This window comes from Athene noctua, chromosome 21 (assembly GCF_965140245.1).
Source record: "Athene noctua chromosome 21, bAthNoc1.hap1.1, whole genome shotgun sequence".
Lineage (NCBI taxonomy): Eukaryota > Metazoa > Chordata > Aves > Strigiformes > Strigidae > Athene > Athene noctua.
Genome location: NC_134057.1, coordinates 207,242 through 349,783, shown reverse-complemented (window position 1 = coordinate 349,783; position 142,542 = coordinate 207,242). Strand labels below are relative to the sequence as shown.

The 142,542-nt window shown below is 51.8% G+C and overlaps 3 long non-coding RNA genes and 2 pseudogenes across 3 annotated transcripts; 2 read left to right on the top strand and 3 right to left on the bottom strand.

Moving 5' to 3' along the window:
* Positions 1–29,342: 29,342 nt before the first annotated feature.
* On the bottom strand, positions 29,343–91,596 carry LOC141968913 (transmembrane protein 209-like; annotated as a pseudogene).
* A 7,070-nt stretch (positions 91,597–98,666) lies between these two features.
* On the top strand, positions 98,667–101,248 carry LOC141969045 (uncharacterized). The gene is made up of 5 exons (XR_012634981.1): positions 98,667–98,917; positions 99,165–99,344; positions 100,269–100,403; positions 100,739–100,882; positions 101,162–101,248. It is a non-coding gene; the product is annotated as an uncharacterized LOC141969045 (long non-coding RNA).
* A 5,423-nt stretch (positions 101,249–106,671) lies between these two features.
* Positions 106,672–108,874, bottom strand: LOC141968904 (uncharacterized). The gene is made up of 4 exons (XR_012634957.1): positions 108,728–108,874; positions 108,207–108,304; positions 107,989–108,039; positions 106,672–106,912 (listed from the first exon to the last, which is right to left on the bottom strand). It is a non-coding gene; the product is annotated as an uncharacterized LOC141968904 (long non-coding RNA).
* A 2,723-nt stretch (positions 108,875–111,597) lies between these two features.
* LOC141969063 (uncharacterized) lies at positions 111,598–113,255 on the bottom strand. Its single transcript, XR_012634983.1, has 3 exons — positions 113,080–113,255; positions 112,022–112,156; positions 111,598–111,685 (listed from the first exon to the last, which is right to left on the bottom strand). It is a non-coding gene; the product is annotated as an uncharacterized LOC141969063 (long non-coding RNA).
* A 7,498-nt stretch (positions 113,256–120,753) lies between these two features.
* LOC141968912 (transmembrane protein 209-like) lies at positions 120,754–125,321 on the top strand (annotated as a pseudogene).
* Positions 125,322–142,542: the final 17,221 nt, after the last annotated feature.

Sequence of the window (142,542 nt, the reverse complement as noted above, 5' to 3'; positions counted from 1 at the left end):
TTAATCATCCTTTGTTAAAACTGTCTCTATAGGATTAGCTTGACTAGGTTTTAAACCAGCCTTGGGCTGCGACTATACAAGAAGCAGGTTAAGAACACTTCTCAGGCCTGTTGAGCAGCACCCTGGTTGCCTCGGTAATATTACAAGATAGTTCAGTCCTGAACACTTTTCACTAGGCCTTAAAATCTATTTCAGATATACCAGAGGTTACATTTAAAATTCTTCTACAGGTGTGAGGCCAGAGGGCAAGTAGAGGGCAAACTGTGGAGTGTCAAAAGGGGTGGGAGACAGAAAAGGGATGGATGGGTGAAAAAGGGTTGGAAGTTCAAAGAGCACATAAAGGCCAGAATAAAGGGAAGCTGGAAGGGAAATAGAGGCCAGAAAAAATCAGACACCGAAAAGGTGTGGAAGGCCGGATTGCAAGTGTAGGCCAGAAAAAACTGGAGGCCGGAGGGCAAATGTAGGTTAGAAAAAAGTAGATGCCAAAAAGGGGTGTGAGGTCTGAGGGGCATTAGAGTTTGAAAAGGGCTGGGAAGCCAAAAAGGGGTGGGAGGATGTGGGGGAAGTAGAGATGGAGAAATCACTGGAAAAGGAATGAGAAGTCCTGCGGGGACAGGGTGGAAGTAAAACAGGGTCAGGGAGCAAGACAGAGAGAGATAATGATGAGTGGGGAGCAGAAAGACAGAGAGAGAGAAATCAAATGTGGGGGAAAAGGAAGGTGGGAGAGAAAGAGATGGTAAACAAGGAAGAGGGACTGAGGGGATGAGAGAGGGAGAAAGGGAGAGGGATCAGGCCAGAGAGGGAGAAAGAAAAGACTGTGATGGGCTGGAGGGTGAAGGGAAAAAGGGCGTGAAGCAGGACAGGTTGTCTAATCCTAATAATGGCACAGGGAGCTGGGCACGGGGTTATACCGGGAAACAACGGGACAGGGAGTGGTATGGAGCTCCAGAGGCAAAATGTCTGGGAGAGGCTGGAGGTCAGAGAGAAGAAGAGAAAAGGGACAGGGAGTGAGGCAGTGATGGAGAAAGAAATGGTAGTACCCAAGAGATGAGGAGAGGGACAGAACCGAGGCAGAGAGGGGGAGAAAGAACACCAAGGCAGCGGTGGGGAGAAGGCCAGAGGGATCAGGGAAGAGAGGAGGCAGCACAGAGGGATCTAGAAGAGAGGTGAGGGACAGGGAGCCAGAGAGCAGGAGACGACTGCGGAAGGGACAGGGACACAGAGCAGGATGCTGGCCTGGAACCAACAAGAGCAACAGAGAGAAGGACAGAGAGGTGGAGCATGAGAAAAGACAGGAACAGAGATCAAGGCAGAGAGATGAAGCAATCAATAGTCGAGACAGGGAGCAGCACAAAGGGTCTGAGAGAGGACGAGGTGAACAGCGGGGAGGATGGGGACAGGGAGATACAGGGGGCTGGGAGGGTGGCAGTGAGCGAGATTATGGGATAGATGGAGGAAGAGAAGGAGGCAGAGAGATAGGAAGGCAGGGACACGGAGCGGCACAGACAGGCACGGGGAGGAAAAGAACGCACAGGAACAGGCCAGAGGAGCTGTGGGGGAAAAGAGACTGATGCTGATCAGGATAAAGAACTGGAAAAGGAGAAAAAAAAAGAGCATTAGGCTGCAGGAGAGAGAGAGAGGATGAAAATAAAGGAAGGAGAGGGAGCAGGACTAAGGCGTATAGAGCAAAAGAAAGAGGGAGAGCTAGAAGACAGAGAAAGAGGGAGAGGGAGCAAGAGAGAAGAAGAGAGAGGAGAGCAGAGGTAAAGGGAAGCAAAGAAAATCACAGCAGCGTTGGGTAGAGGGGGACAGGGGAGGGCCCAAAAAGCACAGGAAGTGTGAGACATCAGCCTGTCAGCCCTGCACAGCCCCTGAGCAGCAGCGGGGCTTTGAGAAACAGGCCTTGGGGGAGAGATCAGAAACTGCCGAGTTGTGCCGAGGTGTCAGGGAAAAACAAGGGACAGCTGCCACCCCGAGCTGTGGGACAGTGCTGAACTGTGAGGAGTTCCCGCCGCGGGAACAGCGCCTGGGCGAGCAGGGGATCGGTCTGCACAGCGTGTGAGAGTGCTCTGTGCTGGTAGGAGGAAAGGTTGAGAGCTGCCTAATTGCTGATTCGCTAATTATGAAGTAAGAGCTTGAACGAGCGCATAAGTAGGTACTACTAGAAAAATAAACGGCTTTGCTGGATAGAACTCACCTGGATTGTGCAGGTCCGATGCCCTCCCGCAACAACTGGTGGCCCCGCTGTTGCAGGACGGAGCACAGGAGACACCGCGGGAGGATCCCCGATGGGAGGCGCTGTCTGCAGCGGGGTGTGACAGGGATGGAAAACAGTCAGTCGACGGAAAATCACCCGGGAGAGGTGAGCAATGGACACAGCGTGGGGCAGAACATGTCCACAGAGGAGAGGGCCACGGTCAGACTCCTGCTGCACATGCTCTCTAAGAGAGGGATAACTTACACCGAAACCTCTGTACAGAGGTTACTTGAATGGTGCAGAACCCACGGCATCCTGCCGATGCCCCCACAGCCTCTGAGCCAGCAAAATGGGCTGAAATGGGTGGATGGCTGTGGGACGCTATTGGCAAGGGGGGTCACCGTGCCAGTGAGCTGGCGACCACTGGGAAGTTGGTTTCGGACACTCCTAAAGCACGGAGTTGGCAGCAGCAGCCCCAGGCCTCCCCAAGCCCCCCCTGCCATGGAGGGACTGCCTGCTGCCATCAGGCACCGTGCGATCCTCTGTCCCACCCCCCCCGAACACCAAAAGCGGCAGATTTTACAGAAGGTGCTGACCCTGTGACGCGGAGTCCCTTGTCCCTTCTAAAAGGACCAACTTTAAACCTTTCTGATGGTCAGAACACTAAAGGCCTTGGTTTAAAAAACAAAGAGGGGGGAATTTTCTGGACACACCCCATAATCAACAGGCGATGGCTTTATATACTCTCAGTGGTGTTTTGCTGTTTGTAGTTTTTGCCACTTCACGGTGTGTCAGTACCAAGTGCGGGGCCCCCCTGTGTGGCTGTTGCGCGGGTGTGAGGCGCAGCCCAGCCGCAGCCGCGCAGTGCGGAGTTCTCTGACCCGCCGGGGACGCGCCCGGGGAGGAACGAAGCGCGGGGCAGACTCTGCACGGGGGCAGTGCAGGGCGAGGGAACATCCCGTAGTGCAGAGCCTAGTGCCCGCCCGCCGGGGCCCTGGTGCTGCTGTTTGCTGGGGCTCAGGGTTTTAAGTGTCACAGGTGAAACATCTCCTGTAGCGGGAGGCAGCAATTCTGTGTTCATTGCTGTCTTGAATTTTGGTGCGTGCTCTGCGGGGAGAGGGCACCTCTGTACCCTCTGCCTGAGGGGGATATTGTCAGCTTATCGGGCAGCGTGTTAAGGTAAAGTAGACAAGATGGGAAGCAGCCAGAGTGGGAGAATAGTCAAAAAGAGTCCCCTGGGCTGTGTTTTAAAACGCTGGAAGAAGATAGGGGGACCTCCAGGCACAAGTGTGAAAAAAAAGACACTAATAAAATATTGCAATCAGTGGTGGTTTATAATAACGCAGTTGATATCAATCAGGCGTGGACCTGGCAGCCTCCGAGTCAGTAACATTATTAGATACCATGGTATCCGTGATACCAACAGGAGTATACGGACCATTGGGAAAAAAAAAATAAAATGCATTATTACTGGGAAGATCATCTACAGCCTTACAGGGGTTGTTCATTTTACCAGGGGTCATAGATGCCGATTATGAAGGGGAAATCAGAATTATGGCCTGGACCCCTGTGTCCCTGTGTTCAGTAACAAGAGGGTCAGAAATTGCTCAGCTTGTTTCTTTTACTGCTGCTCCCCCTAACAGTATGCCGAGAAGCCAGAGTGACTCAGGATCTGGATCAGCAGGTACTCCTCAAATATTTTGGGCTCAGACGGTGACACAGGTCGACCTCTGGTAAAATGTGCCCTCAGCAAAGCAGAAGAATCTGTTAGGCTGACAGGCATTTTAGATACGGGCACGGATGGAATATCTGCGAGCAGACTGGCTGCTAGCTCGGGTAACTCAAGCGCTTCTCGGGGTTGGTGTCATGTTGCAGCGTTTCAAAGCAAAGATCTCATTCATGTAAGGGGCCCAGAAAACTGGGTAGCAAATATTCATCCATTTATATTGGAAACCCCTATTGCATTATGGGGTCAGGACTGTACGGCTCAATGGGGAACTCAGATCAAATTTGTCTTAATCACCACTGCAGCATGACCCACCCTGAAACCAACCTGGGAAACAGAATCGCTGTGTGGGTGGGTCAGTGGCCCTTGCCAAGGGAAAAGCTGCGCCACCTCAAGGATTTAATTCAGGAACAATTAAGTGCAGGACACATTGTACCTACCACCAGTCCTTGGAACTCCCCGGTGTTTGTTATTTTAAAGAAAAGTGGTAAATGGTGACTTTTACATGATCTCCGACACCTTAATGATGCCATGGAGGATATGGGTGTGTTACAGCCAGGAATGCCCTCCCCAACAATGATTCCCCGAAACTGGCATCTTGTAATCACTGACCTAAAGGACTGATTTTTTTACCATTCCCTTGCATCTGGATGATGCACATAAATTTGCCTTTTCTGTTCCCAGTGTTAATGTCAGTGAACCTGCAAGATGGTACCACTGGGTTGTTTTACCATAAGGCATAAAAACCAGCCCCACGATGTGTCAGGGGTTTGTTGCAAAGGCTTTGAGCCCTGTTAGAATGCAGGTCCCCCAGGCTGTTATACATCATTCTGTGGATGACATCCTTATAGCACAGAAACACGGGAGATCATGGAAAAGGCTCTTGCTTTAACCAAAGACTCACTGTCTCAAATGGGGTTGCAAGTAGCGCCTGAAAAGGTACAGAGATCATCACCAGGCTGTACCTGGGCTGGAGAATTTGTGAACAGACTGTTGTCCTGCAACAGGTAAAACTTAAAACAGATGTTAAGACTTTAAATGATTTACAGAAACTGTTGGGAGCCATAAATTGGATACGGCCGTTGTTGGGCCTAACTAATGATAATCTGCATAGCTTGTTTGATATTTTGCGAGGAGATCCCTCACTGACATCACCCAGAGTACTCACAGAGAAAGTGAAACGAGATCTCCACCGTGCGGCTAACGCCATCTCAGACAGACAAGCATGGCCACGTGTGCCCGGCCCTCCGCATCAACTGGTGTTACTGAACCCTCCAGGGCAGCCCTGTGCTCTGCTCTTTCAGTGGGATGACCCTCTTGTCATTATCGAATGGATTTTTTTTTTTCTCTCACACTAACTGCACAAGACAGTCATTATTCATCCAGAAATGTTTGCCAAAGTGATCATGGAAGGTCGGCAGCACCTACTATTACTTGCTGGTCAGGAACCTGTGTGTATCCTTGTTCCGGTTACTATGCACATGTTACAGTGGCTCATAGAAATGTCTTCAAGCAAGCACAGCTTTCACATGCATTTTTTCCACCAAAACACCAGGGCAATACAAAACCAGTTTTCTTTATCAAGGCATCAGGCTAAAGACATCATTGCCCCTTGCCCTGAGAGCCAGCAGGACTCCCTCTCTTCCACAGCCAGTGGTGCCAGCCCTCGGGGACTCGCCTCCTCGGAATTATGCCCACCTGATGTCACTCACCTCGCTACATTTGGAACGTTGAAATATGTACCTGTGTCTGTCGATGCCTGTTCTGGAGCAGTGTTTGCATCCTGCCATGCAGTGGGGGTCAAGCCTCTGCCCGGCATTCCCCACTCACCACCGGCCGGACAGGCCACTGTGGAGCGTACGCCTGGCACCTAAAGCGTCTGTTACAGCAGCAAAACGGGGAGATGGAGGGTGTCCGTCTGCACCTCACGAGAGGCTAAATAAGGCATTGTATGTCATGAACCTTTTAAACATTTCCCCTGTCTCACAGGTGCCACCAATATTGCATCACTTCTCACCACAGATACCAGATCAACAAGAAGTCCAGGACAAGGCTCAAGTGTTAACAAAAAACCTGGAAAGGGGTAACTGGGAAGGACCATTTCCTTTAATAACCGGGGGAAGAGGTGATGCTGGTGTCTCCACAGGTCTCGGTCCCCGGTGGTTACCGGCAGGGTGTGTGCAACCAACCTGAGGGTGAGAGGCAGCCAGCACTCAGGATCCAGCTGTGGGTGCTGTGGGTGCCCCTGTGCCGACAGTCTGGGGTCTCTTTGACTGATCATTTAAGCAGAATGTACGGGTAATGCTTGCTGCTGCAACGGGACAAAACACACTATCTCTGTCCTTATTCACACTACGGTTACCAACTCTTTTAAGAGAAGATGCTAACAGTAATTGCAGCTCCTTAATGAAATACATAGGCTTACTAGTCACTTGTGAAAGGTGTAGTTTAGATGAAATGTAGTTATTAATAAGGATAAAATGCTATAAAAATGTGTGTGTTCCACTTTCTTTGTTTAGCAGTATTAAGAATTAAGAGCTCAAGTGTTTAACCTTACGAGAAACTCCCTTGGTTTTCCCCCTGGAGTGCTGGCCAGGCTCAGGGTGGAACCCAACAGGAGGATGAAATCAGATGTTTCCACTCAAAGTGCCAGTTATTTTGGCCTGTTGATTTAAAGGCTGGACCTGCTTGCAGCGATGTTGGATGCCTCACCTACGGATGGACGCATCGCATAGCGTTTCCAACTTACAAGGAAAGGTACTCTAAATCCTTACTGCACCCAGGGTTCCCCAGCAACTGCGGATCTGACTGTTAGTACCCCATTCAGAGTGTGCTATTCAATATCTTCCTTATTCGGTAATACTTAGTCAAAGACTGTCCTACTCTATTCAACTAGTAACTGTAGCTGCTGTATTGTTTTTAGCCTTTTGTAGGATTGTTTTAGGTATACTGTGCTTTTTGAAGTTTGTCTAAACCTTAATTGATAAAGCTCTGAAAAAAGTCTTGCAGGTGCAGCTGTAAAACAAAGAAGGAGGAGATGTGGGAGACATCGGCCTGTCAGCCCTGCACAGCCCCTGAGCAGCAGCGGGGCTTTGATGAGAAACAGGCCTTGGGGGAGAGATCAGAAACTGCCGAGTTGTGCCGAGGTGTCAGGGAAAAACAAGGGACAGCTGCCACCCCGAGCTGTGGGACAGTGCTGAACTGTGAGGAGTTCCCGTCGCGGGAACAGCGCCTGGGCGAGCAGGGGATCGGTCTGCACAGCGTGTGAGAGTGCTCTGTGCTGGTAGGAGGAAAGGTTGAGAGCTGCCTAATTGCTGATTCGCTAATTATGAAGTAAGAGCTTGAACGAGCGCATAAGTACGTACTGCTAGAAAAATAAACGGCTTTGCTGGATAGAACTCGCCTGGATTGTGCCGGTCCGATGCCCTCCCGCAGCGAGGAGGGCCGACGGGGCCCCAGGACTCCCCGCAGCCGTTCACTCTCAGCAGCTGCCGGGGACATTTGCCACTTCAGACCCTTCTTTCTCCTTCTCCTCCCTTCCTCTTCTGGGCGCAAACAGCCCCGCCCTGCCCAAGGGGCCCGGTCCCCTCCCGGTGTCCCCGGCCAACTCCGCGCCACGGCTCCGTATCATGCCCGGGGGCGGCGGTTCCCTCCCGGGGGTGGCGCGGGGGCTGGTGCGCATGCGCGGGGCCGGGCTGCAGCGCCCTCCTCGGCCGCCAGGGGACGCCATCGCCCATCTCGCCCCTCCCGAGCACTTCCCCGGAGCCGAAACGACGTCCCGGGCCGCCCCCCCCGGCGGCGGCTCCCCGGGGACAGCGGCGGGCAGCGGCACGGACAGGGAAGGGTCGGGAAGCGGCTTTAGCCAGCGGGGCGGCGGGAGCAGTGCGGCCCAGCAGAGCCCGGGCCTGCGGCTGAGCTGCGCCGGAGCGATGCAGCGCTGGTGACCCGCGGGCTCGGCTGGGTTGTTTGTACCTTCCCTCACCTCTGCGCTACCAGGGCTCTGCTCCTGCATCCACACGAGGCTTCCTGGGCAGGGCCCAGATTCCCGAAGTCATCCGGTTTAGAAAAGCACTTGAAGCTCCTCCAGTGCCACCAGGAACCTCCCCCTGACCCTTCCCAACTCCCCCAGATCCCTCAGCGCTGGCTCAGCCCAACTCTTCAACCCCCCCAGGGATGGGGACTCCCCCCTGCCCTGGGCAGCCCATTCCAACGCCCAACAGCCCCTTCTGCACAGAAATCCTTCCTCAGAGCCAGCCTGACCCTGCCCTGGGCAGCTTGAGGCCATTCCCTCGGGGCCTGGCACTGGGGCCTTGGCTCCAGAGACTCATCCCCCCTCTCTGCATCCTCCTGGCAGGGAGTTGCAGAGGGCCAGGAGGTCTCCCCTCAGCCTCCTCTTCTCCAGACTGAACCCCCCCAGTTCCCCCAGCCGCTCCCCAGCAGACCTGTGCTCCAGACCCTGCCCCAGCTCCGTTGCCCTTCTCTGGCCACGCTCGAGTCATTCAATGGCCTTTTTGGGGTGAGAGGCCCAAAACTGAACCCAGGAATCGAGGGGCGGCCTCACCAGTGCCGAGCCCAGGGCTCAGATCCCTTCCCTGTCCCTGCTGGCCACGCCAGTGCTGACAAAACCCAGGATGGCATTGACCTTCTTGGCCACCTGGGCACACTGCTGGCTCATTATCAACCCCCCCCCAGGCCCCTCTCTCACTGGCAGCAGGAGGAGGAGGAGGAGAAAGTATCACGTGGGGCGACGACAGCAATGCCAGCCGCACTGCGTGTAAGGAGAGGTGTCGGAGGAGGGAGACGCGGACACCAATTGGTCATCAGCAAGTCTCGTTTATTGTCAGCTATCATCGTGGTTAAATACAGTGGTTAATAAGCTCATCCATATTACAAAATTATAGCTCATCATTGGTCAGTTAGCTATTTAGTCTTATCGGTGGTTGCTATGCACTTCTTCATTCCTGTGGTTAAACATCAGCTTCGGTTCCTTATCTACATCCTGCTCTGCACATTCTTGCAAGGCTTCTTTGTTCTCAGGGGTGCCCTGTCCCTGAGGTTATCTCTTCTAATCTTATCAATTTAGTTCGGCTATGGCCCTTCTTCTCTAGCCAGTCTTGCACAAAACTCTCTACATTTCCCCCGTTTTTATTTTGCATAAGCCAGGCTTGGTTTGCAACCTTCATAAATAACCCTTTTATACAAGAAAAGGCACAGCTAAAAATTAACAGTCCTATTACAACCATTATCACAAGTAACAACAAACTCTGGATTATCCCTTTTAACCACCCTTCTATGCCAAGCCAACTTGTTAGTCCTTCTAAACCAAAAACCCCTATGTCCTTTTTAATTTTTTGAGAGTGTTCCATTAGTTGTTTGATCTCTCTGTGTATGGAGCGAGAGTTATCCTCTAAATCCATACAACACATTCCTTCAAAATCTTCACACCCATGGCCATGAGCTAAGGTAAATCCTCCTACTCCCGTGACTGTATCCGATGTATCTCTGGCAGGCCAATCTTTGGGCCATCTTTCTGGAGAAATAATGCTGGTGTCTGCTCCCGTATCTAGCAGGCCCCAAAGTTTAATGGTATGTCCGGCATAAGTTATCTTTATCTTCTTTTTGGGTCTGCTATGTAAGTCCATTGTAAGCATTGCTAAGCCAGAGGATCCAAAGCCTCGGTCACCGCGAGGGGTCTGTTCTAGCGGTTGCATTCCTCGGCTAATTTGTGGGAGCGGTATAAATTGCGCAATACGCTGCCCTGCTTCAATTGTTAAGGGTGGAAAAGGAGTATAGGCCATAATTTGTAGTTCTCCTTTATAATCTGCATCAATCACGCCAGGTAACACAAACAGTCCCAAAATAGAAACTGAAGATCGTCCTAATAACAGTCCTCCATAGGCTTGTTCTTTAATTTTTATAGGGCCATATATTCCAGTAGGAATTTTCGTAGGTCGTGTTGTCATCAAAGTAACTTTTACTGCTGCTGCCAAGTCGAGTCCCAAGCTCCCTGTTGTGGCGGGTTGAAGGCAGGAGGTGGCGCTGATGTCACGGCAGCGACTTGTGTCTGGGCGCGGCTGCCGTTCGCGCTCCGCTGGGGGTTTCCCGACGGCGGCCGCCGTCGGCAGGCGTTGGAGTTATGGCTGTCACTGCGACACGTTTGGCACCATACCCCCGTGGCTCGACAATTTCTTCTTACGTGGCCTCCTCCACCGCATCGATAGCAGCGGACAGAGGGTGGTCGGCGATCACTGGACGTCGCTGGAGCCACAGTGGAAGCACGGAGAGGAGCAAGAGCTGCAAGCACCTGATTCTGTGATACCTCCGCTTGCTTTTGTAAGCCGATCCCTATTTCTTTACCTAGGTCCTTAAGAGCATTAACTAAAAGGACATGTGACCCAGTTGGCTGTAATGCCATCCTTTCTAATGCTTCCTCTATGGTCCAATTAGCACCCAGTGTTGCTAATATCTTTTTAGTGGTTTCATTGCTATTTTGCAAAGCACACTGTTTAAGGAGTGCCCCACGCATATAATCCGGCACTCCTGCTTTCTCTATTGCTGCAGCAGCTTTATCTATAAAGTCCCCAAATGGTTCCTCTCGTCCCTGCTTAATCCCCATATACATAGGTATGCCTGAGCTATCCTTTACTTGATCTATTGCTTCCCTCACCAATCGCATAGCCTCCCGTACTTTATCCGGACCTATCATAACCTGAGCCTCTGTTCTACGATAATTACCTACTCCCATTAATTCTTCTAATGTAACCCCATGTAAAGGGTCTCCTGGCCCCCTCTGAGCGGCTAAGGACTCATTTACACGTCCATGCCAGTGTGCATTAAATAGTAACTGCTGATGCTGTGTGAGTATCAGCTTTACAATACTTCGCAAATCATTTGGAAGCAACAGTTGTGTATCAAACAAATAATCCAACATCTGCTTAACGGGCTCACTCTTAAATCCAAATTGACTCACTGTCTGCCGTAATTGTGCTAACAGTTTCCAATCTAGTGGCGCATACGTTCCTAATTGCACCGGCTGTCCTTGTTGATCCACCCCCTGAGTGTACATCACGGGAAATGCCCAATCTTTCGCTGCCTCTACCTCCGCCTCCTCTCCATTTTCTAGCCCATGCTTTGCCAGGGCACTCCACGCTTCTCTCCTTTGCTTTACCATCTCCTCCCACAGGTCGCTAAGCGCCCCAGGGACAGGTTCTGGCTCTGATGGAGTCGCGGGAGCCTTTCTCTCCGAGATATTTCCGTCGGCATTAGCGGGCTTTGTTAAGGTAGATCTTTTCGAGATCTCCTCAAGAGTAAGTGCGGAGGGCGGCAAGCTACTCATGTCTGGGCGGCTCTCAGACCCCCCAGGGAGAGGTATCACTACTTGCGAAATGCCAGGTGCTCGAGGCTCGTCATCCGACCCATACTGCGCATTTTTCTTATATGCCTCAACCGCTTCCTTAGCTGCTCTTTTTTCTGATTCCTGTTTCAACAACGTATTATGCACTACTCTCCATACCTTTCCTAACTTTTTCGCTGCTTTATCATCCTCCAAAACTGCTTCCCATAATATATCTCCTAATTTGCGCCATTCTGTAAGTTCATGCACTGTATGTGGGTTCAAAAAACAGCTTTTCGCATATCCCCAAGCTAATAACCCTGGAAGCTCCTTTTTTAAATCTATTTCCTTCACCCCCCTCTTTTCTAAGTGGGATATAAATAAATCATATGCTGCTTGCCTGTCCATTATGTCGTCAGCGCTGTTGCAACTCTCCGGCTCCGGCAGCACGTATGGCCCAGGACTACCTTTGTAGCTCCTGAGGGTGCCTTCCCTCCGTCGTTTGACACCGACCCGGTTGCATCGGGCCCCAACCCTACTTCACCGACCGTGGTGCGTGCATCCCTGTTTTCTTTCGCAGCGACAGGATCACGTCGGGGTCACCATTTGTCGGAGGAGGGAGACGCGGACACCAATTGGTCATCAGCAAGTCTCGTTTATTGTCAGCTATCATCGTGGTTAAATACAGTGGTTAATAAGCTCATCCATATTACAAAATTATAGCTCATCATTGGTCAGTTAGCTATTTAGTCTTATCGGTGGTTGCTATGCACTTCTTCATTCCTGTGGTTAAACATCAGCTTCGGTTCCTTATCTACATCCTGCTCTGCACATTCTTGCAAGGCTTCTTTGTTCTCAGGGGTGCCCTGTCCCTGAGGTTATCTCTTCTAATCTTATCAATTTAGTTCGGCTATGGCCCTTCTTCTCTAGCCAGTCTTGCACAAAACTCTCTACAGAGAGGCTGAGACTTCTGGTGCGGTTTTCATCGTTTTATTTTCCTTCTTTCACGAGGAGGCTACTAACAAGCGCCTCCAAGTCCCCTTGGGGCTGGCGTGCAGCCCAGCTGCTGGCCCGGCCCTGGTTTCGCCGGCTTCTGGCCACCCTAGTGTTGCCGGCGGCGTGGCCGCTTGTGGGCGGAAGAGTCCTGGGAGCAGCCGGCCTTCCTCTTGCCGCGGCGCCGGGGCCCCCCGGGTGAGCAGTCCCTGCCCTGGCCAGCACTGGAGGGACCTGCCACCGCCTGCCCCAGCTCCTCACGGGGCTGCTCCTGCGCTCTGGGTCGGGGGCAGGAGTGTCCCCCGGGGCGGCGGCGGGTCCAGGGGTGGCCGCGGGGCTGTGCTCCTGCTCCTCGGCAGCCTGGGAGTCCCGGGGCTCCAGCTGCTGCATGAAGCGCTCCCTGCACCTCTCCGCGACCATGTCGACCAGCCGGTGCACAAACTCCACTGCCCGGTGCTGCAGGAAGGGCTGCAGATCCTGCACCAAGGCCTCCCTGTCTGGCTCGTCGAGGCACCGATGGGCGATGATGGTGGCCTATAACACATCTATCACCCAGCACCACTCGCTGACCAAGTCCAGGAGACACTGCCGCAGCATCTCCCTGCACTGCTGGAGAACTCCCACCCAGACAGGGGGCCGAAAGCCACGCACGGGCACTGGGTCTGCAGCCCGCTGGTTGTACTGGTGGCGGGCAACTGATGGACGGGAGGAGCGCCGCCGGAAAATCTCCTCTTCAAAATCTTCCTCTGCCTGCACAGAGTAGATGACGGACTGGACAGTCCGCCTGCAAAGGGGGCACGACGCTTTCCTCTTGACCCACCGCACAATGCAGCCCAGGCAGAACTGGTGGAGACAGGGGAACGCATAAGCGGGGCCATCTTGGGTCTCGCCGCAGATGGGGCAGCTCCACTCGCTGTCTTCAGCCATGTGGGCTCGTTGTGGCAGGCTGGGGAGAGCTGAGGACGAGGAGCTGCTCCCCATCGCTGGCGTCACCCGCTGCACAATGGAGAAAGGCCCCGGTCACTCCCTGTCCCGGCGAGGGGAGGAAGAAATGCCCAGGCCCCTGGCGAAGGACACCCTCCGGCTCCCCGAGCCCCTTCACCCACCCCGGGGGGACGCTCCCCCGCACAGCTCACCTCTGCTGCCGCGAGCGCTCCCAACGGTGCCCGCCTGCCTGACCCAGGCAGGGCCGGGGAAACACAGGGGATGGCTCCGGGACGGGCACCGAGAGCTGCCGACGGCAGCCCCCAAAGCACCCCCCAGCACCCGGAGCAGCCTCGCTCGACCCTCCACACCTCGCAGACACGCTCGGCAGGAGTCCAGGCACGAGCCACACTGGGCCGGGCTCTGTCGGTGCCCGAATACAAGCAGGGAGGGACGTGAGGTCACAGACCCTCGCTCGCTGATGTCACAGACCACCGCTCTGTGACGCGGCAGTGGGCCGCCTGTCTCCATGGCGCTTGCCCGTGTCGGGGCGTGGCTGGCCCTGGCACTCGTACAGATGGAAAATGCAATCGTTCCCCTATTCCTTGGACTTAGAAACGAGCCACTCTTCTATGGCTTGTACCTGTTGCACTGCCAGCACAAGAGGTCTAGAGAAGACCGAGCTGAAGCACGGCAGATGAGAAGAAGCCGTCAGCAATCCACGTTAGGAAGCTCAAAAGCAGAGGCACAGTTTGCACAGAAAATGCCCCGGTTATGGCCGAAACACAGTTCTCACTTCCAGAGAACCGTGGAGAGTTGCTCATTACAGGGAACTGAGGCCCAGAAAGGGTTTCTCTGCATCCCCTTCCCTAGCCATCACATACAGCTTAAGTTAACTTGAAATGGCAGTACAATGGAAAATGCTGTTTGCCTGGAATTCCTCCATTTGATAAGCTGAGAGACACGTTGGAGGGAACACTTGGGATGGCCATGGCCGGAATAGTAAAATCTCCTGGAAAACCTGTGAGAAAAACATCGACTCTGATGAGTCGGGCCTTCAGGGGAAGCTGTGATGGACAATGTGGAATCCAACAGGAGAAAGAATCCAGAAATTTCCCACTCAGCACAGAGGTGCCAGCTGTTCTGGCCTGTCGATCTCTGGTATATAAGGCCGGGCCCGTTTGCGGCGACTTCGGCAGCCTCACCTCCGGGTGGAGGCACCGCGTAGGATTTCCCCCTTGCCGGGACAGGCTCCGCAAACCCTCGCTGTGACCGGGGCTGCCCAGCCTCTGCGGATCTGGGTGATGATGATATATGCAAGTGGTGATGTATTTTTCTTAATCTCCATTCTCTCTCTCGTGTAGGAATGATTTAATGCGTTACCCTGTTTTTTGCCGTTTGCTGCTTTAAGTGCACTGTTCTGCTTTTTCTGTATTCTGCATGTTTTCTGTATTACACTGTTATCACTAGTAAAATACACCTGCTCTTTTCACTCTGGTGTCTGAGTTTAATTGGTATCCTTAATCAGCGGAACAGGTCTGACTTGGCTTCCAGCTTCTTGCTCTGTGCAAATGTTGCTCACTCATCCACATCTTACAGCAGCAATATTTCAGTAAAAATGTAATTGCACCTTTACAGACTTGGGTTTATTCCATCAGACTTTCCCCCGGCTCTGCTGCTGCCTGATGCAGCCTTTCAGGCAATCTGGACTTTTAATCCCCTACCCAAACCCCACCAGAGATACCAAGAACCACTTTCAATATTACACAAGATACCAGACACGCTCAGAGTCAGTTAAACTTGGAGCTTTAGGCAGGCCCTAACTTGGCAAAGAAACCAAAGACAACATTCTTGGACACAACTATTCACAAAGGTGAAAGAATTGCTGAAACAGCCCCCTCCCACAGGTCCTCTCTTCACCTGACTAACGTTAATTTAGAGCCTTGCTTTTAGGAAGCTGTGCTTAAACCTAGCAGGTTAATAGGCACCTATTAGCCCTCCAATAGGTCTGACAGGTTAAAAACTGACAGCAACACCACAGCTGACATACACCACTGCCCAGACTCACCTCTCCGACAGCGACTGCGGCTCCAGCAGCGTTCAGTGAAAACGCCATTTATCACAGTAGTGGACGGTTGCTCCTTCCCAGAATCTAAAGTCCTCGACCCGTCGACCGTGGACAAGTCACATCATTCACTGTTCTTCTCAGCGCGCACAGCGCCTCGAGTAACGTCCATCGGGTTACAGAGGCCCATCTCCTGCAGCTGAACCATCTCAAAAATGACCAGCGTGGGCTTAAAAACCTGGTGAGTTCCTCGAACCACAGTGAGGTTGGGGAAAGCCCCTTTAAACTCTCCAGGCCATACACGTGAAAAAGAAGCAAGCACTCTGTGATCACAGTCAGTTTAGGGAAGCTGAGCGCACGGAAATCTTCAGGCTTGGTTTTAAACATCAGCAACATTTGCCAGTGGCCCCCAGTCACAGAGCAGTTCTCAAGCATGTTCAGCCGGGTCACACTGTTGCCAACGTCCATGCTTCTGCAGACTGGAAGGCAAAGAACAGTGTTACCTTTTATTTAATAAAATTTATTTATTTAAAAAAATAAATTTATTTATTTAAAAAAATAAATTTATTTAATAAAAGGTAACTGGTTTAGTTTTCTAAATACACAGTTTTGCCCAACCCCACCATAATATTAATGCCAGTGGATTAGAGGAAGTCATGTAGACTGGTTGCAGGGAGGGGAAAACAGGGCTGGGAAATGGCAGTGCTGCGGCAGAGAGCAGGGAAACCTCGACATACGCACGTGCAGGAGTACAGCCCACACTCTTGCCCAGACTTTGGTGACACGAGTAAATTACTACACTAGTAATTTTTGCCCTAAACTCTCTTTTCAGATTAGGTGTTTGGGCTTTTTTTTTTATTTATTATTTCCTCAACGTTGCAAATCTCCCTGCCTTGACTATCTGGACAGTTTATTTAGTAGAACCAGCACCCCAAAGACCTGGAAAAGTGAACAATTACATGAAGCATAAGTTAGAAGCCAAACAGAGTAATAGGAACCCAGGCACCAGCAAAAGGAAAAGACGGAAAGCAGAAAGTTTCTTTCAACGCTAAGCACAGGTCAGAAATCAAGAAGGCAATTCAGGGCGCCGTGCCTGTACAGCACAACAGAAGCCCCGGTGATAACCCTTTTCAAACCAAACTGCATCGAAATACACAGCTGGACCTTGATGTTCAAGGGAGAAGCCTGTGCAAAGGCAAACCTGCTTGGCAATACAACGCTGCAAAACAACCGCTCCCTTGTCCTGTTCAGGGGGATGCTTTTTTCATTATTATTTTTTTAAGACTGCATCCACTTTAGGGATTCTCGCTTTTGCCTACAGCTCAGACAGCCCACCCCTGCCCCTCTCCCCCCTAAGAATTCAAAGCACACGTTCTTTGCTCTTTCTGTCACTGTGTGTAAAGCTCACCGACGATAAAACCACCATGCCACAGCTTCAAGAAATCACCCAGCAATAATCAGGCCTTACAAAATTGATGCAGAGACAGGTATTTCACAGTTACAATTGTCTGACTCATGGTCTTACACAGACCACTGCTGTGCGGCTAACAAATAAATACTAGGCAAACAACTTAAGGATTATTCAAAAATTTGCTCCACTGCAATAAAACAAACAAATCTGGCAACACTAATACAGGATTTGAAGCAATGTTATTGCCCAGTGGGATTTTTTGGCGCTGTATCCAAATTGTTTCATAAATTGCTTTCTGGAAGAAAAAGCTAACGCACACAGTGCCTCAAAGATCAACTTTTTGAAAGTGGGAGAGGAAATCCCATGACCAACTACCAGCAACCTCTTTGCCCCATGAAAAACTGCAGCCAAACTGCAAGTAAGCAGAAAGCTGTCTGGCTGCACATCCCAACTGTGGGCTAAACGAACTGGGAGAGCAACAGATTCAGTTTAAGTACACAAAATACTTAATTTTAAATAATTAAGAGAGGTGTTTCCAAGGAAGCAAGTGTGTGACAGGGCAGGCCAGTGGTTTCTTCATGAAAGGAGAAACAACAGAAGGGCAAATAAAACTCAAACAATGAAATTCAACGTACAAGACACCAGTGCAGCTAAAGCTACCTGATAAATGCAAAATCCAGCAGCTTGCTTCTAATTCACTGCTTGTACACAGGCCAAACACGGCAAGCTAAGGTGGCACCCACGGCCCACGGCCATATCACAGGATAACGGACTACCTCGAGGAACCTGAATGTGCACAGCTCACCTGCAGGAAAGGTCAAAACATACAGCTCAACTCTACAGACTAAGAATTACTTGCGAGAGTAAAAGCTCTAGGCTTTTACTGTGGCTTAAGGCCACAAAATGCACCTCTACACCAAGCATAATTACTTGAGTCTCTCATCATTTGGACTAGAATTAGGTGAGTCACTAGAACTGGCCACAACCTGCCCCCCAGACAACCCCTTAATCCACAGAGCTGCCCCTGCTCCAAGTGCAGCTAAAAAGGGGCAAGTGAAGCTTGGGAGTAAACAGCAAAGCATCCTCACGTGGTAAGCAATCCTATCAGTCTACCAGAGCTGGAAGCACACATCCACAATCCATCAGCTCTTTGCATTTTAGAAATATTCCAGTATTTTTCACCAGCTCTCACACAGAATGCATTATTTGTCATTAGTGCTGCCAGCACAGACCAAACAGGAGGATCTACACATCCTGGCAAAGCAGGATGTGACCCGGGTTATTCATACTCTGCTGCTTTCAAAGCGGAGCAACAGCAACGTAAGAAACTGGCCCCTTGTCTGCTGGGCTTAAGGGGCTCCAGTACTGGGGGCTCCTGCACTGGGGGCTCCTGCACAAGGCCTCTCCACGGAAGGCAGTGGCAGATGCCAACCTTAGCCTGGAAGAGAAACTGAGGAGAAACTGAAAGCAAATTAGGGTTGTTTTGTTTTGTTGTTTTTTGTTTTTGTTTTTTTTTTTTCCCTGAAATACACAACTGCATAAAAGGCTCATCTACATATACAAATATTAGAAGGATTTCTACCGATTTTTCCACAGGTAGAGAAAAGTACACTTAAGATTTATTTTTCATTTTCTACTTCCGTTTAGTTTTTAAGTGATGAATACCACCACGGTACCTGAGCTCCTTTTTTTAACCACCTCAACGATCAAGGAGAAGAGTAAGGAGTGAAGAGTATCTGAAAGAAAATACGCTTTTTTTGTTGGAGGGTTTTCAGGCTTTCGAGCGCTGAACAGCAGTTGGTATCTTCTGGTCATGGCAGAAGCTGCTTAAGTCGCCCCACAAATTTACTGTTACTAAGACAACACGAAGCAGTTTCAAGCACAGCAATAAGCGGTTTTCCACAACTTCTCTTGACAGTATTTCTTCTGCAGGGGCAGGGGACTTAATCAACAATTCCCGACGAAGGCTACACAGGTTTGATCCCAGAAGCAGGGGAGCAAAGCGGAGCAGTCAGTTATAATCCAGACAACTGGGTCTCACAAAAGCTCAGAAATCAGCTCTCAGGAAAAGCAAAACCTCAACCTGACTCTCCAGTAGAAGGCCCAAAGCTATTGTGAGGCAAACTACTGGCAAAATCTCTACTCAACATAAATTCCCAAACTCCGGCAGAAACAGGCTCCATGTGCAGCAGCACAGCATTACGCTGCCAGAGAGGAGACACGCCTCCATCCCTAGTTACCAAGCGATTCCAAGGGACTCAAAAAACCCCCAGACATCGTTACAGACATGCTTCATCAGATCCCCAAGGAAAAAAGTTGCAAGGCTTGCTTTGTAAAAAACAAACAAACAAACAAGTCCCCGACTCACCGGCCCCGCGGCTCCGGCCGCCCCGGGCCGCCAGCGACACGGACACGGACACGGGCGGCGAGAGACCTGAGACCAGACCCAGAGGTAAGTCAGTGGGAGGTCCAGAGCAATGCCCTGACTCCAGACTGGGCGGCAGGGGCTTCGAGGGAACCTCCCCGTCCCCCTGCAGCCTCTGTGCCTCAGCCACGCGGAGGCTTTACCTGTCGCCTCTGCTTTTTGGCAGTGCTCTCAAGGCCCAGACCAGAACACCATGCCAGGGCTATGAAGTTTTTGAACCAGACTCAGGTACTGAGCATTCCTGCTGGGGTCCCTAAGGGGCAGACGCGTCCCCAGTCCTGGGAGCGGCTGCGGGCGGTGCCCGTGCTGGGGAAAAGGCCGAAGGGGAGAGCAAGGCTCGAGTGTCCTTGAGAAGGCCTGACTCCGTCCCCTCGGGGGTGGGAGCTGGCCCGGGGGCAGGGAGAGTTGCGGGGCGGGGGGCTCTCGAAGCAGCGACTGCCCAGGCAGCTGCGCTCCCCGCCCTGCTCTCCCCCTGGCCGCCGGAGTGTTGTTTGGAGGGACAACCTGTCCCGAAGGGCGGGAGGGTGCTGCGAGCTTACTGGTGCTGCGCCAAACAGACTAAGGGCCCCAACTGCTCCACAGGTGCGGTCACCGAGAGTGCACCAAGCGTTTCCCCTGTCCAGAGCAGCGGCTTTGTATGCCCCCAGGACGTGCGGAAGCACTGCATGATTGGCACAGTGTCCCTGGGGATTTCTGTGCCACTTGCGCTGCTGCTGTGCTCTATCGGGGTGAAGTGCTGGTGCAGGAGGGAAGGGAGAGTTGATGATTCCCCCCAAACACTGCTCCCTGATGGGTGCTCGGGGGCCATGCTGGGGAGGAGAGTCCCGTGTGCCACCTGCAGCCGAGAGCCTCAGCAGCCTCCTCTCTCCACAGTCGCCCCTCGGCAGCCTCCGGACAGCGGCTGGACAGCAGCAGCCGCCCCTCGCACCCGCAGAACCAGAGCAGCTACCCTGGCAACCCCGAGAGCCGGGCCCAACGCCAGCATCGGCTGCAGAAACCCGGACGCCTACAGCGGCCCCCCCTCCACGGTCCCCAGCGCCCTCGCGCCTGCCTCCCCCACGGTTCTCAGCGCCCTCGCGCCACCTCAGACCGGCCTCACCCACCGTGACAGAGGATGACCCCCACAGCATCCCAGTGCCCCCGCTACCAGAACAGGGCACACCCCCTGCAGCTTTCTTTTTATGGAAAAAAACAAAATGTGTTGCATATTCTCATAATCAGAATGAGCTGCTTCATAAAAATATGTTAACAGCTCGGACTGTGCAGTTACTTCTTCGGACTGCAATGCCATCTAAGGGATTGCTGTAAGCAGTTATAAAACAGGCTACAGCTTCCCTTGAAAGAGTGCAGGCGCTGTAAACGCAGTGCGATGGCACACTACAGCCTGCAGACATAACTCTGGAGGCAACCACAGCAAGATGAAAGCCTTAGTCATGAGGCCTAACCCAACACCCGTGTCGGTCTCACACCCGGCGGGGGCACTCCCCTATCTAACCGTTAAAGTGCTCTGTAATGGCACTGTGCTTGAAACAACATTCGACAAGTTCTGGAGTGAATACGTTTCTAAAAATCACCGCTTGTAAACAACAAGATTATTAATCTGCAGTGTAAGTTTTTGTCACCCGTGGCACAGGCGGTTTTCATGCCCGTGCTGCACCCACCCAGGCTGTTCGCCAGCAGCAGGGATCCCCCGGTAAATGCAGGAGGCCTAGGCCAGGACCGCGGCCAAGAGAATTACACATTTCCCCGACTCAAAGAGGGACCAAAACCACGTTTGGTTACCCAGAAAATAGATCCCCACAAAGAAACGAAGCCGCTTTGGTGAGAGCGTGAAGGGAAAGAGCCTCTGAAGCGCGAGGGCCCGCCCTGGCCAGGAGCGGCCCGGCTGCGCCCTGGGCCCTGCTCCGGGGCCTCCCCTCAGGCTTAGGCCGGCGGCGGGTCCCGCCCAGCACCGCGGTGTAGCCAAGGGGCCCCTGGGACCCTCTGCCCCGCTTCAGGGGCGGCACGGTGGCCTTTTATGGCTCAACCATTACACCCTGCTGGCCTGCGGGATCTGCCCGCTGCGGGGCAGATTTCATTCTTTGGCTGGGCTTTTTACAGTTTGTGAACATACGCAGAACCGACTGAACGCTCCCATTTAAGGTTCTTTTCATCACGGATTTCACTCCCGTTTGCTGCACTCAAGTTAACTTCCCTTGCATTAGCTGCACTGAAACGGGAGCAGATACGGCGCTAAATATTATTTAAACCGCACGGGTTGCGTCAGCAGCTGGGGAGCTGCGCTAGCTCAGGCTGTGAGCAACGTCCCCAGAGAGAGGAGCCAGCTCAAGTTCCAAAACACAAATAACTCTCTGCATGTGCAGACCGGCCCCAGAGGTGTAACTAGAGGTGAACCTGCAACGAAACCAGCAAACCAAAGCAGCAAAAGTCACCTACTGCCTGGTCTGACACGGGAGACTTTGATGCAGTCCTATAGCAAGTTTTAAAGACAAACCCAAATGCTCTCCTAACAAAAGGAACACAAACCAATTTACACTTATCCTCACTTACATAAGGAGGCCTTCCCGCTGTATAAAAGCAATCAAGCTCTATAGATTTCCATACGCAGACAATTATTAGCTATACCTTCTTGACATCCCCTTTTTCCAATTGTCTGTGTGTTCTGAGCTGCCCCTGTTTTGACCAGAAGCTTTAAGGCTACAAATCTCAGGCATCTGTCAGTCAAAATATGTTTCCCATCTGGCTGTCTTTCAGTCAAACTCAGGCCTCAAAAGGCATTTGCACTAAAACGATTCTCAAAACAACAGAAAAGCTGTTCAGCATACAAGGAAATCATTCACTGCAATTATCAAAGCAGAAATGAATAAAGCTATCACATGCTTGTAAGGGAAATGGTGCTTGCTGGCAGCATTCAGCAGGGAAAACGCATAGATACTTTCTGACTAAAGCACACAAATGCTTCCTAGGAAGTGAAAAATGTGCCACTTTACCTTCGAGAGACAGACCCCACCACTGGTGTTTACGGGGGTTCATACACCTGGACTGCAACATTCATTCGCCTTTAGACAACTCTACTAGTTTTACTCCTTTTTTAAGTTCCTTCAAGTTCTTTGCATCTCCAGTGTTAATAGAACAATAACAGATTTTCCAGAGAAAGGGGGTATTTGGATAGCTTGTATTTAAGGGGAGCAGAAACCAGTGTGAATATTCATCACGGAGGGGGCTGCTGAAAGCCAGTGAGACGTGTGGCAGATAAAAGTTTTATACCACACACACGGGTACGCCGGTATTGACACTGCACAGGAACTGACCCAGGAACACTTCCAGACTACCCTGTATCCTCATGGCTGTAACACCCCTTATCGAGGCTGAATTCACTCTTAGACACCTCGGTGATTCACAGCGACTTAACAGAGCCAGCTCCAAAACTTAACCCAGCAAACCGCCTCTTTCCAGTCTGCAGGTATGTGATGCACAAGGTACCAGAAAAAAAAGCAGCTCCTGGAGGAGATGCATTATCTGATTCATGAGGGATGACTTCCCAAGCTCCCAACATGAAACCCTTTAATTCAGCCAGTGTGCTGGCGTGGAAGGCCACACATTTATACGGCACCTCTCACCTTTCACATTCCTGCTTTGCAGAGGCCCTTGGTCTGGACAAACAACATTTTCATGAGCAGACAGAATGAACAAGAATTTGCACATGTGAAACAAACAGCACTGAAATGAAGAGGCTCACAATGATTATTTGTGCTACCTCTTCCTCCATAAACCAAGAATTTCTAGAAAATGAGGCTACCTAGCCTTTCTTTTGCAAATCCAAGAAAACTCTTGATTGCTAGTTCAGACAGCTCACCATTTCATAAATTACTGTTAGCGTTTGAACAGTTGTTAGCAACCATCATTATTTTCATTCTGCAGTGTTCTCAATTTTCAGTTTACACTAACATGTGAGATTACAACCTTAATGTATGTTTGCTACACTCAACATTATTCCATGAGCTGTAGCATCAGAGTGACTGCTACACTGCTTGCTGCCTGTAAGAGAACAGCTGTCTAGAAATACTCTATACAAACAGATTAATTCACTAAATACCCAGCCAGGTGGCCTGATGTATCAGTACAGCAGGAGACTCATCTTACAGCTGTTCCATTCTGACCATTATTTAAGGTATCACAGAACTCAAATTCCATGAGTGGCATAACATGCACAAACAGATACAGGAAAAGCTGATCTAGATAAACCAGCCTGCTTCTGTGACGAAGTCACAAAGATCCTTTGCATACGGAGTGGAGCAGTGAGACTTACACTGGCTGTCATGTAAGATTTAGCAGAAGCTTTCCCCTGGTGTAGCACTTCAGGACATGTGCTGTAACTTCATTAATGTTCAGGTCCTGTTCGTGTGGCCGTGCAGGGATCCTCAAGACCTACATCCAGCATGCTGTAATAGCTACTGACACACAGCTTCTGGGAGAAAGCAAGAATTCTGGAGAGTTTATAACAGCATTAAATCAAGCTTCGCTTTCCATCCTTGTCTTATGCCTAGCAAATTGCACATTCAGAAAAATGTCATCTTTCTTTAGCCAGCTTCTTCCACAGCCTATCTTTCTTGGAACTAGATTTTCTAGTCAACCAGCATAGAAACACGCTTCAAATTGTTATTAACTGAATGAAACTAGACTACAGAACATTTAGGAACTGTCTGGATTTTTATGACACTTTAGGGAAAATTGTCCCTAGCAGCAGACACAGCTGATGGAGCATCAGGAGTTATACAGGGTTGTATTCAGAGTCACAGACAGAGGACTTTGCAGTTTTCAAATTAATTTCTCAGCATATAGTCTTGTATCTAATCACAACAACAGTGGGAAACCTTGATGGACCACAGGACCTCTACAGCTCTATCATTCCTGTTTCGCTTCAATATCCGACTCCCTGGAGGATAAATGAATGCAGGCTAGAGAAAACTCAAAAGACTGCTCTTGCCTTTTAATCTAGACACAGCACATTGTACTTATTTTTCTGTCACAACAGAGTTTTTACTGCTTTGTTTGTAAAAACTGTGCTTAATTCAGGAATGGGTAACACATGCATCTCTTGACAGATCAGTGGAAGAGCTAACACTCCAGGTGTTTCCAGCTTGCTAATAGCATTAAAAACATAACTCTTAACTGGGAACTCTTAAAGCTTTCTAACACTACCAGCAGTAAATAGAAGAAATCACATGGAACGTTGGCCTGAGAGATACACTGGTCTATTGATCTTTTTCTATTATTTATTTGAGTTACAGTGAAAAGATACTTTGCTGTCTTACTACTTGATGTGTTTAAAAGACAGTAAACATAAAAGGAGAAACAGAAGGCAATCACCTGGGAAGCAAATCCTGTGTCATTTTTCCCTCCAGTGATCAAAATACAGCTGTGTTTTACTACAGCATCCATTTTAAAACTGCATCTTTGTGTCACCATGCTTACACCTAGGAACAGTAACAGAAAGACAGAAGAGCAGCATCATTTACAGAGCTGAGGATACTGCAGTCTAGAAAGAATGAAAGCCCAAGTTTGGCTCTTCTCCTCAAAAAACCAAAAGGCCAAGACTTCTTTGCTTTTATACAGTCTCATTTCTAACATCTAAAATAATTCTTTGATTTTCAATACGTATTGGTTGCCAGTTTTGTTCGTTAGTATGATATCAAGCTCTAGTCCAGCTTCATGATCTCATCATAGGATATTTCTTTGAGCTAATTTGTGTTTGTAGAATTTTGTTCTCTGATCCTAACATGGTATCAGTAGCTTTAAGTGTATTGTTTAATCACATGCGTAAGTGAAAATCCTTAAATAAACTCATAGTTCCTGTGATACATTTAGCACTGATCATAGAAAGTTGCCCAAAAGTTTTGGGGTTTATTTTTTTGTGTTGGTTTCTTATTGTTGTTGTTGGGTTTTGTTTGGATTGGGGGGGGGTGGGGGTGGGTGTTTGTTTTTTAATTAACAAAAGGCAACTTTAAGAAACAGTGGCCAAGATCAAGCAAATTAACCTCAGAATTCATTTCAGAGACAGCAATAACATGCTGAAATAATTAATCCAAAAACTGAAATAGTTACCATGAAGCTGAAATACTTAATCCAGAAAAGGTTATTTCATCAATATATCTGTTTGCAACTTCCAGTAGCGTAAGCCCTTCTCACAGCATTTTAGGAAATTCTATCAAAGTCAATTAGGAGCTATGGCTGGCAATAAGCAGTGCATTGTGCCATCTCACAGGGCTGCCTGAGAACTGACACAAGGTGTCCCGGAGATCAGAACTGGGTGCCTGGTGCTCAGAGGAGTTACCAACCAGCCCCTCTCAGGGGCTGCAGCTGGAGCTGCCTCTGGCAGCCGGGCACGTCACAACGCTCTTTAGCACACCCAAGCCACAGCCTGGGCTCAGGATCTCTGCGAGACAGAAGCTGAGCTGTGGCTATTGTTTCTGATGCCGTTTTTAAAACTCTTCTTACAGAATCTGTATGAATCAACACTTTTTTTTCTTTTTTAAGTGCACCCGAATCTCACAATGTTAAATAGCTACACTTTAACTGTTACGAAAGAAGAAAATAAATAAGAATTAGTATCTTTAGAACCACTTACCTGCTTCAGAACTTCACCCTCTTGCTTACGACCACGAGCAACAAGCAGGGCTGCATCTTCCCTCACCTCCTCTGCTAAGCCAGAGCAGGGCTATCGCCACACTGAGAACGGCTACAGCAGCTGCACCACGCCACTGGCAGCTACTCCTTCCCCTCTGCTTTCCATTAATCCACACTTCTGTGATTATCACAGGATGGGGTCTTGGCAAAGACTAACTCAACTAATTTACAATAATATGCCAAGAAAATCAGTATCTTGAGCTTAAGAACCATCAGAAACGTTAGTTTTGGTGGTCCATGCTAGTGGAGGTCCCACAAAACACCCCCATCTACTTTGGGTGTTTGTCAGCTTGCTTTGACTTTTAAAGGAATCCAAATCTGATTCTGTTTCCATTCTTGAACAAGCTCTTATGAATTGCTCAGGCTGAAATCAAACCTCTCTTTCTGATCGGGGACCCTATTGAGCTGCTTGTCATAAAACACAAACAATTGTCAACAGAAGTGGCTGTGTACACCTGCCACTTACCCAGATCCTCGGGTGCACGTGCAGAGCCTGTCTTGACACATCCACTTCTGAAAACCTCATAAGCCAAACTCTAATGCAGCCACAGACCAAAACGAGTAAGCCCAAATTCCACTAAACCCTTACGCTGAGAATTTTTAAGGAGCTGAAGGCCTCTATAAAGTAAAAATCAGTCAGCAGGAAGCTGTGCTACAGCTGGAAAACAGTGTCCACACAGAAAAACTGCTGGTCACCACCACAAAAAAGCAGAATGCTCCTGCTGACACTTTGGTGGATGGCTGTCACAGGAAAGAGTAGCAAAGAATGAAGAGACAGAAGCCAGCACACAATATATGGAAGAAGCAAATAGATATGCTGATACTTACATACACCAGGAAAGATTCCACTTGATTCGTACAAAAAAACCCAAAGAGGCTCTTGCTGGTTGTGGCTCCAATGCAAGGAAAGGAGAGAGAGGGCGGCAGCTTTTTGTTTAGGAAATTTTCAGTTTCCTTCTTTCATCGCTGCTATAGACCTAAACAGACCCTAAGCCTGTTTGGCCGCCTTCTGCAAATACAAGGGCAAAAATAACACTGAACAAATGACAAGCTTTTGGCTAACAGGATTAATTACAATCTTCCTTAGGTGTCAAAAGTGAAAGGAAGGAGACATCTCTGTGCTCTTGCAAAGCACTGCCATCTGTTATAACCCTACTAAGGACTAAACTTAAGACACTATAAAGCCAAGATGCATTATTTTAGGTTGGCCTTGAATTTTTTTTAAAACCACAAATCAAACCTGCATTTCCAGAATAAAGATAACCAGTTCCAGTCAAGCTCAAAGGACGGTCTACTCTCAACTGCAAAACAAGAGTTTGGATCTTGTTAGTGAAATACGTAACTAGCCTTATATCTGACAACCAACTGTTTAACTGATTACCCATGCTGTTACTGAGGGAGGAAGAAATGATTTACACCAGTCTGCCATGGCTCCATAGACCACTGCACTGGAAAAACAGAATACTGCAGGACTGGTAACACAAGATGTGCCAAACATTACTGGCAGTCTTTTCACAATTTTTGTACTTAATTCATCTACAACCAGAAGTTTCATCTCAGGTAAGCTGTTGGGAAGAAGGTCAGAACTGCACCAGGCTGGTAAATCAGAACGACAGCCCCACCCCAATCATTTCCTGGGCCTTATTCAATCTTTTCTAGCAAAACAGCATTTTTGTCTTACCACAATATTCTGAATTTAGTTTCAGGAAGTCTGTACTATGCGCAGAACACAACATTTTTTGCACATTCAAAGGGCTGTAGGAAAGTAGGGCAGGAGTTATTCGCTTTGTTCTGAGGATCATCTACAGGTCGGTACCACGCCTGCACTGAGGCACTGCGCAAAACAAACCTGTTCCCACTGCCAGGGTAAGCCTAGGAGAGAATCAGGCCTAGTAATAGGAAATATCCTTCATACAGCTTACCAAAACATCGTCTCTTTTAAGAAGGAATTAATTCTACTGATCTTTGGTAAAAAGTCACTGGCTGTGCAAAGTGGCCTGCATAAAGGATAAGATAAAGAAGGAAAAATCAGATGAGCAGTGGATGGGAAATCCAAGGGATTACCAAAACGGTCGGGATCTAGGAGAGACTAGAAACCTGAAAATCACACCGATTTAAACTCTAAGCTAAAGGCTGACACATACTGAACAATTCGCAAGCTTGCCTCTAGAATGGCTGTGGAACACACAACCCATGCTAAATTCAAGGCAAGTTCAGGGCACAGCATCACTAGGGATCATGCCCTTTATTTTTGCTTCTGATATGCTCTGCATTTCAGAATCAGCCAGGGGGGGTAAGGAAGATCATCTTCCACTGGGCAAAGACAGCAAGTGAACTTTCTTCTTCACCAAGGGATTGCAGTTTCCTTGAAAGAATGTTTTCAATTATTCAAAAACTGGCATAGCACGCAGCACCGAGATCCTAGACCCGGAAGCTTCCTGAACTCGGCAAGCTCCTTCAGCTCCCGGCAGCACACTGTGAGCAAAGTCTAGATCCAAAATTACTCACTTCACCACTTCTGGATTTGTCAGAGAGTGTTCTCCCCAAAGTGGCTACGCTGCACGCAGGACACAATTATACAGTACAATTTGTAAAAGTACAAGAAATTCCCAAGTGTCACTTCACAGTCCACAAAAACCATACGCAGCCAGCACTGAAAATAACTGTGTCGCTAGCTGGGGAAAAAAAGAAGATCAAAATTTACTCTGCACTGTTTTATAGGTGACAAGCTGGCAATAATAAAAGATATCCTATAGTTCTAGATAATGTTTTCGTCAGGAATTCGCAGAACTCTAAAATTAGGTTTTGTTTTATTGTAGTTTCTTTACTTTGGGATTTACGATGCATAGTAACTATTGCCTTTTACATGCAGGCCTCATTTTCAGAGAGGCAAAAACTAGACCGTTAATGCTAAGCCCTTATGGCTCATTTGCACATGGACCCAAAGGCAGTTCATATTTTATTTCTCAAGGTGTTTATAAGCAGGATTTAAGTCACTATCAACAACAGGGATAAAATATAAATTAAGGAACTTTCATTCTAATAGACTATTGCTTAAAAAGCCTACCATCTGAACTCTTGTTTAGAGTACTGCACTTAACCTGAGTATTACACTGACAGCTGAAGCCTGCACAGAACCCATTTTCTAACAATAACTCAATTAAAAAAGCAATAAATAAAATGCAGTATCTAAAAAAATTGCCAGCAGTTCAGTCCTTTCTCCCACCACAGTCTGAACTACATCATCTGAAACAGGCCTGGGACAGTCTTTGGGTACCAGCTATGTAGTTCTTTCAACATCACAGACTACCCATAACAATAAAAGAAGCAATTGGAGTTTTCTATAGGATGAAAGACAGTTCCCTTGAGTGTATGTCTCAAATCCCTTAAAAGGACTTGTTGTCTTTGCTCCAGATAGCTTCAGAAATGAGACGCAATTACTCTGTGACCGCATGTTATCTCTACTCTGTACTGTACAGGCAAGTTGAGTCCTTTTGAAATGTGTTATATTAACCCTGGTACTGACATGGAGACTTCATGCTCCTAAACCGGGAAGTTGCTTCCTAAATCGTAGTAAATTGTCATGGCAGCGACAAGCCGGTTAAGGCTTTAGTAGAGTCCCCCATCGTCTGTTCTACCTTGGGATTTCCAGCTCCGCTGGTTGCCAGCTCCTTGTCAGTAAGGCCCAGGTTAGGCAAGTTGGGGAGGGAATCGGCAACAATCCACGCTATCCTCTTCTGGTCACCTCCAGATGGCACCATCAGGATTGGGACTCTGCAGCTTCTGGCAGCCTCAAACACAACTTCACCTCTCTTCACAATGCCCTGCGAATTTACAAAAGGTAAAAAAAAAGGAGTGACACTAATACAGTATTTTAGTTCTAGCCTGTGGTTTATGGATATGTACTGAACGCTTGATAAACAATCAGGACCTACATTTTACAATATGAATAAAAAATTCATTTAAAAGTCCTGTCAGCAGATTTACATTCATAATCATTAAAAAAAAAAAAATTAAAAAAAGGAAAAACAGCAAATCAAAAATTCTTGAATTGGTTTTAGAGGACACAATAAATTTAGTATAAATTCCTAGAAGAATTCCTGCTTAAAAGCCATAAAGTCTAAACTGATTACAAAGTTTAGAAATATTCACTTTATTTTACAGGTGAGGCATTGAGACTAAGAAAGATCGTCTGAATTCAAAGTGCTTTAGTTTGTGCTCCACTTGCATAGCACCCTCTGACTAAAGTTTAGCAATTTGATCCAAGATTTCACAAACCTACAGAAGAACCAAAAATTCCAATCAGAGTTTACATGTTCACAATCACTAGCTGAATTTTAGCTTTCAGTTTCTTTTATTAAAGACTAATACTGAAAGACTCCATGGCTGAAGGGGGAGTTGCAGAATGTAAGTAATGGTAAATCCGTACAAAAGGAAAATAAATTCTAAATAACCTCTTACTAACAGACAAAGGTATGGAACTAAAAAGTTAGAAAGGTCGCTGACCAAGAGATACTGTACTGTCATTGAACCCAGACAACAGAAGACTCTGAGCCTCTTGGATTTCAAGGAAGTACATGTGGGGAAAATAATTCAGAAATAAGGGAGAACAGAATTAAAATCTACTTCTGTGGAAAAAGTAAAAGCAAAAACCAACCACCCCAAACTGCAAGTACATGCACCTGCAATTTCCACTGGCTTTTATGGGACTTGTGAAAAAACAGGCTACTCAAGGGAAAAACAAAACCAATTTAAAAAAAGGAAATATCACTTCTGTATACCTGTTTCACTTGCTGTTTACAGAATCACTGAGCTACCAAACAGTACCTTCAGCATTTTGTCCCCTATGGAATTGTTAAAAGTGCCTTGGCTAGAACATCCTTGTCTAGGGGTTTGTTCCAGGGAGGACAAGGTATAGAATTGATAGCTCATCAAGCCTAAAGTAAGAGCTGAACAAAGTGAACTGAACTGATGACTACTATAGCTAGGATCATGTTGGCAGGACAGGCTTCCCTGTCAAAGTCATTTAGTTTTTTCTAGATATCAGAAAATTTCTCACATTTCTCTGACACTTTGACACTATCTGTAGCAGACATTTCTGTAAGCAAAAAGTATATTTGGAACAAACTTCACCAAGCCACAAAACAAGAAGGCCAGTTTCTTAGTGTTCTGCCACGGCTAAAAAACCTAACCTGTTAAATTAGAGATCTGTTACAAATATCATCAGAATGTCTAGTGTTATTCTGAAACTATTATACTTCAGCATGTAAAAAAGCATGTAATTTATCCATCAGCTTCAAAGTACCCTCATTAGTGTCTTCCAAGTACAGATCCTGTTGTTTGAACTGTGTACCAAAGAAGAGCTACAAAAATAATGCAAAAATACTAATGAATACTCACATGCTCTTGAAATGAACCTCCTGCATTCATGAACATTTTGAGAGATCAGATTTAATTAACACAAATGTTCACAAGAAGTATACAGGTGTAATACTGCATTTAAGTTATCAACATTTTAATAACCTGTATCACTGAGCTGATGGGCCTTTCCTCATGAAGCCATAAAGTTCTTTGGGAAATGTGCCTGGTCTTACTAAATTTTTCAATATAGGTTGTAGTCAAAGCAGATTCCTTTACTTGTGTTACAAGAAGATTTTACAAAATGCCTGAAGACAGACTGGAACACAAGTTCCTAATGTGTGATGCTGAGAAAATTATACTATTTTTAAAAATGGAGCATTCTGCCTTTTAAGTCCTACTGGATGCTTTCTGCATCATTAGGCACACACTCACATGTAGCCTCTGGATCACCAACTTCAGAAACTAAAAGCCAGTCTCAAAGATAAATTAGGGGCCTAAACCTGAGTTCACTCAGGTCCCTGTAACTGGACTAGACTCTATCTTCCGTGGCCATGCCCGAGTAGGGCAGCACTCGTGTGTCCTTATTCCTCTCCACACAGCAAGAGGTGCTGAATTTGTGGTACTTAAGTATATATTAGAGTGGAAAAGAGAATTTATTCTGAATAAAAATTTGTAATTTTACCGTTGAAAGGCACACTATATACTGCCAGGATATATGGAGGAGCACAGAGAAACCTGCCAGTTCTGCCGTGCGGGTACAGAAGCCCTCTAGAGCACGGCCTGTGCCAAGCGAAGCGAGGGCAGAAGGCCACCGCAGGAAGAGAACAGGAGAAATAGAAGAGATGAAAGAATTTTATAAATTATCCCGTGTTGGTGTTTAAAGCATAGAAAATAACAAACCAATTCAGAACAGTGTTAACGCTTAAAAAAACTCAGAATTATTGCACTTGACTGACAAATTAACACCAAAATGTGACCCTGTGTGTTTATCCAGGAAGTAAGAACAGGAGAGGTTTTACACGCAGATACACTGTTGGACAGCAGACAGTAACACCCAGCCACACCTACTGCAACACACCTTACCCAGCCAGGGTTCGCTGAGAAAATCCCCCAGACTGAACTGAAACTGCCAGGTCACGGTGAAGTTTTAATGTTTTGGGTGCCATCACCTGAGAAAGTGGCCTGGAAGCCCTCCTGCCCGCTGGCCTACGAACAGCAGGCGAGACGGGAAAGCAAAGCCTCCATCCTCCTCAAATCCCCTGAAGGAAAGGCAGAGCTGGGCACGGTGACTCACTGAACGCTGCCGTTACCTGTTTCCCAAGGTGAGAATACCACCAGAGTACAAAACATGTTTAGTTCCTGAGAACGACCCTGAAGCACATCTGTTAGCCAGTTAAGGCCTCTATGCACATCGCAGCAGTTGTGCCCCGCGGCACCGGCTGAAAACTTTTCACAAATTTGGAACAATGCCGAGACAACTAGCATGCCCTGCAACGTCAGCCCTTGCTAACAGCATGATTTACAAGCTATGCTATGGTAATAAAAACCAAGCAGCTCACAGAACTTTCATGCACCTTATAGTAACAGAAAACCATCTCCCCCAAGTTACTATACCACACGGTATTCTGAAGGCAGACCATAAAGCTCCAACCGCATCAGTGCTGAAGTACTGGTTTTCTTGATGCAGAAACTATTCTACTCTTTTGAGAATAGTCTTTAAGGTTTAAATAGAAAGCACCTACACTCAAGGTCCATGACTTTCAACCAGTCAACTTGTTAGCACACATACATGTGTTGATGGTAAAGATTTATGGTCACCTTTATTCCATGGACAATTAGACATTCGTCCATATGGAAAACAAGGTAACTGGACTCTCACAAAAATCTCTGCCAACTGATCACTGAAGTAACTCTTTTCTTGATTATGGATGACAATTATGATCACAGCTGAACCATGTACTCCTCTAATGATGTCAAATCTTGTCAGACACACACAGTCTATTTGTCAAATCCCGATTTAAACTGAATTCTCCAAAGACAAAAGGGATCATTACGGCACTCATTTATACGTACTCTAGGATTTTGACTTTTCACAAGCATTGTCTTATACCAATAAAGTTAAACTGTATTCTGCCTTAAGCTTCTATATAGTAATTCAAAATTGGTTTACAATTGCCTAAGTCACCCATCTCCAAACAGAATAGGACCTTGCACCAAGCTGAGCGCAGCCTCAGGCCAAACGGGGGGAAAGCCAAGGGAAGGGGGGTGCCAGGCAGGAGCTCCCTGTTCAGGCTGCTGTGAACCCACAGTCCTGTGAGCTTTTGCAAACAGAATCACACTCCCTCGGGAGGAGACAGAGGCTGCAGGTCTCCACTGCAGCACTGCCCTGCACTGCCAGCTCTGCTGGGCACCTGCTTACAGTCTGCGGGTACAGCTGGAACCACTTTACAGCCTCCTTTTACTTTGCAGCTGTGAACCCTGAGACGGTTTCAAACCAGGTTTCTAAATAAACATGCCTGGGTGAGAGAGGGGTTGCATCGCTTCCGTGCTTTGAAGACTGGGTTTAGACCCACCAGATTCAGTCCACAGGTTTTCATGAAAATACAACTTCATCCTTCCTACAACTCCTCTCCCAGTTTCAGGGAAAACACCTGTCACTGTACGATGGTTCCTCTGCTCTTACTCACCTTCAAGAAGCAGTAAGTTACAAGCTCTGGCCTGCAAAGTATCACCACTGGCATTTGAATTCGCACCCAATGAAATTAAAGAACTGCTTGTGTCTCAGAGGTGTCAGTTCAGGCTCTTTGCAAGCTCAGGTTAACGTTAATTGCCGTCACAGCGATAGCAGCCTTCACTGCCCAGTACACAGCACACGCAGGGGTCGGGTTTGCTGCGTAACCAATCCTAAATACTTCACTGAACTCCCTGCAGCAGACAACTGCAAAGAAGAGATCCTTGTAGCACGAGGTAACGTAGCAAGTCCCGCAGGGAAAGCTCCCTGCAGAAACCAGGATATCATAAAGGCTGGAAAAGAAGGGCCATTAGGAGAGGAGATACTGGAGGATGTAGACAGCTTCCCATGAGAAGGGGTGGCCCTTCTCCTGCCTTCCTCAGCCACCAATTCACAGGAGGCTTTGAAATCAGTCACTTGGCTCCAGGTTCATTTTACACAGGGCCATTTGCCTTGATTTTCTGCCCCTTTCCTCCCTGCAAAAGTCATCTTAAAACTATATCTGGAATAGCTTCTGCGTGCTACCAAACATCTAACAGCGCCCGACTAAATTTTAATTTCAGTAATGTAGTAACTCATCGGTCTGTCATTTTTCACATTAATCAATGAGCATTAGTTCAGTCTCCACTGAGCATCAGGAATGAATTTGGCAAACCTTACAGGCTGAACTTGTATTGCTTGAATATATTGTATTGCCCCAGCGAAAAGAGCGAGAGGACAAAACAGGATAAGCTGTGCTATGTTTTAATATGTTCCTTGCTTCCTTCTTCCTTTAAGATAATCCATGAATAAGACCAAAGGACACACAAATGTAGGTATTCCTGTCTCTTTATTTGCCAGTCGGTGGTTTCCAATCAGGCAGAGACTGTCAGACCATAACGCAAGGACACCTGAACACAGGGTGGCAGGAGGACACCCACACCGTGCAGCTGAAGCCCTAAAGCAGAAATGTGTACGTCAGAAGCAGCAGGAGTAACTAACTGGAAACGCTGCCCAACAGAAAAATTAGCATTTCTTATTTCTAAGGCAAGTGCCAATAAACAAGAGACATGTCAGCTATTTATTTACTTTCTGACCGTCCAATCCTGTGGCCCATTCCCAAATGACTGCAAGACAATAGGAAACTGCTCATTTTTCAAGCAAGCGCTACATGGCACATGGCATTTCAGCCACTAACAACTCACATGGCCCTTTTATTTAGGGCTTAGCCACAATTTTACTCCCTTGAATCAGGAGTGACTTTGCTGAAGTCAGACTTACCCCGGGGAAGAACAGATTCAAACCAGCTCCACAGCAGGAGGAGTGCCCAGCCCTGGCAGAGGGGTTTGTACCTGCGTCCCAGCTCACGGGGTTATCCACCCTCCCTGCAGGTGATGGAGCAGCAGAGGGGCAGAGGCTGCTCAAAGGCAGCACTCGGAAGCCTTCCACAACCAACACGCAGGTGTTCTGCGTGCAAGCCACTGCCAGCTCTACAGAACCATTTCCCAAAGCCTCTTTGCTGAGGGGTTTTCAAGGCGCCGTGCACCTCCTGACTGCGCTGCTGACACATTTCTCGCTGAGCTGCAGCACTCTGGGGCTTCGCTGGCCCACACTCCATCAAGTACGAGACAAAACGTTCGATTCGTACAAAATCCTGATTCTGCTGTATAAATGCCCATGTGCTCCCCGCTGAGCAGCAGGCATCCCTCTCCCCATGCCCTGCACAACCCCCAGTGCAGCAGAAACCACCGGAGTGTCACTGCAGCTGTGCAGAGGACCTCTCGCTGGCACAGCTCCCTGCTCCATACACTCGCCAGTTCAAGGGCAAGACAAGGGACAAAGAATTGGACATCGGTGTTCTTGAGGGTTCTCTCACCCTGCTTGTATTTGTGGTGATGTTCATGTGTTGCTCTGCTGCCTCTCTAAACCTGAAGAGCAGCACTTTGCCCTTCACGGGCACCAATTTACCTCTGCCACCCCCAAAAGAACACTAATTAATATGAATAAATCACATTTTGAAGGCACCGGTGTACTTCGCAAAGCCTATCTCAATGAGATTAAGCTCTTGTGTCACTTGGGTAGTTTGGAGAACTGCCCTAGCACAACATCATGTTAACCCTAAATATTAATGATGTTAAATAATTTCTCCGTCCCTCCAAAGGAACAGATTATTTCACAAGCATGGAGCGCTAGAGACCACAGGGCACTTCCTCTGGAGTTGTCTATATCCATACTGTTTGAGGATAGGACAAAGTGTTAAACTATATCTAAGCAGCAAGTGAAAGATGAAAAAGCAGGTGCGCCCAAAGAGATCTTGCACCTCTGGCCGAGCGCAGAAACATCTGCTGGCTCAAAGCTGTCCCCAAGCCTCGCCTCTCCAACGAAGTGCTCAGAGGTAGCAGGGTGCTGGTGGAAGGACTCAGCCTGCCTGTCCTAGTTCCCCTGCAGTGCTCCCTCCCTTCCATGCCAGGTATTAAATTCTTCCCTACTAACAAGCCTCCAGATAACAGCACTGACCCTTCACATCACAGCACTGACAATCAGACCTGCCAGGGCCACAGCACTGATGTGCAAACCTCTGAGCAAAGGCGCGGCGCGTTTGGCGTGGCAGAGGTGCCAGCTGACAGAGCAGCCACAGTAACACGGTGACGACACAGCCACAGCGCAGGCTCTGGGTAACGTGTCTGCCTGCAGCTTGGACCTGCCCATTTATTCCCCTACGTGCTCCTTCAGGCAGATGTCTCAAAGCCACCTGCAGCCCAACAGCCTCCTGCCGAGTTAGGGACATCTAGAGCTCAGTGTGCCTGTGCCAGGCTGGCTCCCTGCCACCTGCACAGCGCTCCCTCTGCCCCAGCCTCCCAGCTGCATCGCAGACAGACAAGTGTCCTCAGGGACAGCCCAGCTGCAAGGCTTGAAAACAGAGGGGGTGGAAAAGCACTGGAAAAGAAATGCAGCTTAAGTGACCTCAGCAACATACCACTCATCGTAACTAACTGCAACCTCTTTTTCCCAGTATGCAATACACTGCCTGCAGGAATCACAGAATCGTCTAGGTTGGAAAAGACCTTAAAGATCATCCAGTCCAACCATCAACCCAACACTGACCCTTCCCAACTCCCCCAGATCCCTCAGCACTGTTGACCCAACTCCTCAACCCCCCCAGGGATGGGGACTCCCCCCTGCCCTGGGCAGCCCATTCCAACGCCCAACAGCCCCTTCTGCACAGAAATCCTTCCTCAGAGCCAGCCTGACCCTGCCCTGGGCAGCTTGAGGCCATTCCCTCGGGGCCTGGCGCTGGGGCCTTGGCTCCAGAGACTCATCCCCCCTCTCTGCCCCCTCCTGGCAGGGAGTTGCAGAGGGCCAGGAGGTCTCCCCTCAGCCTCCTCTTCTCCAGACTGAACCCCCCCAGTTCCCCCAGCCGCTCCCCAGCAGACCTGTGCTCCAGACCCTGCCCCAGCTCCGTTGCCCTTCTCTGGCCACGCTCGAGTCATTCAATGGCCTTTTTGGGGTGAGGGGCCCAGAACTGAACCCAGAAATCGAGGGGCGGCCTCACCAGTGCCGAGCCCAGGGCTCAGATCCCTTCCCGGTCCCTGCTGGCCACGCCAGGGCTGACACAAGCCAGGATGCCATTGGCCTTCTTGGCAATGGAATACATCAGCTTTTCTTTTTCTGTGCAAATCTGAAAGAATCTCAATTTCACCATTGTTTGTGGTGAAAGAGAAAGTTTTCATAGAGCAAGATTCAAGAAGCTCTCAAATTACCCATTCACCTCTATGCTCTTGGAAGCCGAGAAACCTTCACTGGCAATCAACTTCTCACAGGCTAACGCACGGTTCCGCAGCCCTTTAAATAGCAAACTGGCAGACAAAAAGGAAATGGTATGGATATCCATAGATTCCGTGTAATATCAGTTTGTGCATAACTCTCCACCTGGAGATCCATCAGCAGGTATGTCATCCATCCTGCAACAGACCACTTGTTGCTTGTTCTCTGAAGTCCATTCTGACTATTTTCAACTTCAACCACACTTCCCTTTAAATCTTAACTGCAAGTAGAGTCTCTTTCCTAAAAATGTTACATTATGGAAATGGCAAAAAAAAAACCAAAACCCAACACCAAGCCCCAGCAATACCGATGTTATCCTCAGCAGGTGTAATGGATGCGTTGTCTTTTGCAGAAGCTGCTGGAGTGGTGCAAGCAGGTGCTGTGACAAACTTTCATTTCAGAGCTGCTCCCTAGAGTAAGGGTTGCATGGAAGAATTTTGAAATCAGGCGTGTGAGGAGGAGGTGGCCAGGCATTGCTCACTTCAGGTCAGATTGAACAATCCTAAAATAAGCCTTAAACAGAAGGCAAAACCAGATCATTTCTGAGAGGTCATCTTTCAGAGTTCATCTCAAATTGTTCCTTTGGCAAAGAGAGGTGTATGATTTCCTTCTTACAACATACTACAGAAAACTACCTAAGCTGTACACCCCGAAGCACAGAATTCTTCAGGGGGTCTCTGAGAAGCCAAAACATTCTCAGGAAGCCCACGTACCCCTGACCGACCTCCGAAGCACTCACGACTTACCGACCCCCCTTCCAAAGCTGAAACCAGGCTGCAACAACCGTCAGGGCTTACTCACCCCCATGGCATTTATTTGTGAATTCCTACCCCCCCATCAAGGGAAGCTAAAGGTAAAACCAGTTTTACCCATGACCTGTGCTTCATCAGACACCAGCAAAATACCATACTACTCAGCACAGAGAAGAGGAACATAAAAAACCATTTTAGCCTTTATTCATCCACATTCAGTGAAGCCCACGGGGGCACAGGATCCTCTTGTTTCCTTCATCATGTAGCAACGAGGCTAGAACTGGTGCTTGATAATAAGATTACTCAGGAAACATCAAAAATAAAGTTGTCTTTGAGAAGCACTGATCACACTTTCACAAGCTGCAGGTTTGGATACTGCTTCATAACGTACAATACCAGACACGAGGGTAGATTTGAATACAGGGGTTTGGGTAACTGTTCCGTCATTGCAAGGACAATTTCTGAAATACACTAGAAACCTCACTATTAACTGCAAAGTCACCCCAAACCACCCAGGCAGAGCTGCTCACACAGAATATCCAGGACACCTCAGTAAAATTTAGACACCAGCTGCTTATCAGATGATTATCATAAACAGACATTCCAAGCAGGAGCCATAACACATTCCCATTAAAGCGACCTGTGTTTTGCCTTTCTGCACCCTCCAGAGACACATTTACCTTTGTTATGTCTTCCCAGTTTCAGACAACCCTCTCTACACTAGTCAATTACTAATTTTACAAATTTAATGCTTAACTGACATATTCAACCCCTCCCATCATGATATTGAACCCCGCAGTAGCCCACAAAATACTACCCTCCATTCCAACAGTGTTTTGCATACGCTTTTATTAATTTATATGGGACATATACTTACTGAGATGTTAGATACTCAGAGCATCCCCACATAATAAGCATAGCACACGCAGGAGTAAAAGGAGATTTTGCCCAAGTGTCAGCATGGGATGGATAAGCAAAAACACTCAGGAATACAGTACCGGGACGCATCTTGAAAAATTATCTTAGTTGAGTATTGGGTTGTTACTTGTAGGCAAGACAAAAAAAAAAATATTGAGAAAGCAAATGAAGAAACTTTTGTGATAACTGCAGCAAGGAAAGAAACGGCACAGCCAGAGCAACAACCCAGAAAAATCATTTGTGCAGCTCTAATTGGACTGACACAAGCAGGCAAGGCTGCCCTGCTCCAGGCAAAAGAAGAGGATGATGCAGCACTGAGGGCAAACATAAATATTCTTACCTGCAAAGATGGAAACTGGTAGCCGAATTTAAGAGATTAAAAACAGGCAACATTTAGAGAAGATTCAAGTATGAGAAACTGAAGAAAGACCTGTGCTGGAGAGAGTGCCCAGAGAAATGCAGTCCTGCAGAACAAAGGACAGTAGTAATGTTCACCGAGACAGGAAAAAACAGAAGGTTTCTTTTAGTTATATGGCACATGTGCTGACAGCCAGGTGTGCGCAAGGGAGCAGCCACAAATACAGGCAATTATTTTCCAGGTAAACAACTGCAGAGGGACAGAAAGACACATTTGAGAGACCCAAATGTACGTGGGCATCTCGTTCTACTGCATGTGTGCAGCCCTAGCTCTGGACAGAGTCAGAACACACGTGTGCACCCAGCACAGTGCAGCTCACGCCCTGAGGTTGGGCAGGGTGGGCCAGGAGCTCCAACAATCCTCGGAACCTTTTATTAACTTGTAGTAACATACAGCTGCTTCCATCTGTATCATCCTTCACAACTACCTGGTTTTAATGACTGTAATTTGTTAGTATCTCAAAATCTCTATCAGCAGCTTTTTTTTAAAAAAAATAGCAATTTTTTCTTTTATTTTTTTTTAAACATTTCCTCTCTACTACTGGTAAAGGTGGTATTTCGGATAGTCATCTTCCCATATTAGCCACTACTGGGAGAAGTGATGGATAAATTTGTCGCTCACACACACCTCAATTTCTCCTCTCACACACCAACCCTTTTTCCCTGCTGTTCTATCTCCTGATCCTCTTACAGAACTTACAGTGATCTGGGTGAGATCCTAATCTTTTCAATGGGGTTATTCGAATTCTCTCCTACATTTCATCTACCCACATTTACATTCTTTTCATTGGTCCTGTAGGGCTGCATATTTCAGGTCATTCAGGTCTTTTACCATGCCGCTTTGTGTTTTCCTTCTTTCTTTTTGCCTCTCTTATTCATCGGAAAAAAAGAGCCACCTAGCTGGAGAGCAGAGAGCTCAGCCATAGCCACTATCAATCTTCTGAGACGTAGATAACTGTATGTCATGTCTAAACTTTTAAAGTTGTAACTCATGACTTCATAGTTGGAACGTCTGAATGACCAGAGTTTCTACAGCAATATAAATCTCTTTAAACTGCATCTGCATCAACCATGTTCATTTGAAAAGTGTCTATTATACTGCATAGGCTAATCAACATCAAACTGTTCCAAAAACCTGTCCTCACAACTCCAGTTTTCACCTGCTGTGCTAACTGTAGTGCTACAGTCTGACACCATTTTTAGGGAAATGGTGGCACCTCGTGGCAGAAATCGGTCGCTGCAAGAATGATGGCTTGGAAACCATCCCGATGGAACCCACACATCATTAGTCACCTAAGCAGTTCATCTCAAGGGTCTGTGCCAGTTCATTATTTACAGTGCTACGAAATCGGCATGTTTGCAGAGTTACTCTGAAAGACTTTTTTATTTCCCTAAATCTCATTTATGAGTAGCATTGCTCTTGTCCACACTATCACAACTTCCCACCCCTCTCAAGGGAGTTAATGCCACTCTTGGGGCAGGTGGCGACCATCCCTGCAGGTTCGACAGACACTCTCAGTATTCAGGAGATCCACCTACCCAAGCTTTTCTCTATCGCTGCCAATCATGCAAGAATATTCTGCTGAGCAAGTTGTTTACGAGGAAGAAGTTTCTCAGATGCTCATCTTTTTTTTCTTTCTTCCCACCTCCTGTGAAAAGCTCGCCCCCCCTCCGTTCTCTGGCTCCTTACTCCCGCCAGCCCCTCAGCAGAAGCCGCCCACACCGCTGGCCAACAAGAAAAAGAAAGCAAACAGGGTCTTGGAGGACCTTCTTCACTTTGTGAGGAAAGGGTATCTCCTGCACCACAAAGCTCCTAACACGGTGCCTGGATGATGCCAGAAAGCAGCACCCACAGCTCCTGCCCCTCCCCGGGTGCCGGGAGCAGAACTGAAGAGCAGCGCCGCCCTGCCAGGGAGCCGCGGCCCCCTCCCAGCAACTCGCCAGCCCTTCCATGCCGGGGCTCTTTTCCTTTCCAAAGTGAACACAACCAATACGCGCAGCCCCAGAGCAGTGACTAACGTTTTTATAGGTACACAAGAAAGCTAGGTTAAGGTTTCTAATAATACTCCATTTAGTAACTCCAATTCTTTACCTAGTGTTTATTCTTCATTAGGAACATTCCCTGGTAACAAGCCGTTACTGTGGTGCTAAACATTGATCCTGAGAAGTATTTTGAAGGGGCCTTTTTACTGCTCAGGTATGTATTATTCTGAGCATTCCATTTCTTCCATTTTTAATTCCTTTCCCTTCCAGGGAATGCTGCTTATTCTTTTGCTTTCTGGTTGGGGGAGGCGGGGGGGGGGGTGTGGAAGGCGTGTGTGGAAGGAAGCGTCGTGTTGGTTTTGGTTATTTTACTACTTGTTATATCTCACTTTTCACTAAAAAAGCTTTTGTTGAGCATTTTTTCTTAACTTAAGAAGGTGATATCCATATGTACTGGGATCTATTTTGCCTTCACACATAAGGATGCACAGTTATCTTGACGTAAAAGTTCTCAGTCTGTGACTGTAATACCAAGAAGCATGAGCACGCACTTGTCAATTTGTGGACAGTATTGCTAATGGAACGGGAAAAAACCCTGTGGATTTCATACACAAAACGCGGAGAGACTCAAATCACCACCTACCCCCATGCACATCTTGCTGACTCCCTGTTGTCGCTGTGTTGTCCCCTTCCTAGTCCCATCCTTAATACAGGGCTGAACACAAGGAAGCCCTATGGCATCAGCCTAGCCTAGTATTAAAATTAACACAGAGATCTGCCTAGCAGCTTGGGTCTAACAACCCAAATCAGGTTTACAGGCTTGAGCCACAGTTAACCGGCTTTTTAGGGCGGGAACTGCATCTGCATATCACTGTGCATGCCCACATGAAACAGCATCTTTAGATGTTATCTCTCTGGCTTTGAAAAACATTATTCACTGATACTTAGATGTGAACTTCCTGCAGAAACAGAGAAAAATGCTTTAATAGTGCAAAGGTTTCTTCTACTATTTAGCAATTCTACCTCTTTATTTCTATGCTGTATCTCTGGATGTATTAAAAAAAAATATTTAAAAATCAAGGAGCTTTTTTTGAAGTAATTTTGCATTAGTGTACTACTTTATCTGACAAGTTAGCAACAATCTAGAAACCAGAAAGGCTTCCTTCCTAAAATTAATTTGCCTCCTGCCCTCTCAGGGAGTATAAAATTAATCAGTGAATACTGACAAATCTGCACAATCTGATACTGCTAAAAGGAGAATAGTCCTGTCATTGCAGTGTAGGTAATCCAGTCTGCCCAGGTTACGCAAAGTGAGCGTACGGGCAAGCGTTTCTGTAAAAGACACCAAGGAACTCCATTTGGGTGAGCGTTTTTAGCGAGCACTGCTCCAGGACACTGGTACACTGGAAAACCTGCCGTGCATCCGCCGCACATAGTGAGAACGTGCTCAGTGCTGGTGTCGTTCTCTCCCGCCAGCCACAGCAGCATTTGTGAGCCCAGCCACAAAGGAACATTGGCATGACACATTCAGACTCAGGGGTGAGATCTATCGAGACAAACACAGACTTCACATCCTCTTGAGAAACTTCCAAACCCCGGTTTCCCACCACAGGTTCCATAGGGCATTTCACACTGAATTCGATCCTTCTCTGGGAAGCTGTTTTTAAATGACCAACCAGGAGCTAGCATGGGCAAATCTCACAAAGGAAGACAATTTTAGCCTTCCTTGACTTCTTGGCTGAGAAAGAAGATTTTACACTCAGGGGCAGCCAAGGCAGCACAGTCATAAAAGTTGTCTAAGCAATGGTGTGAGTGGTTGAGTTTTGGTATTAGCCTGTAAAACTCCACCAAAACCCCACATAACTGGAAATCTAACATCAGTTTGAACCCATCAGTTTCACATATCCGAAAAACTGACAAACTTCTCTCTTTTGAAAAGAGCACTTGTGTTCACATCTGAGTCTCTCGGGGATGTGTTTGGTCTTGCCTCATCGTAACGTAACAGCTGTTACGTAAACCTGAAACAGAAAAGCCCCTTTATCTACACATCTGTTTAGAAACTCCAGGCAGGGGTTAAGAGACTTGGAGCTTCTTGCTTTGTGTGAAAAGCTCTTTTCAGGTATGAGAACAAAGTGAATCCTCCTTTTTTCAGCCAGCATGACGAATAAAGTATTTTGATCTAATAATGTCCATAAAAGTTGTTTTAGTGATTCCCATAAGCTAAGGAGCAGGTGCCATTGCTGCAGATGTTCAACCTTAGTATTTCCTTTACTTCACTCACTGGAGAGCACATGCGTAAGTAAAAGTTACACTCACCTTGAGATGTTTATCCTCACTGGCTACAGGAACACACAAACTTGTCGGTCAGTCAGTTCCTTCGACTATTGCTTCCCTAGAAGAGGTTTCAGAAGCACTCTCCTGCAGTTATCTGATCTGTCTGAGCTGTTCCAGTCCTCGGGACCCTCAAGGGTCCAAGAGATCCTTTCCTCTCCTCCGTACCTTGTGCTGCTCAGAGTGAAAGCATTCAAACTCGTCACCAGCTTCAAAAGGGATCACTCAGACCTTTCACACGAGCCTCCTTCCACATAACTTCCTCTCTATCCAATTTCTGATCTAAATCTCATCTCACTCCGACCAGACACGAGTTCATGAAGCAACTAACACAGTAACAACCAAGTGTTGCCACACACTAGTTCACTGTATTCAACCTCAGAAACAGTCACACCGCATTTTGCTGCGGTCTCCCTCTCCCAGTATTTCTCTCCCAGGCTAATCAGCAAAACATGGCAAGAATCTCTTCACAGAAAATATGCAAACCTTTTCACAACATCGTGTCCTGAAAAAAATGCTTTTACATATCTGTAGCTGAGCCTGGATCATATTTTGGAAGCCTGAGACAGCTCGTTGGTTTTTTTCCCCCCTTTATTATCATCCATTACTTGTAAAGGTGCTGCTTCTCGTTACAGTTACACCGATCACAGAAAAACAAACACTTGGGCATATGGAAATAAAACTCACCACGCTGCTCATTTTTTGAAGAGGATGAGCTTGCTCTCTGCTTCCATAGGCTGTTAAGCTCTTCTGTATTTCCATCCTTTGGTTCTATGACCAGCCGACAGCCTCCAGCAGCACCTTCTGAAGAGGATCTCAGTCGTTTCTCAACAAATCTGCCTTCTCGGTGTGGACTGAAGCTGTCGGCAAGATCAACCACAAACAGAGAAGGAAGCAGCAATCGCTACAAAGAACTATCCTCTACAAACATTTTCTTAATGGGAACTCTGCTTTGCTTGAAATGCTTACGCTGAAAGGCGATGGCACAGAGCATGTTCTGCAGAAAGCAGACCCTGCTCACCCAGATAAAACTGTCCCCTGGGCCACCACGGCACTGCTCAGCGCAGGGACAGCACACTCGGCACGCTACTGCCAAGCCCACGGCTCCTCACAGAATCCAGAGGGACCCTTGCTCCATCCTTTCCCTTCTTCCCTCATTCTAGGACGTTTCCAAACTGCTGTCCAGTAAAACCCACTAGAGGAACTATCGCTTGGTCCCCTGCTGCCACAACCTGCCCTGCCTTACCCTGTGTCCAGAGGCAAGCCCAGGTTTTGTAGGGCCAGGTCACAGTTTGTTATCACTGCACAGGACAGGGATGCACACTGGGTTGGGTTTCTGTTTGGCCTCCCTGGCTCAGCTCCGCACCCGCACCCTCCAAACCCAGCCTGCAGCCAGCAGGCCGAACCCCAGTCCCAGTTCCTGCTGTTAAACAAGAACACACCAGGAAAGAGGAGGAAAAATTACATTTTGAGGCATTAGAGTAAATTTAGAGATGGGGAAAGAAAAAAACATAATAGCGTAGTAAGTGTAACACAGAAAATCTTATCTTCTGTTGCTTTTTGTGAGAGAACAGACATTTTCTATAAGGCTTTTCAAAAAAATCCGTATCACATAAAAATACATAAAGGCATACTAAGAAATACATGGGACATCAAACCTGCTCATACATTAATGTCATATTCACAATGCTATCCATAATGATATCAGCGATGAGTCCTGCGACAAAAAAGATCTATTTTTAAAAATGCACAGAAATATTTTGGATCCACATCTGTTTTTAAATACTATTTTAGCAAAACCAAATGGTCAAGCCAGTCTGTTTGTAACAGAAAAAACTACATATAACCATACCTTACTGAGCCCATGTAAGTTTTTCCTGTATTTGTTTCATTGCACATGGCAGGGCTTTTTCAAGGGTCCTTTTCTATGCTTGGCAGTTTCTAATGTTAAATACATTCTTCATCACACAGGTAAAACAAAACTGAGCAAAAAGCACATATTGTAACTTCCACTGGAAAGACAAAGGCTGTGTCTAAATAATAACAGAGATTATTCCTAATAACTGAACCGTGAACGTACGCAGCCTTGGCTTTCCAGGTGGTGACAAGCTTTAACAGAACACATTGCCTCTAACTCAGATAACAAAATGGCATTTATTCAGCCATTCTTCCTTCCTTGCCTCTTGGAGGAAGGGCACAAATAAACTGTCAACATTTCTCCTCCTGTCCAAGCAGCAGAAATCCCCAGCCATACAACAGGAGCCAGTTACAATATACTGCTCTTTCTAGGTCTGCAATAGCTCAGAGGACGTTTCCTAAACACACACGTACGTGGACACATCCATGGATACACGCATATGTGAATGTTCATGTGCATATACAGTTTGAATAAGTTGAATTCTGTTCATATTTTATTAACATTTTGAATATTATTTGCATAAACTCTTTGTTATATATATATATATATATGCACATTTTGCAGTGTAAAAGTGCCAAAGTTTAGCACTTCAAGTGACAATTCTGCTGGCAACACAGGAAAAAATAACACGTATTTCAAGATATAAATACCATCAGAAATTAATGAAATAATGAAATTTCACTAATTTTTTTCACACATTGTGGAGGGGTTATAAACTGCCATACATGTCCTATTATGAGCAAAATAGAAGGTGTTCCCTTTCAGTCTTCACATTTAACATAATTATTTCTGCTCACCACTTTATAGCAGGGACCCTTACAGAGTGAAAGTCAGCTACATTTCTTCTACGACACCACTCATTTTCTGTATCCAACATCCTCATCCCTAGTGCCATCATCCCAAAAGCCGCAACAGGGGAAAAAGGGAACAGCAGACACCTCTGCAATGGTATTATGCCAGTCCAGATAACCCTTTCCAATTTAAACTGGACAATATCTCTGATCCTACAGCCAATCTGGGACCTAAGAAGAAGCCCCTTCTATCTTAGAATGATGAGGTTTTTAGAATACTAACAAGAAGTCAAGTAAAGAAGAAGGATCAAGGAAAAGTGAGAGTCTGAGAAGGCTTTCAATTACATCAGGCTCCTTGTTTAGGACAAAATACAATTTGCATCATTACCATATCATGGGAACAGTCAAAAAATAGTCTACACCGTATTCTGTACAGATATCTGAATCTTGGTCAAATACACAAACCACCACTTTGTAACACTTTCCAATTGTAAAGTCCAGTTATTGCTGAAACCAAAGTCTTTACTCCATGCTGCATTAGACAGACGTTCAGATTTTGCGTTTTATGGAATGGATTTTGGATGCACATTTTTTCATCTGGCATCACACAAGACAGAGTTTGATATACTGAAGGACAGTAAGTAAACTTTAAGGAAAGTAAGTAAACTTAGCTACTCCCAGAGGTCACTACATGTCAGCAATCCTGCACAGAAAGAGAACGTAAGAGCCAAAAAGGCCATTACAATATTGTTTTACATTTAAAACAAAAGCAAACAAACACAAACCTGCATATAAATTCTTAGGGCTTTAGTTGTTATCAAGGATAATGTAACTGGATTAACAGGGCCTTACTGAAAATCAAAACCCAAACGCCTGTACAACAGAAGGCACTAGCTAAGGTGGGATTGTTGATACTGAAACAATTTGGCTTTGCAAACAAAACGAGTGAAATTTCCTCTAATACATAACGGGTCCATTTGCTGTTATGAATAACACTCTTCCCTTTTCTTGCCTTGTGCATGTCACCCTTGCAGCGTGGTACAGAGCTCAAGAATTTCTTTTGTGGAACAGCGGCTGCAGTTGTGTTCTCTCTGTGAGTTTTTACAAGCTAATACCATGTCTGCACTTGCTTGGAGTTTAACTTTCCTCAACAGTTTTTATAAACAAAAGAATAGCCAACACAGGAAGCTAGACTTAAAAAATGATGTGTGTCTACACATGCACACACACACAACTCCACACACTTTCTCCTTCTGCACTGAAAACCAATTCAGCAAAAGAGCTTTTATATACATGGGAAAAAAGAACACAGAATCTGAGCACTGAGGTATATCCCAAGGCAAGACAGGAGATTTCTTTCAGCTCCCTGTGTCCTGCAGCCCAGGCCTGTCCTTATTTTCAAGAGCTCAGGCGCTTTCAGGAAATAAGAGGCAACAGGCAGATAAATTTGCAATAAATAAACCTGAAGATACACACACACCCCTCACAACCCCATCTCCCATTCTGCCTGGCCTTGTGCCAGCTGAAGACAGCTATTTCATAAACCCGTAACTGCCATTCCCAGGGCTGACATCAGAGTAGAGCTGTCACAAACATTCAGAGAAGACAACTGGCGGTAAGTTATCTATATATCCTCTCCCACCCAGGGGCCTCACCCCCCTCACCCTTTCCTGGGGGCATGGGTGCTACCTGGGCATAGAATAAATCACATCACAGAACTGAAATAGTTATTAAAAAAAAAAAAAACAAAACACAAAACAAACACATCCACACCACCATCAAAACAAACAAAAACCCCACAAAACCCACAAAAAATAAACTCCGTGTTTTTCCCCTGTTTTCTTCCCTCCTTCCCCACCTTTCACTGCACTTAGAGAACAGATGCATTTGATGAATCCCGTGCTGGCTCCGGGTCTAAAGCACAAGTGAAGGCCATTTTTCTTGAGGGCCATTTGACAGAGAAAGTTGCAAGGGAAAAAAAAACAAAACCAAAACATGCTCTTGCCAAAGCTTCGGGCCCCCCCAGCTGCCCTTGGCCCACGCTGAGGATGGCAGGAGAATTACAGAAGGCAGAGCTCTCTCAAACAGAGATGTCTGGCAGCTTTCATCACATTACTGTTGGAAGTCTGGCAAAAACGCTCCAAAACTGCAGGAAAATATCCTGAGGATACATCTTCCTCTTCCTGGTCTATGAGCACAGCTGTAATAAAATTTCCCTACACTTTTACAGAATCTTTAAAGATAATCAGTAGATGCATGTTTCCACTTACTGTTTTGAGTATTTTTTTCAGAGTATTTTCGGTAAGTCAGAACAACAGAACCAAAACAAGGCCAGTTCTGAGCCCTATGACCACTTCTTCGATGCATTGTCTTTCAATTTTTGCCATGTTTTACACACTTTATTATTTTTTATATTCTAGATCTATGTTTTTAGGGTTTCTACTGCAATTGCTTGAAGAAAAAAAAAAAGTGCTACAAAAATTCTACCACATTCTTTTCTTTCTTAAAAATGCTCCAATACTCAAAGGTATTTTGTTGACAACGAGTTTGATAAGAAAGAACAAAGAGCAGATCTCCCAGCAGTCATCACCTAACATGCATGAGAAAAGTCCCCAAGCCAAGGTGCTCTGTTCAGCAGGGACTGAGAGCAGATGCCAGCAGAGATCAGCAGAAATGCCATTCTCACCCACCCTCACTCCACACCGCCTCACACGTGCAGCAGAGATGACAAGCAGCCCCCTTTCCCACTGAATTCCTCTCTTAAGTCACACTTTAGTTCAATAAAGCTGAAACACCCACAGCAAACTCACTGCCATTGCTCTCCGGGCTGAAAAGCAAGAAAATTATTCCAACCCTGCAGTCACCGTAAAGCGTTCGACCCCCGAGAGGTGGGACCCCGCAGCCTGCATTTAACCACACGGGAGGTAAGGAAGGGGCATGGAGAAGACATCATTTCCAGGAGAGTGTTCAACTACTCCCAAATTATTCTGCACCTGCAATGCCACACAGAGATGACTTTAGAAATCTGAGGAATGTGGCCCACCATATCTTGAGGGCAGCAGGAAATATTCCAGAAGCTTCCTGAAGCCTGTCAGGGGGTTAAACCCAGAAGATTCATCCACTTGGCCATATTAAGCTGAGTTAGCATTAAGCTGACCACCTGACCTTCACCAATAGGAAAAACTTAAAAAATACACTAGAATGTGAAAAAAAGAAATCCATGCTCACCATTTTGCCAAAATGTGACAAAACTTAATATAGCCCATTGCATAAAATTTGGAATTGTTACACACACACAGAGCAAAGTATTTTAAGCAAGGTTATTAAAATAAAACACCTCAATTAACAACATTACAATTACCAAATACAAGGAAATACAATTCCCTGGCGGAAAGCCGTACGGCTTCCTTTTGGAGGCTATTTCTGTGGAAATAACACACAAATAACTTCACACCAATTTTCAAGCAACATTTTTGCTTGATTTTTTTTATTTTTAAATATTTGTTAAAGAAAAGCACAATAGCAGATACTTTAGGAGGAAAAGGAAAGGGTTATCAACTTATTTTGATTTCACCTGAGGCACAAGCTAGGCAAGATCTTTCCAACCCTTGTTCTTGCCTCCCCTGCTGTAAATCACGTTTTACAGGAACAGATTCGGATCTAACCAACGTTAGGCAGAGTTTTTACTCGCTGTACCCATCTTCTGGAAGCCCGTTCACTTTCCACAAGTGGCAATTCCTTCCCGCTGAACTCAGATGTCCCCTGAGCCGCCCCAAGGCCGGCAGGCTTTCTTCCTGCAGGTGAACTCGGACAGCATTACAGTTTTCACTGTTCACATGCCAGGTTGTGTCCCAGTGCGGCAACCACGCAGTGATTTTAACCTCTGAGCAGGTTAGAAGAGAATCCTCCAGCCCCTGAGCCATCAATATCGCTCCCAAGGGATGATGAGCACATTTCCTGGAAAGCTCAGTCACCATCCTCACCAAATCCCAACCGCCCTGCTGACAGGAGTCTCCTGCACAACTGCAGCCCAGACACTGGGCTTACTCTGCTTTCCTGGAAAAGCTTTGCCATAAACAAAGAGCACACCATCCCCTGTCCCAACAGTTCACACAAGTTCTACTTTCTGTTTTTCCAACACTAATCCCACAGCGGCAATAGTAAAAGATGTTTCTGATGTAGGAACCCCCTCGGAGCTCTGTTCCACCAGCACTACACATCCCCACACCTGCGCTCTGTTCTTGCCAGAGCCATGCAACACTCGTGTTAAAGCAGCTTCACTCTTCTGCCGGGATGAACTGGCCTCCCTTCCTGAGGGGGCATAAGGAACCTGAAAACGTTTTCAATTTTTAAAGTGTTTTGGTGGTTTTTTTTTTTAATCAGTATTTCCAACAAGTTTGCACAAATCAAAGAGAATAACAGTGCAAACGTTTATGTTACTGGAGGACTGATGTGTACCAGTGCAGCCACCCCCAAAACTAAGCGTCCCTGCTGCCTTCTGTGCCTTGAACCCAAGCGGTCAGATTTCAACGGTCTGCGATTTCAAAGACTCAGGTAAAAATCCTTGCTGAACCCCTGGTTTCTGTGTATTTCTCCTGACATTTCACAATGCCTCCAGACAACTACATACCGCCCCAGAGATCCGTCACAGCTACCCAGGGAGTCACTCCCTGTGTCCCACAGCAGACTGCTGGGCCAGTTCCCGTGACCAGAATCACAGCGACCTCCAGCACGAAAAAGGAGTGAGACATTCAATCAGATGAGAGGATTGCTTTTTGCTCTGCAGACTGAGGTTGAGAAGGGGGAGGGAATCCCCGTTACTGGCAGGTTTAAGTACAGCCCTAGCTTCCGTGACTACTTTTTTTTGTGACTACAGGATCGAAAAAGGTAGAATAATGGGGGGGGGGGGGGGGGGGCTAAATGTAGCTACAATCCTCTACCAAATTGTCTGTAAAATGAAACAAACAAAAAACCCCACCTATGCTCCATATCCACAAAGTGCCTCCTCGAGGACTTCAGGTAGGCAAGGATTAAAACCACAGCCAGATCTTCAGGTGTGTAAATGGATACAGCCTGTGGGCTTAAACAAATCGATTCTCATAGTCCAGCACCCTGACGGAGTGCTCCACCCTGCGCTTTTAGAAAAGGTAGCAGAAAAATAACCCTGGGGGAGGGAGGAAGACCATTCAAAAAAAAACCCCAACAAAAGAACAACAACAACCCCACCCCCCCCACACAAAAAGAAACCACAGAAAACCACAAAAAAAAAATAAGAATCATTACTCAGGCTTTTTTCTCACTTATAATTATGAGGCCCAGATCTAACCAGGCCTAGTTACCTGCAGACCTGCATGTTGCAGTTAGTTCATGTTCATGTCTGAGCAGCTCCCCGCAGCCAGCACACACACAAAACTCTTCGAGGCTGACTCTCTGATGCTGGTGACAGAGCGAGCTCCCCAGGCAGCTCTTCTCTCAGCCAGAGACCGGACCGGAGTCTCTCTCCTCCGATTCTCAAAACTTACCAAAACTTAATAATTCCGTTTTAAGACTTCCCTTCCTTTGACAGATACTGCAAAAGCAACCGACAAATGCAGAAATACCTGGTGCAGATTAATACACACGCACTCCAGCAGGACTGTAGGTAGCCAGTATTGTTTCCACGGGAAATCAGCACAAGCTATTTTCCCCATATTGTTTTTTAATCTTTCCTCTGAGCAACACAATTTACCAAGGGTTTGCAAGTGTCGTTTTTGACTCCTAAGACAGAAATCCAGTTTCAAGAGGAATAGAGGAGACCAACAATATACCAGGGGAGAAGTGCTAAGGGAACTGGAGTGAAATCCTCTTGCACTGGTGCCTGTTCCCCCCTTCCCTTCCCTCAGCACTGCCCAGCCTCACAAACACAAGGCCAGAAGGAAGCCACAAGCAACGGGGGCATTTAGCTCCACTGAAGGCAGCAGCACTACAGCACCAGCTGAGCATCCAGACCCATAAGCATCTCTCTGTAAACAGCTTTTAATGCCTTCATTATTTACTACTAACAAAAATCTCCACAAATTTCATATAGTTACTGTTTTCACCATCTAAATTAGAAACAGTGGTTTCTGAAAAACAGTAACAAAAACCTGGGCAACAAAAGGAGTTCAAACTCCTGTACGTTGGGGTTTTTTTTTGAAGTGGGCCATCTGCACTGCCCTTTCAAGCCTCCCTCAAATCCCTGGCTCGAAACAGTTGTTCAGCCCCTCACCAATAGCTCTCCTGCCTCTCCCAAACTGTTCTGTGTCACATCAAGTCTAGTTTTATTTTAACTGTACACACTCTTTAAGACAAGGACTTTTTCTATATTTAGAAAATGCTGCACAAGGATATAGTGCTGTGTTTTACAATTTTTCTGGTGTTCAACTTCAGCATTTTGGAAGCCACACGCATTGTCCTGGGCAATTGCAAACTATAAGGAAAAAAAGAATCTTAATATGAGTAGAGAATCGATTCCTTTAGACATACTTTTTTTCCCTTGACTATTTTCAAAGCCTATAGAATCACAATAAAATTGCTACACTGTAGGAGCTCAACCAAAATCACACAAAAGCATGAGAAAAACTCTACAATTCTGACACCCTTTTCCCACAGCAACTCCTTGCTCACCCATCTTTAGTGAACAGCATCATCCTCAGGCCTCCTTGCACTAAGTCTACAACACAATTGCCAAGACACAGTTTACAGAAACATCTCGCCCACAACATATTAAACTCCTTAAAACCAGGGTGAGTAGGAGTTTTTTGTTATTTTCTCTCCTCTGGTTTTTAGGCATTCAGAGATCTGACAGGATATTTCAAAAGCTGTGAACTTACGTTTGCGTTTTACTGTACTAGAGCGAGTAAATGAAAGAAATCCTTTGTTCTGAAGCTTCCACTATTGCTGTTCTACATCCAGAACAGAGCGCAGCTTTCAACTGAAAGCTCCACAGCTTCCCTTCTGCCTGTCACCGAGAACATGTGAATTTTACACGCGTGTGTATGTGCACAGTATGTGCGCAGGATTTACCCCAGAGCTGATCCTTCCCGTGTCTAGGCAACGTTACGTATCCCTGTCAGCAACTCACCGGGTGGGTTAGCCAAAAACTTCATTCAAGCCTTATCACAGCCTAGTCTCTTCATCTGCTGACACTCTTCATTTGAAACTGTTAGAGGTGTAAATGACGGGTCTCCTGACAAAGAGGAGTCAGAGGCATAATCAAGTTCTTAGGCCTTTAGCTACGCCACCTCAGGTGGCTGTTTGCACGCTCCTAGCTCACGTCAAACACTAAATGGAAACAGTTCAAACTAAATTCTCCTCTCTATTCACCAGTCATACAGCGAAAAATGAATGCAAAACACTTTAAATGAATAAATAAACAAATAAATGAGCCCGGATAGTTCAGCACCGCACTAAATATAGCGAGAAAACACTTGCTTTTTCCATAACCAGGACTTCTCTGCTTTTAATTATTGCTTGCCTGTGGTTTCTTTTCCCTTACACTATCACTGTATTTTAGTATAAAACAACTACCCTGTACAGGGCAGGGCAGGTTTCAGGTAAAAGCAGCGGGCTTTGCAGGAAACAGTCACGTTTCGTTGCCGTACAATGAAAAGGCGATACTAGAGTCTTCAGCCACAGCCTGTGTGAGTTTACAGGACCCCGGCGATACCCTCTGCCCTGCAGCGCGGGGAGAACGAGGCAACAGCTCCGAGTGCGAGTGACCCCGGGTAACTAGTGACCAGCGACAGAGGTTCGACACAACCGCGTGTAAAACACACGGCTGCACCGCCCGTCACCCCGGTGTTAACGGCCCTGCCGAAACACGGGAGAGGGAGGGGGAGAGGGAGGGAGGGGGAAAGAGAAAGGGAGGAAGGGAGAAAGGGAGAAAGAAAGGGAGGAAGGGACAAAGGGCAAGAAAAAACCCGAAAAGCATCTCAGCTCCTCCCCTGCAGCTCCCAGGAGCGGGGCGGCCGCCGCGGTACCGGCTCCCCCGCGGTGCCCCCCCAGCGCCGCGGCCCCGGGGGACCCCCGCGGGCACCGAGCCCCCCCCGCCCGCCGCCCCCCCGCGCCGGCCGCCCTCGCTCGTCCCCGCCGCTACCGGAGCGCGGCCCCCGGGGACCGGCGCGGAGCCGCGGCACCGGGAGCGCCCCGGCGCGACCCCCGCCGCCTCCCCTCAGCGCCCGGGAGCCGAGGCGGCCCCCCCCGCCCGGCCCGGCCGCCTTACCCGCCCGGGCTCCTCCAGCGCCGGCTCCGCTCGGTGCCCGCCGGCGGCGGACGGGGACGGGCCGGGAACACGCGGCGCCGCCGCCCCCATCGGGGGGTGTCGGTGTTTCCGCCCGGCGCGGGGGGATGATCCGTCCGGAGCGGCGCCGCCCCGGCCCGTCCGCCCGTCCGTCGGTCCGTCCGTCTGTCGGCCCGTCCGTCTGGCACGGTGCGGCCGGGCGTGTGTCCGTGTCTGTCCGTCTGTCCGTGTCCGCGTCTCTCCGCGCCGTGTCCCCGCCTGTCTCCGGGCCGGTGCCCGCGCGGGTGCACACGCGTGTCGCGGCGGGTGCGGCGCGTCCCCGCGTCTGTCCGTGCCCGCGCGTGTCCCGTCCCCACCCGGTGCGGGGTCCCGGGGCCGCCCCGCCGGGCTCAGCGGCAGCGCGGGGCCGCCGGCAGAAGCCGCTTCCCCGCCCTCCGCGGGCGAGAGGCGAACGCGCGGAGCGGGGGGGCCGAGTGTCCCGCGGGAGCTCAGCTCCGCTCCGGGGGGACACGCACCCCCCGCCGGGGGAGGGAGGGCAGGGGCGGCGCCTTTAAATGCCAGGAACCGAGTTCCTGACTCAGCTCAGACAGAAAAGGTAACACAGGAACAACCCTGCTCTCTGCAACTCACGCTTAAGGAACAGGATCGAGTTTTCAGACTTCTTTCTTGCTGCAGGAGCCTTCCTGCGTCACGTACCAAAGTGAACTCTCTTCCCTCAGTCAGGACATCACTGGAGTAAACCGAGTGACACTTCGCGAGTGACAGGCTGCAGATCTGTGCCCCGTCCCCTCAATCACCAAAAATAACCCGCATTCCTCAATGAGCTGCAGAAACACGCTGGCCTGGCAGAGTTCAGTCTCCACAGGAACAAAGCATGTTCTTCATCCAGTCACACGGTCGCTCATCCTAAGACTGAAGGACCCAAAGAAATGTTCAGTATGAGGCTTATACAGAGAAATGCAGGTCAGAATGGAGCCGGTCAGAGTTTTGAAGAATTTTGAGCAAAACCCACTTCCCCAAAATACAGCTACAGCTTCACAGCAACGGTGAGGTTCTGCTGAAATCCCGAGCGAGGATTGTGTGGAGGTGCAGGAGCAGTTGTGTCTGCGCCACATTCGGTGTGAAAGTGTCAGGGAACCGAATGCTTATAAATATCTCTGTACAAAAGCTGAGCTCTCCACAGGTGAGCTCACCACACCTAACGATATTGAACTGTAACTCTGTCCGTCTGGCCAACACGTTCACCAGACTGTTCTATGAGACGTAATAACCAAACCCAAAGGTGCTTCTGTTTCTCCTTGGGCCAGAGAATAAACCTAAACCAGCTAAAATGTTCTGCGGTCACGCAGGAAAGTTTGGCGTGTGCAGCACACTGCAACGGTGCTACATGGGGAGAAACAGATCTTTAGTAACCTGTCATCCTCATTTAAAAAGCAAAAAACTCTCAGGTGACGCTGCCTCAAGAATAATGTTCATTATCGAAAGTACCTGCCTTCGCAGCCTGGGAATTCCAACCAAGGGCAGGCGGTGACCAGAGCGTTTCCCGGGAGCTGGTTCCCAGCCCCGCGGAGCATTTCAGGGAGTGCTGAGCTCTGTGTGCAGGGCCCGTTCCAGTGCAGGCTGGGGGACTTGCCCTACATAACATCACGGGTGTGCTCAGCCACTCTGTTAAGCTGAGACAGCCTTGAAGTTTGAGGCAGAGGAATCTGTGTTTTGCTGAACCAGGGTTTTTCTGAAAGTCTTGCATGATTTTCAAACTCTGTCTCTCGCCCTCCTTCTTTCTTCTATCCAGCAGAAGATTCCCAGATCTCCCTAACGGTTAACTCCGGCTCCAGCACATCTGTCAGCTCTCCTGCCTGCTCTTGCCCTAAAGGTGAGCTCCTGTCACCAAGCGGCGCTTCCAGACTGGCTCCCAGTGATGTCCCGGTGCAGGCAGCGAGGCTTTGATCAGCTGTGACACAGCAGACAAGACCAGCCAGCAGCTGGGGGTTGCATGGAGTAACGGCAGCTTTTCCAACACTAAATTGCATTCTAGTGAATTGGGGGCGAGAAAAGACCCCGACACTGTAATAACGTTCATCAGGGAGCAATCCCTGTTCTAAAGCCATTTGCTGACGGACACCCCGGCAGAGCTGCGGGAGCTGCGGGGGGAGGAACACTGGCGGGCACCGTGCCCTGGGCCTGCCCCAGCACAAGGCACCCGGCTCTCTGCTCCCACCCGCTGCCTGCGGGTAAGGCCTGGGTGGCTCCAGCAGAAAGCCTCTGGCTATGGCAGGGCGTCTCACCAAAACCTGCGTTAGGATTTGTGAGCACAGCGAAACCTCCAGAGGAAGCTCCAGGTTCGGAGATGTGCGGGTTCACCAGGATCAAGACGCTCTCAGTGACTGAGAAGTGAATGTCTGAGCGTCACCACAGCTGACATGTCCTGTTCCCTTGCACCGCCTGGCTGCTCTTTCCACTCCCTCAGCTTGTGTTCAGTCCTTGTTGCCTGACTAATGATTTCACATCACCCTCCATGCTTGATGCTGCCTCCTTCCTAATAAATAAGAGGGATGTGGGTTTTTTCACACTTTTATCCCTTGTTTCCTCCCCCCATCAGTGTGGATCCATCACAGGGTGGGCACAGGGGAAGCTGAGGCATGTGAGATCAAATCAGTCTCAACAGGCACGTCCCCCAGGGCTGAGCGTGCATCCCCACGGAACCTGCTCCAAGGCCTCAGCCCTTGGCCACACAAACGTCTCTGTGTCCTGAGAGGAGCCTTTGGCGCAGAGCAGTAAGTGCCAGTCTGCCTGATCCAGCAGACCGGACACCCAGGAGCTGTCTGCGTGACTGACCCAGCCCCACTGAATCTGGGGCTGGCTGTGGCCATGAACAGCCCTTCTGGGGTAAAACAGCTTCACCTCTGTTCTGCAGGAGCATTTTGTGAGCCTCAAAGGAGCCGGTTCTGGGGGGACAGACGAGTACGGCGAGAGTGACTGACGACCGCGGGCGGGGAGAGTGACCTGACCTCGGCGCGGGGGGGCTCGGGGGCAGCTCAGCTTGTTCAAAGAGATGAATCTTATCATGCCAACACTGAAATCTCACGGGAAGCTGAAGCCCGCTTTAGTTAGTCATAAAAGAATAGTAATCTGAAGCAGTGTTTAAATCAGTGTTCATGGGTTTTGTCCCTTTCTTTTAACCAGGCTGTAAAGGGATTTATAGCCCCTGTCACCGGCTGCCTTGGTGCCAGGGGCACAAATGGTGCCACTTGTTAGGAATATAACCACCTGCACTACTGAGGCCAGAAAGAACAATTCCAATTAGAAATACAGAATTTCTAGTCATTCAAAAACATAAAAGCTCCTTACACTCTCAAAATTTAGTTTATTAAATTGAACAAAGACAGGTTATTTGACATGAATTTACCTTTAATGAAAAATCTCCAGTTTTGCATCAGAAAAGGATCAATGCCCAGGCCCTTGCTCTTCTCATTGTCTAGTCTGTTCAAACACCTCAGTTCACCTATTTTGCCTTTGCTATTTCTTTTCAAAGAGTTAACACAGATATTGCCATGGTTCACTGCTGGAAACTGTGGTGCCAGTGAATGTACAATTCCCACAGAAGGGCAGCAGAAAGATTTCTCTGTAACAGGCCAGCTGTGTGAATACATATTTTTAGCCAGTCCGAAGTTAAGCACTGTCAGTACACACACCTCCTGCCTTACTGATATCGGCACAACCAAAATAGTGAACATCTTATCGGCTCTAATATTCGTATAAAGGAGCTTAGTGGTAGCGTTTGTTTAAATTTCCATACAGAAATGTGCTATAACTGGAGAGTGCAGTTTTCTGTAAGCCTAAGTGTATTTATTCCAATGTTTCACTGGCAAACCTGTCTCGGTCCCAGCCTGGCCGGCAGCTCCTCCCTGCCCGTTCCCGGGGGGTTTGGGGTCCTCGTGCTGCGGCGGTGAGGCGATGCCGGGCTGCGGAGCGGAGCGGGGTGGGAGGCGAGGGAGAGGCTGGGAAGGGCTTTGCAGTGAGCCCTGTCCCCGCGGAGGGGACGCTGCCGTGTTCAGGACGAAGGCCTTGGGCCCTGGCGGGGGTGTGTGCCCGTGCCCCCCCTGGCCCCCCAGGGTCTGTCCTGGTGCCGGGGGCTCCGTGCTGCTTTCTGCGTGGGGCCGTGTCCGTGAGTCCTGCAGGGAGCCGTCTGTCCCGGCTGCCCCGCCAAAGGGCTGCTTGCCCTGAGGAAGGGGCCGGGGGAGTCGCCCCCCCACCATTGCCTGCCCCGCTGGCGGTGACTCAGCCCGGGGGGGCTGGGTGCCCTTCGGGGCTCGCCGGCTCTGATTTGGGGCTCAGCGGGGCTGTTGCACCCTTGGGTGCCATCTCGTGGTGCCCCCTGCGCTGCCTCCCCCTCCCACACAGGCACAGAGAGGTTTTGTAGAAAACAGATTTTAATGAGAAAAACCAACAGAAAAGGTCCTACCCAAACGGCTCTGATCCCACTCCCCCCCCCCCCCAAATACAACAACATTCCCACCCCACCCCGCAAATACACCACCCTCAACGCCCCACCCCCAAAGCAAAACAATCCCCCCCAAATACCCCCCCTCGTCGCCCACCACCCCGCTCCCCACATCACTCTCTGCTCCCCCCGGCCCCCCCGGCCTGGCTGCCAGCGCCCTGCGCTTGCTGGGGCGCGGTGACAGGGTGCTCTGCCCCCGCTCCAGCCCCGCTCCTCTGGCACGGCGGCTGGGACGGGGCGGCTCCAGCCCCGCATCCCCCCGCGGCTCCTGGGCCTCCAGCCCCACCACAAAGGCCTCGAGGCTCAGGATGGCGCTAGCGGTGTCGGGGACGCTGCAGTCGGGGCTGAGCAGCTCCTCGGGCAGCGAGAGCCAGGCCAAGTCACGGGGGGGTGGCTGCGCCGGTGTCCCCAGGGTCCCCAGGCGTGGGGCTGCTGCTGGGATGGTCCTGGCTGACCCCCAGGTCGTCCATGGAACAACCAAAGAGCCTCAGGGCCTCTTCGAGAGGCACCTCCTGGGACACGGCAGGGTCTTCCGCCATGTCCCCAAGGTTGTGGGGGTCAGCGCTGGGGTGGGGGGGACGTCACTGCCCGGGGGGATGTCGCTGCCTGGGGCTGGCCCCGTGGGGGTGGCCATGCCAGAGATGTTTTCCAGTTGCCGCTCGATGTCCTCATGGGTGGGGATGGACGTCGGCGGCACTGGGGAGCCTGGGGCCACCGCTCTCCCCTCTCCATTGGTGTCCCCAGAGTCCCCAGGCTTGGGGCTGCCCCTGGGATAGTCCTGGCTGAGTCCCACCGCATCCAGGGAGCACTCAAAGAGCCTGAGGGCCCCCTGGAGCAGCATCGCCTCGGTCACGACCAGCTCTTCTGCCGTGTCACCAGGGCCTTGGTCGTGGGGGTCAGCACCGGGGCTGGGGGGGGCGTCGCGGCCTGGGACGATGTCAGTGCCCAGGGGTGCCCCCGTTGAGGTGGCCGTGCTGGAGGTGTTGGTGGGAGCAGACGGCCCCTCCTTGTGCCCGTAGCTGGGGATGTTTCTCGGCAGCACCGGTGGGGCTGTGGCCACCACACCCTGCTGGTCTTTGGGGGGTGCCAGGTGTTGCGGTTGGCTCTGGGGTGTTCCCAGGGCTGCCCAGCCCCCGGGGCCCCCCAGGGCAGTGGTGCCGTGGCCGAGAGTGGAGGTGGACAGTACTGGCACATCGGTCCGCTTGTTACTGATTTTATTATCAACTGAAATTAAATTGTGTTTGATTTTAATATAAGTATAGAATTAAGGGATATTTTAGTAAAAATCATTTTACATTTATTGTGTTTTGAATCTAGCAACCGATTGCTACTCTAAAATCCCCCGTACAGCCCTGTACCAAGGCTGAAGGGATTGGTCATAATTGCTTGGTAGGAACGGTTAGAACCAGGGTAACAAACCATGAGGTGATTTGTAATCTGATTTATAATACATGTATAGGACTAGAAGAATGCAGGTAGTTGTCAAGGTCCAGGATTAATGGGAACTGAGGGCAGTGACCGTAACAGCTTGCAGGTACCTGCCAAGAAAGCTGTGTCCTTAAGCAGAAGGTAATTCCGGCAGGGGGAGATCGCGACCACCGACTCATGGGCCACCTACTCCCATTACACCCCAGAGCCATTTCTAGACATTTCTAACCTCTACTGCGCAGAATCGGAAGTAGGAGGAGAATATGTTAATGATTTCTTGGAAGTTGTATGCTTATGTATGAAGACTTAATGAATATGTATGAGTAAGTTCTATATAAGGTGTGTGAGTCTGGTGCCTGGCACGTGTTGTTGGTGAGAGCACTCCCCTACACGTCCGGCCGTCAATAAAGAAGTGTCTGCTTATCTGCATCAAATTGGTGTCAATAAGTTATTTTTATCCCGGATTTCGGTGACAGTTTCTGGTGACACAGATGGGACCTCGCTGAGAGAGACCAGAGGAGTCGGGGACCTGATCGGTTCCAGTCGGCACCGAGGATTTCTCGGGGACACCCACCGATCCCTGATCCATACGGCTCTTTGCGACGTCCCCTGGATTTTGGTAAGACACTTCTCTTTGGTATTGGGATAAGTGGGTTAGAGTCCCACCAGTAGGCGTGGGTTAGAGTCCCACCCGTGGAAAGTGGGTTAGAGTCCCACACAGTGGGTTAGAGTCCCACTGTACAAGCCTGCCCGTCAGACGCGGCGAAAGCTGCGCAGGGTTGGGCTAGAGGATCCTCGTGTATTGGAAGCCTAGGCGTCTGCCCGTAAGACATAAGCGAAAGCTATTGCAGGGTTGGACAATTGGTTTTGGAAACAGGAGAAGCTATATGCCATAGAGTTCTCAGAAGTAGTGCATTTAATTGGAAGTTAAAAGTTTTTATGCGCTCAGTTGTGGTATTGGTTGTTTCGTCAATTGAATATTGTATAGTAATTAAGAATTGTCTTGTATTGTGTTATATCTTTATTTGTAATAGAAGAAAGGTGTGAGTGTGTTTGTAAGAGTGAGACGTGCAATTGAGCACGAAGCGAGTGTGGAGTTCGGATCCGCGGTTCTGTTATCCCGCGAGGGGTGCAGCCGGAGAAGGACGAAGCGATAGACTTGAGCGAGTGACTGATTGTATATTGTGTTACAAAGTAACTGAACCATGGCATCTAAGCTGACTCATTTGTTTAAAAGTAAAAGTATGTGTAATCTGGCTGCAAATGACAAAGTTCTGAAAACTTCTCTGTTAGGATGTTTGTTAGCACATTGGGGAGATTTGCATGATGATTTGCGAAAGAGTCAGATGATTGAATATTGTAATCACTGGAGGCCTCTGTATACTTCGGATGATCAGGAAAATGGCTCGTGAATGGGACACTGAATTATAATACCGTTCTGCAGTTAACGCTGTTTTGTAGAAGCGAAGGGAAATGAAGTGCCATATGTTGATTTATTTTTTTTTCTATTTAAGACAAAGGAAGGATTGGCAGAAAGAATGTAAGTTGATTAGTAGGGATAATTTAGTAACGGCTATAATTTCTGATGATAAAAAGGTGAAAAAGTGTTGTTCAACATATGAACTTGGAAAGATTGTTTGAAGGAAAGAATTGCTTCTACTGAAAAGGATGAAGGGCCGGAATTAGATTTATACCCTCCACAGAGAGAATGGCATCGGGGGAGAAAATATAGAGAGCAGGTAGAGGAACCTGAGAGTAGTGGAATAGAGGATGTGGATGAAGGGTTGTCTGAGGTTGTAATTCATACCCCTGTATCTCGAAAGAACTCAGCAGCAGGTACAAACAATAGCTCCCCTGCGGCAGGGAGCTGCAATGATGGGCCGGTGTATGTGAAAGTGCCTTTTCAGTGACGGATTTGATGGCTTGGAAGCAGGCAGCAAGAGTGTACAGAGAGGATCCTGAGAGAACAGGCAGAGTAGTAGATACTATCGTCAGAACACAGAACCCGGACTGGAGTGATTTACAGGCGATTTCAGCTAATTTGTTAGATGGTACAGAAAAAAACCCGGATGGTATTAAAGGCTGGCAAAGCACAGGCAGAAGTGAGCGTATTGAGTGGGACAACAGGTGGAATATTAGAGCAGCATTTTCCGTCTGGGGATCCGCAGTGGGGATCCAAATAATGTGGAGCACAGAGAAAGACTGAGTCGGTATCAGAAATGGATTTTATATGGAGTTAAACATGCCATGCTGAGGTTTCTGAACTGGTCTAAATTGTATGAGGTGAGACAAGATAAGAATGAATCTCCCTCAGCATTTCTGGAAAGACTAAAAGCAGCTGCCAGAAAAAATAAATACTGATTTGAAAGTAGAAACTGAGGCAGCTCAGGTATAATTGGCTTTGATTTTTATAGGACAGTCGGTACCAGATATAAGAAAGAAACTGATTGATAAATTTTTGAAGTATAAAATCTTGGAGGAGTGTGAATCTAAATATAAAACTCTCATTCTACCAGTCAGAAAACCATCGGGTGAATATAGGTTAGTGCAAGACTTCAGAGCAGTGAATCAAATAGTTAAGAGTTTATATCCTGTAGCAGCAAATCCTTACATGCTGTTAACAGCTTTAAAGGAGACTTACCAGTGGTTTACAGTGCTTGATTTAAAAGATGCTTTCTTTTGTATACCTTGGAGAAGGAAAACAGAAAATTGTTTGCTTTTGAGTGGGAAAATCCACAAACAGGACGAAAGATGCAGCTGGCATGGACAAGACTACCCCAAGGATTTAAAAATAGCTCGATAATTTTTGGAAATCAGCTGGCAAAGGAGCTTGAAACACGGAAACAGGACAAACCAAAACCTGGACATTTGCTTTTACAATATGTGGATGACACACTGATTGCTACAGAAGAAAGATTTACCTACATACAGGTAACAATAGATCTTTTTAATTTTCTGGCACTGAATGGGTACAAGGTACCCAGGAAAACAAAACAAAACAAAACAAAACCTCTCCTTTGACATGGGGCCCACAGCAACAACGGGCTGTCACAGAATTGAAACGCTTTAATGTCTGCACCTGCCTTAGGACTTCTGGACATAACCAAAGACTTTCAGCTGTTTGTTCACGAAAGACAACGCCTGGCACTGGGTGTGCTGACTCAGAAGATGGGAACCGGAACCTGGAAACGACCTGTCGGATACTTCTCTAAACAACTGGACACAGTGAGTAAAGGGTGCCCAAACTGCCTCCGAGCTGTGGCTGCAACAGTGATGCTCACACAGGATACTCGGAAATTGGCTTTGGGAAGCACAATAACAGTCTGTGTCCCACACGTGGTGATAACTGTCGTAGAACAGAAGGGGGGACACTGGCTGTCTCTGAGCTGAATGATGAAGTACCAGGTAGCACTGACTGAACAAATGGTGTGAGTCTAAAAACACCTAACCTGGTAAATCCTGCAGTGTTTTTAAGTTCCACACAGGAAGAAGAGCCATGGAGCAGGACTGCTTGGCTACTATCGAGTATGTTTATTCCAGTCAAGAAGATTTGAAGGATGTACCATTGGAGCAACCAGACTGGGAATTGTATACAGATGGCAGCAGCTTTATGGAACGAGGAGTTTGATATGCTGGATATGTGATAACAACAGACACCACAGTTATAGAAGCAAAGGCACTGACGAGTACCACATCACCTTAGAAATCAGAACTCATTACTTTGATTCGAACCTTAGAACTAAGTGAAACAAAGAAAGTAAATATTTGGACAGACTCAAAGTATGCTCTTGGGGTGGTACATGTCCATGGAGCTTTGTGGAAAGAAAGAGGATTATTGTCCTGTCAGGGATCAAATATTAAGCATCAAAATTAAATTTTACAATTATTACAAGCAATTAGAAAACCGAATCAGGTAGTAATCATGCACTGTAAAGCACACCAAATTAGGAACACAAAAGAAATTGCTAGAAGTAATTTGGCTGACCGGAGAGCAAAAGAACGAGTATTCCAAATGGCATTAATTCCCTCCAAAACAGTAAACCCTCATAGACGAGTAGTAGTTCCACCTTTGTTAATAAAAGAAATAATGCAAACCAAACATTAAGAATGTAATTGGGGAGCAGAAGCTTTAGTAACTTGTTTACAAAAACAAGTTATATCTGTCAAGATGATAGACATGGCTAAATTAATAACTGCAAAATGTGAAATATGTTTGAAAAACAATCCAGTAACCAAGAAAAGAGTTCAAATGGGTAGACTAAACTCTGGTACAGAACCTGGAGATTATTGGCAAGTAGATTTTTCGGAATTACCTAGACAAAATGGGTACCGATATATTCTGGTGGGGGTTGATACTTTTACAAGATGGCCAGAAGCTTTTCCCTGTCGCACCACACAAGCCAATGAAGTAGTAAAGTGATGAATGTGAGAAAGAATTCCAAGATTTGGAGATCCTATTGGAATTTTGTCTGACAGAGGTCCACACTTTGTTGCAGAAATAGTCCAAAACGTTAGTAAAGTTTTAGGCATCACTTGGGATTTGCATACTCCACGGAGGCCACAATCCACTGGAAAAGTAGAAAGAATGAACCAAACTTTAAAAAGGCAAATAAGTAAGATCTGTCAAGAGACCAATTTAAAGTGGCCTCAAGCACTTCCATTGGCATTACTACGAATCAGAGTACAACCAAAAAGTGGAACCTCAGTCAGTCCTTATGAATTACTGTATGGAAAACCTTATGAGTCCCCAGAACCAAATCCAAACATACATGTAAAAGAAAAACAAGATGTATATAGCTATTTGCTTTCTTTAGAAAAATCATTGACTGCGATTCGGAGTGCAGTGGTGTGGAATAGACCATTATCTCTGGAAACTCCAGTGCATGATTTTCAACCAGGAGATTATGTCTATGTAAAATGTGACTTCCGAACCTTTGCAGGAGCGTTGAAAAGGACCTTTCCAGATACTGTTAACCACCTTCATGGCTATCAAGATTGCAGAATCAGATGCTTGGATACACTATACCCGAGTGAAGAAAGCACCTGCTCCATGGAACATTATAAGCTGTGACCCAAAGGCTTTAAAACATGTCTAATACTTCATATCAGTTTGTGATTGTTCTTATATTGGCTTGGAAGGTGACGCTGGTGGAATCATGGGTTGATATGGTAGCAAGGAACAGAAGGCAAACAGATGTAGAGCAATTAATCCAAATTCCCAAAGAAATGCCTGAGGAAAATTTGATGTTAAGGTTGATTAAGGGATTCGCCAACTTACAAAAATGTCACCCAGATCACAGGTTGTTTACCAATTCCAAGAGCAGTAGGTGAATCTAATCCTTGGGGAATCTTAACTATGAATTTGACCAATTTGGAACATGAAAGCGAGACTTTATTGCAAACAAAGGTCAGTGATTCAATGGTAAAAACAAGTGAAGGTTATTAAGAAACAATGGAAATCACTGGGGAAAAAAAGAAAAAATCAGACTGTGAGAAACTACTAAATTATGACTTTGTAACAGGGTCTCAACGCAGTGCTTTGGCTCGAGTTCTCCTCCCAGGAGGCCCAAACCCTAATCTAGGATGGTGTTCATATGATGAACAAATTAAAAACAATATGAACAGGAGCATCATGAAATGGCAGTGTAACTGGGCAAAGTACCCAAAACCAGGCAAGGTGAGACTCTGTACGGTCTATGTCCATATTCTCACAATTTCAGTACATGGCCAGAACCCCTTGGTGTTTCACTTGGGACGGTACCTGGATTAACAGAGTATTTGCAATCCTTCCCTCAACAGTAGATAAAGGCACTACCCGACTAGAAAAGGAACATGTAGTACCATGGTAGAAATGTGAAAAGGTGTATGACTGCAGCAATGCAGGCTTAATAAACAGAAGAATTCCTCATTTGGCAGCTGCTTTAAAGTTTGGTTGTTATTGCCGAGGTTTTCATAATAACCTCACCATGACTAGCATCTTTACACCCAGAAGAGGATACTTTTTTAGTTGTAAGAAATCTACCATTCAGAGTCCAGGGCATTTAGTTTGGGCATTAAGTGATGGCACCCGGACAACCCACCTACCAGTAGATGGTAAGGTGAAACAAATTACTTTAGGCCTGCCAACATTGTGTCAAATTTGGAAGAAATCACCATTCAAGGGATCCCTGGAAAACTTAAAATTACAACGAATCAAAAGGTCTGAAACAGATGATGACACTTGGAATGAACCATCAACAGGAGTAAAAATTGGCTGGGCTTTAGAGTCTATTCTGAACCCAATAGTGTCCTATAGAAATAGAGAATGGCTTTGTCACTTAACAGGACAAGGAGAAAAATTGGCCAATGTTACGAGAAAAGGATTTAAATAATTAAACATCCAATTACAGGTAACTTCCTGAATGACACTTCAAAACCAGATGGCATTAGATATGCTTCTCTTAAAGGAACATGGTGTGTGTGGATATCTCAGTGTTATCGATTATTTACAGTGTCCCGTTTCCAGTTCTAGACAGCTGAGGTCCAGAGGAAGGGAAAAACACCCTCCACAGGAATTGGCAGGTGTTTGTGTTCTGAAAAGCTCAGTCCATGTTAAAACCAGTTTCATTTCCAAAAAAAATAAGGAGGGAAGGAGAAGCAACAGGGGATATTGCAAACAGGTGTGTGACCTCACAGAGATACTCCAGGAAGCGTTTGGAGGTTGGCAGCAAGGTTAGCGGCAGAGCAGAAAAGCAGAATGCCTGTGAATAAACAGTTATGCAGGGGACCCCCAGCTTTGTAGATCTTTGTATTGCACTGGCTGTGTCAAGGCTGGAGAGCCCTTAGCAGGGTCTCCTGAGATTCCCTTCCCTTCCTGAGGTGTCTGGCAGGAGGAGAGGCTGTGGCAGGGCACATGCTCTGGTTATTTTCTCCTGCTGCACTGAATCTTTCAGATCATTGCTAAGTCTTGGCAGGATCCTTTAGTCGAGGCTCACTCTTCCCCTCCAATCTCGCATGCTTTTGTGTGGTTGCTGCTGTTGCTCTCATTTTCTATACATGATTCTAAGATGAGTCTTGTTCAAAATGTCCCCTGAGCTGCCTTTCTCGGCAGACGTCAGTTAGCCACACAGTTTCATGAGGACATAAAATCTTAAATACTGAAGTCTATGCTGTGTGTCACTGATCCAAGAGATCAGAAGGAGTATTAGGCAGCCGAAAAATAACCCTCCTGGCACTTCTGTCACGCAGCTTGTACAGAAGCTTGATGTATATGTCAGCTGTGAAATAACACATGAAAAGCTGACAGTGAGTGAGCCTGTCTTTCATTCTGTCTTACTGTGGCACATAGAAATAACCATAATTTGTAGAAGACCCTTGCTGTATGAGACTGACATTTTAATTTTTTTTTTTGTAGAGGACTGAGTGTGGGAGAAGAGGCCACAGCTCAGACAAGACCTGAGGGAAAAAACGTGTTTCAGGGAACCCAAAACCTGGAGGTTTTTCTTCAGTCAACCACTTTCTCCCTCTTGTTGCTTGACAACAGGACTCCTGAGTCCCTGATGTTGCTTCCCTGTCCAACAGCAGATGATTCCAGAGTTCCCGGGTAAATACATTCCTTGCTCTTGCAGACCTGCTCGGGGCTGCACGCGGGGCAGGACTTTGCACATTTGACTTCTGCCTTGTGCTGCCCCGAGGTTGGGGGCATCTGTTGGATCTCCAGGCTCTTTCTGGCCCCTGGGGATAGGCGGTGGGTGCGGGCACTCCCAGGGCCCCCAGCCCTAACATCGTGGTTCAGGTCACCGGCTGTAGCTGTCTGACTGCAGGGCAGCCCTCAGCGCTGTTTTACACATTAGAGGATGCGAGGTCAGTTTTGGGCAGCGCGTATCTGCTGGGCTAGGCATAGTTTTAAACTGAATGAAAGTGCCCCTGCTCTTGTTCTTGAGAATTTTTTTTTTTCCTCCCCACTGAGCTTTGCTGCACTCTCTCTGCTCTATCACTGGTAACAATGCTGAGTGATAAAATGCCTCTTGCCTTTGAAGTCAGGTCTAATAACACGAATTTTTAAACCAGTTTGAACTCTTTAGTGGAGGAAGATAGGACAATGATACGGCAATCATAAGTTTCTTGTTTCCCCCTAATCTGGTAGAATGTGTCTTATTATGGCCTCTGATAACTGTAACCACAGCAGCAACTAGTGCTGGGAATATTGCATTAGGATCTTCCATGTCAGTAATCCTATTCTGCTTCCAGACACCTTACAGGTCACAGAGTTAATTAACGTTCAACAGCGATACATCAGGATGGGGCGGAAAATTCCCTCCTCCCTTTCCGAGAGGTGATGCGGGCTGTTGGGGACCTTGGAGCAGGAGCTGACTTTTCCAAAGTCCAGCAGTATCCCCACCTGAGTGTTACTGAGCAGGCTGCTGTGTAAGGGTTAATGAACTTGTCTGCCCGGAGGGGTTGGAGGGGCCGCACCGGGATCAGCAGGTGGAATGAAATCCAGTCTGTACCAGCCGAAGAGTGGGAGAGTGACTGAGGGGAACGGGGGGTGCTGGAGCTTTGGTGGTAGGGCACTCCCTGTTGTGGGGTGGAGGTTTTCTTCATCCAAAAGCCTTTTAAATTTAACTATGTTTCTATTAGCAACATTTCTTTGCTGCTGGTTTTCATTCCAAACTCGGGCATAGGAGCTAAACAGCACGGGGTGGCTTTTGGAGAGTGGTGGTGGTGCGGGCAGGGAGGTGAGTGTAACACTGGTGTGCCCTGGAATCAGAGGGAGGCGTGCGGGTGCGAGAGGTCTGGGGGGAGTGTAAAAGCAGTTGTGATTGCGGAGGAAGTGGAAACGTCCAGCCCTTGTTCCCAACACCGTGTGGGAAAGACTGAAAACAGGAGCAGAAGTGGTGCACTGGATGCAGTGGAGAACAGCTTCTCCTTATCTGAAGAACAGATGTAATCAATCCTTCTTTAGAGGGTGGTTTAAATTACTTTTGGCCTCTCTGAAGCGAGGAAGGTAAATGTGTCCAGTTGAATTCCCCCTTGGCTGTGTGCATAAACAAATTTAGAAAAGTGAATTTTTGCCCAGGCCCAGGATGTCCTGAGATGAGTATGAGAGCAAGTGGGATGAGTTGCTTCTGAGGAGTGCCTGTCGCTTCCGACAGAAGATAAAAAGACATGTCAGCTTTCACATGTCTAAAGTCAGGAGAGATCTCAGTCTTTGGGGAGACTTTGTAAAGCATTTAAGAGAATGACACAGAGGAGTGGTTGAACTGATGGGTGAGTTACCTCCTCAAATTGCATCTCTGTGTGTTGTTACATCTCTTGGGCACTTGAGAAAATAATCCCCTTCTCAAGAGGCACTGAGCTGCATTCCCTTCTAGACCGTGGTTGCACGTAAGGATGTGATATTTCCAAGGAGAAATAGAATTTTGTTTTACATTATTTAACAAATTTGCCTGTGGCCTGTCTACTACTCCCCCTTTTTCTGAACAACTCACAAATGTGCCAGTTCTGTAGTTATGGGAATATATAAGAAGTGAGCTGTGCCCACAGATACATTAGAAGAAACCAGAAGCATTACACTTGAATATGAAAAGCTGCATCTTGAACACAGCATCTGAGCACACAACACCACAGATAGGACTGAAGAGAAATACCCATGAGATGGGTTATTTACCGGAGAATTGCTGTCTTGCTGTCTGTTGACACTACTCTGATACTCTTAGGAGGATAAGGGGGGGGGAAACCACTTTTGAAAGTCATTTGTGTGTGTTGCTGAAGTACTGATTGATCATGGTTCAAAATATTTGACTTCAGTATACTTTAAAGTCATGCAGATACAACACCAGACAAGCCAGGATATGTCTGAGGATTGTGTTGAGCTCCTAACCGCAGCTCAGGTATCTCTCTGGATTCCACCTGGTGTATTTTCAAAAGAGGCCGAGCCTCCGCTGCCGCTGCCTCTGTGTTAAGTCGTTCCCCTTCAGGGCTCTGTGTCCTGGCTGTGGGATTTTCCTCATCCCTGGATAAGCTGCGCCTGTCCCTGACCTCACGACGACCCTGGTCCGACCTGTGCAATGTCCTGCTCCCAGCAAGAGTGTTGTCTGGGACAGAGGCTGCTCAGGACACAGCGGCCAGTTACAGACCACACAAGGGCAGCAAGAACCCGCCTGAAATGTGGTTTTGCGTGCAGGTTCCTCGGGCAGCCTGGCTTTGGTCAGGCAGCCGCTGGCTTGTCAGAGAACTGTCTCTTGGCGTGAATGTCTGTGTTCCCCTGCAGCCGGTGAGTCTCTCTGTTCCAGTTTGGGGCTGGAAGACTCTGCTGGTGCCTGTTACCCTGATCCGAGTTAGCAGCGAGGAAGCCTCGCAGCTGCCGTGCTCCTAGGTGAGTTGTGCCACTTTCCTTAGTTGGCATTTTTTTTCTGAAGTCATGCTCTCATTCTCTAGCAGTCATTCTGACATAAAGCTGCCTTAAGGCAGGAAGAAGTGAGCACGAGCTCCAAGCGTACAAAACTCTTTTACTGACATGGCGATGCCCGCTGCAGGGGTCATACCGTGGATTTCTGCTGATGGGGAAGCTGGCACTGCTGACTTCATTGAACTTCTGCAGACGTGGTGTCTGAAACATCTAATTGGCAGTATCCAATGCTGTTAGACTCCTTACATAGCTGTGCTGTAGTCTTGGAAACAAACTTCTGTTCATTCTCGATCAAATAATTACCTATACATGTCTTTAAAAGCGCTCTTTTATGTATGTTCCTGTTTTCTCTCACAAGTGTGCATTTGACTCAGGGAGATTCTAAGCCAATATGAGTCTTCACAGTTGCATTTGTTTTAAGCAAAGCCTCGATGTACCTAAGCTGAGCGGGAACTTTAATCTGGGAACGCAGGAGTGGAGACTTCCAGCGCCTGGGCCCTGGAGGAGATGGCTGTTGTAACCTGGATGGAGGGGGATGGAAGGACTGAATGGAGTCGAGATCTCTTCTTGTGGGTTTGCTGTAAATTTGAAGCAGAAGGTGGAAAAGGCGACGTGTATTTATGCCCTACTCAGCCTCTTCTCACGGTACCTAAGGTCCAGGCTCCTGCAGCCCCTTCTTTGGACCCCGACTGCATGAGAGAATTTATGGTGTGGGGGTGAGTGGAGTCAGAGGTGGGGATCTGTGGTGGCTGTGTGGGAAGGGAGAAGTAGGAATTCTGCTGGGGTGTGTGAAGAGCTGTTCGGGGGCCTGTGTGAGAGTGGTCGGGATGGCAGGAGTGCTGCATCTGGTCTGCTCCAGGAGAGGCTGAGGCTTTACTCATCTGCAGGGGTTTGTCTCTGCCCCAGGCGCCTCAAAAGTGTGTGTGAAAGAGAAGGATGGGCTGTTCTTGTGTGGGTGATAGTGGAGGTAGAGAGAAAGTACAACTTTATAGAAATGATTTTTTTGGAGCTCTACATCCCTTAGCAGATTTTGTTCTTGTCAGAAAATAAATACAAGCAGAGCCTTGCTCCTCTGCCCCAGAGAAGCCGCTCCTCTGCTCCCTTACGAGGTGACCAAAAGGGAGGGTGGAACTTTCTTGGTAACTTGTGGAAATTCCCTGCAGCTTCCCTACTAGATATAATTTGCCCTGGGGAAATAATTTGGGAATTACTCTGGTTCACTCAGGTCAGTACTTTGTACTGGCGAGTGACGGGAAGTTTGTGTTTCTGAGGAGGGGACAGACCCCTCTGAGGACAGTTATGGAGCAGTTGAAGGGATGGGAAGATTTTTGTCTTAACTAGAGCACTCAGTTTGGCCCTGTGCTTTGCGGTACTTTCTATCTCTTCTATTAAAGATGTATAGCAAGTGTTTAGGGATATTTCTTCTCTTGCCCCCAAATAATTGCATTAGAATTCATATTTCTGCCATGCTCTGTTATGTGTAGAGATAGGTAAACTGGTGAATGTTAATTTTTCTCCTCTCGGGAAGAAGATAATCCAAACGTGCTTTTCCTTGTTTGGAAAAGACTCTAGTCTTTATGAGGATGGGATTGCTCTCTTTGCTGGTGTAGTTCAGTTTGCTGTGCCAGAGACACAGACAGATGGATACAGGTCTCGTGTCTGACTGCAGTGACACTACGGTTGTGTGTGGCTTCTGGTGGCGGATGCTGCCCGGGCAGGTGGGTATCCCTGGTTTGGTGTGTCTGTGCTCTTGGCCAGTCTGTGCTGCCCAGCCCAGTGTGATCTCTGCTGGAACTGGAAGAAAATGTTGCAGCTGGGTGGTGGTGGTGGTGGTGGTGGTGGTGAAGGAAATAAAGCAGCAGCTCCACAGTGCCTGTGGTGCTTCCGAAGTGGTGGTGGGGAAGGTAAAGGAAAATGCAAAAGGCTGAAAGTGAATCTACCAGCAGCCTGTGTGGGTTTTGGGGCCCTCTATACACCCCATCCTGCCTTGGGGAGACTTTGCAGACAGTTGCAGGAGCCGAGTGCTGCAGCTGTGTGTCTGCCCGGCTCCATTCTGGCCGAGAAGCAACCCCAGCAATGGAAAACCACCTGCCTTCAGTTCTCTGCCGTGTGTTCCGGCCTTCTCTCAGCCGGGCACAAAGGCACAAGCTGTCACCCTCGGGCTCTGTCTGTGAGCTTTCCTGTCCCGCACTCCCTGTGGCCAGTGAATTCTCTCTGCCCACAGGCCTTCCACAGCCCCCGCTGCCGTGCTGCCTGATGCCTGACGTGACAAACCCGAGCTGCTCAGCATCAGAATCCTTCCTTTTGTAACGTCTCTGCGGTGTTTTGCTCCCCGTTCCAGAGGGCACAGTGCTCTGGGCTGTGTGCAGAGGTGGAGAATGTGCAGGTTTACACCTGGAACGGGGAGCGTGGAGTTTGTGTGTGGTGAGCACGCGCTGGCGCTGGAGCCAGGGACTCCTTCGCTGAGCTGGGCCCTTTGCTTTTCTGTTCTGCTGCCCTCAGCCAGGCACAGAGTATCCCGGGCAGAGCCTGGTGGTGGAGCTGCACTCTGGGGGCTGTAGGGAAGTGTCTGCCCTTTCCCAGGAAGAATCCCACACGCTCATTGTTCCCACAGCCAATGCTGTGTGGCACTTGGTTTAGGATCTAATGTCCCACAGTAAGAAACCGCTCAGCTGCTGCCAGGAGCGAGGGACTCGCAGCTCTGCGTGCCGAGGGTGGCATTTCAGCTTTGCTTCCCTTGTTAGAATGCTTTCTGTACCTTTGAGGTTGGGTGGTTTTTTCCCTTTTTCTCAGTTTCCGGCCCACCTCCCCTGCAGGACACATCCCATCTCAGTGTGCACAGGCTCATGGAATTTGAAATGGATCCCAGCCTCCTGCTCACCGCAGGGCTGGCTTCTAACAGCCGTAGTATGGTCACAGATGGTAAAAAGAAAGGTAGGGGACATTCCTGTTTCCAGAATTTTGTTTCCAGTTTGGTTCATCACTTTCACAATATTGATGCGAGGAGCTTGGACATGCTGGAAGGCAGGACTGTGGTTTCAGGAGGCATGTTTGGGCTGTTGGTTTAGTCCTTTACTGGTATGAAGACAAAGACTTGTTAAAAAATCATACAGTAAAATAGAAAAAAACCCACCTAATTTGTCTTGTTAACTAGTTACTTGCAATGTGGAAAAAGTACTTTATTTTTTTTTTTTTTTCAAATTGAAATAATCTGACTAGTGGTAGTTCTTGTCTCAAAGGGAAGAAACAGTTGTCTGGTTTATAATGACCTGGTTCATCTGCCTTTGTGGTGCTCCCTGTTATATAGAAGCTCTCTCAGCTGTTTGGTGCCAGACTTCTTTTTTCTTCTTTTTTCAATTTAAAAAAAAAAAACAAACTTTATTCCCTCAAATCATATTCAGTGCTTGAAATCCTTTTAATTTTCTTTTTCTGTTCTTCCTCAGGATGATGCTGTGGAATTATTTTGTTATTCTTTACCTTATGACCTGGAATGGTTTGGGTTCTCTCGTAGACATAACATTGCAAGAGAATTTGGAATTCCTCTGATGCTGATCTCTCAGAGGATTAGCATACAAGCATGATGTGTAGGAACAGCTTCCAAGAGCTGAGGCACTTTTTGCTCGTTCCATTCCTTCCTTTATTTGACTCTGTTGTTCAGCTGCGATTGTTACTTTCTTCAGTATTATTTTCTGATTAATTTTCATAATTACTAGGAATTACCCTATGATTTCTTTGTGAATCCAGAGAAGGAGGTGCAGATGGTAAAGCTGAAGGGTTCTTTCTGTGACACTGTCAGGAATTACAGGAGAATATTGTTAATATTGTCAATAACCCAATAAACTCCCAGTGCCCCTTGGTCCGTCCCAGTTCATCCCAGTGCCCCCCAGTGCTTTACAGTTTATCCCAGCTCTCCCGTGTCCCAGGGCTCTTGGACGCTCACCAGGGCTTGCACGGGGCTTTGCACAAGTCCCAGGTGTTGCGCCCGCATTTGCACCAGCCCCAGACGTGGCACGTGTGTTTGTACAAGCCTGAGCATCGCACAGGCCTTTGCACAAGCTCCAAACTTTGCACAGGCCTTTGCACACACGTTTGTACAAGTCCCAAACGTTGCACGAGCCTTTCCCCATCCCCAAAGCTTGCACAAGCACCAGCCTTTGCACACCCACTGGCACGAGCCCCACCATTATCCGACCCTTTCCCCCCCCGCCCAGGGGAGGGCAGGGGGTGGGGTGGACACAGGGTGGGACCAGCTCCACTAAAACCAGCAACTCCCAGTTCCCCTCGCCTCTGTCTCCAGCTCCCAGTGCCCCTCCCTGCTCCCAGTGACCCCCCCAGTGCCAGTGCCCCCCCGCCGTGCCCCTTCACTTGGCCCCGCTCCGGCTCCCCCTGGGTCGCCAGCTCCAGCCCGTGGTGGTGCTGCAGTGGCTCTGCTCCTGCCTCGCCCTCGGGGAGCAGCAGGGGGGGTGGAATTTGGCAATTTGGGGAGGGGGATTGTGCCCCAACTCCCCCTGAGCCCCCTCAGCCACCCCCTCCTCCCTGCCCGAGGCCTGGGTCCCTTAGGGCTGCACTGTGTGCCAGCCCCCTGCCCTCGCCCCGATGGGGGTTTTGGGGTGCTGGGGGGAGCGGGAACTGGGAAAGGGGGCTCTGAGGGGGTGGGTAGCCCGAAGTGGGGGGCCCCTTCCCCCTCTTCCTGGACGCGGGGTCCTGCAGGGCGGCGCTGCGCCTGCAGCAGCCTCCCCTCCCTTGAGATGTGGTTTAAGCGGGCGCCCAAGAGGTGGCAAAATCTTCTCATCAGTCCCTGTGCGTGTACGAGTCACCACAAACGCGTTAATCCTCGTTTTGGGGACAGAGACGTCGTCGAGATTTTCAGACATCACTGAATTTCAGAGACCCTTTCCTCCTGGTGCTCTGCTCGTTCCCGGTAGGATTGCTTTGGTTTGTGCCTTCCCCGGGGAGAGAAGGGGCCCGGCTGTGGTGGGTTGACCCCCGCCAGGAAAAGCCCGACCCGGGGATGGAACAGCTGAATTCAGCGGCGGCCTTTGGAGCAGGGACAGAGGTGGTCGGGCCGTGGGAGAGGAGCCGGGGAGGAGGGGTGTGGGGAACACCAGGAGAAGAGAAGGAGGCACTGAACGTCTGAGTGTAACCGCTGCAAACGTCAGTTCAACAACAAACTTCATCTGTTTGCTGCAGAGCGGAGCTGGAGCCAAGGGGTGACGTTCCCCAACACCGCGCTGCCCAGACGCTCACGGCCACGGGATTTCTTAAAACAAGGCCATGACTGGGTATTTCCTTGGGGCAGATCCCTCCTGCGCTCCGAGCAGGAGGAGCATCGCGGCTGTGAGCGGGGCAGAGGCTGCGCGGGCAGCGGGGACCCGGCTGCTGTTCAGCCCCTGACGCCGAGGGGCAGAGGAGGAGGCGCAGCCGTTCCCCATCGGGTGCCCCGCGCCTGGAGGAGGACGGGGAGAAGGGGCGGCCGGTAGGTTCCGGGGAGACTGTTGGAATCTTGGGGGGGAAAATGGAGAACTGGGGGGCCAGTGGGATCTGGGCAGGGGCTAAGGGGATTTTGGAGGGACTAGGGCAGGGGGGGGCGAATGGGGTTTGGAGAGGCCACAGGGGTGATTTGGGGTCCCTGAGGGTCCCAGGGGTACCTGACCCCCACCCCCCTCCATGTGTCCCCCCTCAGCAGATGCTGCTGCCTCAGGTGTACCCCGAGAGCATCAGCCCCAACTACCTCCAGTACTAGTGCTGGGAGGAACTCCAGGTGCCACTGGGAGGAACTGGGAAGGGGCTGGGGTTCACCAGAAGGGCTGCTTGGAGGGGACTGGAGGGCACTGGGAGGCAGCTGGGGGCTACTAGGAGGGACCTGGGGGACTGAGAGGTAACTGGGAGGGTAACTGGGAGCACTAGGAGAGGACTGGAGACACTGGAAGGTGGTTGGGGGCCACTGGGAGGAGCCAGGGCTGTGCTGGGAGAGACTGGGAGGTAACTGGGAGGGAGGTGGTGTAGGTGGGGGTAACTGGGTAGTAACTGGGAGCACTGGGATGGGCTGGGGGTCACTGGTAATTGAATGTGGTGGGGGACTACTGGGAGGTGTCTGGGGGTTAAGAAGGACTGGGAAGTAGCTGGGAGGCAGGTGGGGGTAACTGGGAGTAACTGGGTGTGGCTGGGAGCTCTGTACAGACCCTGATGGGCGCCCTGACCACCTGGGTGGTCCTCCAGGCCGTGGGGGTGGGGGACAGCGCTGCCACCATCACCGGGGCCACCCTCACCTGGGTGCTGCAGGGTGAGACCCCCAAACCCCTTTTCACCCCAAAACCATCCATGGCCCCAGGATCCACGTTTCACCATCAAATCCCCCAATTTTACCACAAAATTTCCATGTTTGACCCCCAAATCTCCCATTTCTGACTCCCAAATCTCCCACTTTTGATCCCAGAATTTCCCAGTTTGACACCAAATCAGCCTCAGCACCCCCAAAATTCCTATTTTTCATCCCCAAATCTATCCTGAATGTCAAAATCCCACAGTTTTACCACAAAATCTCCACCAGCATCCCCAAAAGCCTCCCACTTTTTCCCCAAAATTCTCTTTGGACCCCAGAATCCCCCAGTTTGACCCCAGAATGTTCTAGCAACTAACCAGTGCCCAGTCAAAACCAGCTCAGCTCCCCAGTACAGGAGAGGATTTTGGTGCTGGGAGAAATGGCGACGTGCCAGCTTGGCGGTGCCTTTTCGTGCCCTGAGGTGTCTCGGGAGGGGCAGGATGGGCTAAAGCTTCCCTCCTCCTCCTCCTCCTCCTCTCCGGGCTGGGTGCGGGTGTGCGGTCCTGGGGTAGCGGCAGAGGCCGGGGGGGACCCTGCTCAGCACACTCAGGGGGGTCCCCGTGGGAAGGACGCTACGGAGTCCCAGTGGCTTGTGGCTCCAGCTTTATTTAAAAAAATCATTAATCCAGTACAGCCGTCTTCCAGAGCATTTGGTCTCTCGGAGGCTCATCAGAGCCAGCAGCACAGCGACCGCAGGCTCCATCTTGATCTCAGACTCTGCTCTGTTGTCAGGAGTGAGACGGTGTCGGCTGCCAGGGACCTGATGGAGAGTTCCGAGTCTTTCCCCAAGGGCAGGAGCGCTGTGAGAGAAGGGAGCAGAGCAGCCGTGAGCCCCCAGTGCCTGCGGGGACCCCCAGGACCCCCCCCAGCCCATGCCAGCCCCAGCCATCTCCTTCCCTGCCAGGAGGAGCCGGTGAGAGAACCAGAGCGGCTGACGCTGCTGCTCAGGAACGACCCGTGTGCCCCCGACACACAGAGGGGCTCAGGACCGGGCCAGGCCTCAGAGTCATTTTTTCGTTTGCTGTACGAGCGGGTCTAGAGCTGTGTGTGGCCTCAACGAGCCCGTGTATTGATCTGAGCATCCCAGCGTGGAGCCAGGACATCATCAGCCTCCTGGCAAGGGGCACGACAGGGATGGCTGTTCTTTCCCCACAAAGTCCCTTCCTTTTTGGTGAGAAAACAAAATTCCTCCAATTTCAAGACCTTACTAAAGAGATATGCTAACCTATGTGTTAAGACACAAACAACTGTGAAGCTGCTCTTGAAAAAAACCTCCTGAAACTGCTCGTCTGCCCCTGGAGTATTTTCCTGGGGCGGGGCCGGGCACGGCAGCACCTGCCCGGGCTCTGTCCCTACTCACCATCGCAGATGTCCCCCACACTCTCCTGGCTGAGGATCCTCCGGTGCCGCGCAGCAAGACCTGGGGCACAGAGGTAATGTCAGAGCTCTGCTCCCCCTGGGCAGGGCTGTGCCCCAGCAAGGGGGCAGTGGGACCCAGCAAGACCCCCAGCGAGCCCACCAGTGGGAACTGGGGCCGGGCGGCCAGAAATGGGTCCCCGGGGACTCACCGATGAACCTGACGGCCGCCTCCCGCACAGTGGCCTGAGGGTCCTTCAGGTAGGGCAGGCTCTGCAGCAGGTATTCGTCCACCCTGCTCTTCCTGTGCGTTATCTGAGGGAGCACAAGGGCACGGGGCTGGTACAGACCCTCCGCAGCCGTCCGGACCAGTCCCTCCTGCCAGCACCCCCGCTCCCTCCCAGTACCTCCCATCTCCCAGCCGGGAGCCCCGTGGGGCTGAGGGCCAGAGAGAGCCGCAGGCAGAGGGGGCTGGGGGTGCTGAGACCCCTCCGTCCCGCTGCCAGGGCCCCGCTGGGCCGGGCTCTCCTGGAGAAGAGCCCCTGGGGGCTGCGTGCTGGAGGGCAGGGAAGGAGGCTGCAGCTGGAGCAGCGGGGCTGGAGCAGGGCGCCGATGCAGAGAGGCACAGCCCCCCCAGGCACGGCTGCAGCCCCCGTCCAGCCCGCCCCGGGGTGTGGGGGGTGTCCTCACCAAGCACTGTCCGATCAGGTCTGTCTGCCATGTCTTGGCCGCGGATCTGAGCCTCCTCCTGCCCAGGAACTCTCCACAGGCGCTGAGGGTGTCCCGGGAAGCCTGCGGAGAAGCAGAGGCTGGGAGATGGCACCAGAGCCCGGGGAGAAGACCTGGCATCCTCCTGCTCTGGGCCTGGCTTTGAGCTGGGGGCACGGGGTGATCCCGGGATTGGATCCCCCTTCATTGCTGGGGCCATCCCGCGCTCTGGGAGCCGGCCCCGGCTGAGCAGGGAACTGTCTGTGCCAGGTTCTCTGGCCCTGCTCGTGCTGGGGCTGCAGGGACCCTTCCTGTGGGCCGGGGGGTCCCCAACTCCCCCTCCAGCTCTGCAGCACTGGGACCAGTGCAGCGGGACCCTGCGGTGACACACATTCCCATTGTCCCTCACGCCCAGGCCACCCCCGTGGTGTCAGCACACCCTTCCCCGTGACACCAATCGCTGGTCACCGCACCTTGGCCACGCTCTCCACCTGGTCGCTCATACGGAGTAACAGTGGGACCAGGACCCTCTGTGCTGTCTTCACCATTTTTCTCTTGTTTCTCCCCACCGCGGTCTTCATCACGTCTTTGAAGAGGCGGATGGAGAGCTCCCGCACCCGGCTGCACTCCTGGCAGGGAGGAGGACAGAGGCAGCTCAGCACCAGCCGCTCCTCGCCCACGGGGAGCAGGGGCGTTAGCGTGGCCGGGGGAGAGGAGCTGCTCCGGGATCAGATCCTGAACCAGGAGCCGTCGGCCAGACCTGCGGCTGCAGCATAACGGCCCCAGAGCACTGAAAGGCCACGGAAGAGGAGCGGGGAGAGGAAGAGCCCCAAAAGGCTACGCAAGAGGAGCAAGGGGGGGACCCCTGCCCAAATGCTTCCCGCATGGCCGCACTGGAGGGCAGCCATCTCTCACCCATCGCCTCTGCTCAGGCTCCCATGGCAGACTTACATCATCAAAGAGGGGCAGGAGCTTCTCTGCAACCCTCAGAGAGATGAGGTTGGCCTCTTCCCTCTTCATGTGACCCATCATGTTGACGAAGAGCATCAGGGCCTTCATCCTGACATCGGCGTTGGCTGCCAGCAAGTTCTCCATGATGTCGGGCAGCAACACCAGCATTTTCCTTGCCTGTACGGAACACACCAGTCACCTTCTTGTGAAGCAGTGAAGGACCCCCCCCAGGCACCCCCCAGCCCCCTCAGAGCAGGGAGGGTGCTTGGAGCCATCACCCCTCATCCTCCCAGACGGGGCCAAGCCACCGCATCCCCCAGGCCCCGGATACCAGTGTGTCTCCCCTTGCCGACCCCCCGCTCACCGTTTCGGGTGTTTCTGAAAGTGTGATGAGGCCCGTGAGCACCAGCGAGAGCGTCACCGGGCCGGGATGCCTCAGGAACCTCTGCGCATTGTAGAGGGCAGCAAAGTCCTTGTCATCAATGTCGGTGCAGACCAGGAGCTAAAACGGAGACAGTGGTGAGAGACCAGCAGAGCTGCAGGGCTCCCTCCTCCCCACCAGCACGGTCCATGGGAAATGTCTCCTCTCCCCCTGAAACCACCTCCGAGTCCCCACGTCTCTGACCCAGGACCAGCAACCGCCTTGACTCTGGTTTCTGCCCCTTCCCGGGGTCTCCAGGCTGCGGAGCTGGGCAGGGGGATGCAGGCAGGGGGAGGGCAGAGCGCTGCCTGTGCCGGGACAGGCTTGGTGGGGCCAAACCAGCGTGGGGTGGGCCCGAGCGTGTGGCACAGGGGTCTGGCTGGTGCTGAGCAGGGGAAGGAGGAGGAGGAGGAGGAGGAAGGCAGAGCGGTGGGGCTGGGTGTGGGTCACTCACAGCCAAGGGGTAGATGCAGGCGTCATCCACGGCAGAGCTGAACACCCTGCGCTCTCGGCAGTCCTCCAGCACGCTGACCAGCTCCGGCAAGATGGTGCATAACTCCCAGGGCGTGGAGATCAGCACCTCCCACATGGCCACGGCAGCGCTGCGGAGCCAGAGCCAACTCGGTCAGTCGGGCTGCCTCGGCTCCTCCGGACCCCGGCCCTGCCCACCCCCTCATTTCGGGGTGCCCGGGGAGGCAGAGGGGGGTGAGGTTCTGTTCCCGTGGGGCAGGGGCTCTGCTGGGGCCGGCTCGGGCTGAAGGGGGAAGCGTGGTGGGATGGAGAGCCCTGCTCCTCGGGGATATCCCGCAGTTTCCCGTGGTCTGGCAGCCAGAGTCTCTGGGCCACTCTCCCCATGGAAACAAGCCCTCAAGGCTGTCGGGGCCGGTACCTGTCACACGCTGGAGGGATACTCAGAAGGCTCCTGACCACCTCCCTGGGGCTCCAGCTGGTCAGCAGCAGCAGCAGCGAGTCCAGGCTGTTCCGGGCTGGCTCCGTGCAGATGTGCTCCACATTTTTGTGGATGTATCTCATCACTTTTGGCACCTGGAGGGGACATGGGTAAGGATGGTGCTGCCATTCCCACCCCTCCCTGCTGCCTTGAAATGGGTTTTGGGTGCCTGAGAGCTGTGTTAGGGCAGGAGGGAAGAACAAGACTTGACATGGAAGGACAATCCAGCCACGGGGCACTTACATCCATCAGCCAGGATGCGGGGTCCCTCACAGCCATGTCCACGATGTCACTGCCCATCTGCCTGTCACTGGCATCGTCTGCCGTCAAGGCCTCGATGGCCACGAGGAGAATGTCCGTCCTCTGAGAAGGCCGGAGGTGTTCGCCAGACACCTACGGGAGGAGGGATGGGGGGAAGGCGTGTCACTCCGAGCATGCCGACGGTGCTGCACGGCTGATCAGCTCAACCGTCCCTGGGTCCCTTTGCTGCACAAGCTGATGCCACGGACAAGGGTCCCTGGGAGCTCGTTACCATTGTCATGTTGCTGCTGTCAAGCCAAGAAAGCAACGAGGTGCTCTCAGAATCCCGTCTTGGTTGGAGCTCTGTGAGCTCTGGATCCTCCTCCGGCAGGATCTCGCCTACAGGTAACAAGGAAGAGTCAGTAGACACGCCACCTTCCCAACGAGCCTCCCGGGCGGCGCAGAGCTTTAAATGGCCCCACGCCGAGGAAATGGGGTCCCGGCATCGAGCCAGCCCCGCGGAGCCCTCTACTCACCCATCTGCAGCGGCTGGACCACGGACACCTCACAGGGCTCTGGAAGAGAGCTGCTCTCCTGGGGAGCCCCCACCTCCTCCCAAACCACCCTGGGGCTGCTGGGGGGTCTCTCTGCCATCCTCAAAAATGGAGGAAAGTGGTTGAGGGGCCGTGGGGGGTTCAGCTTTAGGGAGCGATGGGAAAAGACGTGGGCCGTGCTCAGGAGTCTCCTCGCTGCGCTCCTGCCCTGTCCCTTCCCCGTGTTGTCAGACACCGTGATACGGTGCCGGGGGAGACACAGAAGCGTGTCACAAAGGGGGTCACGGTGACGCGTCACCCAGGCCGGGTGGGGCAGGGTTCCGCTGCAGGGGGGAGGGACCCAGCTCGCCATTGGCCAACAGCTCCTCTCAGGGTGTCCCCAGGCCCCCATCATTTCCCCTCAGCACCTTCCTGCACCCCCCGGCTCGTCCTGGAGCGTTCACACACCCCAGCACAGCCCCCCGAGCACCTGCTTTGGTCCCGACAGAAACACTCCAGACTGCCCTGCCCCACTTTGCGGTCACCTGAAGCGTTTGCTCGCCCGTGTCCAGTTCTGTCCCACGCTCACAGAGTAGCTTTAATCTGCTACAACAGGGTCCTGGTTTCAGCTGGGGTAGAGTTAATTTTCTCCAGCTGGGAGGAAGCACAGCCCCAGGGCTGTGTGTTGTGACGGCAGGATCTCTGTTCTGTCGGGGGCGCTGGCCGGGAGCGGGCTGGGTATCGGTCGGTGGGTGCTGAGCAATCGCCTTGGGCATCACCCATCTGTACTTTCTATTACTGTTATTGTTTTATTACAGTCACTAAACTGGTGGTTTTTTATCTCAACCTACGAGTTTTCCTTGTGTCCCTCCACTCTCTTCCCCCATTCCCCCAAGGGGAGGGTGAGCAAGCGGCTGCGTGGTCTTTGGCTCTGACAGAGTTCAAACCACGAGAGTCCTTTTTGGGGCCCAGCGTGGGGCTCGAAGGGTCGAGATAACGGCAGATCGGGTCAGTGTGTCATAGCCATTGGTTAAAGCATTCATTACATCGGCTTATCAATTGCTGGGCATAACGTCCATCGCTTGGCTCCTTAAAACTGCCTCTCCTCATTTGCTGTATATAGTCCCCCTGCTGCTGCTCAGCACCCATGGGAGCTGGGTTAAGATTTTCATTTTGCTGAACTGTGTAACACCGATCGATGGCACGATGAAGTTGTCAGTCCTGAGGCTACTTACAACTCTGTTTGAGAATTTGGGGAATTTTGAATATCCAACTAACGTGGTCATCTTACTGCTGGGAGCCAGTGTGTTCCCACACGTGGTACAGGCTTTGTTCAGGGTTAAGCAACTATTGAAGAGAATCACCCAGAGATCTACCCCAAGGCTGGAGAATTATGAGTGGCTGGGGGTGTGGGACAGCACGGGCAAGTGCCCAGAACAGTGGCCACCTCCGGTGTATTGGAACTTCACTCCCAAACAGGTGCAGAATCCCCAAAAACTAGTCAAATATTTGGAAAAGGTATGGTGTCACCCGGGTAACTGCAGAGAGACCCAGCTCACTGCAACGTGCTGGGGCCTGGCCCGTGCCTACCGAGTCAGTGTGCAGAGGTGAAAGCCATCCAGGTGGCCTTGGCTGCCGCCGAGCGAGAGAGGTGGCCAGTGCTCTGTCTCTGCACTGACTCGGGGTGGTGGCAAATGCGCTGTGGGGGTGGTTACAGCAGTGGGAACGGGGCCACGGGCAGCGAGAGGCAAACCCGTCTGGGCTGCACTCAGTGAGGGTGAGATACTGCTGCTGGGGTAGAGAACCTGGCTGTGAAAGTACAGCGTGTAGGTGCTCACGTACCCGAGAGTCAGGACACTGAAGAACATCGGAACAACCAACAGGTGGGTTAAGATTAAGGTGGCTCGCGTGGATCTGGACTGGCAGCATAAGGGTGAACGATTTCTGGCTCGCTGGGCCCTTGACTCCTCAGGCCATCAGGGCAGAGATGGAACACAGAGATGGGCAAGTGACCGAGGGGTGGACTTAACCATGGATGTTATTGCACAGGTGGTCCATGAATGTGAGACGTGCTGCCATCAAGCAACCAAACGGTTAAATCCCCTTTGGTACAGGGGACGATGGTTAAAGTATAAATATGGGGAGGCCTGGCAGATTGATTCTATCACGCTCCCACAAACTCGGCACGACAAACCCTGTGTGCTTACAATGGTGGAAGCAGCCACTGGTTGGTTGGAAACTTATGCCGTGCCTCATGCCACTGCCTGGAACAATATTTTAGGTCTTGAGAAGCAAGTCTTGTGGTGACATGGCACCCCAAAAAGGATTGAATCAGATAAAGGGACTCATTTCCAAAACAGCCTCACAGACGCTTGGGCCAAAGAACGTGGCACTGGGGGGTGTATCACATCCCCAATCCTGCACCAGCCTCTGGGAAAATGGAGCGGTACAATGGACTGCTGAAACTGCACTGAGAGCAATGGGGGGTGGAACTTTCAAACACTGGGACGTGCATTTAGCAAAAGCCACCTGGTCCGTGAGTCCCAGAGGATCTGCCAAGCAGGCCGGCCCTGCTCAGTCAAACCTCCCACGTGTGGCAACTGAGGCACGGACTCTCCACTGAAGTGCAGAAGGAAAGACCCTCTATTCTTACAATAGTACCTACTTATGCTCTCGCTAAAGCTCTTACTTCATAATTAGCGAATCAGCAATTAGGCAGCTCTCAACCTTTCCTCCTACCAGCACAGAGCACTCTCACACGCTGTGCAGACCGATCCCCTGCTCGCCCAGGCGCTGTTCCCGCGGCGGGAACTCCTCACAGTTCAGCACTGTCCCACAGCTCGGGGTGGCAGCTGTCCCTTGTTTTTCCCTGACACCTCGGCACAACTCGGCAGTTTCTGATCTCTCCCCCAAGGCCTGTTTCTCATCAAAGCCCCGCTGCTGCTCAGGGGCTGTGCAGGGCTGACAGGCCGATGTCTCCCCCACGCCTCTCTGTCAGGTGACCACCCTCAACAAGTCTCACACTGATGTTTTCTTCAGAGCTCCTCTGGCTACAATCCTACTGAAAAATCCCTTCTCGTTGTCAGACACATCACTGGCCGCTCCCAGCTCTAACTGAGCTTTGGCCTCTCCTCTCTCCTCCCCGCGTGTGCGAGCCACGGCTCTGCCCCTTCCTGCCAAGCCTGACCTTGCTCCCAGAGAGGGTGCCATTCCTTTTGCTCTGCAGCTCAGCGAGCAGGTCCCTGCTCAGCCAAGCCCCTTCTGCCCCCTCGCTTGACGCCTGACACGGGGCAGCTGCCTGCTCCCGAGCTCCCCAGAGGTGCTTCTGCAACCCCGACCCCCTCAATTTGGCAGCCTCCTCCCTCACCTCCAGCATCACTGTTACAGTCACAAAGGAGCTTAACAACAGAAATACTGAAGCCAGCCAAGGACAAAAGGAATTCAATTAGAGTATCAAGTCAGGCGGAGTTTCAGTGACTCTCTAATACTTTCTAAAAGACCAGAAAATTCAGTATAGAAATGGACTAAAAGGTCTAAAAGACTAGAGGACTAAATGACCAGAAAATCCAAATAAAGGAGTCAGGAAAACACATCTCTAGAAAGTATCAGGTAAAGCTTTGCTTTCTGAAGCTTTTCTGAACTGTGAGGCAAGGGGTATGATGAAGCACAGCCCTCCACCCATAAAGGGAATTTATACTTTGATGAGGCCACTCCCTCTCACATTGGTCTGGGGAAATCAAGAAGCTGACAAACACTCCGTGTGGGATTTGTATGCGACAGGAGCTGGGAACTGATGCGTGCTGGCCCTGGGTTTAGGAACAGATGCTCAGCAGTCTGGCACGGATCTCATACTCATCTTTGCTTTACACCACCCTTATTTAAAACCAAATCCCAAAAAACCCACACAAAACCCACAAGCAAAACTTTAGACCCAACAGATTCTGTGAGTGAAGGGGCAATCCAAAGCTCGACTGACTGTTTTGCCACCATGTGCGATTCACTCTGCCCTGCTCCAGCAAGGGCTGTTGCTAACTAAGACCAAGGTTTTTCCTTTTGCTTTTATTACGCTGCTCGGGACAGTCAGAAAAAACCCAGCCTTTGGGTTGGAATTTTCCACGCTTTGAGCCCGGGAGAGCGAGCTAGAAATACTGCAGAAACACCAATTTAGAAATCTGAGTTCCAGCAAGGAAAACCAAACCTCGTCACAGAGACGGGACGTCTCGGCCCCAGACGGGACCGACGTTTCTGACCTTCGTGGTCCAGGAATCCACGTGACCAAGGAGGTGGCGCTGCATCGTCCCCCGGGCCCAGACCTATGGAAAGGGCCATTAACTACGTGTGAGAACTTCAGAGAATACCAAGAGTTTGTAGGGTCTGTGACAGTTTCTGACGCTAACTACATCATTCCAACCGCATTTTTCCCCAAATTCTTACACACCTGCTGGCTGGATCACGGGACTCCTACAGCAGCTTCACGGAGGACGCGCTCACTCTCCAGTCACGCTACAGCCACCCGCCATGAGCCCAAAGTCAGTCTGAAGCTCTCTGCTCTACGAGGATAAAATTGCTCTGAACTGCAGGCTTGATGGAAGAGGTACCTGAATGGGCAGTTTCATCAGGGTAACGTAGGAAATAATCGATCCCATTTCACTGAGGCCACGGGAATGGCGTTCCTTGGCATCAGACTTCTTTCAGACGCCAGCGTAAAGGCTTTATGCTTTATGTCCTTCAGCTGTTCCACGGGGTTCAACACAAATCCCTTCCAACTCCAGTTTTAGATCAGAAATGGATTGTATCCAGTGTGAGCCTTGCTCTCCAAGGGAGAAATCCTTTTCCCACTACAGTTCAGAGTTTGCAATGGCCATTTACAGTGACCACGAGCTTCGCAAGCTGGATGAAGACAGCTCAGCGCTCGAGGATTTCTCTCTCCCACATTCCTGATGCAGCTCGAATCCAAACCTCTGCACAAAGCTGTGTACTTTACAGACCCGTTTCTCTCCCTTGACCACTTTTGCTGTGGAATTTACCCCTTCTGCAGCCCGTATCGAGCGCAGGTCAGGTACATCCTTGTGTGGTGATGGGGCCCGGGGCCTGCAGGCCAGCTGGTACCGGAACTTTCTCAGCACCTGCGCGCAGTTGGCGATGGAACGGCTGCAGTTCCCCAAAGCTGGGCTGCTGGAAGGAGAGCTGGAATCCAAACACCCTGAAACGATTCCTTCATTAAACACTCACGTACAGTCATTGCCAAGAAGTTCTCGACGCAACAGCACAGGCACAGCAGGTCAGGATATGAAGGCTTTGGCCAGACACAAGGACACGAACTGCCATGAATAGGGACACTGAGGTCGGTCTGCAGAAACAACTACTGCACCCCGACTGTCCCTATCCAGGACAAAAACTGCCTGCAGGTAATTCACCCCCGCATCTGAAACGCCTTCTCCACAAAATATCCCTCTCATCACACGGCAACAGAGCCCGGCAGCTTATCACGGGCCGCTACGGCCAACGGGTGCCACAGAGACAATCTCTCAGCACACGTTCCCAGCCCATCCCCAGCAAATCTTTGGAGGAAAACGTTCTGGAGGTCCTAAGCCATGGAGACAGGTAGAAATGACAGTGTCCCACCTCACGTCCGAACCACTCAGCAGGAGACTCCACTAGTCAGCAGCCGCCTTTACCCAGTCACAGGCGATCACCACAAACGAGTCAGGTCTATCTCCTAGTACGGCTGCACTGGAATCCTTTGGGACTTTTCTCATCCATAAAAGCCAATCTCCAACAAACGCACCCCCTTCTCCTGACCAAGCTTTTCCCATCAAATCACTTTGGTTTTTACCGAGTTGGACTCTCCGCCGCTTCTGTTCCTCTCTCCGAAGGAAGGCGTGCAGTGCCCTGAGGTCTGTCACATCCTCCTCTGCGCCCGCAGAATTACACAGAGCGGGGGAAGAGCCGCAACGAGACCTTAACCTGCCGCTTTCCAGTGGCCCAGCGCTAGGGGGGACGGTGACCTGCTGGGAGAGGAGCTGGAAACCTTGGGCAAAGGAAAACAAACGGTTGTGTCACAGAAGGAAGACAGAATTCCACCTTGATTTCTAAACGACATGAACATAAAAGACTCTCATTTGGGGTCTGGATTGGGTTTTTGTGGTCTCCTTTGCACTTACATTTTGATTGCTTGGCTTTGCTTTGTTCTGAAACAAACCAGCTGCTCTAAACCGAGGAAGTGGCACTAGGGAAGAAGGACAAATCCCAATATGACAAATTTAGATCCGCTTTGCAAAAGGAGCAAACACACACATAGACAACTCTCCAGTGGCTACCGCTCCCCTTCAGCGGCACAGGGCACCAAACGAAGACCCAAACTGCACGCTGGGGAGCTGTCCTGGTCCTTACCCGAGTGCAGCTGCTGCTCGGGGAATAGGTTCCAGCACTGACGTAAGAAGCGCTGCCGCTTGGCAGAGCCCGTCCTTGGGGGCTGCACCCCGGGACACAACCGGTACCAAACTGTGGGCGGGCGCGAGGGCGGCGGGACAGGCTGTAACTCAGCACACTCTGGCCCCGGGGCGGAGGAGAAGGTGCCGCCAGCTCACGTGGTGGAGTTGTTTGTACCGCTGCGGGAAGGAAAAACAGAATGAGCATCGCGGATGCAGCAGCCCCAAACTCTCCTCCCCGCTTAGACACGCACACAACGCTATCTTAAGGCGATTTAGAAAAGATGCAAGAAGGGATGCTAGAAAAATCTGGCCCCTACAGAACTCGGCAGTCAAGTCACTGACAGGAAAAAAGAGAAGACTGAGACACAGGACAACACCTCAGCACCAATCCTGCAGCTTCAGATTTCAGTGTTACCAGGCACCTTGCGTAACCCAGGGGTTTCTCTATTCCATCGCCTATTTCATCAGCTCAGCTCTACCTGCCTACTCTGTGCATCTTGAGCCGCTGAATGTCTCAACTGATCTGTGCAAATGAACACAGGAGATGCTCAAACCTTGGTGTTACAGCGTTACAACCGTCTGCTCCCCGTTTTCTAGGCCAGACGAGCAGAGCGCAATACTACCGTGCCAGCATCTCGATTTTGGTATATTTGCCTTGTCAGCTTCTTTTTAGAACTTTGCTTTGATCTCCAAAAGATTTCTGAGTGGCTCATTTCAGACTTCACACAAAGCTCTGTCTGTCCCTCTCCTTTCATTCTCCTTACCCAGCGAGACAGTAGTGGGACATCAAAATTAAATATGGACCTGCACTCTCTGCCTGGCTCCTGCTTCCACGGACAAGTCACAAACTCCTTGGCCAACCTCACAGGGTTCAAGTCCCTCCCTGTCCTTCAGCAGCCGCTCTCATCCTGCCCTTTCCCACCGCCTGTGTTTGTTTCCCCTCCAGTTCTCCCACAAACACTCAACAAATTGTCACGTGACGTGGTGAATTTTAATACGCTGCGGTAATTCAGTTTATTGCTCCTGTCAGAGGAGGCGATTCAGAACGCGCTTCGCTAGAGAATCCTGCCCTTGAGAGAGACACCATCTTGAAACAAAACAAAAGAATTCAAAAAGAATTGCCAGAGATATTGACTGCACCCACCTGCATTCTGCAACCCCAGCAGGCTCTGCTGGCCAGGACTCACGACAGGCTGGTCGGTGCCCCTGCGTATTTGAAGCACACCCAGAAACCAGAGGCGGCGTTCAGGCTGAGCAGAGATGCAAGTGCGAGTTCTAGAAGAAACAGAGAAGTTTTTATCGTAGCTTGAGCACGGAGAATAACCAAAGTGTCTTGTTTGCAAAAACGGGCATATGCCCATTAAAACCAGGTCTAATTATTAGTGCTGTCAGTAAGTACCAATTTGGGCAACAGCCAAGATTTCTTCACCTTTTTATGCCAGAACCATTGGAGATAATTTTCCTTTCTGTACTGAGATTAATTGACACTGCTAAAATTGAATTTTTAAAGATGGACAGTTGTTTTCCAAATCTACTACAATGAAGTTTCACAGTATTTCTCAAAAAACATCTTCTGCCAATTCATCTGTAACTCATCTCATGATTTTCCTCCTCCTCCTGCTTCATCCTCTAATCATATTTGATACAGCTGGCTTAGAGTCTGCTCCTCCAAAACAAACTTGAATTCTTGTGAAATGCCATCCACGCCCATGGTACAACAGAGCAGGAAAATCTGCCGTGTTCCTCAAAGCCTTCCTCTACACGGTCAACAGATTTAAGGCACCAAGTAAGTTCTTCCTGTCTAAGAAAGCTGTTAACACTCCTTACCTGTCACTAACACGGATGAAATTCCAAATTTCAAGGGAGACAGCGGAAAGCAAACTATGTCTTTGGTTTACATTTAAAACAAACAAAAAAATGCATTTTTTTTTAAAAAAAGCTAGTTTAAAGACTGCCTCTCCAGCAATCAAACTGACAAGTGAAAAAAAGAAAAGAACCTTGAAAACTAATTTAAATGCTGCAGCAACTCACCAAGATATCAGAGCGGCCAGCAGGCGGTGTTGTAATAGGAGCTGATGAGATTTCCAGTCCGGAAAAGAAAAAAAAGAAGTTAGCATTTTGCAACTACTCAGTCCCAGGAAATATTTCGGGAGACAGGAAGGAGGAGGCTTTGCTTGTTTGACTCAGGTGTGACAATTAACGCACATTTCAGTACACAGCATGCCTGCGAGAGACACGTGAAGGAGTGCCCAGGCCAAGAGCCCTTTCCGGGCTTCCATCTCCTTCCTCATCGTGACGGCCCTGTCGATGATGGAAGTTGCTGGTTCTGGTGCCATGATCTCTAACAACAAACACAGAGAAATGACAGAATTTGACAACTTTTATACAGTAAGACCCTCAGTCAGCACAGGATTCAGGAAAAAAAAGCAGTAATCCAAAACAGACTCTGTAAATGGACTTTACCTTTAGCCAGAGTCATGTTTAGCATCTTAAAAAAAGAAAAATCAGATTCTTTTTACCAGTGAAAATAGATGATATTTCTTCGATGAACTCCCCTGCCAGCATTGCCACCTCAATACTGAGGAACAGCGTCCACCTCCTCCAGTGAGGTGCAGATAAGAGGACAGAGACAGATTCCAACCTCAGTTTTGAAAAATAACATCCTTCAGCAGCCAGAGGCAAAGCTCCTGCCTTCTCCAAGCAGAGGGAGCCAGAGGCAGGAAAGGCCTTGCACAGCTCTGCAGTTTTTCTACTGAAAATTCCCACTCGTTTCAGTTAGGAACAGAGGATTTTCAGACCGTGCAGCCACGACCTGGGGGTTCGGTACATCTAAAAGTTAATACCAGATGTGAAAGAAATAACCCTGGTGACATCTTCTTCTAGTCCTGTCACCAAAACTTGCTGCTGTTCCTTCCTGCCACTCACTTGAAAACTGGTCACATAATTCCTCACTAGAGGGGAACATAAATAATTTGCTTTCTAGGACAAATCCGTCATGTACACATCACTACCTGCTTACTGGTACAAGGATTCAACGGTGAAACAGTGAACATCAGGGTTCCTGGGAGATCTCTACAAGAACACGCTGCCTGGCAGTTTTCTTGACAGGCTTTTCACACGGTTTCAGCCCCAAGACTTCCCTCCCCACACCGACAAAGGAGCGCCCCCTGGCAGAGACCCGCTCCCCATCCTCACGCTCCCCACCTCTCCCTGAGCCACGTCCTCCTGCAGAGGCTGCGCTCTCGGGGCACGGAACTCAAACGGACGCTGGATCCTGTTCTGCCGGCAGAGGAGGGCCGGCTGGGGGGTTTCCCCTCCAGACTGAACGGTGTCCTCCCACGTCCCTGCCCTCTGCTGCTCGGGCACAGGCAGGAGGGGAGGCCTCACCCCGACAGCCCGGCAGGCGCTGACCCCAGGGCCACACAGGGAGGTTCCCCACACCGCCCCTTGCCCCAAGCCCCCACCTTCCCCCCACGCCTCCCCCTCCTGGGAGGGCCGGGGGAGCCCCAAAATCGGGCTCGGCTCGGCCGGCGTCTCCTCCCCGGGGTCTCGGGTCAGAGCCGCCTCCAGTGCCGCACGCAGCGCCCCGAGATCGGGCGGGGGGGCCCTCGCTGCCCCCCGGGGTTCGGGGGGACCCCCCAGGGTAAGGGGGTGCCCCCTCGGAGCGGCCCGCGATGGGGGGGCACCCCTGGGAGGACCTGGTGGTGTGGGGGGAGCCCTCAGGATCTCGGGCGGCCCTTCAGAGGCCTCTGGGATGGGGCGGGGGGGAGCCCCCTCTGCCGGGAGGGGGGCGCTGGGCTCGGCCTCTTCCGCCATCACCTGAGGGGCGAGAAAGGGGGAGAAAACGGGAGATTTGGGGGGGGGTGGTGGTGGTGGTGATGCAGCGAAAATAACGAGTTAACGGGGCAGCGGTGGCACTAATGGGGGCGCACCCCTCACCTGGGGTCCCCGAGGGGTCCTGCCCCCCAAAACCCCCCGGGGAGGGGATCCCCCTGGGCGGGGGGCCCTCTCCCGACCCTGTCAGGGGGGTCCCGTCCCCCGCTACCAAGTGCCCTCTCAGGGGGTTCCCGGGGAGGGGGGGCTGGGGGGAAAGGGGGTGCGTGAGGGTCCGGGGATACCAGGGAGAACTCGGAGACGCCCGCCCAAGCGCGGGGGGCCCTGCCTACCTCAAAGGCCGGCGGGGAGGAGGGCGGGCAGAGGAGAAAGAAGGGCGGGCAGAGGAGAAAGAAGGGCGGGCAGAGGAGGCGGCAGCGCCCGCCCCGACCGGCGGCGACTCCTCGATGGCGGCAGCCGAGGGAGGAAAGCGCCTGCCCGCCCTGCGGCCCTCGCGCCGCGCCGGCCCCGCCCCCGAACGGGCCCTCACCCGCCATGGCGGCCGCAGCATCATCCCGCACCCCTCCACCGCGTCCTGCGCATGCGCCCCGCTGGCCCCGCCCCCTCTCTGGCAATGCCCACACTCCCCATGGCGGCCACGGCGTCGCCCCGCACCTCTCCTCCGCGTCCCGCGCATGCGCCCCGCTGGCCCCGCCCCCTCTCTGGCAATGCCCACACTCCCCATGGCGGCCACGGCGTCGCCCCGCACCTCTCCTCCGCGTCCCGCGCATGCGCCCCTCTGGCCCCGCCCCCGCCGCGCCCACACTCCCCGTGGCGGACCCCGCTCCCCTCAGGGCCACCGTGATGGCGGCGGCGGATCCGGCCGCTCTTGCGGGCTGCGGTGAGGCGCGAAGGCGGGTACGGGGACCTCGGGGGTGGCGTCACGCCCGCGTCGGGGTCTCCCCTGCCCGGGGGGTGCGAACCCGGCGGCTCTGGGGGGGTTGGGGTCCTCCCTTCCCCCCCCCTCGCCTTTCCCCCCGCCCTTCCCGGGGGTCACGGGTCCGTGACGTCCCGGCGAGCGCCCCGGCTGCGGGGCGGCGGGTTCAGCCCCCCTTCCCCCGCCGCTGGCCGCTCCCCCGCGGGCCTCGGCCGGGCGCTGGCGCAGCCGCTGGGCGCGGGGGGGGGCGGGCGGCGGCCTCGCACGGCCCACGGACCGGCAGCGGGGCCGGGCGGGGCCCGGCGTCCCGGGGGGCGGCGGGGGGTCGGGGGCAGCCCCCAGGGAGCCCCCCCGCACCTGCCCCACAGATCCCTCCCAAACCCCCCCAGGGACGTTTCACGGACGCGCAGAGACCCCCCAACCCACAGAGACCCCCCTCGGAAGCGCTGATGCGCTGTTACACGTCTAGAAGCGAAGGCAGAACGTAACTTTATAATTTTATTGGAGTAAGAACAAGCAAAACAGCGCTGGGTGCTCAAAACAAACCCGCTTCCTTTCTAGCCTCGCTTAATTACGTATTCCTGAAACGGGCGTATTTCCTCTAAAAAGTTTCCGCGTGGCCCCAGGTTGCCCAGGGGCGGTTGGGCTTCTCGAATCCTCTCAGATCTCTTGGTGTGGTCTGGTCGGGGGATTCCATACAGGGATCTTTCCCAAAACATCCCCCTCTCCCTGTGCCCAGCGCAGCAACAGTTCTCATCGCATGCGTTGCAGAATGCTCTCCCGAGTGCCCACGCTAGAGATCACTCTGATTTCACAGCGCGGATCACCGCTGCGTCCCTCACGGAGCTGAGGCTGGGAGCAGAGACCCGGCTTTTGGTTGTTGGCCCAGACTTTGGGCACAGCTACCCGTGTGTCAGCCAACAGCAGTTTCGGACTGGGCCACTGAGATCAAATTCAGCTGGGCTTTCTGTGTGGTGCCAGGTCATGAGCAAAGCCTGGGCATTGCCCCGGAGGGGCCTGCATTGCTATTTTAAGTGGCAGAAAGATGCTTCTGTGTACAAGTTTCCTTGCAGCCCATTTTCAGTACTCGGGGGTAGGATCTTGACTGACTTCTGACTGGAATAACTCTCGGTGGGCGTCAGGAGCAACAAACGCATTTCTCCCTGTATTCACAACTCAAGGTCGGTGAAGGAGACGCTGCAGTCCAGCCTGTTTGAAGCTCAGCAGCACTTATCTCAGCTGGAGATCCCCAGGAGTCAGCTTGAAATCCAACTTCACGCTGTCACGCAGGCCAAGGAGGTGACACAAGGTGAGAGCCTCCTGTCTCTGGTGATCCCCTGCCTAGGGAAGGTGGTATAAAAATAGCTCTGTGTCCGCAGTGCTTCTGAGGAGCGAAGGAGACGGAGGCAGATCTCTCCTGCGCTGAAGTTCAGATGGCTCAAGGTCAGGGAAGTCAGAACCATTGTTTGTGTAGACTCTGAATCTTGCCGTTTGTCCTGTTTGCAGGGGAAGTGAAGTGCCTTCGGTGTGAGCTGGAAGCAGAGCGATCTCTAATGAGGCAGGAATGGGAAAACGTGGCACAGCAGCTCTTGCAGACAGAGCAGCAGTATAACAGTTCCCTCAAACTGCGGCAAACTGAGCATGAAGTGGAAATAAACAAGCTCCTGCAAGACCTCGTAGGAAACTATATGCTTCTGAATTCTGCAAGCAAGCTCTGTGGGCTGGCTTTAGAGGAGTAACAACCTGAGGGTGTGAAATGGCAGCAACATCTGTCATAGGTCATGCCGTGCTGGGCCAGGCAGATAATCCTAACCCCAACCCCTAACCCTTAACCCCTGACCAAAACACCTAACCCCTACCCCCAAACCCCTAACCTCTACTCCCTAACCCCCAGCTCCTAACCCCTGCTCCCTACCCCACAACCCCTACCCCACAACCCCTTCCCCTCAACCGCTACCCCGTAACCCTAACCCCTACCCTATCCCCTAAACCCAACCCCAAACCCCTACCGCCAGCTGCTATCCTCCTACCCCTAACCCGGAACCTAACCCTAACCCCAACTCCTACCCCCAGCCCCTCATCCCAGCACCTCAGCTCTAACCCCTAATGACTAATGCCAACGCTTAACCCCTCACCACTACCCCAACACCCTAACCCTATTCCCTGAACACGTACCCCCTATCCCTGACCCCTACCCCCTAATGCCAGCTCATAACCCCTATCCCCTAACCCCTTACCTGTAACTCTAACACCCAGCCCCTACCCCCCAACCCCTGCCTTCTAACCCCATGCCCCTACCTCCTCCCCCAAACCCACACCCCCTAACCCCCAACCCCTAAACATAACAGCTAACCCCTCCCACAAAACGCCTAATGCCAACGCCTAACTCTGACCCCTACCCACAACCTCCTAACCCCTAACCTGCTACCCCTAGCTCCAGACCCCTTGCCCCTATCCCCTACCTCCTCCCCCCAACCCCTCACACATAATGCCCAACGCCAACACCTGACCCCTGAACACTAACCCTATCCCCTAACCTCTCACCCCAACCCCTAATGCTAACGCCTAACCCCGACCCCTAACTCCAACCTCCTACTCGTAACTATAACTCCTAAGCCCTTGCCCCTAACCCAACCTCCTACACCTAACTCCTAACACTAAGCCCTGCGTTGTAACCTTCACCCCTTAGAACAACCCCTATCCCCTAAACTCTGTCCCCTAACCCCTATCCCCGGTCCCCTATTCCCATCCCCCGGCCCCTGTCCCTAACCCCTACCTTCTCGCCCTCACCCTGCACCTCTCACCCCTTAGCCCAACCCCCAAGCCCTAACCCCTGTCCTCAACCCCCAACCTCCTCGCCCTCATCCCCTCCCCCCTCCTCCTATTCTCTAACCCCAACCTCTGAGCCCTACCCCCAGCGTCTACCCTCCTACCCCTAACCCCAACCCTAACCCCCAACCCTAACCCTCGTACTTGAAGGCACACCAAGACCCAAGGGACTCTGCCAGGACATGGAAAGCACCACGGGTTCAGTGTGGGCCTAAGACGAGTTTAGCTCACACCCCAGCCTCCAACCCCTAACCCCCTACCCCCAACCCCCAAACTTAACCTTAAGACTAATCCTAACCCACAACCCTTAACCCTAAACCCACAACCCCAATCCTAATCCCGAAACCATAACCCCTACTCCGCCACCCTCAATCTCTAACCCTACCCCTAACCCCCACCCCAACACCAGCCCCTAACACCTAACCCTAACCCCAGTCATAGCCCCCAGCCCTAAACCCTCAACCTTTAACTCCCAACCCCTAAACCATAACCCCTAACACTAATCCCTAACCCCCAACTCCTAACACCTCACCCCTGCCCCTAACCCTAACCCCCAGTCCCCAACCCCTAACTCCAATCCTAATCCCAGACCCCATCCCCTACCCCACAACCCGTACCCCACAACCCTAACCCCCAGCCTCCAACTGCCAATCCTAACCCTCAGCCTCCACACTAACCCCCACCCCCAGCCCCCTAACCCTGTCCCAAACCATAACACCTAATCCCAGTCGTAGTCCACAGCACTAACCCTAATCCCAACCTCTAACCTCAGCCCCCAAGCCATAACCCCCAAGCCTTAACCCCCAAGCCCAATCCTAAACCCCTACCTCCTGCTCCCCAACCCCTATCCCCTAACCACAACACCCCAGCCCCCAACCCCCACACTAACCCAAACCTCAATCCTGTCCCCCAACCCCTAACCCCCAGCCCCCTAGCCCTACCCTAGCCCCTAGCCCCCACCCCCAACCATTAACCCCTAACACCAAACCCCAACTCTAACGCACAACTGCTAATCCCCAAACCCTTGACCCCCAAACCCAACACGTAACACATAACCAAAACCCCGAACCCCCAAACCCACCCCTAACCCAAACCCCCAACCCACAATCCTAACCCCAAACCACAACCTATAGCCCTAACCCCAACTCCAACCTCACCCCCAACCACTAACCCCTAATCTTTAACCCCAACCCTTAACCGCCAAGCCCCAACCACTAACCCAAACCCCTAATCCCTAACCCTAAACCCCAAGCCTAACCCTGACCACTGACCCCCAACCCTTAACCCCCTACCCCAACCCCTAACACTAACCTTAAGCCTAACCCCCAACCTACCCGCAACCCTTAACCCCCCACCCCAACCTCTAACCGCTAACCCCCCAGCCCCTAACCAGTAACCCCTAACCCCCAACCAGTAACCCCTAACTCCCTACCCCCAACCCCTAACACTAACCTTAGCTTAACCCCCAACCCCCTAACACCAACCCTTAATCCTTAACCCCCAAGCCCTAAACCAACCCCAAGCCTAACCCTAAACCCCTAACCCACACCCACCACCCCTAAACCCTAACCGCCTGCCCCTGTCCTCCAACCTCTATCCCCTACCCCAACCCCTAACCCTCGTACCTGGAGGCACGGGAAGACCCAAGGGACTCTGCCCGGACAGGAAAAGCCCCACCGGTTCAGTGCGGGCCGAAGGCGACTTTAGCTGGAGGTTGGGAGCTCCCCAGCCAAAGCCTGGCAGAAAGGGGCAGGATCTTACCAGACTCCCGTCTGCCATGAAGTGCACTCCTCACGTTGCTGCCACCTGCAGTCACGGGAACTTTCTTCCTTTCTTCCTGTCCTTTCACCGTTGTCAGAGCTGTTGTCTCTGGGCTTGAAGCATGTGGCACAGGCCCCTGTTCCTGGTACTTCGCTTCGTGGCCTGTCCTGTGACCGGGGCATCAGGGTACCGGCCTCTCTCCCACCCCGCAGTCCCTCTGCATCTTCTCACTGAGGGAAAGGGATGTGAGCTTTGAAAATAAACTCTAAGGATAGAGGGAAATCCTGAGGAGACAGGCGGCCATCGGAGAGAGGAAGGTAACATCTCCTTGTCATAATGGTGGGACTCAGTGATCTTAAAGGTCTTTCCAACCTAAATGGTTCTATGATTCTTCCACTTGCTGACCCGCCTTTTCAGTTCCTTGGCAGGACGTGATTTATGGCGAGCACAAAGCCATTGTTGTGCACTGTTGAGGTGGGGGGGTGTGGGAGGGATGAAGCTTCACATTTGTTTTGAGGAGCGTGCCTGGGACTTCACCTTGAAGTCTTTTCCTCCGCTCATCAGGCAAGTGAGCGGGAGCGGCATCATTCAGAGCTGCAGGAGATACTGGAGCAGTGGGAAAAAGAGAAGGCGGAGACAGAAGGGGAGCACGAGAAGAAGGTGTGTGATACGAAGCAGAAAGTTGCTGCCATGTGAGCTCAGCGAGAGGAGGAACGAACCAGAGCCAAAAATGCCAAGCGAGAGGTAAAGACTGGGAAAGGAGAATTTGTGTAGCTGTTTTGCAAGGCTAGAGCCGTGGGAGATGTCGGGCTGTGTGGAGCATGCCCTACACGCTTTCTGCATTGAATTTGGTGAGGTGAAAGGCAAGCAGGGTTCTCTTTGGGACTAGGAATGAGACCTGTCAGAGGAAGCCGGGCAGAGGAATTTTAGCCAAAAGGAAAAAAAAATTTAAAGACTCCTCTGAAATATTTCTGAGCAGTAAACCAGGGGTGTCTTCTGGGCTGGTTTAAGTCACTTGCTGGTAAGCTGTTTTGTGCCCAGATCTCCTGTGCAACCCTGTCACACAGCGAGAGTCCTCCTTGTGTCCCCCCCCCAAAGTCCTCTTCACAGAGTCTGCCTGGGGACAGCAGTACCCCCAGCTGTGTCTGCAGGGATTGAAACGCCAGGGCAGTGCTCAGAGATGTCAGCGTGTCCCTGTAGTGTCAGTACTTTACCAAAGCCTAATGAATACCCTTAAAATGAAGTCATTTTCACCAGACCCCACTTGGAATACAACTCTGAGGGAGCTGCTGGCTTCAGCCCTCTGGCAGCCGCCCTGCGTTTTCTCTGCTGCTTAAGTGGGTGTAAAAGTCACTATTGAAAGACAAACAGGCCACAGCAGAAGGTGAGGGATACCCTCACCAGCAAGGGGAGACGTCTGAGAAGTGCCACACGTTTTCCTGTTAGGTGTTAGTTGTTTGCTGGAGGTTCAGTCACAGGGGGACTGTGTCTGGACAGTGTTTATGCTGCCAGTCTCTCTGAGGGAGCTGTGTCTGCGAGTGGCAGAGAAGGGCCTGGGAGAGCAGCAGCACAGCGCTTTGAGAGCGCCTCAGCCCACCGGTGTTGGAGCCTTGCCACACAAATTCTGTGTGGGAAGTTTAAACCTGTCTGCTCTTTGTTTCTGTGCAGGTCCTGCCAGAAAAGGAGCGTGAGAAGAGTGCTTTATTAGGGACACTGCTTCAGACTCAGGGAGAGCGAAGAGAAGCCAAGCAGCAGCTGGAGCAGCTCAGGCGGGAGGTGAAAGAGCAGCGCGAGGACGGGCAGGTAAGTCTGACTGGTCGGGTGGGTTGAAGGAACAGGCCGTTGGCAACTGGACGTAAGCCGAGAGAGGCTGAGAGAAGCAGGTAACACAGCGAAGGGCGGTAACAAGGACGTAAAGCCTAAGTGCTGAGTGAGGAGGCAGGGACTGTGCAGGCACTGAAAGCACCGAGCCTGATGAGCTCCAGAGACAGAGCAGCAACAGGGAGGAAGTGTTCGGTGGAAGCAGAGCTGGCTAGAAAAGCAGAAGTGGCTGAATGAATGGGATTCTGAGACAGAAAGACGAGAAAGCTGAACCTGCTGGCAGGTCCCCATAGCTTGCTCTCCATTTGTGTTTGCAGAACGTCACAGAAAAACTGCAAGCAGGGCTGCAGGAAACTCAGAGTAAGATGCAGGCAGTGGAGAAGAGGCACAAGGAAGAAATCAAACCCATGAAAGAGGAAATTACTGTCCTCCTTCAGCAGAGGGACGCTCTGCAAAACCAGGTGAGTGCAGCAGCAATAGCTGCTGCAGTCATCCCCGGGGTGGTCTCTGCCCGTGGCAGAGCAGCCGGCGGTGGGGTCGGTCCCTCTGGCTGCCATCACGCTGTGGTCTCCATCTCAGCTGGGCCGCAGGAGACTGACCGGCAGCTGCTGCCCTGACACAGGGGCTGCTCTTTTTGCCTGTTGGCCAGCACTGCCCAGAGGGGATTTCTGCTGGCCTGTTACTGCTAGCCTTTGTGCTAGCCTTGTGTTACTGCTAGCCTTGTGCTTCTGCTTTTTCAGATGAACGTGGTGACCCACTTAGAATTTTAAACAAGCCAGCTGTATCCATTGTGAGTCTGGTGCTTTGATGAAAGGATGAAATTTAAGGTTGTACTTTCCTCACAGTGTATGATATGGCTGATGTGGCTGACAGTGGCGAGCTGTCGTCTTTGACTGCTCTGTTGTGTTTTAGTTAGGTCAAAGAGTTGACATCTCAACTAGCAGCCTCCGAAGAGTCCCAGCAAGTGATTGGCCGCCAGGCTTAGCAAGGTCTGAGTGAGGCTCAGGAGCTGTCAAGGCAGAAGGTGCTGGAGGTTGTCACCTCCAGAAGATCCTGGAGGAGAAGAGGAGTCAATGGGAGAAGGTCGAACATCAGAGCAAGGAGCTGCAAGGGTGTCTGGGGGCATCATTAAAATGACCAGTATAACAGACGTGGAGAGACCACAGGCCTCCGTAAGAGCAGGAGAATATTGTTTATATTAGTGGTGGTTTTTTACTTTTTAAGTTTAACTTTTCCAGTTGCATCCTTCTGAATAATAGGACACCTGGGATTTCCCCCTCCTGGACGTTGGGGTCCCCCCTAGGTCCCCTCTGTCCCCCGCAGCCTGTGGGCCCGTCGGTTGAGCCGTCTGAGCAACCGGGTGACACGGCCGGCTGGGGATGGGGACGGTGACACCAAGCCCCTGTGCCCCTCCAGCTGCTGCTGGCTGGCTGCCTGCACTGGCACGCTTCGGGGGGGGCCTCTGCCACACTCATGTCCCTTCCTGTACCGATCTAGTCCCCGTCCCCACCGCTGTTCTTGTCCCCATATCCCTGTCCTCATCCCATCCCTGTTCTTGTCCCCATTCCTTCTCTGTCCTGGTCCCTGTCCCCACCCCTGCCCTTGTCCCAGTTCCTGGGGGGTGCTGGTCCTGCCCTGCAGGGGACCAAGATACCTGTGGACACCTGTGCCCCCCCAGGGAGTGGCTGTCCCAGCTGGTCGCTTGCTGAGTTGGGCAATAAAATCCCTTCTGTGTCCGTCTTGTCCTTCCATGTGTTTCGTGTGTGTCCCAAGTGTCCCCCCCATGTCCCTGGTGTCCCCAACGAGGCTGACAGCTTCATAGGAGCCTTTTAGTGGGGAGTGGGAGGGGTCTTGTCCCCCTCAATTCTTCTTGAGCCTGGAGACCTGAGCCAACACCCACAGAGTAGCAGGTGGCTGCTGGGACAGGGGGGCTCAGGGACACCCTGCCCCCCACAAGGGACCCTGCCCCCCGGGACCTGTTGCGGATGAAAGTATTGACGTGGTAATGATTTAATAAGAAATCTGGATTTATTAATAGCAGCAATTTATCATTACAAAATCATTCAGAAATGTTGAAAGAAAGAGAAGCGACTTATTTACAGATTCTAAAATGACAAGATGCACCCTAACTTACTTAATGGTACCTTAATTTACACATATATACATGCACCTACACACATGGACAAACACGCACCGAGGCAAAAGTATTTGGCTTCAGTAGAGCATGTTCCCACACCCCAGTAAGCAGAGACAGAACGGGTGAAAGAGAAGCGAGCTCAAAGAAGAATTTCCCTCCTCTCGAGTTTAGAGCAAATACCCCCAAGGCCTCGGCGTTCCTCAAGGGGCGATAACTGAGACCCGAGCGGGTGGGCTTCGCCCCGGCCTTCCCTCAGCTCTGGCAGCAGAAACACCGTGAGGGTTTTGGTACCCGGGAGGCTCCCAGCTCAGGGGAGACGCTGGTCACAGGCCCCTGCCAGCCAGGAGAGCTCAAAGGGTCTCCCTGGTGGTCACAGTTTAGAGGGTCTGAGATAACTGACTTCTGTCAGATCCCTCCTGGTGCCTTTGGGCAAGAACTTGATGAATGTGCAGCTCTGTTACTGTTCATCTGCCCCCTCCCAGGCACAGGTGGGCCAGGCCCTCGGGAGCTGATGGGCCACTTTAACTGTTTCCCGGCAAGGGGGAGGGCCGGAGCCAGGCGCCTTATCCTTACCGGTCCCTATCTCCAGAGATGGGGGTACAGCTCGGGGAGGGGCTGGGATCAACCCAGCACCAAGCAGCCCAACCAGGAGGGGCGGGGAGGGGTAGAATTGCATCACTACACCATCAGATTGACACAAGGCTTTCAATTTCCCTGAGTAACTCCTTGGATCTGACTTCTCACGGCTGGCTTTTCCAGCATATGCACTTAGCAAGGCAGAAGGGAGGATGTAGGGGGCCTCATCCTCAGGGGTGCACAGTGACAAAGGAAACAGGTGACAGCCAGACAGGTTTGGGGCGCTTCGTTAGCCCTCACGAGGCTGGGGGAGGGACTTGGGGACATCCCTGTCACCGCTGCCACCCCCGCTCCCCCCGCCCGGTCAGCGCACACTCCATGGTGCCCGCTTGGACGCCGTCCCCTGCCGCCTGGCCGTCAGCCCAGCCGTGATTCCTCATGCCCAGCAGCGAGTGTCCCTGTCCCCCCCCTTCCTGCCTCTCATCTGGGAAACAAGACCCACTGCCCTGTCCCCATCCCCTCCCCGCTGTCACCCCCTGAAACCCCCCCTTGTGCTCCCCAAATTCCTGCCCCCCCTTTTATGTATCCTCCATCCCAAAGATCCTCCACGAGGCTCCGCAAACTCCCACGGCCCCTCCCCACCGCCGGCCGGGCTGCACCCCCACCATCACACCCCCCTGGATGCCTGGGTCCCTCGGGGGGGGGTACAGGTGACCTTGAGCCCCCCCTTGCGGGAGAGCTGAGCACGCACACAACCAGTGTGATCAAGCAATGCCCGTTTGTTACAACTCAGAAAGCCCTTTTACACTGTTCTCCCGCACACGTGAGTAACACGCAGTACAAGTCCTCAAGACTGGACAGGTAACTTAGCCCGCGCTTTAAACCTTCTTAGGACTGGATAAAAAGTGCCACATCAGCCGTGCCAGGCTTCCCGCCCTGTGGAACTTCCTCTTCCGTCCCAACCCCTGCCGGGGGTTGTTTGTCTCGTCGAGTTTCTCCCCCCTCATTCAGGGTCACATCCTTATCGCATTCTTGCTCGGCTGAGGCTCTTATCAGTCCTGTTCTCACGCAGGATTGCTCACATGGCCATTCTCTCACAGAAAGCCCTCTAGAATCCCAACAGCCCCTGTCCGTGCAGGCACCTGCTACGTGCTGTGGGCGCTGGCTGAGGCCTCGAGGCCCAAGAACTGGGGGGGCTGGGACACACACACACCCCCCGCTCCCCAGTAAAAGGCTCCTGTGAAGCCTTTGGCCCTGTTGGAGACACTGGGGACATGGTGGGGGTTGATACACACACACACACGTCATTCCTGCGGTCTATGGGCCATCCCTCCAAAACGTGTCCCGAGTTCATTCAGCCCATAGCTCTGGGTTCTCTGCTGTGACCGTCCGTCACAGCAGGAGGGACGAGGCAGACCTGGCTCCGTCGGTGACGGGGTGACGTCGGAGAGACACCGCAGAGGAGGGCGCGTAGTCTCTGCTGCGTTTGGAGCTCAGGGCGGGTGGACGTGGTGTGCTCCACGCTCACGTTCTGGGAGCTGAAGATGTCGACTTCGAGGAAGCTGCTGGGCACTATTGCTGGAACTGGTCCTGACTCACCAGTTTCTCTTTCATTAACCTGGGAGATTCTCAGTATAATGCCACCACTATTATAGATGTCAACCACAGTGAAAACTGAGCTGGGGTTTGGTGCACGAGAAGGACAGTTGCCAACCGCCACACAAAGCATGACCCAGAAAGGTAACAACACACTCAAGGCAGAAACCAAACCCAAACCTCTCGAAGCCCAGAACCGTTTGCAGGAGTTCAGCTTAACATCGGTTGGAAGCTGCCTCCTGCCTCGACCCCCCTCAGCCTTCCCCCTTCAACACCAGCACATCCCCGGGCTCCCTTTAACACAGCAGAGGGAGAAGGTCTGTGCTCTCGGCCTGGGGTCGAAGCACCACGATGCACCCGCGGCCACACGCTCTTGTGAGGCTGAAACTGCTCTGCCCCAACCGCAGAGCCCGCCAGTCTCTGCAGCCTTCCCACCCCTCAGAACCGAGGGAGGGAAAGACCAGCAATATCTTGGGTGGCCAGAGGGAGCCAGACTCACCCTGTCCAGAGCCCAGTGCGTTACCCAGGGGACTCACTGCGGCAGGACAGGAGCAGGGAAGATGAGCGGGCAGTTGGGTAACGTGCACAGCAGTAACGCCCAGTCAGAGTGGCCAAACCCCCCGTCACTTCATCCTGAAACCTGGAGTTTAGTTCAAAGGTAATCAGGTTATGCATGCTCGTTCTGATTGTAAACATTCTGGAGAAAGGTTATCACGTGGCATTGCATTGCAGTCAGAATTTAAGTACAGAAATCGGGGAAAGGTTGTGCCTCGCCCAGTGACTGCCAAAGGAGGCTCTATACAGCTCTTCAGCGCCGACACAGGCGGATCTCGAGTCCCAGCTGAACTCTCTGCAGCTTTTTCAGCGCTACTGAGCTCTCTGACGCAGCACACCACCACACAGAAGTCTGTGCGGGTTGACACCGCAGCCTCACTTACAGCCTAGAAAAATAACGCCTCCTGACTGGGCGCGCTGGCTGAGGCGCCCAGCGGGCCCGGCTGGAATCACTGCAGGAGCCCAAGGGACCACCAGCCCCCGCGCCCCCGGCCCAGGCAGCGCTCGGCAGCCCCAGGCACACTGAGCCTCTCGGCCCTCGGCAAGTGTGAAAATCACCCCCAGAGCTCAGGAATCTGATCCACAGGCACAAGGCACACGTGCAAAAATATCATCTAGATTGATCTTCAGTTTATCTCCCCTTGCTTTGTCAACGTACAACCCCAGATGAACCCGGGAACTGAGGGAAAGCAGAGTCCTCTCTCCCTGGGAGGCAAATCCAAGGGCTCCTTCCCTCCATCGCTCCGGCTCAGGAGCGGAGTTTAAGATGTGGGATGGGCGAGAGCTGAGCCGCTGTCCCCCACTGCTCCCGGGGCAATGGAGCCCTCGCCACATGTAACGCCTCGACAGAACTGGGGAGCCCCGAGCCCGGGGCTCGTCAGCAGCGGGGACAGCGAGCGGAGACCCCGCTGCGCTCCCCTGGCACAGCCTGACAGGCCCAGCCCGGCCCCAGCCAGCCCCCCCTGCCCTCTCTCCTCCCGCCAAGGGCTGCAAACAGAACTCGAGAGGAGCTCAGAACAGCTTCCTTGTGCCAGCAAAAAACCAGGGTCACCTTCTCCCCAAAACCACATATTTACCCACCACTTTTTCCTACTGAATGACATATTCATTCAGGTTGGAAAAGCCCCTCGGGATCCTTGAGTCCAACCCTCAGCCCGACTCTACAAAGTTCTCCCTACCCCACATCCCCCACAGCTCATCCCAACGGCCCTTCAACACACCCGGGGGTGGGGACAAAGAATGGTGAAGAAGTGCAGTCCTGAAAAATTTCTTTTATAAAAATAATTTTTAAAATCTATGTTACTAGGAGATGCTTCCAAATCAAACAGAACTAATGCACCCCCACTTCCCACAGCAAAACATGGCACATTTCTGGGAAGACAAGAACCCCGAGATGCTGCAGCTCTTCCTCTGGGTGACCCGTCTCCCCAGTCTCTGCTCCCAGCAGAGCAGCTTCGGGCTCCCTGACACCGGCTGCTGCGGAGCAAGACTGAGAGCCCTGGGGCAAGGTCCGGTCCGAGAGCCCTGGGGCAAGGTCCGACAGCTTCCGGCTGCTCTTCGCCCGGCACCCAGCAGAGTCCTGCCCGTTTGTTGGTTCTCAGGCCAGCTGCACCTGCAGGAGGGACGCCTGGAAGAGGCAAAAGGCCGAGCTCAGACAAGCCCACAGCGCCAGGACCATCTGCTGCTCCGCGGCTCCAGCTGCACCTTCTGCCTCCAGCCCTGACCAACACTGTGTCCTTGTGCGGGGGGAGTAGCAGGTTCCCAGAGTCCCCTCAGCCCAGCTCAGATGATCAACAATTCCAGTTTCTACTGGTCACACAAGGCAGTGAAGAACTGCTCTGTTAGGGTCTGGCTTAAAAACCTGACAGTGAGCACACGAGAAGGGAGCAAACCCTCATTTCCTCTAACTTTAGAGCATTGCACAAATGAGCAGAGCGTAACTCCATGAGGACTGCCAAGGCCCTGACAATCCTCAACCTCTACCAGTTCCTGGCAACACAGGGTGGTGCCTGCTGGGCTTTTTGGTGGGACAGACCCCGCTGCTCCCACCCCCGGTAGGTTTGCAGTGCGGTGCAGCCACAGCACCTCTGGCACGCTGCCCTCTGCCTGCTCTGGAGAGCGGGAGACACCAGCTCTGGGAGCAGCGCTCCGTGCTTTGCTGTTGGGGGGAAACAGCTCAGGGCAGAGGCTTTCCTCTGTCCTCAGAGTGACGCGTGCTCTGCCAAGGGCCGTGTTCCCCATGGGAATGCCACCCCCAACCTCAAGCTAGGAGTATGAAAATATTCTCTTGGCAAGGGAACTCAAGTAACAGAAGCAATTCCTAAAGGAGTTTTGTGGCTTATGGAACCTGCTACATTTGAATTACGGTACCAAGGTCTGTCAACATAAAGCCAGACCAGATGAAGAGGGCAACCCTGACCTACTAAGCATCAAGAGCAGACTAGATGTGAAACCCAGGCAGCCAGCTCTGTAAAGGGAATTTCTTCCCCTCCCTTTCCCACCATGCCTGACCTTTAGGCAGTCAGAGACTAGACCCAGGTGGATGATGGCGTTTGGCCATGGCCAACAGCTGTGTCTGACGGGGCCCTCCCAGCGCCGGCTGCACTCACGTCCTGACACCAAACAGAACTCGGGCTTAGCGCCGTGCAAAGCTGTGCCCATCAGTGCACAGCAGCTTTGGATGGGAGCTTTCCTACGCCTCACCTGGTTCTGCAGCTCAGCTCATCAGTGACAGCAGCGAGCCTGAGACTCCTCCTGCAAAGAAAACACAAGAATTTCTTTATAGTCTCCAGTCTGGTCAGGGCCATGGTCTGTACTCAACTTCTATCGGGTCTATACTGGGGGGCTGCTGCCACTGGGATTTGCCATCGTTCCTCCGTATGGGCAGACCTTCCTCTCAGCAAAAAAGATCCTGTTCTCACCTCTCTAGGAGCAGGGATCTTGTGCTGCTCAGAGAGGGAAAATCCTCATGCATCTGGCAGTGACCGACATCTCTTCAGTTCCTCCGTTCACGCTCCACCTGCACGTCGGACAGGAGAAAGGGTCACAGAAAGCTGCCACCAAACAAGGAGCGAAAGGACTCTGGACACCATGGCAAGGAGATTCCTGCTCAGAGACACTAACTGCCCCAGGGAACAGCGAGGGCAAAAAGCACTCCAAGTAGACTATGGAAGAGAAAGAGCAAGAGGAAGAAGTTCCTGACACGAAAGTGACAAATGTGTGCATGTGGGGACACTGGGGCAAGAAGGGTGGTACTAAAGTGAATGTGCATTTGAGACAGCAATGGGGTGGGAGAAGAGAGAGAAAATACCAAAGTGTGTGTCCACAGGAGAAAGCGGGAGAGGGAAGGAAACAAGCAGAGGGCTCCAAAGTGCTGTCTGTGGAAGTGTGTTGTGTTCTAGAGGACCGTGAGGCTTTGCAGAGGCACTGAAACCGGTTTTACCTGCTCGAGAGCCCTCCTGAGCCCAGCAATGAGTTGCTTCAGCTTCGTCTTCTCACACTCCAGCCTTGCAACTGCTTGCTGCAGACGTCCCAGCCGCTGCGACAGGAGTCTCTTCTCCGAGAGCCACGAGACCTGCTCCCCTTCTGCAGCAGCCTGATGGGCACAGAGAGGGGATCACGTGAGCTGGTGCCACATCAGGGTTGGAAGGGCCGGAATCAACGAGTTGGGGAGAGTGACCACCCCAAGGCATGGACAGTGCTAAGCCCCTTCTCCTCCTCCTGGTCCACAGGCCCAGACAACACTCTCCCTTCCTAGGGGCCCTCCTCCACATCACCTTGGAGAAATCCACACAAATGTGCCTTTGTGCTTTTTGGACCACAGCACAAGGACATCCTGAATGCACAAGGAAGCCGTTAACCCCATCAGGCAACGGGACAAGTTCAATTCTTTTCATTACACTGGAAAAGCTCTACCTCAGAAGTCTAAATCTCCGAAAGCACCCTCTAAGCACCATCAGTGCACCTGCTGCTCAGCCACTGTGATACAATTCTACTAAGTTTAGTACATTACTCTGGTCAATTTGCCCTTTCCTTTCCATGCCAAATCCCAACCACAACATGATGTACGCTGAAATCCTTGTTCAAGGCAGTGATGCATATTTGTTACTGTATCTGTTCATGTTTCAGAGGCTGCGACTGATTCCTGAAAGAGTTTTCTCTCCTATACCAGTTTTTCTTCAACTGCTTGCAGTCTGTCCTGTTCCTGCTGTGAAACAGGGAGGAAAAGACTCAATGACTTAGTTTTCATACTAGATTTGAACTCCTGCTCCAGTGGCAGTCAAGGGCTGAAGTTTAAGCTTTTAGTAGAAAATTCAAGCTATTCAGCTGGTTTCCCTGTTCAATATAAGTTTTTTTAATGTCACTCAAAAGAGATTTGAGAACTGTATTGTATTTATCCAGCTCTGTCCTGACTCATTTTTGGTCCTGTACGAACAGCTGCGCTGGCCCAAGGTCCCGGCTGGTGCCCTGGGTGTGCCGGTGCTGGACGTGCGTACCCAGGGCAGGGAGCCCAACAGTGGGGAGACACACGACACCTCCCCTCCCCAGCCCAGCGCTGTCCCAGCTTGTCAGACCTCTCACAGTCCCCACCCGAGCCCACACGGACGTGCTGTATTTACAGCACCCTGTGCCAAGGCGTCCCGCAGGCCGGCTCTGGGGCCAGCACAGCACCTCCCGTGCCGCGCAGCACGGCTCTGGCTCCGTCAGACGGCTCCTGGAAACAGCGACCGACCGCGGCCCCCTCCTGCCTCTCAGGGTGCTGCAGACCTTTCCCCTGCTGCCCTTTAGCTGAGTCTGTCCCAGCTCACTCTGCCAGTCCTATCGGCCTTTCTGCCCTTCTCTGAACTTCTGGGACGTTCGAGGAGCCACCAGAACTGCAGCCAGGATTGAAAGTCCAGACTAAGCATGATTTAGGCAACAGCACAATGGGGTTCTCTCGATTAGGGAGGAAGGGAAGAGAGAAAAACCCTGACGTTTGATTTCCCATTTTTGGGGCTGGGGTTGTTTTGGACCTCTACTGTGCAGCGTTTTCATGGTACCATCCTCCAGACTCACACCATGCCCTCTGGAAGGAGTGATGGCCAGAGCACAGACTGTCACTCTGCGTTTCACATCAGGACTAGCTGTCCCCTTGCAGGCAGACATATTTATCTGGACAGCACTTCTGTTTCTCTAATGTCTCTATTTTTTTCCCACTGTCTGCTCTCAGATGGCAATGGAGAACAGCTTCCTATTATTAGCAAACTTTTCTATTCTCACCCCTTTTTACTCATCCAGATATTTAGAAATCTAAATATGGATTTGGACACAAATAATAGCCCAAACCATGCAATGGAAATACAGACAAGTTTGAAAATTACTTTGACTTAAGCTTCAAGGGCAGAAATCATCAAAATAGAGGAAAACAAACACCCTGAATCTTAACTGAATTTTATATGACTAGGGAATCTTTTCCTACTTATTCAGAAGGATGCAACTGGAAAAGTTAAACTTAAAAAGTAAAAAACCACCACTGATATAAACAATATTCTCCTGCTCTTACGGAGGCCTGTGGTCTCTCCACAACGTCTGTTATACTGGTCATTTTAATGATCCCCCCAGACACCCTTGCAGCTCCTTGCTCTGATGTTCGACCTTCTCCCATTGACTCCTCTTCTCCTCCAGGATCTTCTGGAGGTGACAACCTCCAGCACCTTCTGCCTTGACAGCTCCTGAGCCTCACTCAGACCTTGCTAAGCCTGGCGGCCAATCACTTGCTGGGACTCTTCGGAGGCTGCTAGTTGAGATGTCAACTCTTTGACCTAACTAAAACACAACAGAGCAGTCAAAGACGACAGCTTGCCACTGTCAGCCACATCAGCCATATCATACACTGTGAGGAAAGTACAACCTTAAATTTCATCCTTTCATCAAAGCACCAGACTCACAATGGATACAGCTGGCTTGTTTAAAATTCTAAGTGGGTCACCACGTTCATCTGAAAAAGCAGAAGCACAAGGCTAGCAGTAACACAAGGCTAGCACAAAGGCTAGCAGTAACAGGCCAGCAGAAATCCCCTCTGGGGAGTGCTGGCCAACAGGCAAAAAGAGCAGCCCCTGTGTCAGGGCAGCAGCTGCCGGTCAGTCTCCTGCGGCCCAGCTGAGATGGAGACCACAGCGTGATGGCAGCCAGAGGGACCGACCCCACCGCCGGCTGCTCTGCCACGGGCAGAGACCACCCCGGGGATGACTGCAGCAGCTATTGCTGCTGCACTCACCTGGTTTTGCAGAGCGTCCCTCTGCTGAAGGAGAACAGTAATTTCCTCTTTCATGGGTTTGATTTCTTCCTTGTGCCTCTTCTCCACTGCCTGCATCTCACTCTGAGTTTCCTGCAGCCCTGCTTGCAGTTTTTCTGTGACGTTCTGCAAACACAAATGGAGAGCAAGCTACGGGGACCTGCCAGCAGGTTCAGCTTTCTCGTCTTTCTGTCTCAGAATCCCATTCATTCAGCCACTTCTGCTTTTCTAGCCAGCTCTGCTTCCACCGAACACTTCCTCCCTGTTGCTGCTCTGTCTCTGGAGCTCATCAGGCTCGGTGCTTTCAGTGCCTGCAGCAGTCCCTGCCTCCTCACTCAGCACTTAGGCTTTACGTCCTTGTTACCGCCCTTCGCTGTGTTACCTGCTTCTCTCAGCCTCTCTCAGCTTACGTCCAGTTGCCAACGGCCTGTTCCTTCAACCCACCCGACCAGTCAGACTTACCTGCCCGTCCTCGCGCTGCTCTTTCACCTCCCGCCTGAGCTGCTCCAGCTGCTGGTTGGCTTCTCTTCGCTCTCCCTGAGTCTGAAGCAGTGTCCCTAATAAAGCACTCTTCTCACGCTCCTTTTCTGGCAGGACCTGCACAGAAACAAAGAGCAGACAGGTTTAAACTTCCCACACAGAATTTGTGTGGCAAGGCTCCAACACCGGTGGGCTGAGGCGCTCTCAAAGCGCTGTGCTGCTGCTCTCCCAGGCCCTTCTCTGCCACTCGCAGACACAGCTCCCTCAGAGAGACTGGCAGCATAAACACTGTCCAGACACAGTCCCCCTGTGACTGAACCTCCAGCAAACAGCTAACACCTAACAGGAAAACGTGTGGCACTTCTCAGACGTCTCCCCTTGCTGGTGAGGGTATCCCTCACCTTCTGCTGTGGCCTGTTTGTCTTTCAATAGTGACTTTTACACCCACTTAAGCAGCAGAGAAAACGCAGGGCGGCTGCCAGAGGGCTGAAGCCAGCAGCTCCCTCAGAGTTGTATTCCAAGTGGGGTCTGGTGAAAATGACTTCATTTTAAGGGTATTCATTAGGCTTTGGTAAAGTACTGACACTACAGGGACACGCTGACATCTCTGAGCACTGCCCTGGCGTTTCAATCCCTGCAGACACAGCTGGGGGTACTGCTGTCCCCAGGCAGACTCTGTGAAGAGGACTTTGGGGGGGGACACAAGGAGGACTCTCGCTGTGTGACAGGGTTGCACAGGAGATCTGGGCACAAAACAGCTTACCAGCAAGTGACTTAAACCAGCCCAGAAGACACCCCTGGTTTACTGCTCAGAAATATTTCAGAGGAGTCTTTAAATTTTTTTTTCCTTTTGGCTAAAATTCCTCTGCCCGGCTTCCTCTGACAGGTCTCATTCCTAGTCCCAAAGAGAACCCTGCTTGCCTTTCACCTCACCAAATTCAATGCAGAAAGCGTGTAGGGCATGCTCCACACAGCCCGACATCTCCCACGGCTCTAGCCTTGCAAAACAGCTACACAAATTCTCCTTTCCCAGTCTTTACCTCTCGCTTGGCATTTTTGGCTCTGGTTCGTTCCTCCTCTCGCTGAGCTCACATGGCAGCAACTTTCTGCTTCGTATCACACACCTTCTTCTCGTGCTCCCCTTCTGTCTCCGCCTTCTCTTTTTCCCACTGCTCCAGTATCTCCTGCAGCTCTGAATGATGCCGCTCCCGCTCACTTGCCTGATGAGCGGAGGAAAAGACTTCAAGGTGAAGTCCCAGGCACGCTCCTCAAAACAAATGTGAAGCTTCATCCCTCCCACACCCCCCCACCTCAACAGTGCACAACAATGGCTTTGTGCTCGCCATAAATCACGTCCTGCCAAGGAACTGAAAAGGCGGGTCAGCAAGTGGAAGAATCATAGAACCATTTAGGTTGGAAAGACCTTTAAGATCACTGAGTCCCACCATTATGACAAGGAGATGTTACCTTCCTCTCTCCGATGGCCGCCTGTCTCCTCAGGATTTCCCTCTATCCTTAGAGTTTATTTTCAAAGCTCACATCCCTTTCCCTCAGTGAGAAGATGCAGAGGGACTGCGGGGTGGGAGAGAGGCCGGTACCCTGATGCCCCGGTCACAGGACAGGCCACGAAGCGAAGTACCAGGAACAGGGGCCTGTGCCACATGCTTCAAGCCCAGAGACAACAGCTCTGACAACGGTGAAAGGACAGGAAGAAAGGAAGAAAGTTCCCGTGACTGCAGGTGGCAGCAACGTGAGGAGTGCACTTCATGGCAGACGGGAGTCTGGTAAGATCCTGCCCCTTTCTGCCAGGCTTTGGCTGGGGAGCTCCCAACCTCCAGCTAAAGTCGCCTTCGGCCCGCACTGAACCGGTGGGGCTTTTCCTGTCCGGGCAGAGTCCCTTGGGTCTTCCCGTGCCTCCAGGTACGAGGGTTAGGGGTTGGGGTAGGGGATAGAGGTTGGAGGACAGGGGCAGGCGGTTAGGGTTTAGGGGTGGTGGGTGTGGGTTAGGGGTTTAGGGTTAGGCTTGGGGTTGGTTTAGGGCTTGGGGGTTAAGGATTAAGGGTTGGTGTTAGGGGGTTGGGGGTTAAGCTAAGGTTAGTGTTAGGGGTTGGGGGTAGGGAGTTAGGGGTTACTGGTTGGGGGTTAGGGGTTACTGGTTAGGGGCTGGGGGGTTAGCGGTTAGAGGTTGGGGTGGGGGGTTAAGGGTTGCGGGTAGGTTGGGGGTTAGGCTTAAGGTTAGTGTTAGGGGTTGGGGTAGGGGGTTAAGGGTTGGGGGTCAGTGGTCAGGGTTAGGCTTGGGGTTTAGGGTTAGGGATTAGGGGTTTGGGTTAGTGGTTGGGGCTTGGCGGTTAAGGGTTGGGGTTAAAGATTAGGGGTTAGTGGTTGGGGGTGAGGTTGGAGTTGGGGTTAGGGCTATAGGTTGTGGTTTGGGGTTAGGATTGTGGGTTGGGGGTTCGGGGTTTTGGTTATGTGTTACGTGTTGGGTTTGGGGGTCAAGGGTTTGGGGATTAGCAGTTGTGCGTTAGAGTTGGGGTTTGGTGTTAGGGGTTAATGGTTGGGGGTGGGGGCTAGGGGCTAGGGTAGGGCTAGGGGGCTGGGGGTTAGGGGTTGGGGGACAGGATTGAGGTTTGGGTTAGTGTGGGGGTTGGGGGCTGGGGTGTTGTGGTTAGGGGATAGGGGTTGGGGAGCAGGAGGTAGGGGTTTAGGATTGGGTTTGGGGGTTAAGGCTTGGGGGCTGAGGTTAGAGGTTGGGATTAGGGCTAGTGCTGTGGACTACGACTGGGATTAGGTGTTATGGTTTGGGACAGGGTTAGGGGGCTGGGGGTGGGGGTTAGTGTGGAGGCTGAGGGTTAGGATTGGCAGTTGGAGGCTGGGGGTTAGGGTTGTGGGGTACGGGTTGTGGGGTAGGGGATGGGGTCTGGGATTAGGATTGGAGTTAGGGGTTAGGGACTGGGGGTTAGGGTTAGGGGCAGGGGTGAGGTGTTAGGAGTTGGGGGTTAGGGATTAGTGTTAGGGGTTATGGTTTAGGGGTTGGGAGTTAAAGGTTGAGGGTTTAGGGCTGGGGGCTATGACTGGGGTTAGGGTTAGGTGTTAGGGGCTGGTGTTGGGGTGGGGGTTAGGGGTAGGGTTAGAGATTGAGGGTGGCGGAGTAGGGGTTATGGTTTCGGGATTAGGATTGGGGTTGTGGGTTTAGGGTTAAGGGTTGTGGGTTAGGATTAGGCTTAAGGTTAAGTTTGGGGGTTGGGGGTAGGGGGTTAGGGGTTGGAGGCTGGGGTGTGAGCTAAACTCGTCTTAGGCCCACACTGAACCCGTGGTGCTTTCCATGTCCTGGCAGAGTCCCTTGGGTCTTGGTGTGCCTTCAAGTACGAGGGTTAGGGTTGGGGGTTAGGGTTGGGGTTAGGGGTAGGAGGGTAGACGCTGGGGGTAGGGCTCAGAGGTTGGGGTTAGGGAATAGGAGGAGGGGGGAGGGGATGAGGGCGAGGAGGTTGGGGGTTGAGGACAGGGGTTAGGGCTTGGGGGTTGGGCTAAGGGGTGAGAGGTGCAGGGTGAGGGCGAGAAGGTAGGGGTTAGGGACAGGGGCCGGGGGATGGGAATAGGGGACCGGGGATAGGGGTTAGGGGACAGACTTTAGGGGATAGGGGTTGTTCTAAGGGGTGAAGGTTACAACGCAGGGCTTAGTGTTAGGAGTTAGGTGTAGGAGGTTGGGTTAGGGGCAAGGGCTTAGGAGTTATAGTTACGAGTAGGAGGTTGGAGTTAGGGGTCGGGGTTAGGCGTTAGCATTAGGGGTTGGGGTGAGAGGTTAGGGGATAGGGTTAGTGTTCAGGGGTCAGGTGTTGGCGTTGGGCATTATGTGTGAGGGGTTGGGGGGAGGAGGTAGGGGATAGGGGCAAGGGGTCTGGAGCTAGGGGTAGCAGGTTAGGGGTTAGGAGGTTGTGGGTAGGGGTCAGAGTTAGGCGTTGGCATTAGGCGTTTTGTGGGAGGGGTTAGCTGTTATGTTTAGGGGTTGGGGGTTAGGGGGTGTGGGTTTGGGGGAGGAGGTAGGGGCATGGGGTTAGAAGGCAGGGGTTGGGGGGTAGGGGCTGGGTGTTAGAGTTACAGGTAAGGGGTTAGGGGATAGGGGTTATGAGCTGGCATTAGGGGGTAGGGGTCAGGGATAGGGGGTACGGGTTCAGGGAATAGGGTTAGGGTGTTGGGGTAGTGGTGAGGGGTTAAGCGTTGGCATTAGTCATTAGGGGTTAGAGCTGAGGTGCTGGGATGAGGGGCTGGGGGTAGGAGTTGGGGTTAGGGTTAGGTTCCGGGTTAGGGATAGGAGGATAGCAGCTGGCGGTAGGGGTTTGGGGTTGGGTTTAGGGGATAGGGTAGGGGTTAGGGTTACGGGGTAGCGGTTGAGGGGAAGGGGTTGTGGGGTAGGGAGCAGGGGTTAGGAGCTGGGGGTTAGGGAGTAGAGGTTAGGGGTTTGGGGGTAGGGGTTAGGTGTTTTGGTCAGGGGTTAAGGGTTAGGGGTTGGGGTTAGGATTATCTGCCTGGCCCAGCACGGCATGACCTATGACAGATGTTGCTGCCATTTCACACCCTCAGGTTGTTACTCCTCTAAAGCCAGCCCACAGAGCTTGCTTGCAGAATTCAGAAGCATATAGTTTCCTACGAGGTCTTGCAGGAGCTTGTTTATTTCCACTTCATGCTCAGTTTGCCGCAGTTTGAGGGAACTGTTATACTGCTGCTCTGTCTGCAAGAGCTGCTGTGCCACGTTTTCCCATTCCTGCCTCATTAGAGATCGCTCTGCTTCCAGCTCACACCGAAGGCACTTCACTTCCCCTGCAAACAGGACAAACGGCAAGATTCAGAGTCTACACAAACAATGGTTCTGACTTCCCTGACCTTGAGCCATCTGAACTTCAGCGCAGGAGAGATCTGCCTCCGTCTCCTTCGCTCCTCAGAAGCACTGCGGACACAGAGCTATTTTTATACCACCTTCCCTAGGCAGGGGATCACCAGAGACAGGAGGCTCTCACCTTGTGTCACCTCCTTGGCCTGCGTGACAGCGTGAAGTTGGATTTCAAGCTGACTCCTGGGGATCTCCAGCTGAGATAAGTGCTGCTGAGCTTCAAACAGGCTGGACTGCAGCGTCTCCTTCACCGACCTTGAGTTGTGAATACAGGGAGAAATGCGTTTGTTGCTCCTGACGCCCACCGAGAGTTATTCCAGTCAGAAGTCAGTCAAGATCCTACCCCCGAGTACTGAAAATGGGCTGCAAGGAAACTTGTACACAGAAGCATCTTTCTGCCACTTAAAATAGCAATGCAGGCCCCTCCGGGGCAATGCCCAGGCTTTGCTCATGACCTGGCACCACACAGAAAGCCCAGCTGAATTTGATCTCAGTGGCCCAGTCCGAAACTGCTGTTGGCTGACACACGGGTAGCTGTGCCCAAAGTCTGGGCCAACAACCAAAAGCCGGGTCTCTGCTCCCAGCCTCAGCTCCGTGAGGGACGCAGCGGTGATCCGCGCTGTGAAATCAGAGTGATCTCTAGCGTGGGCACTCGGGAGAGCATTCTGCAACGCATGCGATGAGAACTGTTGCTGCGCTGGGCACAGGGAGAGGGGGATGTTTTGGGAAAGATCCCTGTATGGAATCCCCCGACCAGACCACACCAAGAGATCTGAGAGGATTCGAGAAGCCCAACCGCCCCTGGGCAACCTGGGGCCACGCGGAAACTTTTTAGAGGAAATACGCCCGTTTCAGGAATACGTAATTAAGCGAGGCTAGAAAGGAAGCGGGTTTGTTTTGAGCACCCAGCGCTGTTTTGCTTGTTCTTACTCCAATAAAATTATAAAGTTACGTTCTGCCTTCGCTTCTAGACGTGTAACAGCGCATCAGCGCTTCCGAGGGGGGTCTCTGTGGGTTGGGGGGTCTCTGCGCGTCCGTGAAACGTCCCTGGGGGGGTTTGGGAGGGATCTGTGGGGCAGGTGCGGGGGGGCTCCCTGGGGGCTGCCCCCGACCCCCCGCCGCCCCCCGGGACGCCGGGCCCCGCCCGGCCCCGCTGCCGGTCCGTGGGCCGTGCGAGGCCGCCGCCCGCCCCCCCCCGCGCCCAGCGGCTGCGCCAGCGCCCGGCCGAGGCCCGCGGGGGAGCGGCCAGCGGCGGGGGAAGGGGGGCTGAACCCGCCGCCCCGCAGCCGGGGCGCTCGCCGGGACGTCACGGACCCGTGACCCCCGGGAAGGGCGGGGGGAAAGGCGAGGGGGGGGGAAGGGAGGACCCCAACCCCCCCAGAGCCGCCGGGTTCGCACCCCCCGGGCAGGGGAGACCCCGACGCGGGCGTGACGCCACCCCCGAGGTCCCCGTACCCGCCTTCGCGCCTCACCGCAGCCCGCAAGAGCGGCCGGATCCGCCGCCGCCATCACGGTGGCCCTGAGGGGAGCGGGGTCCGCCACGGGGAGTGTGGGCGCGGCGGGGGCGGGGCCAGAGGGGCGCATGCGTGGGACGCGGAGGAGAGGTGCGGGGCGACGCCGTGGCCGCCATGGGGAGTGTGGGCATTGCCAGAGAGGGGGCGGGGCCAGCGGGGCGCATGCGCGGGACGCGGAGGAGAGGTGCGGGGCGACGCCGTGGCCGCCATGGGGAGTGTGGGCATTGCCAGAGAGGGGGCGGGGCCAGCGGGGCGCATGCGCAGGACGCGGTGGAGGGGTGCGGGATGATGCTGCGGCCGCCATGGCGGGTGAGGGCCCGTTCGGGGGCGGGGCCGGCGCGGCGCGAGGGCCGCAGGGCGGGCAGGCGCTTTCCTCCCTCGGCTGCCGCCATCGAGGAGTCGCCGCCGGTCGGGGCGGGCGCTGCCGCCTCCTCTGCCCGCCCTTCTTTCTCCTCTGCCCGCCCTCCTCCCCGCCGGCCTTTGAGGTAGGCAGGGCCCCCCGCGCTTGGGCGGGCGTCTCCGAGTTCTCCCTGGTATCCCCGGACCCTCACGCACCCCCTTTCCCCCCAGCCCCCCCTCCCCGGGAACCCCCTGAGAGGGCACTTGGTAGCGGGGGACGGGACCCCCCTGACAGGGTCGGGAGAGGGCCCCCCGCCCAGGGGGATCCCCTCCCCGGGGGGTTTTGGGGGGCAGGACCCCTCGGGGACCCCAGGTGAGGGGTGCGCCCCCATTAGTGCCACCGCTGCCCCGTTAACTCGTTATTTTCGCTGCATCACCACCACCACCACCCCCCCCCAAATCTCCCGTTTTCTCCCCCTTTCTCGCCCCTCAGGTGATGGCGGAAGAGGCCGAGCCCAGCGCCCCCCTCCCGGCAGAGGGGGCTCCCCCCCGCCCCATCCCAGAGGCCTCTGAAGGGCCGCCCGAGATCCTGAGGGCTCCCCGCACACCACCAGGTCCTCCCAGGGGTGCCCCCCCATCGCGGGCCGCTCCGAGGGGGCACCCCCTTACCCTGGGGGGTCCCCCCGAACCCCGGGGGGCAGCGAGGGCCCCCCCGCCCGATCTCGGGGCGCTGCGTGCGGCACTGGAGGCGGCTCTGACCCGAGACCCCGGGGAGGAGACGCCGGCCGAGCCGAGCCCGATTTTGGGGCTCCCCCGGCCCTCCCAGGAGGGGGAGGCGTGGGGGGAAGGTGGGGGCTTGGGGCAAGGGGCGGTGTGGGGAACCTCCCTGTGTGGCCCTGGGGTCAGCGCCTGCCGGGCTGTCGGGGTGAGGCCTCCCCTCCTGCCTGTGCCCGAGCAGCAGAGGGCAGGGACGTGGGAGGACACCGTTCAGTCTGGAGGGGAAACCCCCCAGCCGGCCCTCCTCTGCCGGCAGAACAGGATCCAGCGTCCCTTTGAGTTCCGTGCCCCGAGAGCGCAGCTTCTGCAGGAGGACGTGGCTCAGGGAGAGGTGGGGAGCGTGAGGATGGGGAGCGGGTCTCTGCCAGGGGGCGCTCCTTTGTCGGTGTGGGGAGGGAAGTCTTGGGGCTGAAACCGTGTGAAAAGCCTGTCAAGAAAACTGCCAGGCAGCGTGTTCTTGTAGAGATCTCCCAGGAACCCTGATGTTCACTGTTTCACCGTTGAATCCTTGTACCAGTAAGCAGGTAGTGATGTGTACATGACGGATTTGTCCTAGAAAGCAAATTATTTATGTTCCCCTCTAGTGAGGAATTATGTGACCAGTTTTCAAGTGAGTGGCAGGAAGGAACAGCAGCAAGTTTTGGTGACAGGACTAGAAGAAGATGTCACCAGGGTTATTTCTTTCACATCTGGTATTAACTTTTAGATGTACCGAACCCCCAGGTCGTGGCTGCACGGTCTGAAAATCCTCTGTTCCTAACTGAAACGAGTGGGAATTTTCAGTAGAAAAACTGCAGAGCTGTGCAAGGCCTTTCCTGCCTCTGGCTCCCTCTGCTTGGAGAAGGCAGGAGCTTTGCCTCTGGCTGCTGAAGGATGTTATTTTTCAAAACTGAGGTTGGAATCTGTCTCTGTCCTCTTATCTGCACCTCACTGGAGGAGGTGGACGCTGTTCCTCAGTATTGAGGTGGCAATGCTGGCAGGGGAGTTCATCGAAGAAATATCATCTATTTTCACTGGTAAAAAGAATCTGATTTTTCTTTTTTTAAGATGCTAAACATGACTCTGGCTAAAGGTAAAGTCCATTTACGGAGTCTGTTTTGGATTACTGCTTTTTTTTCCTGAATCCTGTGCTGACTGAGGGTCTTACTGTATAAAAGTTGTCAAATTCTGTCATTTCTCTGTGTTTGTTGTTAGAGATCATGGCACCAGAACCAGCAACTTCCATCATCGACAGGGCCGTCACGATGAGGAAGGAGATGGAAGCCCGGAAAGGGCTCTTGGCCTGGGCACTCCTTCACGTGTCTCTCGCAGGCATGCTGTGTACTGAAATGTGCGTTAATTGTCACACCTGAGTCAAACAAGCAAAGCCTCCTCCTTCCTGTCTCCCGAAATATTTCCTGGGACTGAGTAGTTGCAAAATGCTAACTTCTTTTTTTTCTTTTCCGGACTGGAAATCTCATCAGCTCCTATTACAACACCGCCTGCTGGCCGCTCTGATATCTTGGTGAGTTGCTGCAGCATTTAAATTAGTTTTCAAGGTTCTTTTCTTTTTTTCACTTGTCAGTTTGATTGCTGGAGAGGCAGTCTTTAAACTAGCTTTTTTTAAAAAAAAAAGCATTTTTTTGTTTGTTTTAAATGTAAACCAAAGACATAGTTTGCTTTCCACTGTCTCCCTTGAAACTTGGAATTTCATCCGTGTTAGTGACAGGTAAGGAGTGTTAACAGCTTTCTTAGACAGGAAGAACTTACTTGGTGCCTTAAATCTGTTGACCGTGTAGAGGAAGGCTTTGAGGAACACGGCAGATTTTCCTGCTCTGTTGTACCATGGGCGTGGATGGCATTTCACAAGAATTCAAGTTTGTTTTGGAGGAGCAGACGCTAAGCCTGCTGTATCAAATATGATTAGAGGATGAAGCAGGAGGAGGAGGAAAATCATGAGATGAGTTACAGATGAATTGGCAGAAGATGTTTTTTGAGAAATACTGTGAAACTTCATTGCAGTAGATTTGGAAAACAACTGTCCATCTTTAAAAATTCAATTTTAGCAGTGTCAATTAATCTCAGTACAGAAAGGAAAATTATCTCCAATGGTTCTGGCATAAAAAGGTGAAGAAATCTTGGCTGTTGCCCAAATTGGTACTTACTGACAGCACTAATAATTAGACCTGGTTTTAATGGGCATATGCCCGTTTTTGCAAACAAGACACTTTGGTTATTCTCCGTGCTCAAGCTACGATAAAAACTTCTCTGTTTCTTCTAGAACTCGCACTTGCATCTCTGCTCAGCCTGAACGCCGCCTCTGGTTTCTGGGTGTGCTTCAAATACGCAGGGGCACCGACCAGCCTGTCGTGAGTCCTGGCCAGCAGAGCCTGCTGGGGTTGCAGAATGCAGGTGGGTGCAGTCAATATCTCTGGCAATTCTTTTTGAATTCTTTTGTTTTGTTTCAAGATGGTGTCTCTCTCAAGGGCAGGATTCTCTAGCGAAGCGCATTCTGAATCGCCTCCTCTGACAGGAGCAGTAAACTGAATTACCGCAGCGTATTAAAATTCACCACGTCACGTGACAATTTGTTGAGTGTTTGTGGGCGAACTGGAGGGGAAACAAACACAGGCGGTGGGAAAGGGCAGGATGAGAGCGGCTGCTGAAGGACAGGGAGGGACTTGAACCCTGTGAGGTTGGCCAAGGAGTTTGTGACTTGTCCGTGGAAGCAGGAGCCAGGCAGAGAGTGCAGGTCCATATTTAATTTTGATGTCCCACTACTGTCTCGCTGGGTAAGGAGAATGAAAGGAGAGGGACAGACAGAGCTTTGTGTGAAGTCTGAAATGAGCCACTCAGAAATCTTTTGGAGATCAAAGCAAAGTTCTAAAAAGAAGCTGACAAGGCAAATATACCAAAATCGAGATGCTGGCACGGTAGTATTGCGCTCTGCTCGTCTGGCCTAGAAAACGGGGAGCAGACGGTTGTAACGCTGTAACACCAAGGTTTGAGCATCTCCTGTGTTCATTTGCACAGATCAGTTGAGACATTCAGCGGCTCAAGATGCACAGAGTAGGCAGGTAGAGCTGAGCTGATGAAATAGGCGATGGAATAGAGAAACCCCTGGGTTACGCAAGGTGCCTGGTAACACTGAAATCTGAAGCTGCAGGATTGGTGCTGAGGTGTTGTCCTGTGTCTCAGTCTTCTCTTTTTTCCTGTCAGTGACTTGACTGCCGAGTTCTGTAGGGGCCAGATTTTTCTAGCATCCCTTCTTGCATCTTTTCTAAATCGCCTTAAGATAGCGTTGTGTGCGTGTCTAAGCGGGGAGGAGAGTTTGGGGCTGCTGCATCCGCGATGCTCATTCTGTTTTTCCTTCCCGCAGCGGTACAAACAACTCCACCACGTGAGCTGGCGGCACCTTCTCCTCCGCCCCGGGGCCAGAGTGTGCTGAGTTACAGCCCGTCCCGCCGCCCTCGCGCCCGCCCACAGTTTGGTACCGGTTGTGTCCCGGGGTGCAGCCCCCAAGGACGGGCTCTGCCAAGCGGCAGCGCTTCTTACGTCAGTGCTGGAACCTATTCCCCGAGCAGCAGCTGCACTCGGGTAAGGACCAGGACAGCTCCCCAGCGTGCAGTTTGGGTCTTCGTTTGGTGCCCTGTGCCGCTGAAGGGGAGCGGTAGCCACTGGAGAGTTGTCTATGTGTGTGTTTGCTCCTTTTGCAAAGCGGATCTAAATTTGTCATATTGGGATTTGTCCTTCTTCCCTAGTGCCACTTCCTCGGTTTAGAGCAGCTGGTTTGTTTCAGAACAAAGCAAAGCCAAGCAATCAAAATGTAAGTGCAAAGGAGACCACAAAAACCCAATCCAGACCCCAAATGAGAGTCTTTTATGTTCATGTCGTTTAGAAATCAAGGTGGAATTCTGTCTTCCTTCTGTGACACAACCGTTTGTTTTCCTTTGCCCAAGGTTTCCAGCTCCTCTGCCAGCAGGTCACCGTCCCCCCTAGCGCTGGGCCACTGGAAAGCGGCAGGTTAAGGTCTCGTTGCGGCTCTTCCCCCGCTCTGTGTAATTCTGCGGGCGCAGAGGAGGATGTGACAGACCTCAGGGCACTGCACGCCTTCCTTCGGAGAGAGGAACAGAAGCGGCGGAGAGTCCAACTCGGTAAAAACCAAAGTGATTTGATGGGAAAAGCTTGGTCAGGAGAAGGGGGTGCGTTTGTTGGAGATTGGCTTTTATGGATGAGAAAAGTCCCAAAGGATTCCAGTGCAGCCGTACTAGGAGATAGACCTGACTCGTTTGTGGTGATCGCCTGTGACTGGGTAAAGGCGGCTGCTGACTAGTGGAGTCTCCTGCTGAGTGGTTCGGACGTGAGGTGGGACACTGTCATTTCTACCTGTCTCCATGGCTTAGGACCTCCAGAACGTTTTCCTCCAAAGATTTGCTGGGGATGGGCTGGGAACGTGTGCTGAGAGATTGTCTCTGTGGCACCCGTTGGCCGTAGCGGCCCGTGATAAGCTGCCGGGCTCTGTTGCCGTGTGATGAGAGGGATATTTTGTGGAGAAGGCGTTTCAGATGCGGGGGTGAATTACCTGCAGGCAGTTTTTGTCCTGGATAGGGACAGTCGGGGTGCAGTAGTTGTTTCTGCAGACCGACCTCAGTGTCCCTATTCATGGCAGTTCGTGTCCTTGTGTCTGGCCAAAGCCTTCATATCCTGACCTGCTGTGCCTGTGCTGTTGCGTCGAGAACTTCTTGGCAATGACTGTACGTGAGTGTTTAATGAAGGAATCGTTTCAGGGTGTTTGGATTCCAGCTCTCCTTCCAGCAGCCCAGCTTTGGGGAACTGCAGCCGTTCCATCGCCAACTGCGCGCAGGTGCTGAGAAAGTTCCGGTACCAGCTGGCCTGCAGGCCCCGGGCCCCATCACCACACAAGGATGTACCTGACCTGCGCTCGATACGGGCTGCAGAAGGGGTAAATTCCACAGCAAAAGTGGTCAAGGGAGAGAAACGGGTCTGTAAAGTACACAGCTTTGTGCAGAGGTTTGGATTCGAGCTGCATCAGGAATGTGGGAGAGAGAAATCCTCGAGCGCTGAGCTGTCTTCATCCAGCTTGCGAAGCTCGTGGTCACTGTAAATGGCCATTGCAAACTCTGAACTGTAGTGGGAAAAGGATTTCTCCCTTGGAGAGCAAGGCTCACACTGGATACAATCCATTTCTGATCTAAAACTGGAGTTGGAAGGGATTTGTGTTGAACCCCGTGGAACAGCTGAAGGACATAAAGCATAAAGCCTTTACGCTGGCGTCTGAAAGAAGTCTGATGCCAAGGAACGCCATTCCCGTGGCCTCAGTGAAATGGGATCGATTATTTCCTACGTTACCCTGATGAAACTGCCCATTCAGGTACCTCTTCCATCAAGCCTGCAGTTCAGAGCAATTTTATCCTCGTAGAGCAGAGAGCTTCAGACTGACTTTGGGCTCATGGCGGGTGGCTGTAGCGTGACTGGAGAGTGAGCGCGTCCTCCGTGAAGCTGCTGTAGGAGTCCCGTGATCCAGCCAGCAGGTGTGTAAGAATTTGGGGAAAAATGCGGTTGGAATGATGTAGTTAGCGTCAGAAACTGTCACAGACCCTACAAACTCTTGGTATTCTCTGAAGTTCTCACACGTAGTTAATGGCCCTTTCCATAGGTCTGGGCCCGGGGGACGATGCAGCGCCACCTCCTTGGTCACGTGGATTCCTGGACCACGAAGGTCAGAAACGTCGGTCCCGTCTGGGGCCGAGACGTCCCGTCTCTGTGACGAGGTTTGGTTTTCCTTGCTGGAACTCAGATTTCTAAATTGGTGTTTCTGCAGTATTTCTAGCTCGCTCTCCCGGGCTCAAAGCGTGGAAAATTCCAACCCAAAGGCTGGGTTTTTTCTGACTGTCCCGAGCAGCGTAATAAAAGCAAAAGGAAAAACCTTGGTCTTAGTTAGCAACAGCCCTTGCTGGAGCAGGGCAGAGTGAATCGCACATGGTGGCAAAACAGTCAGTCGAGCTTTGGATTGCCCCTTCACTCACAGAATCTGTCGGGTCTAAAGTTTTGCTTGTGGGTTTTGTGTGGGTTTTTTGGGATTTGGTTTTAAATAAGGGTGGTGTAAAGCAAAGATGAGTATGAGATCCGTGCCAGACTGCTGAGCATCTGTTCCTAAACCCAGGGCCAGCACGCATCAGTTCCCAGCTCCTGTCGCATACAAATCCCACACGGAGTGTTTGTCAGCTTCTTGATTTCCCCAGACCAATGTGAGAGGGAGTGGCCTCATCAAAGTATAAATTCCCTTTATGGGTGGAGGGCTGTGCTTCATCATACCCCTTGCCTCACAGTTCAGAAAAGCTTCAGAAAGCAAAGCTTTACCTGATACTTTCTAGAGATGTGTTTTCCTGACTCCTTTATTTGGATTTTCTGGTCATTTAGTCCTCTAGTCTTTTAGACCTTTTAGTCCATTTCTATACTGAATTTTCTGGTCTTTTAGAAAGTATTAGAGAGTCACTGAAACTCCGCCTGACTTGATACTCTAATTGAATTCCTTTTGTCCTTGGCTGGCTTCAGTATTTCTGTTGTTAAGCTCCTTTGTGACTGTAACAGTGATGCTGGAGGTGAGGGAGGAGGCTGCCAAATTGAGGGGGTCGGGGTTGCAGAAGCACCTCTGGGGAGCTCGGGAGCAGGCAGCTGCCCCGTGTCAGGCATCAAGCGAGGGGGCAGAAGGGGCTTGGCTGAGCAGGGACCTGCTCGCTGAGCTGCAGAGCAAAAGGAATGGCACCCTCTCTGGGAGCAAGGTCAGGCTTGGCAGGAAGGGGCAGAGCCGTGGCTCGCACACGCGGGGAGGAGAGAGGAGAGGCCAAAGCTCAGTTAGAGCTGGGAGCGGCCAGTGATGTGTCTGACAACAAGAAGGGATTTTTCAGTAGGATTGTAGCCAGAGGAGCTCTGAAGAAAACATCAGCGTGAGACTTGTTGAGGGTGGTCACCTGACAGAGAGGCGTGGGGGAGACATCGGCCTGTCAGCCCTGCACAGCCCCTGAGCAGCAGCGGGGCTTTGATGAGAAACAGGCCTTGGGGGAGAGATCAGAAACTGCCGAGTTGTGCCGAGGTGTCAGGGAAAAACAAGGGACAGCTGCCACCCCGAGCTGTGGGACAGTGCTGAACTGTGAGGAGTTCCCGCCGCGGGAACAGCGCCTGGGCGAGCAGGGGATCGGTCTGCACAGCGTGTGAGAGTGCTCTGTGCTGGTAGGAGGAAAGGTTGAGAGCTGCCTAATTGCTGATTCGCTAATTATGAAGTAAGAGCTTTAGCGAGAGCATAAGTAGGTACTATTGTAAGAATAGAGGGTCTTTCCTTCTGCACTTCAGTGGAGAGTCCGTGCCTCAGTTGCCACACGTGGGAGGTTTGACTGAGCAGGGCCGGCCTGCTTGGCAGATCCTCTGGGACTCACGGACCAGGTGGCTTTTGCTAAATGCACGTCCCAGTGTTTGAAAGTTCCACCCCCCATTGCTCTCAGTGCAGTTTCAGCAGTCCATTGTACCGCTCCATTTTCCCAGAGGCTGGTGCAGGATTGGGGATGTGATACACCCCCCAGTGCCACGTTCTTTGGCCCAAGCGTCTGTGAGGCTGTTTTGGAAATGAGTCCCTTTATCTGATTCAATCCTTTTTGGGGTGCCATGTCACCACAAGACTTGCTTCTCAAGACCTAAAATATTGTTCCAGGCAGTGGCATGAGGCACGGCATAAGTTTCCAACCAACCAGTGGCTGCTTCCACCATTGTAAGCACACAGGGTTTGTCGTGCCGAGTTTGTGGGAGCGTGATAGAATCAATCTGCCAGGCCTCCCCATATTTATACTTTAACCATCGTCCCCTGTACCAAAGGGGATTTAACCGTTTGGTTGCTTGATGGCAGCACGTCTCACATTCATGGACCACCTGTGCAATAACATCCATGGTTAAGTCCACCCCTCGGTCACTTGCCCATCTCTGTGTTCCATCTCTGCCCTGATGGCCTGAGGAGTCAAGGGCCCAGCGAGCCAGAAATCGTTCACCCTTATGCTGCCAGTCCAGATCCACGCGAGCCACCTTAATCTTAACCCACCTGTTGGTTGTTCCGATGTTCTTCAGTGTCCTGACTCTCGGGTACGTGAGCACCTACACGCTGTACTTTCACAGCCAGGTTCTCTACCCCAGCAGCAGTATCTCGCCCTCACTGAGTGCAGCCCAGATGGGTTTGCCTCTCGCTGCCCGTGGCCCCGTTCCCACTGCTGTAACCACCCCCACAGCGCATTTGCCACCACCCCGAGTCAGTGCAGAGACAGAGCACTGGCCACCTCTCTCGCTCGGCGGCAGCCAAGGCCACCTGGATGGCTTTCACCTCTGCACACTGACTCGGTAGGCACGGGCCAGGCCCCAGCACGTTGCAGTGAGCTGGGTCTCTCTGCAGTTACCCGGGTGACACCATACCTTTTCCAAATATTTGACTAGTTCTTTGGGATTCTGCACCTGTTTGGGAGTGAAGTTCCAATACACCGGAGGTGGCCACTGTTCTGGGCACTTGCCCGTGCTGTCCCACACCCCCAGCCACTCATAATTCTCCAGCCTTGGGGTAGATCTCTGGGTGATTCTCTTCAATAGTTGCTTAACCCTGAACAAAGCCTGCACCACGTGTGGGAACACACTGGCTCCCAGCAGTAAGATGACCACGTTAGTTGGATATTCAAAATTCCCCAAATTCTCAAACAGAGTTGTAAGTAGCCTCAGGACTGACAACTTCATCGTGCCATCGATCGGTGTTACACAGTTCAGCAAAATGAAAATCTTAACCCAGCTCCCATGGGTGCTGAGCAGCAGCAGGGGGACTATATACAGCAAATGAGGAGAGGCAGTTTTAAGGAGCCAAGCGATGGACGTTATGCCCAGCAATTGATAAGCCGATGTAATGAATGCTTTAACCAATGGCTATGACACACTGACCCGATCTGCCGTTATCTCGACCCTTCGAGCCCCACGCTGGGCCCCAAAAAGGACTCTCGTGGTTTGAACTCTGTCAGAGCCAAAGACCACGCAGCCGCTTGCTCACCCTCCCCTTGGGGGAATGGGGGAAGAGAGTGGAGGGACACAAGGAAAACTCGTAGGTTGAGATAAAAAACCACCAGTTTAGTGACTGTAATAAAACAATAACAGTAATAGAAAGTACAGATGGGTGATGCCCAAGGCGATTGCTCAGCACCCACCGACCGATACCCAGCCCGCTCCCGGCCAGCGCCCCCGACAGAACAGAGATCCTGCCGTCACAACACACAGCCCTGGGGCTGTGCTTCCTCCCAGCTGGAGAAAATTGACTCTACCCCAGCTGAAACCAGGACCCTGTTGTAGCAGATTAAAGCTACTCTGTGAGCGTGGGACAGAACTGGACACGGGCGAGCAAACGCTTCAGGTGACCGCAAAGTGGGGCAGGGCAGTCTGGAGTGTTTCTGTCGGGACCAAAGCAGGTGCTCGGGGGGCTGTGCTGGGGTGTGTGAACGCTCCAGGACGAGCCGGGGGGTGCAGGAAGGTGCTGAGGGGAAATGATGGGGGCCTGGGGACACCCTGAGAGGAGCTGTTGACCAATGGCGAGCTGGGTCCCTCCCCCCTGCAGCGGAACCCTGCCCCACCCGGCCTGGGTGACGCGTCACCGTGACCCCCTTTGTGACACGCTTCTGTGTCTCGCCCGGCACCGTATCTAAGCAGTGCAGCCCCACGGTGTCTGACAACACGGGGAAGGGACAGGGCAGGAGCGCAGCGAGGAGACTCCTGAGCACGGCCCACGTCTTTTCCCATCGCTCCCTAAAGCTGAACCCCCCACGGCCCCTCAACCACTTTCCTCCATTTTTGAGGATGGCAGAGAGACCCCCCAGCAGCCCCAGGGTGGTTTGGGAGGAGGTGGGGGCTCCCCAGGAGAGCAGCTCTCTTCCAGAGCCCTGTGAGGTGTCCGTGGTCCAGCCGCTGCAGATGGGTGAGTAGAGGGCTCCGCGGGGCTGGCTCGATGCCGGGACCCCATTTCCTCGGCGTGGGGCCATTTAAAGCTCTGCGCCGCCCGGGAGGCTCGTTGGGAAGGTGGCGTGTCTACTGACTCTTCCTTGTTACCTGTAGGCGAGACCCTGCCGGAGGAGGATCCAGAGCTCACAGAGCTCCAACCAAGACGGGATTCTGAGAGCACCTCGTTGCTTTCTTGGCTTGACAGCAGCAACATGACAATGGTAACGAGCTCCCAGGGACCCTTGTCCGTGGCATCAGCTTGTGCAGCAAAGGGACCCAGGGACGGTTGAGCTGATCAGCCGTGCAGCACCGTCGGCATGCTCGGAGTGACACGCCTTCCCCCCATCCCTCCTCCCGTAGGTGTCTGGCGAACACCTCCGGCCTTCTCAGAGGACGGACATTCTCCTCGTGGCCATCGAGGCCTTGACGGCAGACGATGCCAGTGACAGGCAGATGGGCAGTGACATCGTGGACATGGCTGTGAGGGACCCCGCATCCTGGCTGATGGATGTAAGTGCCCCGTGGCTGGATTGTCCTTCCATGTCAAGTCTTGTTCTTCCCTCCTGCCCTAACACAGCTCTCAGGCACCCAAAACCCATTTCAAGGCAGCAGGGAGGGGTGGGAATGGCAGCACCATCCTTACCCATGTCCCCTCCAGGTGCCAAAAGTGATGAGATACATCCACAAAAATGTGGAGCACATCTGCACGGAGCCAGCCCGGAACAGCCTGGACTCGCTGCTGCTGCTGCTGACCAGCTGGAGCCCCAGGGAGGTGGTCAGGAGCCTTCTGAGGATCTCTCCAGCGTGTGACAGGTACCGGCCCCGACAGCCTTGAGGGCTTGTTTCCATGGGGAGAGTGGCCCAGAGACTCTGGCTGCCAGACCACGGGAAACTGCGGGATATCCCCGAGGAGCAGGGCTCTCCATCCCACCACGCTTCCCGCTTCAGCCCGAGCCGGCCCCAGCAGAGCCCCTGCCCCACGGGAACAGAACCTCACCCCCCTCTGCCTCCCCGGGCACCCCGAAATGAGGGGGTGGGCAGGGCCGGGGTCCGGAGGAGCCGAGGCAGCCCGACTGACCGAGTTGGCTCTGGCTCCGCAGCGCTGCCGTGGCCATGTGGGAGGTGCTGATCTCCACGCCCTGGGAGTTATGCACCATCTTGCCGGAGCTGGTCAGCGTGCTGGAGGACTGCCGGGAGCGCAGGGTGTTCAGCTCTGCCGTGGATGACGCCTGCATCTACCCCTTGGCTGTGAGTGACCCACACCCAGCCCCACCGCTCTGACTTCCTCCTCCTCCTCCTCCTCCTTCCCCTGCTCAGCACCAGCCAGACCCCTGTGCCACACGCTCGGGCCCACCCCACGCTGGTTTGGCCCCACCAAGCCTGTCCCGGCACAGGCAGCGCTCTGCCCTCCCCCTGCCTGCATCCCCCTGCCCAGCTCCGCAGCCTGGAGACCCCGGGAAGGGGCAGAAACCAGAGTCAAGGCGGTTGCTGGTCCTGGGTCAGAGACGTGGGGACTCGGAGGTGGTTTCAGGGGGAGAGGAGACATTTCCCATGGACCGTGCTGGTGGGGAGGAGGGAGCCCTGCAGCTCTGCTGGTCTCTCACCACTGTCTCCGTTTTAGCTCCTGGTCTGCACCGACATTGATGACAAGGACTTTGCTGCCCTCTACAATGCGCAGAGGTTCCTGAGGCATCCCGGCCCGGTGACGCTCTCGCTGGTGCTCACGGGCCTCATCACACTTTCAGAAACACCCGAAACGGTGAGCGGGGGGTCGGCAAGGGGAGACACACTGGTATCCGGGGCCTGGGGGATGCGGTGGCTTGGCCCCGTCTGGGAGGATGAGGGGTGATGGCTCCAAGCACCCTCCCTGCTCTGAGGGGGCTGGGGGGTGCCTGGGGGGGGTCCTTCACTGCTTCACAAGAAGGTGACTGGTGTGTTCCGTACAGGCAAGGAAAATGCTGGTGTTGCTGCCCGACATCATGGAGAACTTGCTGGCAGCCAACGCCGATGTCAGGATGAAGGCCCTGATGCTCTTCATCAACATGATGGGTCACATGAAGAGGGAAGAGGCCAACCTCATCTCTCTGAGGGTTGCAGAGAAGCTCCTGCCCCTCTTTGATGATGTAAGTCTGCCATGGGAGCCTGAGCAGAGGCGATGGGTGAGAGATGGCTGCCCTCCAGTGCGGCCATGCGGGAAGCACTTGGGCAGGGGTCCCCCCCTTGCTCCTCTTGCGTAGCCTTTTGGGGCTCTTCCTCTCCCCGCTCCTCTTCCGTGGCCTTTCAGTGCTCTGGGGCCGTTATGCTGCAGCCGCAGGTCTGGCCGACGGCTCCTGGTTCAGGATCTGATCCCGGAGCAGCTCCTCTCCCCCGGCCACGCTAACGCCCCTGCTCCCCGTGGGCGAGGAGCGGCTGGTGCTGAGCTGCCTCTGTCCTCCTCCCTGCCAGGAGTGCAGCCGGGTGCGGGAGCTCTCCATCCGCCTCTTCAAAGACGTGATGAAGACCGCGGTGGGGAGAAACAAGAGAAAAATGGTGAAGACAGCACAGAGTGTCCTGGTCCCACTGTTACTCCGTATGAGCGACCAGGTGGAGAGCGTGGCCAAGGTGCGGTGACCAGCGATTGGTGTCACGGGGAAGGGTGTGCTGACACCACGGGGGTGGCCTGGGCGTGAGGGACAATGGGAATGTGTGTCACCGCAGGGTCCCGCTGCACTGGTCCCAGTGCTGCAGAGCTGGAGGGGGAGTTGGGGACCCCCCGGCCCACAGGAAGGGTCCCTGCAGCCCCAGCACGAGCAGGGCCAGAGAACCTGGCACAGACAGTTCCCTGCTCAGCCGGGGCCGGCTCCCAGAGCGCGGGATGGCCCCAGCAATGAAGGGGGATCCAATCCCGGGATCACCCCGTGCCCCCAGCTCAAAGCCAGGCCCAGAGCAGGAGGATGCCAGGTCTTCTCCCCGGGCTCTGGTGCCATCTCCCAGCCTCTGCTTCTCCGCAGGCTTCCCGGGACACCCTCAGCGCCTGTGGAGAGTTCCTGGGCAGGAGGAGGCTCAGATCCGCGGCCAAGACATGGCAGACAGACCTGATCGGACAGTGCTTGGTGAGGACACCCCCCACACCCCGGGGCGGGCTGGACGGGGGCTGCAGCCGTGCCTGGGGGCGCTGTGCCTCTCTGCATCGGCGCCCTGCTCCAGCCCCGCTGCTCCAGCTGCAGCCTCCTTCCCTGCCCTCCCGCACGCAGCCCCCAGGGGCTCTTCTCCAGGAGAGCCCGGCCCAGCTGGGCCCTGGCAGCGGGACGGAGGGGTCTCAGCACCCCCAGCCCCCTCTGCCTGCGGCTCTCTCTGGCCCTCAGCCCCACGGGGCTCCCGGCTGGGAGATGGGAGTCACTGGGAGGGAGCGGGGGTGCTGGCAGGAGGGACTGGTCCGGACGGCTGCGGAGGGTCCGTACCAGCCCCGTGCCCTTGTGCTCCCTCAGATAACGCACAGGAAGAGCAGGGTGGACGAATACCTGCTGCAGAGCCTGCCCTACCTGAAGGACCCTCAGGCCACTGTGCGGGAGGCGGCCGTCAGGTTCATCGGTGAGTCCCCGGGGACCCATTTCTGGCCGCCCAGCCCCAGTTCCCACTGGTGGGCTCGCTGGGGGTCTTGCTGGGTCCCACTGCCCCCTTGCTGGGGCATAGCCCTGCCCAGGGGGAGCAGAGCTCTGACATTACCTCTGTGCCCCAGGTCTTGCTGCGCGGCACCGGAGGATCCTCAGCCAGGAGAGTGTGGGGGACATCTGTGATGGTGAGTAGGGACAGAGCCCGGGCAGGTGCTGCCGTGCCCGGCCCCGCCCCAGGAAAATACTCCAGGGGCAGACGAGCAGTTTCAGGAGGTTTTTTTCAAGAGCAGCTTCACAGTTGTTTGTGTCTTAACACATAGGTTAGCATATCTCTTTAGTAAGGTCTTGAAATTGGAGGAATTTTGTTTTCTCACCAAAAAGGAAGGGACTTTGTGGGGAAAGAACAGCCATCCCTGTCCTGCCCCTTGCCAGGAGGCTGATGATGTCCTGGCTCCACGCTGGGATGCTCAGATCAATACACGGGCTCGTTGAGGCCGCACACAGCTCTAGACCCGCTCGTACAGCAAACGAAAAAATGACTCTGAGGCCTGGCCCGGTCCTGAGCCCCTCTGTGTGTCGGGGGCACACGGGTCATTCCTGAGCAGCAGCTTCAGCCGCTCTGGTTCTCTCACCGGCTCCTCCTGGCAGGGAAGGAGATGGCTGGGGCTGGCATGGGCTGGGGGGGGTCCTGGGGGTCTCTGCGGGCACTGGGGGCTCACGGCTGCTCTGCTCCCTTCTCTCACAGCGCTCCTGCCCTTGGGGAAAGACTCGGAACTCTCCATCAGGTCCCTGGCAGCCGACACCGTCTCACTCCTGACAACAGAGCAGAGTCTGAGATCAAGATGGAGCCTGCGGTCGCTGTGCTGCTGGCTCTGATGAGCCTCCGAGAGACCAAATGCTCTGGAAGACGGCTGTACTGGATTAATGATTTTTTTAAATAAAGCTGGAGCCACAAGCCACTGGGACTCCGTAGCGTCCTTCCCACGGGGACCCCCCTGAGTGTGCTGAGCAGGGTCCCCGCCGGCCTCTGCCGCTGCCCCCAGGACCGCACACCCGCACCCAGCCCGGAGAGGAGGAGGAGGAGGAGGAGGGAAGCTTTAGCCCATCCTGCCCCTCCCGAGACACCTCAGGGCACGAAAAGGCACCGCCAAGCTGGCACGTCGCCATTTCTCCCAGCACCAAAATCCTCTCCTGTACTGGGGAGCTGAGCTGGTTTTGACTGGGCACTGGTTAGTTGCTAGAACATTCTGGGGTCAAACTGGGGGATTCTGGGGTCCAAAGAGAATTTTGGGGAAAAAGTGGGAGGCTTTTGGGGATGCTGGTGGAGATTTTGTGGTAAAACTGTGGGATTTTGACATTCAGGATAGATTTGGGGATGAAAAATAGGAATTTTGGGGGTGCTGAGGCTGATTTGGTGTCAAACTGGGAAATTCTGGGATCAAAAGTGGGAGATTTGGGAGTCAGAAATGGGAGATTTGGGGGTCAAACATGGAAATTTTGTGGTAAAACTGGGGGATTTGATGGTGAAACGTGGATCCTGGGGCCATGGATGGTTTTGGGGTGAAAAGGGGGTTTGGGGGTCTCACCCTGCAGCACCCAGGTGAGGGTGGCCCCGGTGATGGTGGCAGCGCTGTCCCCCACCCCCACGGCCTGGAGGACCACCCAGGTGGTCAGGGCGCCCATCAGGGTCTGTACAGAGCTCCCAGCCACACCCAGTTACTCCCAGTTACCCCCACCTGCCTCCCAGCTACTTCCCAGTCCTTCTTAACCCCCAGACACCTCCCAGTAGTCCCCCACCACATTCAATTACCAGTGACCCCCAGCCCATCCCAGTGCTCCCAGTTACTACCCAGTTACCCCCACCTACACCACCTCCCTCCCAGTTACCTCCCAGTCTCTCCCAGCACTGCCCCGGCTCCTCCCAGGGGCCCCCAACCACCTTCCAGTGTCTCCAGTCCTCTCCTAGTGCTCCCAGTTACCCTCCCAGTTACCTCTCAGTCCCCCAGGTCCCTCCTAGTAGCCCCCAGCTGCCTCCCAGTGCCCTCCAGTCCCCTCCAAGCAGCCCTTCTGGTGAACCCCAGCCCCTTCCCAGTTCCACCCAGTGGCACCTGGAGTTCCTCCCAGCACTAGTACTGGAGGTAGTTGGGGCTGATGCTCTCGGGGTACACCTGAGGCAGCAGCATCTGCTGAGGGGGGACACATGGAGGGGGGTGGGGGTCAGGTACCCCTGGGACCCTCAGGGACCCCAAATCACCCCTGTGGCCTCTCCAAACCCCATTCGCCCCCCCCTGCCCTAGTCCCTCCAAAATCCCCTTAGCCCCTGCCCAGATCCCACTGGCCCCCCAGTTCTCCATTTTCCCCCCCAAGATTCCAACAGTCTCCCCGGAACCTACCGGCCGCCCCTTCTCCCCGTCCTCCTCCAGGCGCGGGGCACCCGATGGGGAACGGCTGCGCCTCCTCCTCTGCCCCTCGGCGTCAGGGGCTGAACAGCAGCCGGGTCCCCGCTGCCCGCGCAGCCTCTGCCCCGCTCACAGCCGCGATGCTCCTCCTGCTCGGAGCGCAGGAGGGATCTGCCCCAAGGAAATACCCAGTCATGGCCTTGTTTTAAGAAATCCCGTGGCCGTGAGCGTCTGGGCAGCGCGGTGTTGGGGAACGTCACCCCTTGGCTCCAGCTCCGCTCTGCAGCAAACAGATGAAGTTTGTTGTTGAACTGACGTTTGCAGCGGTTACACTCAGACGTTCAGTGCCTCCTTCTCTTCTCCTGGTGTTCCCCACACCCCTCCTCCCCGGCTCCTCTCCCACGGCCCGACCACCTCTGTCCCTGCTCCAAAGGCCGCCGCTGAATTCAGCTGTTCCATCCCCGGGTCGGGCTTTTCCTGGCGGGGGTCAACCCACCACAGCCGGGCCCCTTCTCTCCCCGGGGAAGGCACAAACCAAAGCAATCCTACCGGGAACGAGCAGAGCACCAGGAGGAAAGGGTCTCTGAAATTCAGTGATGTCTGAAAATCTCGACGACGTCTCTGTCCCCAAAACGAGGATTAACGCGTTTGTGGTGACTCGTACACGCACAGGGACTGATGAGAAGATTTTGCCACCTCTTGGGCGCCCGCTTAAACCACATCTCAAGGGAGGGGAGTCTGCTGCAGGCGCAGCGCCGCCCTGCAGGACCCCGCGTCCAGGAAGAGGGGGAAGGGGCCCCCCACTTCGGGCTACCCACCCCCTCAGAGCCCCCTTTCCCAGTTCCCGCTCCCCCCAGCACCCCAAAACCCCCATCGGGGCGAGGGCAGGGGGCTGGCACACAGCGCAGCCCTAAGGGACCCAGGCCTCGGGCAGGGAGGAGGGGGTGGCTGAGGGGGCTCAGGGGGAGTTGGGGCACAATCCCCCTCCCCAAATTGCCAAATTCCACCCCCCCTGCTGCTCCCCAAGGGCGAGGCAGGAGCAGAGCCACTGCAGCACCACCACGGGCTGGAGCTGGCGACCCAGGGGGAGCCGGAGCGGGGCCAAGTGAAGGGGCACGGCGGGGGGGCACTGGCACTGGGGGGGTCACTGGGAGCAGGGAGGGGCACTGGGAGCTGGAGACAGAGGCGAGGGGAACTGGGAGTTGCTGGTTTTAGTGGAGCTGGTCCCACCCTGTGTCCACCCCACCCCCTGCCCTCCCCTGGGCGGGGGGGGAAAGGGTCGGATAATGGTGGGGCTCGTGCCAGTGGGTGTGCAAAGGCTGGTGCTTGTGCAAGCTTTGGGGATGGGGAAAGGCTCGTGCAACGTTTGGGACTTGTACAAACGTGTGTGCAAAGGCCTGTGCAAAGTTTGGAGCTTGTGCAAAGGCCTGTGCGATGCTCAGGCTTGTACAAACACACGTGCCACGTCTGGGGCTGGTGCAAATGCAGGCGCAACACCTGGGACTTGTGCAAAGCCCCGTGCAAGCCCTGGTGAGCGTCCAAGAGCCCTGGGACACGGGAGGCCTGGGATAAACTGTGAAGCACTGGGGGGCACTGGGATGAACTGGGACGGACCAAGGGGCACTGGGAGTTTATTGGGTTATTAACAATATTAACAATATTCTCCTGTAATTCCTGACAGTGTCACAGAAAGAACCCTTCAGCTTTACCATCTGCACCTCCTTCTCTGGATTCACAAAGAAATCATAGGGTAATTCCTAGTAATTATGAAAATTAATCAGAAAATAATACTGAAGAAAGTAACAATCGCAGCTGAACAACAGAGTCAAATAAAGGAAGGAATGGAACGAGCAAAAAGTGCCTCAGCTCTTGGAAGCTGTTCCTACACATCATGCTTGTATACTAATCCTCTGAGAGATCAGCATCAGAGGAATTCCAAATTCTCTTGCAATGTTATGTCTACGAGAGAACCCAAACCATTCCAGGTCATAAGGTAAAGAATAACAAAATAATTCCACAGCATCATCCTGAGGAAGAACAGAAAAAGAAAATTAAAAGGATTTCAAGCACTGAATATGATTTGAGGGAATAAAGTTTGTTTTTTTTTTTTAAATTGAAAAAAGAAGAAAAAAGAAGTCTGGCACCAAACAGCTGAGAGAGCTTCTATATAACAGGGAGCACCACAAAGGCAGATGAACCAGGTCATTATAAACCAGACAACTGTTTCTTCCCTTTGAGACAAGAACTACCACTAGTCAGATTATTTCAATTTGAAAAAAAAAAAAAAGTAAAAAAAAAAAGTACTTTTTCCACATTGCAAGTAACTAGTTAACAAGACAAATTAGGTGGGTTTTTTTCTATTTTACTGTATGATTTTTTAACAAGTCTTTGTCTTCATACCAGTAAAGGACTAAACCAACAGCCCAAACATGCCTCCTGAAACCACAGTCCTGCCTTCCAGCATGTCCAAGCTCCTCGCATCAATATTGTGAAAGTGATGAACCAAACTGGAAACAAAATTCTGGAAACAGGAATGTCCCCTACCTTTCTTTTTACCATCTGTGACCATACTACGGCTGTTAGAAGCCAGCCCTGCGGTGAGCAGGAGGCTGGGATCCATTTCAAATTCCATGAGCCTGTGCACACTGAGATGGGATGTGTCCTGCAGGGGAGGTGGGCCGGAAACTGAGAAAAAGGGAAAAAACCACCCAACCTCAAAGGTACAGAAAGCATTCTAACAAGGGAAGCAAAGCTGAAATGCCACCCTCGGCACGCAGAGCTGCGAGTCCCTCGCTCCTGGCAGCAGCTGAGCGGTTTCTTACTGTGGGACATTAGATCCTAAACCAAGTGCCACACAGCATTGGCTGTGGGAACAATGAGCGTGTGGGATTCTTCCTGGGAAAGGGCAGACACTTCCCTACAGCCCCCAGAGTGCAGCTCCACCACCAGGCTCTGCCCGGGATACTCTGTGCCTGGCTGAGGGCAGCAGAACAGAAAAGCAAAGGGCCCAGCTCAGCGAAGGAGTCCCTGGCTCCAGCGCCAGCGCGTGCTCACCACACACAAACTCCACGCTCCCCGTTCCAGGTGTAAACCTGCACATTCTCCACCTCTGCACACAGCCCAGAGCACTGTGCCCTCTGGAACAGGGAGCAAAACACCGCAGAGACGTTACAAAAGGAAGGATTCTGATGCTGAGCAGCTCGGGTTTGTCACGTCAGGCATCAGGCAGCACGGCAGCGGGGGCTGTGGAAGGCCTGTGGGCAGAGAGAATTCACCGGCCACAGGGAGTGCGGGACAGGAAAGCTCACAGACAGAGCCCGAGGGTGACAGCTTGTGCCTTTGTGCCCGGCTGAGAGAAGGCCGGAACACACGGCAGAGAACTGAAGGCAGGTGGTTTTCCATTGCTGGGGTTGCTTCTCGGCCAGAATGGAGCCGGGCAGACACACAGCTGCAGCACTCGGCTCCTGCAACTGTCTGCAAAGTCTCCCCAAGGCAGGATGGGGTGTATAGAGGGCCCCAAAACCCACACAGGCTGCTGGTAGATTCACTTTCAGCCTTTTGCATTTTCCTTTACCTTCCCCACCACCACTTCGGAAGCACCACAGGCACTGTGGAGCTGCTGCTTTATTTCCTTCACCACCACCACCACCACCACCACCACCCAGCTGCAACATTTTCTTCCAGTTCCAGCAGAGATCACACTGGGCTGGGCAGCACAGACTGGCCAAGAGCACAGACACACCAAACCAGGGATACCCACCTGCCCGGGCAGCATCCGCCACCAGAAGCCACACACAACCGTAGTGTCACTGCAGTCAGACACGAGACCTGTATCCATCTGTCTGTGTCTCTGGCACAGCAAACTGAACTACACCAGCAAAGAGAGCAATCCCATCCTCATAAAGACTAGAGTCTTTTCCAAACAAGGAAAAGCACGTTTGGATTATCTTCTTCCCGAGAGGAGAAAAATTAACATTCACCAGTTTACCTATCTCTACACATAACAGAGCATGGCAGAAATATGAATTCTAATGCAATTATTTGGGGGCAAGAGAAGAAATATCCCTAAACACTTGCTATACATCTTTAATAGAAGAGATAGAAAGTACCGCAAAGCACAGGGCCAAACTGAGTGCTCTAGTTAAGACAAAAATCTTCCCATCCCTTCAACTGCTCCATAACTGTCCTCAGAGGGGTCTGTCCCCTCCTCAGAAACACAAACTTCCCGTCACTCGCCAGTACAAAGTACTGACCTGAGTGAACCAGAGTAATTCCCAAATTATTTCCCCAGGGCAAATTATATCTAGTAGGGAAGCTGCAGGGAATTTCCACAAGTTACCAAGAAAGTTCCACCCTCCCTTTTGGTCACCTCGTAAGGGAGCAGAGGAGCGGCTTCTCTGGGGCAGAGGAGCAAGGCTCTGCTTGTATTTATTTTCTGACAAGAACAAAATCTGCTAAGGGATGTAGAGCTCCAAAAAAATCATTTCTATAAAGTTGTACTTTCTCTCTACCTCCACTATCACCCACACAAGAACAGCCCATCCTTCTCTTTCACACACACTTTTGAGGCGCCTGGGGCAGAGACAAACCCCTGCAGATGAGTAAAGCCTCAGCCTCTCCTGGAGCAGACCAGATGCAGCACTCCTGCCATCCCGACCACTCTCACACAGGCCCCCGAACAGCTCTTCACACACCCCAGCAGAATTCCTACTTCTCCCTTCCCACACAGCCACCACAGATCCCCACCTCTGACTCCACTCACCCCCACACCATACATTCTCTCATGCAGTCGGGGTCCAAAGAAGGGGCTGCAGGAGCCTGGACCTTAGGTACCGTGAGAAGAGGCTGAGTAGGGCATAAATACACGTCGCCTTTTCCACCTTCTGCTTCAAATTTACAGCAAACCCACAAGAAGAGATCTCGACTCCATTCAGTCCTTCCATCCCCCTCCATCCAGGTTACAACAGCCATCTCCTCCAGGGCCCAGGCGCTGGAAGTCTCCACTCCTGCGTTCCCAGATTAAAGTTCCCGCTCAGCTTAGGTACATCGAGGCTTTGCTTAAAACAAATGCAACTGTGAAGACTCATATTGGCTTAGAATCTCCCTGAGTCAAATGCACACTTGTGAGAGAAAACAGGAACATACATAAAAGAGCGCTTTTAAAGACATGTATAGGTAATTATTTGATCGAGAATGAACAGAAGTTTGTTTCCAAGACTACAGCACAGCTATGTAAGGAGTCTAACAGCATTGGATACTGCCAATTAGATGTTTCAGACACCACGTCTGCAGAAGTTCAATGAAGTCAGCAGTGCCAGCTTCCCCATCAGCAGAAATCCACGGTATGACCCCTGCAGCGGGCATCGCCATGTCAGTAAAAGAGTTTTGTACGCTTAGAGCTCGTGCTCACTTCTTCCTGCCTTAAGGCAGCTTTATGTCAGAATGACTGCTAGAGAATGAGAGCATGACTTCAGAAAAAAAATGCCAACTAAGGAAAGCGGCACAACTGACCTAGGAGCACGGCAGCTGCGAGGCTTCCTCGCTGCTAACTCGGATCAGGGTAACAGGCACCAGCAGAGTCTTCCAGCCCCAAACTGGAACAGAGAGACTCACCGGCTGCAGGGGAACACAGACATTCACGCCAAGAGACAGTTCTCTGACAAGCCAGCGGCTGCCTGACCAAAGCCAGGCTGCCCGAGGAACCTGCACGCAAAACCACATTTCAGGCGGGTTCTTGCTGCCCTTGTGTGGTCTGTAACTGGCCGCTGTGTCCTGAGCAGCCTCTGTCCCAGACAACACTCTTGCTGGGAGCAGGACATTGCACAGGTCGGACCAGGGTCGTCGTGAGGTCAGGGACAGGCGCAGCTTATCCAGGGATGAGGAAAATCCCACAGCCAGGACACAGAGCCCTGAAGGGGAACGACTTAACACAGAGGCAGCGGCAGCGGAGGCTCGGCCTCTTTTGAAAATACACCAGGTGGAATCCAGAGAGATACCTGAGCTGCGGTTAGGAGCTCAACACAATCCTCAGACATATCCTGGCTTGTCTGGTGTTGTATCTGCATGACTTTAAAGTATACTGAAGTCAAATATTTTGAACCATGATCAATCAGTACTTCAGCAACACACACAAATGACTTTCAAAAGTGGTTTCCCCCCCCCTTATCCTCCTAAGAGTATCAGAGTAGTGTCAACAGACAGCAAGACAGCAATTCTCCGGTAAATAACCCATCTCATGGGTATTTCTCTTCAGTCCTATCTGTGGTGTTGTGTGCTCAGATGCTGTGTTCAAGATGCAGCTTTTCATATTCAAGTGTAATGCTTCTGGTTTCTTCTAATGTATCTGTGGGCACAGCTCACTTCTTATATATTCCCATAACTACAGAACTGGCACATTTGTGAGTTGTTCAGAAAAAGGGGGAGTAGTAGACAGGCCACAGGCAAATTTGTTAAATAATGTAAAACAAAATTCTATTTCTCCTTGGAAATATCACATCCTTACGTGCAACCACGGTCTAGAAGGGAATGCAGCTCAGTGCCTCTTGAGAAGGGGATTATTTTCTCAAGTGCCCAAGAGATGTAACAACACACAGAGATGCAATTTGAGGAGGTAACTCACCCATCAGTTCAACCACTCCTCTGTGTCATTCTCTTAAATGCTTTACAAAGTCTCCCCAAAGACTGAGATCTCTCCTGACTTTAGACATGTGAAAGCTGACATGTCTTTTTATCTTCTGTCGGAAGCGACAGGCACTCCTCAGAAGCAACTCATCCCACTTGCTCTCATACTCATCTCAGGACATCCTGGGCCTGGGCAAAAATTCACTTTTCTAAATTTGTTTATGCACACAGCCAAGGGGGAATTCAACTGGACACATTTACCTTCCTCGCTTCAGAGAGGCCAAAAGTAATTTAAACCACCCTCTAAAGAAGGATTGATTACATCTGTTCTTCAGAGAAGGAGAAGCTGTTCTCCACTGCATCCAGTGCA